This window comes from Anomaloglossus baeobatrachus, chromosome 5 (genome assembly GCF_048569485.1).
Source record: "Anomaloglossus baeobatrachus isolate aAnoBae1 chromosome 5, aAnoBae1.hap1, whole genome shotgun sequence".
In the NCBI taxonomy this organism is placed as follows: Eukaryota; Metazoa; Chordata; class Amphibia; order Anura; family Aromobatidae; genus Anomaloglossus; species Anomaloglossus baeobatrachus.
Genome location: NC_134357.1, coordinates 5,574,234 through 5,718,412, shown reverse-complemented (window position 1 = coordinate 5,718,412; position 144,179 = coordinate 5,574,234). Strand labels below are relative to the sequence as shown.

The following is a 144,179-nucleotide window of genomic DNA, read 5'->3' as shown; positions in this document are numbered from 1 at the left end:
CTGGTATGGGCCGGGATCAGCAAAGATCAATTTGTGGGACCTTTTCGGGTTGAGGATGGAGGAAGCTCAACTCCCAGACCTACTGCCAGTTTCTGGAAGACGACTTCTTCAAGCAGTGGCACAGGAAGAAGTCGCTATCGTTCAATAAAAACATGATTTTCATGCAGGACAATGCTCCATCACATGCATCCAACTACTCCACAGCGTGGCTGGCCAGTAAAGGTCTAAAAGATGAAAAATAATGACATGGCCCCCTTGTTCACCTGATCTGAACCCCATAGAGAACCTGTGGTCCCTCATAAAATGTGAGATCTACAGGGAGGGTAAACAGTCCACCTCTGGGAGCAGTGGCTGGAGGCTGTGGTGTCTGGAGGCTGTGGTGTCTGGAGGCTGTGGTGTCTGGAGGCTGTGGTGTCTGGAGGCTGCGGTGGCTGGAGGCTGTGGTGGCTGCTGCACGCAATGTTGATGGTAAACAGATCAAGCAATGACAGAATCTATGGATGCTCGGCTGCTGAGCATCATCAGAAAGAAAGGGGGCGATTATTGGGCACTCATTTTTTGGGTTTTGTTTTTGCATGTCAGAAATGTTTATTTCTATATGTTGTGCAGTTATATTGGTTACCTGGTGACAATAAACAAGTGAGATGGGAATAGATTTGGTTTTTATTAAGTTGCCTAATAATTCTGCACAGTAATAGTCACCTGCACAAACAGATCCTCCTAAGATCGACAAATCTAAAAACCCCTCCAACTGCCAAAAATATTAAGCGCTGATATTTATGAGTCTTTTGGGCTGATTGAGAACATAGTTGTTGATCAATAATAAAAAGATCAATAATAAAAAAATCCTCTAAAATACAACTTGCCTAATAATTCTGCACACTGTATAGACCAGGAAACAGTTATACTGGGGGCGCAGAGCTACTAGAAAAGAGCCGCACAGACTGAGGTATATAGGAGCCGCACACACTGAATACTGGGTATAAGATAAATAATAATAAATCTTTATTTTTTATATAGCGCTAACATATTCCGCAGCGCTTTACATACATCAGGAACACTGTCCCCATTGGGGCTCACAATCTAAATTCCCTTTCTGTAGGTCTTTGTAGTGTGGGAGGAAACCCACGCACATACAAACTCCTTGCAGATGGTGTCCTTGGTGGGATTTGAACCCAGGACCCCAGCGCTGCAATACTGCAGTGCTAACCACTGAGCCACCGTGCCACCAATGTGAAAAGGCCGCTTTACATGCAACGACATCGCTAATGAGATGTCGTTGGGGTCACGGAATTCGTGACGCACATCCGGCCGCGTTAGAGATGTCGTTGCGTGTGAAACGCACAAACGACCGCTAATGATCAAAATTACCTAATCGCTGATCGTTGACGCGTCGCTCCTTCCCCGATTATCGTTGCTGTTGCAGGACGCAGGTTGTTCATCGTTCCTGCGGCAGCATACATCGCTACGTGTGACACCACAGGAACGAGGAACATCTGCGTCCCGTATGCAATGCGGAAAGAAGGAGGTGGTTTGGATGTTCCGGCCGCTCATCTCCGCCCCTCCGCTTCTATTTCCTGGCCGCTTAGTGACGTCACTGTGACGCGGAATGAACCGCCCCCTTAGAAAGGAGGCAGACCGCCGGCCACAGCGACGTTGCTAGGCAGGTAAGTAGTGTGATGGGTCCGGGCGATGTTGTGCGCCACGGGCAGTGATTTGCCCGTGTCGCACAAACGACGGGGGCGGGTGCAATTGCTAGCGATGTCGCAGCACATAAAGCGCCTTTTAGAGTCATTGGTGAGTCAGGTGGACCAGTGAATATGAGATCTACACAGGTACATAGAGGTTAGAAACTATTATGCACCTGTGTGTGTCAGGTGAACCAGTGAATAAGAGCTCTAGAGAGGAACATAGATGTTAGAAACTAATATACAGCTGTGTGTCAGTTGGACCAGTGATAAAGATCTACACAGGTACATAGGAATTTTAGACACTAGGTATTCAGATGTGTGTCAGGAGGACTAGTGAATAAGAGATCTACACAGGTACATAGGAATGTTAGAAACTAGGTATTCAGATGTGTGTCAGGAGGACTAGTGAATAAGAGATCTACACAGGTACATAGGAATGTTAGACACTAGGTATTCAGATGTGTGTCAGGAGGACTAGTGAATAAGAGATCTACACAGGTACATAGAGACAGGTTTGAAACTATTATACAACTGTGTGACAGGTGGAGCAGTGAATAAGGGTTCTGCACAGACACCTGAGTGCAGCGCGTTCTGTTTGTGTCAGATGTTTGGACAGTCAGGATTTTCTCCCATACATTATGGTCGTATCCCATAATTATCTGACAAGGCCGTATCCCATAATCATCTGACAACGCCGCCCTGATGGTTACTGCTCCCTACAGACAGGATTATAAGGGAGGGATTACAGACAATGGACACTTTATTCCCCCAACTCCCGAGGTTCAGTGGTCACTACACGATGTCACTGATCGGCCCCAGGATTGTACAATGCTGGATACAAATGTGACCGAACAATCACTGACGTCCGGGGCGAGCGAAATCACCGAAATCCGCCAAATCAGAAGTGAGACGCAAAGAGCCGCACTGCACCCAGAGGTGTGAGCACTGGAAAAGATCCCTCTGTTCTCCTTCCATCACTGGCTACTGATTCTAAACAGAATTCATCACTACTACAGCTTCAGAGCTGAAATCACAAACATTATTCAGTCCACAATAAGAGAAGCAGAATAGTGAGTGCAGCTCTGGAGTATAATACAGGAGGTAACTCAGGATCAGGAATGTTTGTACACAGTGACTGCACCAGCAGAATAGTGAGTGCAGCTCTGGAGGATAATACAGGAGGTAACTCAGGATCAGTGCAGGATTGAATATTCCAATACTAGTTACACACTGGGCTGTTCTATAGTGATTGATCTTCTCTTCATGCTCTGCTGGTCGGTGTGCTTTACAATATCGAGTAGCTTAATAAGCCCAATTCGCCTTCTCCCGAATATGTTATGTACCTGTGGAACTACAAGTACCAGCCTTACAGTCCTGCCCCGGCTCCCCTGATAGCTGGTGATGAATAGAGGAGTGTGACCAGTGCTGTGCGGCGGTCGCGTCCTTCGTGCTGTTCCCATGTTGTGATCCTCTTGTCCCTTTTGTGAGGAGTTGCTGAGTGTTAATAGAGAGTGAGCGGCGCCCGAGGCCACAGCTGCCCCCGATCACACAGCGGAGCCCCACCGCTGAGCATTACTGCATGTGACAGCTACATACGAGCGCCATACATGAGCGCCATACATGAGCACCATACATGAGCTTACAATGTGCTGCGCCGGCTGTGACCCCACTGACAGGCGGGGTGAAGGGCCCCAAATGCAACATCACCAGCACGGACCCCTGTCATGGCCCTTTAACAGTTTCCATCTTCTCATGAGGACCAAAGGGACGTTGTGTCCCCCTGGCTCCGGGGCTGACAGTCACTGTATCCCCTGCACTCACTATCATCACTCCCCTGGACAGGGTCTTATGAGGCCTCGTTCACACCTCCATGTTTTATACATTTCTTCACAGATACACACGTACCCTTTAAAACCTATGGTGCTATTCACATGTCCATCCATACACCAATGTCACCCGGACCGTGCACCAATGTCACCCGGACTGTACACTGATGACACCCGGACCGTGCACTGATGACACCCGGACCGTACACCGATGACACCCGGACCGTGCACCGATGACACCCGGACCGTGCACCGATGACACCCGGACCGTGCACCGATGACACCCGGACCGTGCACCGATGACACCCGGACCGTGCACCAATGTCACCCGGACCGTACACCGATGACACCCGGACCGTGCACCGATGACACCTGGACCGTGCACCAATGTCACCCGGACCGTGCACCAATGTCACCCGGACCGTGCACCCATGACACCCGGACCGTACACTGATGACACCTGCACTGTACACTGATGACACCCAGACTGTACACTGATGACACCCGGACCGTGCACTGATGACACCCGGACCGTGCACCGATGACACCCGGACTGTACACCGATGACACCCGGACCGTGCACCGATGACACCCGGACCGTGCACCGATGACACCTGCACTGTACACTGATGACACCTGCACTGTACACTGATGACACCCGGACCGTGCACCAATGTCACCCGGACCGTGCACCCATGACACCCGGACAGTACACTGATGACACCTGCACTGTACACTGATGACACCCGGACCGTGCACTGATGACACCCGGACCGTGCACCGATGACACCCGGACCGTGCACCGATGACACCTGGACCGTGCACCGATGACACCTGGACCGTGCACCGATGACACCTGGACCGTGCACCGATGACACCCGGACCGTGCACCGATGAAACCTGGACCGTACACCAATGACACCCGGACTGTACACCGATGACACTCGGACTGTACACTGATGACATCTGCACTGTACACTGATGACACCCGGACTGTACACCGATGACACCCGGACCGTGCACCGATGACACCCGGACCGTACACCCATGACACCCGGACCGTGCACCGATGACACCTGCACTGTACACTGATGACACCTGCACTGTACACTGATGACACCCGGACCGTGCACCAATGTCACCCGGACCGTGCACCCATGACACCCGGACAGTACACTGATGACACCTGCACTGTACACTGATGACACCCGGACCGTGCACTGATGACACCCGGACCGTGCACCGATGACACCCGGACCGTGCACCGATGACACCTGGACCGTGCACCGATGACACCTGGACCGTGCACCGATGACACCTGGACCGTGCACCGATGACACCCGGACCGTGCACCGATGAAACCTGGACCGTACACCAATGACACCCGGACTGTACACCGATGACACTCGGACTGTACACTGATGACATCTGCACTGTACACTGATGACACCCGGACTGTACACCGATGACACCCGGACCGTGCACCGATGACACCCGGACCGTACACCCATGACACCCGGACCGTGCACCGATGACACCTGCACTGTACACTGATGACACCTGCACTGTACACTGATGACACCCGGACCGTGCACCAATGTCACCCGGACAGTACACTGATGACACCTGCACTGTACACTGATGACACCCGGACCGTGCACTGATGACACCCGGACCGTGCACCGATGACACCCGGACCGTGCACCGATGACACCTGGACCGTGCACCGATGACACCTGGACCGTGCACCGATGACACCTGGACCGTACACCAATGACACCCGGACTGTACACCGATGACACTCGGACTGTACACTGATGACATCTGCACTGTACACTGATGACACCCGGACTATACACTGATGACACCCGGACTGTACACTGATGACACCCGGACCGTGCACTGATGACACCTGGACCGTGCACCGATGACACCCGGACCGTGCACCGATGACACCCGGACCGTGCACCGATGACACCTGGACCGTGCACCGATGACACCTGGACCGTGCACCGATGACACCTGGACCGTGCACCGATGACACCCGGACCGTGCACCGATGAAACCTGGACCGTACACCAATGACACCCGGACTGTACACCGATGACACTCGGACTGTACACTGATGACATCTGCACTGTACACTGATGACACCCGGACTATACACTGATGACACCCGGACTGTACACTGATGACACCCGGACTGTACACCGATGACACCCGGACCGTGCACCGATGACACCCGGACCGTACACCCATGACACCCGGACCGTGCACTGATGACACCCGGACCGTGCACCCATGACACCCGGACTGTACACTGATGACACCCAGACTGTGCACTGATGACACCCGCACTGTACACTGATGACACCCGGACCGTGCACCCATGACACCCGGACCGTACACCGATGACACCTGGACCGTGCACCGATGACACCTGGACCGTGCACCGATGACACCTGGACCGTGCACCGATGACACCCGGACCGTGCACCGATGACACCCGGACCGTGCACCGATGAAACCTGGACCGTGCACCGATGAAACCTGGACCGTACACCAATGACACCCGGACTGTACACCGATGACACTCGGACTGTACACTGATGACATCTGCACTGTACACTGATGACACCCGGACTATACACTGATGACACCCGGACTGTACACCGATGACACCCGGACTGTACACCGATGACACCCGGACCGTGCACCGATGACACCCGGACCGTACACCCATGACACCCGGACCGTGCACTGATGACACCCGGACCGTGCACCCATGACACCCGGACTGTACACCGATGACACCCGGACTGTACACTGATGACACCCAGACTGTGCACTGATGACACCCGCACTGTACACTGATGACACCCGGACCGTGCACCCATGACACCCGGACCGTACACCGATGACACCCGGACCGTGCACCGATGACACCCGGACCGTGCACCGATGACACCCGGACCGTGCACTGATGACACCCGGACCGTACACCGATGACACCCAGACTGTACACCGATGAATAAATAAGGAATAACGTTTGGAACACCATTCTAAGTCTGAACTGGGTGCAAAAACCTAAAAAACATCACTATGGGGAGATAAGGTATGCACACCAGTGACTATGCAAGGGGAATACATGGAATAGCAGAAACTGCTGTGTGAATACTGACTTGAAAAATCCAATAGCTATATGCAAGAGTGAAAATGTGAAAAATGGAATCTGCATTACTGCCATGAACATATGAATCAAGAGAAATTTAGCTACTGAATTGATCAATGCAATAGACCCCAACACTACGCCAAAGTATTTCTCTACGTTGGGGTCCCTAGCTTGTGTGTGTCCTCTCATGCAGTTAAAAAACTTACCGTGTATGGGAAGCTGAGACCCAGGCTATTTATGCGTATGATATGGATTGGCAATAGGTGTGGTTGGGGAGGGTTCACAAACGAAAAACTACTAACAATAAGGAATAACGTTTGGAACATTCTCTTGATTCATATGTTCATGGCAGTAATGCAGGTTCCATTTTTCACATTTTCACTCTTGCATATAGCTATTGGATTTTTCAAGTCAGTATTCACACAGCAGTTTCTGCTATTTCATGTATTCCCCTTACATAGTCACTGGTGTGCATACCTTATCTCCCCATTGTACACCGATGACACCCGGACCGTGCACTGACGACACCCGGACCGTGCACTGATGACACCCAGACTGTGCACTGATGACACCTGCACTGTACACTGATGACACCCGGACTATACACTGATGACACCCGGACCGTGCACTGATGACACCTGCACTGTACACTGATGACACCCGGACTGTACACTGATGACACCCGGACTGTACACTGAAGACACCTGCACTGTACACTGATGACACCTGCACTGTACACTGAAGACACCTGCACTGTACACTGATGACACCCGTACTGTACACTGATGACACCCAGACTATACACTGATGACACCCAGACTGTACACTGATGACACCCGGACTGTACACTGAAGACACCTGCACTGTACACTGATGACACCTGCACTGTACACTGAAGACACCTGCACTGTACACTGATGACACCCGTACTGTACACTGATGACACCCAGACTATACACTGATGACACCCAGACTATACACTGATGACACCCAGACTATACACTGATGACACCCAGACTGTACACTGATGAACTGATGACACCCGGACTGTACACTGAAGACACCTGCACTGTACACTGAAGACACCTGCACTGTACACTGATGACACCCGCACTGTACACTGATGACACCCAGACTGTACACTGATGACACCTGCACTATACACTGATGACACCCGGACTGCACACTGATGACACCCAGACTGTACACTGATGACACCCGGACTGTATGCTGATGACACCCGGGCCGTACACCAATGACACCCGGACTGTACACTGATGCCACACCCATATTGTACACCGATGTCACCCGGACGGTAGGCCGATGGCACCCGGACCGTACGCCGATGGCACCCGGACCGTACACCGATGGCACCCGGACTGTACACTGATGCCACACCCGTATTGTACACCGATGGCACCCGGACTGTATGCCGATGACACCCGGGCCGCATGCCGATGACACCCAGACCGTACGCCGATAACACCCGGACCGTACGCCGATGACTCCCGGACCGTACGCCGATGACTCCCGGACCGTACCCGATGGCACCCGGACTGTACACTGATGCCACACCCATATTGTACACCGATGACACCCGGACGGTACGCCGATGGCACCCGGACCGTACGCCGATGGCACCCGGACCGTACGCCGATGGCACCCAGACTGTATGCTGATGGCACCCGGACCGCACACCGATGGCACCCGGACCGTACACTGATGCCACACCCATATTGTACACCGATGACACCCGGACGGTACGCCGATGGCACCCGGACCGTACGCCGATGGCACCCGGACTGTACGCCGATGGCACCCGGACCGTACACTGATGCCACACCCATATTGTACACCGATGACACCCGGACGGTACGCCGATGGCACCCGGACCGTACGCCGATGGCACCCGGACTGTACGCCGATGACACCCGGACTGTACACTGGTGCCACACCCGTATTGTACACCGATGGCACCCGGACTGTATGCCGATGACACCCGGGCTGCATGCCGATGACACCCGGACCGTACTCCGATGAGTCCCGGACCGTACACCGATGGCACCCGGACTGTACACTGATGCCACACCCATATTGTACACTGATGACACCCGGATGGTACGCCGATGGCACCCAGACCGTACGCCGTTGGCACCCAGACTGTATGTTGATGGCACCCGGACCACACGCCGATGGCACTCGGACTGTACACCGATGGCACCCGGACTGTACACTGATGCCACACCCATATTGTACACTGATGACACCCGGATGGTACACCGATGGAACCCGGACCGTACGCCGATGGCACCCAGACTGTATGCTGATGGCACCCGGACCGCACGCCGATGGCACCCGGACCGCACGTCGATGGCACCCGGACTGTACACTGATGCCACACCCATATTGTACACCGATGACACCCGGACGGTACGCCGAGGGCACCCGGACCGTACGCCAATGGCACTCGGACCGTACACCGATGGCACCCAGACAGTATGCTGATGGCACCCGGACCGCACGCCGATGGCACCCGGACCGCACGCCGATGGCATCCAGACCGCACGCCGATGGCACCCGGACTGTACACTACCACAGTGCATTCAAAACCTTGTGGAACTTTGTGTTTTTTATTTATTTTTGTCCTTTCTTAAAGACCTCCGATGCATTGTCACTGTGGATTGCAGCGACTCTGTACTCAAAACACATTATAAAAACAGTGTCACACAAGAATAATGGCTTGGAAAAAAACAACAATAAACAGCACTGCATATACTGGTGTGAAGACCTGTGAAAAAATGCATTTCTGCAAGTGGGAAGGTGGCCTTGGTCAGCCTCGACAGGAAGGTGTCCACCTTTAACATCCGCAGCTCCGGGTATTATTGAGCGGGAAGATGGCCTTGGTCAGCCTCGACAGGATGGTGTCCACCTTTAACATCCGCAGCTCCGGGTATTATTGAGCGGGAAGATGGCCTTGGTCAGCCTCGACAGGAAGGTGTCCACCTTTAACATCCGCAGCTCCGGGTATTATTGAGCGGGAAGATGGCCTTGGTCAGCCTCAACAGGAAGGTGTCCGCCGGTAACGGTCCGCAGTTCGGGATATTATTGAGTGGCATTGTGGCCTTGGTCAGCCTCAACAGGATGGTGTCCGCCGGTAACATCCGCAGCTCCGGATATTATTGAGTGGCATTGTGGCCTTGGTCAGCCTCAACAGGAAGGTGTCCGCCGGTAACATCCGCAGCTCCGGGTATTATTGAGTGGCATTGTGGCCTTGGTCAGCCTCAACAGGAAGGTGTCCGCCGGTAACGTCCATAGCTCCGGATATTATTGAGTGGCATTGTGGCCTTGGTCAGCCTCAACAGGAAGGTGTCCGCCGGTAACGTCCGCAGCTCCGGGTATTATTGAGTGGCATTGTGGCCTTGGTCAGCCTCAACAGGAAGGTGTCCGCCGGTAACGTCCATAGCTCCGGGTATTATGGAGTGGCATTGTGGCCTTGGTCAGCCTCAACAGGAAGGTGTCCGCCGGTAACGTCCGCAGCTCCGGGTATTATTGAGTGGCATTGTGGCCTTGGTCAGCCTCAACAGGATGGTGTCCGCCGGTAACATCCGCAGCTCCGGACATTATTGAGTGGCATTGTGGCCTTGGTCAGCCTCGACAGGTCGGTGTCCGCTGGTAACATCCACAGCTCCGGGTATTATTGAGTGGCATTGTGGCCTTGGTCAGCCTCGACAGGTCGGTGTCCGCTGGTAACATCCACAGCTCCGGGTATTATGGAGTGGCATTGTGGCCTTGGTCAGCCTCGACAGGTCGGTGTCCGCTGGTAACGTCCACAGCTCCGGGTATTATGGCGTGGCATTGTGGCCTTGGCAGGTCGGTGCCTGCCGGTAACGTCCAGAGCTCCGGGTATTATGGAGTGGTATTGTGGCCTCGACAGGTCGGTGTCCGCTGGTAACGTCCACAGCTCCGGGTATTATGGAGTGGCATTGTGGCCTTGGTCAGCCTCGACAGGTCGGTGTCCGCTGGTAACATCCACAGCTCCGGGTATTATGGAGTGGCATTGTGGCCTTGCTCAGCCTCGACAGGTTGGTGTCCGCTGGTAACGTCCACAGCTCCGGGTATTATGGAGTGGCATTGTGGCCTTGGTCAGCCTCGACAGGTCGGTGTCCGCTGGTAACGTCCACAGCTCCGGGTATTATGGAGTGGCATTGTGGCCTTGCTCAGCCTCGACAGGTCGGTGTCCGCCGGTAACGTCCACAGCTCCGGGTATTATGGAGTGGCATTGTGGCCTCGGTCAGCCTCGACAGGTCGGTGTCCGCTGGTAATGTCCAGAGCTCCGGGTATTATGGAGTGGCATTGTGGCCTTGCTCAGCCTCGACAGGTCGGTGTCCGCTGGTAACGTCCTCAGCTCCGGGTATTATGGAGTGGCATTGTGGCCTTGCTCAGCCTCGACAGGTCGGTGTCCGCTGGTAATGTCCAGAGCTCCGGGTATTATGGAGTGGCATTGTGGCCTTGGTCAGCCTCAACAGGATGGTGTCCGCCGGTAACATCCGCAGCTCCGGACATTATTGAGTGGCATTGTGGCCTTGCTCAGCCTCGACAGGTCGGTGTCCGCTGGTAACGTCCTCAGCTCCGGGTATTATGGAGTGGCATTGTGGCCTTGCTCAGCCTCGACAGGTCGGTGTCCGCTGGTAACGTCCACAGCTCCGGGTATTATGGAGTGGCATTGTGGCCTTGCTCAGCCTCGACAGGTCGGTGTCCGCTGGTAATGTCCAGAGCTCCGGGTATTATGGAGTGGCATTGTGGCCTTGCTCAGCCTCGACAGGTCGGTGTCCGCTGGTAATGTCCAGAGCTCCGGGTATTATGGAGTGGCATTGTGGCCTTGCTCAGCCTCGACAGGTCGGTGTCCGCTGGTAACGTCCACAGCTCCGGGTATTATGGAGTGGCATTGTGGCCTTGCTCAGCCTCGACAGGTCGGTGTCCGCTGGTAACGTCCACAGCTCCGGGTATTATGGAGTGGCATTGTGGCCTTGCTCAGCCTCGACAGGTCGGTGTCCGCTGGTAACGTCCAGAGCTCCGGGTTTTATTGATTTTTGCATCAATTAAAAATTGCTCCTAAATAAACATAGAAAGCGTATGTGGCAGATGGTGACAGACGCGGCCATTGTGCTGTTTTCTCACACTTCGGTTTCGCTCCTTCATCTCATGTTGTGCTCGGATTTTAAAGTGACATACTCATAAGTTAATTGTCCGGACAAACACGGCGCCCCCGAGAGCCCATGAAATGGGGATCATCAAAGGAGGATCCAGAATGCAGAGCTGCAGTTCATGAACCCCCATATGAATATGCTCATTGTATACATCACAGTGTATCGCACAGCAAATTACAGGGCACGGCGCAGACAAGGGTGCGCTGCCACTCTGTGGTCACGTGTGGTACTGCAGTCACTACAAGCGCTACTCTGGGGACTAACAGTGGCTGATCATCACTTGGACACAGCATACATGCGTGATCGATATTCTGGCCTCTGGGACCCCACAGATCACAGGATTATACGCTTTATACAGTCCCATGACTGCCAGAAGCCGAGCTGTGATAGCGATCCGTCAGATCCCCACCAATGTAAGATCTTGGGAATCTGCCCCCGAGAACATCTCTCCTAAATCCCCTCCTGTAGGCCCTCTGTCATTGTCCTCTGTCATTGTCCTCTGTCATTGTCCTCTGTCCAGCTGTTCCACCTGCCTCCTGTCTCAGCCATGGATGTAAATGTGAATTTTCCGCACAATGTGGACCATGGACTGAGAGTTAACGGCCATTGTGTCCTGCTGTTGGATATCTGACAGATACTGATGGCTGGGACTGAGCAATCTGCTTCTTGGGGTCCTGGCCTAGAACGGGGCGCAGCTGCTCCGGCATGAGGTCATCCAGGGTTACGCTCTTTCCATCCTCCATGTAATCTCCAAAACATCCAAATTATCAGCTTCATTGACAACGGAAGGAAGAGGCGAGACTGTGTCCCCGACGCCGGAGACCCCAGTCTGTAAGGTGGGAATTGTAAGAAACGCCATTCATTCACTGAAATGGCGCGGACATTGCCGGGGTATCCCCGCTGTAACAAAGTATCATCGAGACAAAGCGGAGACAACGCGAGAACTCCTGCAGCAAGAGCCAAGGAGCGGCCCTGGGGGGACACTGGGGGCAACCGGCCTTCATAGAGGTGAATGGATGGGCAGGGAAGTTAATGGGTAACGTGCTCTCCAGTCAACTGGTAAATGAACTGGTGGCTGCATGACTGGGTCCATCATGGTGGGGACAGGGTCACCACTAGGTGAACCTAAACCTGGAGGCTCAGGGCTGGGAGGGTCCCGGAGCCGGGGGTGTAATGAGGAGTGACCGGAGACGGCTGATGGTGGAGATACCAGGGTCTACACATCTGGATCCAGACACATGGCCATATAATGCCTCCATTGTGTAATGCTCCATGGCTCGTACAGCGGGGTATGGGCCCGGGGGTGACCTCCGTTACCGTGCCGTCATTACAAGCAAATCACCACAAGAACACTGACAGCGCGCTCCATCAGATGCCCTAGAAGTGGAGGTGTAAGAAAGCATTGTGTCTAGGGAGAACATCCCCGTACACTGGAGATATACCGCCATACACTGAATACATACCACCAAACACTGAATACATACCGCCATACACTGGAGACATACCGCCATACACTGGAGACATACCGCCATACACCGGAGACATACCGCCATACACTGAATACATACCACCAAACACTGAATACATACCGCCATACACTGAATACATACCGCCATACACCGGAGAAATACCGCCATACACTGAATACATACCACCATACACTGGATACATACCGCCATACACTGGATACATACTGCTATACACTGGCTATATACCGCCATACACTGGAGACATACCACCATACACCAGAGACATACCGCCATACACTGAATACATACCACCAAACACTGAATACATACCGCCATACACTGAATACATACCGCCATACACCGGAGAAATACCGCCATACACTGAATACATACCGCCATACACTGGATACATACCGCCATACACTGGATACATACTGCTATACACTGGCTATATACCGCCATACACTGGATACATACCGCCATACACTGGATACATACCACTATACACTGGCTATATACCGCCATACACTGAATACATACCGCCATGCACCGGAGAAATACCGCCATACACTGAATACATACCGCCATACACTGGCTATATACCGCCAAACACTGAATACATACCGCCATACATTCCCCATACACTGGATACATACCGCCTTACACTGGATACATACCGCCATACACTGGACACATTGCCATACATTCCCCTTACACTGGATACATACCGCCATACACTGGATATATATCGCCATACAGTGGATACATACTGCCATACACTGGATATATACTGCCATACACTGGATACATACCGCCATACACTGGATACATACTGCCATACATTCCCCATACACTGGATACATGCCGCCATACATTCCCCATACACTGGATATATACCGCCATACACTGGATACATACTGCCATATATTCCCCATACACTGGATACCTACTGCCATACACTAGATATATACCGCCATACACTGGATATATACCACCATGCAATGAATAAATACTGCCATGCAGTGGATAAATACCACCATACACTAGATATATACCACTATACACTGGATACATACCGCTATACATGCCCCATACACTGAGTACATACCGCCATATATGCCCTGTACATTGGATACCTACCGCTATACACTGGATATAGATCACCAAACACTGTATACATATCACCATACAAAGGATTTATACGGCCAAACACTGGAAACATATTGCCCTACACTGGACACATACCGCCTTACAAGCCCTGTACACTGGATACATACCGCCATACATGCCCTGTACACTGGATACCTACCGCTATACACTGGATATAGGTTGCCAAACACTAAATACATACCACCATACAAAGGATATATAGCACCAAACACTGGAAACATACTGCCATACACTGGATATATACTGTCATAAATGTCAATGGATACATACTGCCATAAATGCCCTGTACACTGGCACATACCGCCATACACTGGATATATGCCACCATACACTGGCTACATGCCGCTATACACGGAATATATACCACCATACAATGAATACATTCTGCCATACACAGGATACATACTGCTATACATGCCCCATATAGTGGATACATAGTGTCAAACACTGGATAAATACAGCCATATACATTGCCATATACTGGATATATACCGCCATAAACTGGACACATACCACCATACACTGGCTACATACCACCATACACTAGATATATACCACCCTACACTGGAAATACACAATACAAACTGTTGTACACTGCAGACATACCATCATACATACGTAAATGTCTATAGACTGGATACATACTGCCGTCCGTGCACTGGCTAAATACCGCTGTACACATACCACCATACACACCACAATACTCTGGGTACACACCGACATACTCTACACCGACATACTCTGGGTACACACCGCCGCACGTGCACATGGTTCTGCCATTATCAGGTGGCTGGGTCACCTGTGTAGGGCTGGATGTGTGATTGGCACCTCGCTGGGTCACCTGAGTTAGGGCTGGATGTGTGATTGGCGTCTTGCTGGGTCACCTGTGTAGGGCTGGATGTGTGATTGGCACCTCGCTGGGTCACCTGTGTTAGGGCTGGATGTGTGATTGGCGTCTCGCTGGGTCACCTGTGTTAGGGCTGGATGTGTGATTGGCGTCTCGCTGGGTCACCTGTGTTAGGGCTGGATGTGTGATTGGCGTCTCGCTGGGTCACCTGTGCTAGGGCTGGATGTGTGATTGGCGTCTCGCTGGGTCACCTGTGTTAGGGCTGGATATGTGATTGGCGTCTCGCTGGGTCACCTGTGTTAGGGCTGGATGTGTGATTGGTACCTCGCTGGGTCACCTGTGTTAGGGCGTTAGGGCTGGATGTGTGATTGGCGTCTTGCTGGGTCACCTGTGTTAGGGCTGGATGTGTGATTGGAGTCTCGCTGGGTCACCTGTGTTAGGGCTGGATGTGTGATTGGCATCTCGCTGGGTCACCTGTGTTAGGGCTGGATGTGTGATTGGCATCTCGCAGGGTCACCTGTGTTAGGACTGGATGTGTGATTGGTACCTCGCTGGGTCACCTGTGTTAGTGCTGGATGTGTGATTGGCGTCTCACTGGAATAGATAGATAAAACAAGCGCACTATGAGAAGCACCCGTGGAATCCTTTTAGCGTTTAAAATATTAGAATTGCTCACCTTTGTTGGTTGTGCGCCCCCGCACAACTTCAGTGTAAGCTTATCAGTCTGGAGTTCCTCCGAGCAGATCCTGTAACCAGGCTTCAGGAGTCCAGATTTGGGGTAACGTTGTCAGTTACTGATTTCCACCGGCACCATGGAATTCAGGTTTTTTTCCCTTCAATCCTCCAGCTACCAGCTGGATTTTTTGATATGTCAGCAGGTCCTTTGCAGCTATTAGCGATTCCCAATGGGGAGGGGGTATATGAAAAAAATCTTTCGGTCTAATATAGCGCAATAAGGATATATGCTGATATTAGTTATTTAAACTTTATTAATTAGGCGCTCCTATTATTACAACGCGTTTCAGCGGAATTGCTTTCATCAGGTAAAATAGGAGCAGTCTCGCTGGGTCACCTGTGTTAGGGCTGGATATGTGATTGGCGTCTCGCTGGGTCACCTGTGTTAGGGCTGGATGTGTGATTGGTACCTCGCTGGGTCACCTATTTTACCTGATGAAAGCAATTCCGCTGAAACGCGTTGTAATAATAGGAGCGCCTAATTAATAAAGTTTAAATAACTAATATCAGCATATATCCTTATTGCGCTATATTAGACCGAAAGATTTTTTTCATATGGCGTCTCACTGGGTCACCTGTGTTAGGCCTGGATGTGTGATTGGCGTCTCGCTGGGTCACCGGTGTTAGGGCTGGATGTGTGATTGGCATCTTGCTGGGTCACCTGTGTTAGGACTGGATGTGTGATTGGCGTCTCGCTGGGTCACCTGTGTTAGGGCTGGATGTGTGATTGGCATCTCGCTGGGTCACCTGTGTTAGGGCTGGATGTGTGATTGGCGTCTCGCTGGGTCACCTGTGTTAGGGCTGGATGTGTGATTGGCGTCTCGCTGGGTCACCTGTGTTAGGGCTGGATGTGTGATTGGCATCTCGCTGGGTCACCTGTGTTAGGGCTGGATGTGTGATTGGCATCTCGCTGGGTCACCTGTGTTAGGGCTGGATGTGTGATTGGCATCTCGCTGGGTCACGTGTTAGGGCTGGATGTGTGATTGGCATCTCTCTGCGTCACGTGTTAGGGCTGGATGTGTGATTGGTACCTCTCTGGGTCGCCTGTGTTAGGGCTGGATGTGTGATTGGCATCTCACTGGGTTACCTGTGTTAGGGCTGGATGTGGGATTGGCGTCTTGCTGGGTCACCTGTGTTAGGGCTGGATGTGTGATTGGCGTCTCGCTGGGTCACCTGTGTTAGGGCTGGATGTGTGATTGGCATCTCGCTGGGTCACCTGTGTTAGGGCTGGATGTGTGATTGGCGTCTCGCTGGGTCACCTGTGTTAGGGCTGGATGTGTGATTGGCGTCTCGCTGGGTTACCTGTGTTAGGGCTGGATGTGTGATTGGTACCTCGCTGGGTTACCTGTGTTAGGGCTGGATGTGTGATTGGCGTCTCGCTGGGTCACCTGTGTTAGGGCTGGATGTGTGATTGGCGTCTTGCTGGGTCACCTGTGTTAGGGCTGGATGTGTGATTGGCGTCTTGCTGGGTCACCTGTGTTAGGGCTGGATGTGTGATTGGCGTCTCGCTGAGTTACCTGTGTTAGGGCTGGATGTGTGATTGGTACCTCGCTGGGTTACCTGTGTTAGGGCTGGATGTGTGATTGGCGTCTCGCTGGGTCACCTGTGTTAGGGCTGGATGTGTGATTGGCGTCTCGCTGGGTTACCTGTGTTAGGGCTGGATGTGTGATTGGCGTCTTGCTGGGTCACCTGTGTTAGGGCTGGATGTGTGATTGGCGTCTCGCTGGGTTACCTGTGTTAGGGCTGGATGTGTGATTGGCGTCTCGCTGGGTTACCTGTGTTAGGGCTGGATGTGTGATTGGCGTCTTGCTGGGTCACCTGTGTTAGGGCTGGATGTGTGATTGGCGTCTCGCTGGGTTACCTGTGTTAGGGCTGGATGTGTGATTGGTACCTCGCTGGGTTACCTGTGTTAGGGCTGGATGTGTGATTGGCGTCTCGCTGGGTCACCTGTGTTAGGGCTGGATGTGTGATTGGCGTCTCGCTGGGTTACCTGTGTTAGGGCTGGATGTGTGATTGGCGTCTTGCTGGGTCACCTGTGTTAGGGCTGGATGTGTGATTGGCGTCTCGCTGGGTCACTGTATATTTCTTTCTATATTAATGTTATATGAATCTGTAATTTATTCACAGCTTTATCATCATGTCGGTGCTTTGCAAGATCCTCCTTCCACAGGGTTTATCTGCTGCAATTAAGGTACAACCTGTATATTGCGCTCTGCTCTCTCCTTGCCCGCGGGTGCAGGGGACAGAGTCGTCCTCCTCCCACCCAGGACACGAGACCTCCAGATGGTCCTGACTTATTTGTGCTGCTCAGCCGCCTCTCCGAGGTCGTTCTTTCATTTGATACCCTGAGATGTATTGCAGCAATATGGTGCAGGAGGCCGCAGTGGCGGAGGGTGTCAGTAAGCAGATGCCGGGCGAATCCACCCAATTATGGGATGAGCTGATAACTTATTTTGCTCAGAGCATGCGAGGACGCTTATTTTTGTGTAAACCATATGCAGGCTGTGGTCCCTGGAGTTTCTGGGGCCGGCAGATGGTGGCGTCCATGGAAGGTCATCTGTGCCGGACACTCAGACAGTTCTTTGTTTTATAAAACTAGAGGGGGAAAAGCCAGAAAACACTGGTGGTCTGCACAGAGCGCGGGGAAGCCCATTATCCCAGGAGACAAAGACCTGTATCCATCACTGCTGAGGACATGAGGCTCCGGGGTCACACGGACCCTCGGATCCACCACAGGACCGGTGACCCCGTGACACCCATGCACACAAAGGGCTCATATGAGATTTCTCAATGAACCCGCAAAAAAAAACCCTGACAGACCGCAGCAGCAAATACCCCTCCCAAGCCAGATTAGCAGGTGGTGGTCTCAGGTCCGCGACAGCCCATGTATGTGGAGGCGGCCGCTAGTGACAGCAGCATCAATACATTTAGAGGCTGACGCATCCCATGAAAGGGTTAAATGCAACATTACTAATGAGACAGATACATCTCTCGTGTCTCTGAGGATGTGAGGTGGAGGGTGCTGATCCCTGCGGCTCCTTCACATCCCTGACCATCCAAGCTCCCCACACCGCCTCACACCAGACCTCTCCATGCACCATGCTCCTTACACCACACCGCCCCACACCAGACCTCTCCATGCACCGCCCCACACCAGACCTCTCCATGCACCACCCCACACCAGACCTCTCCATGCACTACGCTCCCTACCCCACACCACCCCACACCAGACCTCTCCATGCACCATGCTCCTTACACCACACCGCCTCACACCAGACCTCTCCATGCACCACCCCACACCAGACCTCTCCATGCACCGCCCCACACCAGACCTCTCCATGCACCACCCCACACCAGACCTCTCCATGCACCACACCAGACCTCTCCATGCACCACCCCACACCAGACCGCCCCACACCAGACCTCTCCATGCACCACCCCACACCAGACCTCTCCATGCACCACCCCACACCAGACCTCTCCATGCACCACCCCACACCAGACCTCTCCATGCACCACCCCACACCAGACCTCTCCATGCACCACCCCACACCAGACCTCTCCATGCACCACCCCACACCAGACCTCTCCATGCACCACCCCACACCAGACCTCTCCATGCACCACCCCACACCAGACCTCTCCATGCACCATGCTCCCTACACCACACCGCCCCACACCAGACCTCTCCATGCACCGCCCCACACCAGACCTCTCCATGCACCGCCCCACACCACACCTCTCCATGCACCACCCCACACCAGACCTCTCCATGCACCGCCCCACACCAGACCTCTCCATGCACCACCCCACACCAGACCTTTCCATGCACCGCCTCACACCAGACCTCTCCATGCACCATGCTCCCTACACCACACCGCCCCACACCAGACCTCTCCATGCACCATGCTCCCTACACCACACCGCCCCACACCAGACCTCTCCATGCACCATGCTCCCTACACCACACCACCTCAAACCAGACCTCTCCATGCACCATGCTCCCTACACCACACCGCCTCACACCAGACCTCTCCATGCACCGCCCCACACCACACCGCCCCACACCAGACCTCTCCATGCACCGCCCCACAGCAGACCTCTCCATGCACTACGCTCCCTACACCACACCGCCTCACACCAGACCTCTCCATGCACCGCCCCACACCACACCGCCTCACACCAGACCTCTCCATGCACCACCCCACACCAGACCTCTCCATGCACCGCCCCACACCAGACCTCTCCATGCACCACCCCACACGAGACCTCTCCATGCACCACCCCACACCAGACCTCTCCATGCACTACGCGCCTTACCCCACACCGGACCTCTCCATGCACCATGCTCCCTACCCCACACCAGACCTCTCCATGCACCGCCCCACACCAGACCTCTCCATGCACCGCCCCACACCAGACCTCTCCATGCACCGCCCCACACCAAACCTCTCCATGCACCGCCCCACACCAGACCTCTCCATGCACCGCCCCACACCAGATCTCTCCATGCACCGCCCCACACCAGACCTCTCCATGCACCGCCTCACACCAGACCTCTCCATGCACCACCCCACACCAGACCTCTCCATGCACCGCCCCACACCAGACCTCTCCATGCACCACCCCACACCAGACCTCTCCATGCACCACCCCACACCAGACCTCTCCATGCACCACCCCACACCAGACCTCTCCATGCACTACGCTCCTTACCCCACACCGGACTTCTCCATGCACCACGCTCCCTACCCCACACCAGACCTCTCCATGCACCGCCCCACACCAGACCTCTCCATGCACCGCCCCACACCAGACCTCTCCATGCACCGCCCCACACCAGACCTCTCCATGCACCGCCCCACACCAAACCTCTCCATGCACTACGCTCCCTACCCCACACCAGACCTCTCCATGCACCGCCCCACAGCAGACCTCTCCATGCACCGCCCCACACCAGACCTCTCCATGCACCACGCTCCCTACCCCACACCAGACCTCTCCATGTACCACGCTCCCTACCCCACACCAGACCTCTCCATGTACCACGTTCCCTAATCTGCCCTGCCCCACACCAGACCTCTCCATGCACCACACTCCCTACCCCACACTGCCCCACATCAGACCTCTCCATGTACCACGCTCCCTACCCCACACCAGACCTCTCCATGTACCACGTTCCCTAATCTGCCCTGCCCCACACCAGACCTCTCCATGCACCACACTCCCTACCCTACACTGCCCCACACCAGACCTCTCCATGCACCACACTCCCTACCCCACACCAGACCTCTCCATGTACCACGTTCCCTAATCTGCCCTGCCCCACACCAGACCTCTCCATGCACCACACTCCCTACCCCACACTGCCCCACACCAGACCTCTCCATTCACCACCCGCACTGCCCCACTCCAGACCTCTCCATGCACCATGCTCCCTACCCCACACACCACACTTCTCCATACACCACGCTCCCTACCCCGCCCCACACCAGATCTCTCCATGCACCATGCTCCCTACCCCGCCCCACACCAGATCTCTCCATGCACCATGCTTCCTACCCCACACCAGACCTCTCCATGCACCACGCTCCCTACCACGCTACCTACCCCACACCGCCCCACATCAGACCTCTCCATGCACCACGCTCCCTACCCTGCACCGCCCCACACCTGACCTCTCCATGCATCACGCTCCCTACCCTGCCCCACACCAGACCTCTCCATGCAACGCGCTCCCTACCCTGCCCCACACCAGACCTCTCCATGCACTACGCTCCCTACCCCACACCAGACCTCTCCATGCACTACGCTCCCTACCCCACACCAGACCTCTCCATGCACTACACTCCCTACCCCACACCAGACCTCTCCATGCACCATGCTCCCTACCCTGCCCCACACCAGACCTCTGCATGCACCATGCTCCCTACCCCACACCAGACCTCTCCATGCACCACGCTCCCTATCCCACACCGCCCCACACCAGACATCTCCATGCACCATGCTCCCTACCCTGCACCGTCCTACATCAGACCTATCCATGCATCACGCTCCCTACCCCACACCGCCACACCAGACCTCTCCACGCACCACCCTCCCTACCCTGCACCGTCCTATATAAGACCTCTCCATGCACCACGCTCCCTACCCAACACATTCAACCTCTCCATCTACCATGCTCCCTACCCCGCACTGCCCCACATCAGTTCTTCCTATTCTCCCTGCACCATCCCGCCCTCCCTACCCTGCACAGTCCCACATCAGACCTCTGCATGATCCCTGCACCACCCCACTTTCCCAAACCCACACAGCCCCACACCATACCTCCCTATGCTCCTCGCACCATCCCCATGCTTCCTACCCCGCACCGCCCAACATCAGACCTCCCCATGCTCCCCTATGAGACCTTTCCATGATCCCTGCATCACCCCACCTTTACCACCCTGCAACATCCCACACTGGACCTCCCCATGTTCCCTGCACCATGCTCCCTACCCTGCACCACCCCACACTAGACCTCCCCTTGCTCCCTGCCCACTACCCCGACACACACCAGATTTCCCCATGTTCACCGCACCACCCCACCCTCCCCTTGCTCTCTCTCTGCACCATGCTCCCCATTCTGCACTGCGCTCCTTGCCCTCCACCGCCACACACAACTCCGCACTGTCTGCACCACCCCACCTCATCCCTCACTGCAGCGTGCGCCATACCTCGCACTGTTTGCATCGCCCCACCCCAGCTTGTTCCACAAAGTTTGTGAGACACTTGTAAGCAAAGTACAAACCCGTTGAATTCTTCAAAGAGGAGCACATGCCCGGCGGACCCTTCAGGGCCGAGAACACGCCCGGCGGACCCTTCAGGGCCGAGAACACGCCCGGCGGACCCTTTAGGGCCGAGAATACGCCAGGCGGACCCTTTAGGGCCGAGAATACGCCAGGCGGACCCTTCAGGGTTGAGAATACGCCCGGCGGACCCTTCAGGGCTGAGAATACGCCCGGCGGACCCTTCAGGGTTGAGAATACGCCCGGCAGACCCTTCAGGGTTGAGAATACGCCCGGCAGACCCTTCAGGGTTGAGAATACGCCCGGCGGACCCTTCAGGGCTGAGAATACGCCCGGCGGACCCTTCAGGGCTGAGAATACGCCCGGATGACACTTCAGGGCTAAGAATAGGCCCGGCGGACCCTTCAGGGTTGAGAATACGCCAGGCGGACCCTTCAGGGTTGAGAATACGCCCGGCGGACCCTTCAGGGCTGAGAATACGCCCGGCGGACCCTTCAGGGTTGAGAATACGCCCGGCAGACCCTTCAGGGTTGAGAATACGCCCGGCGGACCCTTCAGGGTTGAGAATACGCCCGGCGGACCCTTCAGGGCTGAGAATACGCCCGGCGGACCCTTCAGGGCTGAGAATACGCCCGGATGACACTTCAGGGCCGAGAATACGCCCGGCGGACCCTTCAGGGCTGAGAATACGCCCGGCGGACCCTTCAGGGCTGAGAATACGCCCGGCGGACCCTTCAGGGTTGAGAATACGCCCGGCAGACCCTTCAGGGTTGAGAATACGCCCGGCGGACACTTCAGGGTTGAGAATACGCCCGGCGGACACTTCAGGGTTGAGAATACGCCCGGCGGACACTTCAGGGCTGAGAATACGCCCGGATGACACTTCAGGGCTGAGAATACGCCCGGATGACACTTCAGGGCTGAGAATACGCCCGGATGACACTTCAGGGCTGAGAATACGCCCGGATGACACTTCAGGGCTAAGAATACGCCCGGCGGCACATTGAGAAGTGACCTGATAGAAAGGCTTCCGATCATGTAAACCATACACCTTCTCATGTACTGACAGCAGAGCTGGTCCAGATGAATGGTCACATCCAGCTGTGAAGACATATTAGCCATGTGGAGATGTTCAGTCTCTATAATAACGAGGCTTCGTCTACACAAAACCGCATCACTTTACTGGTGGAAATAAGGGGTTAAAGTCTAAGATCCAGAATTTCGGAGAGCGGCTAATCCCTCCCATTTATATCCCAACTTCTCCAGCCGGATCCAGGGGGAGCCATGTTTGATTTGTAATGTCATTTTCCCATCCATTGAAATAACCAAGATATCTTGTGAATTGCTCTTGTGCTACCAGCAGAAGATATATGAGTCTAATAAGACGCTGGTGCGAATTTCATCTGTGCTACTTCACTTCTACCCGCCAGCCAAGAGCTGCAGAGCCGCGGCCAAGAATCTGCAGCCTCATGGGCCCCGAAACCGCAGAACCCGGAAGATAAGACCGACCGATACAGAGCGCCGAAAACAGCAGAAACATGGAGAACTGTATACTGCTATAGGACGGATAATAGACAGGATTATACAGGGGATATAGACACTATAGGATTATACAGGGATTATATACTGTACACTATCGGATAGATATAGACACTATAGGATTATACAGAGATTATATACTGTACACTATCGGATGGATATAGACACTATAGGATTATATACTGAACATTATAGGATGGATATAGACACTATAGGATTATACAGGGAGTATATACTGTACACTATAGGATGGGTATAGACATTATAGGATTATACAGGGATTATATACTATACATTATAGGATGGACATAGATGCTATAGGATTATACAGGGAGTATATACGGTACATTATAGGATTATACATGGATTATATACAGTACATTATAGGATAGATACTATAGGATTATATACGGTACATTATAAGATAGTTACTATAGGATTATACAGGGAGTATATGCGGTACATTATAGGATTATATATGGTACATTATAAGAGATACTATAGGATTATACAGGGAGTATATGCGGTACATTATAGGATTATACATGGATTATATACAGTACATTATAGGATAGATACTATAGGATTATATATGGTACATTATAAGATCGATACTATAGGATTATACAAGGAGTATATACGGTACATTATAGGATTATACAGGGATTATATACAGTACATTATAAGATAGATACTATAGGATTATACAGGGATTATATACGGTACATTATAGGATTAAACAGGGATTATATACAGTACATTATACGATAGATACTATAGGATTATACAAGGAGTATATACCATACATTATAGGATTAAACAGGGATTATATACAGTACATTAGAAGATCGATACTATAGGATTATACAGGGAGTATATACGGTACAATATAGGATTATACAGGGATTATATACAGTACATTATAAAACAGATACTATAGGATTATACAGGGATTATATACTGGACACGATAGGATTAGACGTTGATCTCAGACATGGACATAGTAGTTGGTTCCTTCTGAAATGACAGATGTAACTTTCCTGATGAGAATCAGTTTTTTTCCTTCTAAATTTTGGTTCAACAGAAGAAAAAAAAATACAGAGAAACGTCGTGGACACAAATGCCGGTTCCCGAGCCCTCGTCCTCTGTGGCACGGCGTTTGGAGGCGGTTTCTGCGCCTCGTAATGAGACGTCTGCTCTCATCCTCAGGTATTTTGATGGCCTCCTCGTGAGCAGACGGCTGCTCGTGTCTCCGGTGTACGGCGTCTTCTCCAGACTGTAGATGATCTGCAGGATTTAGGTCAGGTTGTTAGGAGCCTCTTCAGAAGACTCCGCTGCTTTGCTCTTGGCCGTTCTGGGATGATTTTAGCCGTTTTAGGCCATTATCTTGGTGGAGAAGCAATGACCTGCAGATCTGACCCAGGTGGTCCTGAGACTTCATCGTACCCTGCATAGATACAAGACCCCCTGTGCCCAATGCAGCAAAGCAGCCCCAGAACATAACAGAGCCTCCTCCATGTGACCGAGCCTCCTCCATGTGTGACAAAGCCTCCTCCACGTGTGACAGAGCCTCCTCCATGTGTGACCGAGCCTCCTCCATGTGTGACAGAGCCTCCTCCATGTGTGACAGAGTCTCCTCCATGTGTGACCGAGCCTCCTCCATGTGTGACAGAGCCTCCTCCATGTGTGACAGAGCCTCCTCCATGTGTGACCGAGCCTCCTCCATGTGTGACAGAGCCTCCTCCATGTGTGACAGAGCCTCCTCCATGTGTGACCGAGCCTCCTCCATGTGTGACAGAGCCTCCTCCATGTGTGACCGAGCCTCCTCCATGTGTGACAGAGCCTCCTCCATGTGTGACAGAGCCTCCTCCATGTGTGACCGAGCCTCCTCCATGTGTGACAGAGCTTCCTCCATGTGTGACAGAGCCTCCTCCATGTGTGACCGAGCCTCCTCCATGTGTGACCGAGCCTCCTCCATGTGTGACCGAGCCTCCTCCATGTGTGACCGAGCCTCCTCCATGTGTGACAGAGCCTCCTCCATGTGTGACAGAGCCTCCTCCATGTGTGACAGAGCCTCCTCCATGTGTGACAGAGCCTCCTCCATGTGTGACCGAGCCTCCTCCATGTGTGACAGAGCCTCCTCCATGTGTGACCGAGCCTCCTCCATGTGTGACAGAGCCTCCTCCATGTGTGACCGAGCCTCCTCCATGTGTGACCGAGCCTCCTCCATGTGTGACAGAGCCTCCTCCATGTGTGACAGAGCCTCCTCCATGTGTGACAGAGCCTCCTCCATGTGTGACAGAGCCTACTCCATGTGTGACAGAGCCTCCTCCATGTGTGACAGATCCTCCTCCATGTGTGACAGATCCTCCTCCATGTCTGACCGAGCCTCCTCCATGTGTGACCGAGCCTCCTCCATGTGTGACAGAGCCTCCTCCATGTGTGACAGACTCCTCCATGTGTGACAGAGCCTCCTCCATGTGTGACCGAGCCTCCTCCATGTGTGACCGAGCCTACTCCATGTGTGACAGAGTCTCCTCCATGTGTGACCGAGCCTACTCCATGTGTGACAGAGTCTCCTCCATGTGTGACAGAGCCTACTCCATGTGTGACAGAGCCTCCTCCATGTGTGACAGATCCTCCTCCATGTGTGACAGAGCCTACTCCATGTGTGACAGAGTCTCCTCCATGTGTGACAGAGCCTACTCCATGTGTGACAGAGTCTCCTCCATGTGTGACAGAGTCTCCTCTGCGTTCGACTAAGCCTCCTCCATGTGTGACCAAGCCGCCTTGTGTGACAGACTCCTCTGCGTTTGTTAAGCCTCTGCATGTGACAGAGCCTCCTCCATGTCTGATGGAGCCTCCTTACGTGTGACAGAGCCTACTCTGCGTGTGAGAGCCTCCTCCGCTTGTGACAGAGCCTCCTCCGCTTGTGACAGAACCTCTCCGCTTGTGACAGAGCCTCCTCCGCGTGTGACAGAGCCTCCTCCGCTTGTGACAGAGCCTCCTCCGCTTGTGACAGAGCCTCCTCCGCTTGTGACAGAGCCTCCTCCGCTTGTGACAGAACCTCTCCGCTTGTGACAGAACCTCTCCGCTTGTGACAGAGTCTCCTCCGCTTGACAGAGCCTCCTCTGCGTGTGACAGAACCTCCTCCGCTTGTGACAGAGCCTCCTCCGCGTGTGACAGAACCTCCTCTGCTTGTGACAGAACCTCCTCCGCTTGTGACAGAGCCTCCTCCGCTTGTGACAGAACCTCCTCCGCTTGTGACAGAGCCTCCTCCGCTTGTGACAGAGCCTCCTCCGCTTGTGACAGAACCTCTCCGCTTGTGACAGAGCCTCCTCCGCTTGTGACAGAGCCTCCTCCACTTGTGACAGAGCCTCCTCCGCTTGTGACAGAGCCTCCTCCGCTTGTGACAGAGCCTCCTCTGCGTGTGACAGAACCTCTCCGCTTGTGACAGAGCCTCCTCCGCTTGTGACAGAACCTCCTCCGCTTGTGACAGAGCCTCCTCCGCTTGTGACAGAACCTCCTCCGCTTGTGACAGAGCCTCCTCCGCTTGTGACAGAGCCTCCTCCGCTTGTGACAGAACCTCTCCGCTTGTGACAGAGCCTCCTCCGCTTGTGACAGAGCCTCCTCCACTTGTGACAGAGCCTCCTCCGCTTGTGACAGAGCCTCCTCCGCTTGTGACAGAGCCTCCTCCGCTTGTGACAGAACCTCTCCGCTTGTGACAGAGCCTCCTCCGCTTGTGACAGAGCCTCCTCCACTTGTGACAGAGCCTCCTCCGCTTGTGACAGAACCTCCTCCGCTTGTGACAGAGCCTCCTCCGCTTGTGACAGAGCCTCCTCCGCTTGTGACAGAGCCTCCTCCGCTTGTGACAGAGCCTCCTCCGCTTGTGACAGAGCCTCCTCCGCTTGTGACAGAGCCTCCTCTGCGTGTGACAGAACCTCTCCGCTTGTGACAGAGCCTCCTCCGCTTGTGACAGAGCCTCTTTCGTGGGTGACCAAAGATTTGACACTTGTCTATTTGCAGTGTGGAAAATTCCAGCCTGACTTCCTTATCTTTTGGTTTCCTGACCGGTCGTCTTCCGTGAAGCCCACGGTAGGCCAGACAGCGCCGGTTGGTGCAATCTGACACTGATGGACCTTCACCTTGGAGTGAGGACTCCTAATCTCTCTGGAAGTTGTTCAGATTCTTTGTTACCATTCACATTATCCTTCTCTTCAATTTGTCATCGGTTTTCCTCTTCCGGCTGCATCCAGGGAGATCGGCGTCAGCCCCATACACCCTACACTTCTGAGTACGGGGCAGCTGTAGTAACAGGAACATCCGGCTGTGTGGAGACGTCTTATACCCTATACCTGTACTATGATTGTCTAGATTGGTCTTTCTATTCTCCAGAGACAACTCTCTCCTGAGCTTTCTTTGCTTTATGTTCAGTGTGGTATTCACCATGATCACAAACAGCACAGCGACTACTTTTCACCAACTGTAGACAACTGTAATGATAATTACAGGACAGACCTTAGTTTATCATGCCCCTACGGTCAAATTATTTTCAATCTTTTCTAGATTGGCTAATAGACCCTGTAGGATTATTATGATTGGATTGATTATTGATGGGATTTGTTGCTGCGGCCAGGTCCTGGTGCCCATGTATGGACTATTGAACAGTGAAGATCGGCTGCCACGTGGGATTGTGTTGTCTCGGCCACGCTGCTGGATTTAAGGAACTCATCTAAGGACTGTTGTTGCATTTTCCTTGGAGTCGGATTGCCAGGTGTCGCCCCCAGATCTGTTTCCTTTGTGTGGACTCTAAAGAACCATTTGGATATTGGATGTTTTGTGCTCCCTGCCTCAATAAATCTTGTTGGATTGTTTTTTGGCCTGGTGTCCCTGACTGCTGTGTCGCATATTCCCGTCACAGGTACTATGGGGTTACTATAGGCCAATAGTAGTGTGTATGTACCAGTCATGTCAGGTGCCCTCTCTGTCGCCTGCAGGAGGCAATGAAAGTCCATACAACTCCAGTGTATGTAGCAGGATATTACTCTGGGCTATAATGCAGTAATAAAAACTACAAGTCCCAGCACACCCAGGGAGCTGGACAAGCAGAGGTTGGAGGTCGCTGTTTTGAGTGAGACTTTCCGGAGTCTGACAGGTGTTATAAATCTGATGTACCCTGTGCTTCTATTCCCCATGCTTTCCAACCCTGCTTGCTGTTAGTGGATGGAAACATTCTTCATCTCTAGAGTTTGACCTAATTCTTCTCTGATTTGTGGCAATCACCGTCCTGGATTCAGCAGGACTGTCATGATTTTGGGGCTCAGTCCAGCTGTCCCGGCAGGTCAGGGCTTTGTCGCTACTTCCATTCAGTCTCTTCGCCGGCTCTGCACCTCTTCCTCCTTGGGGGGCATCTCGCTTAGCACACATAAAATAAACAGCTCTTCTTTTTTTGTTTTCCCCGAGACCTCTATGTTCACAGGCAGTAGATCTAACTGTGAGCCACTGCCCACACTAAGGAACAGAGGAGAACGTGGCAATCCTGAAGTGGCATTGCAGCCAGTGAATCCAGAAACTGACTTTACTGGTACAGAGAGATACATCTGTACATGGCTGTGCATTTCTATGACCCTGTATTCTAGAAGTAAGATCTTTTACTTCATATAAAACTACTTAAGAAAGAGAAAGTTACAAAGATATAATTTTTATTTCCTCCTGAGGCTCAAACTGACGACTTACAACACTGCAGGCAGGAACTGAAGCCACGAGCCACAGGATCTGCTGATGTCACTGGGAGAATATGGTAATGGTGAAGCTGCAGTGCAGATGACACTGGTACAGACTTCCCATTCTAGAGGGAGAAAAGAAGAGATTTTTCTTCTTTTGAAATAATTTAAAAATAATAAAAGAATTACATTATTAACATGCTTTTTAAAAAAACAAACATCATAAATCAGAAAATATACTTGGCGTCCCTGTAATCGTAACAACCCGCACAGCACAGCGATCTGATTATTTATGGTGATGGGTAAATGGCGTGATTGTATTTTTTGTCTGTTATTACATTTTTATATGTGTTTAATAATGTAACACTGAGGCCGTGTTCACATACAGCGTAAATGCTGCTGTTTTTTTTACAGCTATTTTCTGCAGGTGTCCGCACCACGTGACGCAATAACGATCTTCACTGATTATTGGGTGTTTGCTGCGTTTCTTTATGCATTTTCCCACTAATTTAATGCATTTTTGCTGCAGACGTGAAGCAGCGTGTTTAATGTTTTTTTTTTTTTAACTACATAAAAGTTTTGATTCGGAGTTCAAAAATGCAATGGCTTTTTTTTTTTTTTGTTTAGGCTTCACACAGAAGCCTGTAGAGAAAAAAAGAAAAGCACCAAAACCGCAGAGTTGAGCAGCATGCTTAGACGCTCAGTGGGTGGAGACTTCATGGCATCACATACTGTCACGCTCCCGGTGTCACGGCACCGCTCCTTACCCACTGATCCAGTCTCACCATCACGGCACCGCCCCTTACCCACTGATCCAGTCCATGTGCCCACCGGTCACGGCTGCCGCTCGTGCTCTCCGGCGTCCTGTCCCTGGTCTCTTGTGTCTGACTCTGATTCTTAGGCACATGCATGTGTATAGGGCGGGGCCGCGTCCACTTACCTAGTCTAATAGGCCCAGCACTCCTGAAGCAGGATATGACATGTTACAGGGACAGGGTATATAAGACTTCCCTTTCCATGTGGGCGGCGCCTGATCAACGTGTTCTCTAAGCTAGGTGCTCAGGTCCCCTTGTGCTTGGTCTTGTTAGTAACCCTATCTCGTCCGCAGAGTCCGTCCGCTGGTCCTGACTTGGTTCTTCCAGGAGGTGACTGTGTACTGAGGATACTACCATCTCTCGTCTGCCTGCACCCATCACCGATTCCCGACCCTACCTGGTGCTTCAGCCTGCAAGTCTCACTAGACCTGGACCCCGTCTGGTATTCCTACGCGGCACCAGAACCTGGTCCCAGTCGTCCCTCTGCCTTACGAATCCCTTTGGACTCCTGTACTCCTTAAGTGGACTTGGACTTGGGACCTCTTGTGTTCCGGCTACTGTGCATTTAGGCCCTCTGGTGGGGTGACCAGACAGTCCCTGTACAGGGGTTAGCTCTTGGTTGCTCCTCCAGGAGAGTCCGGTGCACGGTCCAGTGTATCCACAATCCAGGACATTACACATACACATTTAGGTCTTGTTCACATGTAGCAGAAATGCTTAGTTTTTTTTCTGCTGCTTTTTGTTTGCACAGAAATTCTGCTCCGTTTACCCGTCCAAGCAAAGTGGATGTGACTTCATGAAAACTGCGCCCGCTGCACGTCTCAACACGACGCTGGACTGTGCGGTTTCGGTGCTTTTTATTTCTTTAGAGGCTTTTATATAAAGCCTAAAAAAAATAATAAATAAATAAATAATTGGTCTTTTACAAGTGCAGAATCAAAGATTTTCTGTACTATAAAAACCACAAAAACGCGGCTTCACATCTGCACCAAAAATGCACCAAATAATGGGAAAAGGCATAAAAAAATACAGCAGGAATGCAATAATAATTATACTCAGAAGAGTGTGTAGTTTGGGGCGGATCCTACAGAAAAAAACCCGCAGTATTTATGCAATGTGTGAACACGGGCTTAGAGACAGATATCATATAGTGACGCTGCATAAAGATGAGCAGGTTCTGGGACTGTGAATTAAAGAACAGAAAATAGTCCCCAGTCCCAACTACAGATGGGCAGGAGGCACAGAGGACGTCGCTCCAGCCCTGGATGATCAGAGGCCGCCGGGAATGCCACAAGATGAGAGATTTGCGGCCTACGTCCAGCTGCTGTGGACCATTGACCTGGAGCCGCTGGGGACCACCGACCTGGAGCTGATGAGGACCACCCACCTGGAGTCGCTGGGGACCACCGACCTGGAGCCTCCAGGGACCACCAACCTGGAGCCACTGAGGACCAATGACCTGGACCAGAGTCCCGTGAATGCATCAGCTCTATAAATGGAGTCCCAACCATCCTGGATACAGCGGAGAGTCCTGTATTTGGAACTATGCCCTGCAGTCCTGGGCATCTGCTGAATGCCCCTCATTGCCTCCACCATTGTGACATCTCCTGCTGCCAGGGTAGAAAAAAAGGCAAATGGGAGTGGCTTGGGGTGGAGCTAGGGGCGTGGTCATATTTCTCCCTCTTTCTATTCCTCAGAAGTTGGGCAGTGCGCCTTTACTGATACATTGCAACGTAATTTCAACCGTATAACCCTCAGGACGGAAACTCAAAGGGCAATTCCCGAAATTGTATGTCATCCCCCATCTGTAGAGAACGTCTTACTGATTCTTCCTGGATGTCTGACCCCAGACAATGGAGGGAGCGGAGATCCCGGACTGGTCCCTGCGGTGGGTAAACTCCCGCAGTCTACGAGTAGGAGATCACGTGTGACTTTGGGAATGATCCTGTCCAGTTATTTTCGTGTTTATAGACGGATATTTTCAGATAATTCCTCGGAAACACACGAGCGTCGATTTCCTGCTTCTTTGCACTTTCGGTCGTTCTTCACATATTATGGGACTGGTCCCGCAGCGATGGTCGCTCTACAAGGCAACGAGCTGGAAGCAAAAGTGTTCCCCTCTCAGAAATGGCTGACATTGTAAGAAGCAGCGAAGTGCAAAGTCTCCATGTATGAAGATAAGCAGATGTGTGCAGCCATGCTGCCGCGACCCTCATCTGCCGGCAGAGCAATGAGCTGCGCACACCGCGCACTGACAGCGCTAAATGAGGGGCAGATTAGCAGAAGTCAGGGAGCGGCGCTATTCCCATCACATACGGAGCCAGCGCTCCGCTCTGCAGCCTCATTACACACACAGACAGCAATCTGCATTGTCACAATCTCCCCAGAAATATTCTGCTCCACACACGCGGCCTCGCAACTGCGCTCCGTGCCAAAATAAACTGTAATTGGCACCAAAACGCAGCAGAACAGTCGGAGCAAATTGCTGATTCCGAGTAAAAGCAGCTTAATAAGGAGAACAAACAAGCTGCAATAGAGACGTCCGTAACCCCCCGGGAGCGGCTCCGAGCGAGCGAGACCAGCAGGTACAAGAGCAATTACACACACACACGAGGCTCCGCAGCGCAGCCAGGGGGGCGACGGGACGACAGCGCAGCATCGCACAGGACGCGATACATAATCCTGGGGGATGAGATACAGCGACACACGGGACGACAGAGCAGCATCGCACAGGACGCGATACATAATCCTGGGGGATGAGATGCAGCATCGCACGGGACGACAGCGCAGCATCGCACAGGACGTGATACATAATCCTGGGAGATGAGATACAGCGACACACGGGACGACAGCGCAGCATCGCACGGGACGACAGCGCAGCATCGCACAGGACGCGATACATAATCCTGGGGGATGAGATACAGCGACACACGGGACGACAGAGCAGCATCGCACAGGACGCGATACATAATCCTGGGGGATGAGATGCAGCATCGCACGGGACGACAGCGCAGCATCGCACAGGACGTGATACATAATCCTGGGAGATGAGCTACAGCGACACACGGGATGACAGCGCAGCATCGCACGGGACGACAGCGCAGCATCGCACAGGACGCGATACATAATCCTGGGGGATGAGATACAGCGACACACGGGACGACAGCGCAGCATCGCACAGGACGCGATACATAATCCTGGGGGATGAGATACAGCGACACACGGGACGACAGCGCAGCATCGCACGGGACGACAGAACAGCATCGCACGGGACGCGATACATAATCCTGGGGGATGAGATACAGCGACACACGGGACGACAGCGCAGCATCGCACAGGACGCGATACATAATCCTGGGGGATGAGATACAGCGACACACGGGACGACAGCGCAGCATCGCACGGGACGACAGAACAGCATCGCACGGGATGACAGCGCAGCATCGCACGTGACGTGATACATAATCCTGGGAGATGAGATACAGCGACACACGGGACGACAGAGCAGCATCGCACGGGACGACAGAGCAGCATCGCACGGGACGACAGAGCAGCATCGCACGGGACGACAGAGCAGCATCGCACGGGACGACAGAGCAGCATCGCACGGAACGACAGAGCAGCATCGCACGGAACGACAGAGCAGCATCGCACGGAACGACAGAGCAGCATCGCACGGGACGTGATACATAATCCTGGGAGATGAGATACAGCGACACATGGGACGACAGAGCAGCATCGCACAGGTCGCGATACATAATCCTGGGAGATGAGATACAGCGACACACGGGACGACAGAGCAGCATCGCACAGGACGCGATACATAATCCTGGGAGATGAGATACAGCGACACACGGGACGACAGAGCAGCATCACATGGGACGCGATACATAATCCTAGGGGATGAGATACAGCAACACACGGAACGACAGAGCAGCATTGCACGGGACGACAGAGCAGCATCGCACGGGACAACAGAGTAGCATCGCTTGGGACGCGATACATAATCCTGGGGGATGAGATACAGCGACACACGGGACAATAGAGCAGCATTGCACGGGACAACAGAGCAGCATCGCTCAGGACGCGATACATAATCCTGGGGGATGAGATATGGCAATGCACGGGACGACAGAGCTGCATCTCATGGGACGAGATACATAATCCTGGGGGATGAGATACGGCAACGCACGAGACGACAGAGCAGCATCTCATGGGAGAAGATACATAATCCTGGGGGATGAGATACGGCGACGCACGGGACGACAGAGCTGCATCTTACGGGACGAGATACATAATCCTGGGGGGATGAGATACGGCGGCGCAAGGGACGAGATACACAATCCCGAGGGACGAAATACGGCAGCGCACGGGACGAGATACATAATTCTGAGGAACAAGATACGGTGACGCATGGGACGACAGAGCAGCATCGCACGGGACGCGATACATAAGGCTATGTGCCCACGGGAGCTTGCTTCTGCGGATTTTGCCGCGGAAAACCTGCGGATTTTTCTGGATTTTCCAGATAAATCCGCAGGTTTTAGCATGTACAGACACTCCCCATGTTATCCTATGGGACATGGGGAGTGTCTGTGTCCACGCTGCGGAAAGTGCGGCTGCGGAACATGGTGCGGATGTCCCGCAGCCGCACGTAACTGCATGTCAATTATTCCTGCGGAATTACCTGCGGAAATCCCGGCCCTCTGCTATGGAGATAGAGGCCGGGATGTCCGCAGGAAATTCGCATGAAAGTCCGCAGGTTTACCGCAACTATATCGCTGGAATCCCGCAGCTAAAAAAAGCTGCGGATGCCAGCAGGCAGCTGCGGGAAACATGCGGCCGTACCTGCGGATACATCCGCAGGTGCGATCTCCCGTGGGCACATAGCCTAATCCTGGGGGATGAGACACGGCGACACACGGGACGACAGAGCAGCATCCCACAGAACAAGATACATAATCCTGGGGGATGAGATACGGCGATGCATGGGGCAAGATACACAATCCCGGGGGACGAAACATGGCGGTGCAAGGGACGAGACATAATCCCAGGGGACGAAACACGGAAGCACACGGGACGAGATACATAATCCTGGGGGACGAGATACGGTGACGCATGGGACGACAGATCAGCATCGCACGAGATGAGATACACAAACCCGAGGGACGAAACACGGAGGTGCAAAGGACAAAACATAATCACAGGGGACGAAATACAGCAGCACACAGGACAAGATACACAATCCTGGGGGACGAAACATGGCAGCGCACGGGACGAGATACATAATCCCGGGGGACGAAACACGGCGGCACACGGGACGAGATATACAATCCTGGGGGAATGAAACATGGGGGTGCACAGGACGAGACACAGCATCACACAGAACGGGACACAGTGTTGCACAGTATGAGATACATAATCCTGGAGGACGAGACACGGAGTTGCATGGAACGGGAAACGGCGTCACACAGGACGAGATACATAATGCTGGGGGATGAAACATGACGGCGCACGGGACAAGACACAGTGTTGGACAAGACGAGATACATAATCCTGGGAGAAGAGATACGGTGTCGCACAAAATGGGATCCGTCGTCACACAGGATAAGACACGGCAGCGCACGGGATGAAATCCATAATCCCCGGGGAAGAGAGACGTCGTCGTATTGGACGAGACACAGCAGCGCACACAACGGTATACGGCGTTCCACGGGACAAGACACAGCGTCACACAGGACGAGATACATACACAGTGTGCAGAATTATTAGGCAAATGAGTATTTTGATCATGATACTTTTTATACATGTCATCCTACTCCAAGCTGTATAGGCTGAGAGCCAACTACCAATGATATAAATCAGGTGCTGTGCCTCTCTGTAATGAGGAGGGGTGCGGTGTAATCACATCAACACCCTATATAAGGGGGGCTTAATTATTAGGCAACTTCCTTTCCTTTGGCAAAATGGGTCAGAAGAGAGATGTCACGGGCTCTGAAAAGTCCATATTGTGAGATGTCTTGCAGAGGGACGCAGCAGTCTTGAAATTGCCAAACTTTTGAAGCGTGATCACCGAACAATCAAGCGTTTCATGGCAAATAGCCAACAGGGTCGCAAGAAGCGCGCTGGGCAAAAAAGGCGCAAAATAACTGCCCATGAATTGAGGAAAATCAAGCGTGAAGCTGCCAAGATGCCATTTGCCACCAGTTTGTCCATATTTCAGAGCTATATACGTCACTTGTCCAAAAACTATCAACCTCATACTTAGGTTTTACACCACCAATAATCTATAACCACAAAGAACTCAACGGGACGGTGTTTAACCTAAAAAACTAGACTTTATTAATTCTCATAAAATTATTAACAATCAATTGTATCAACCAGAGATCTCAAAATCATCACACTGGACGTAGCAACATACCTATATTGTCTCAGTAATCTCCATAATGCCGAGAACACACAGTTATTCCTCCAGTACTCAAGATTTTTTAGTAAACTTCAATTTAAAATTCCCACCATCTCGGCATTATGGAGATTACTGAGACAATATAGGTATGTTGCTACGTCCAGTGTGATGATTTTGAGATCTCTGGTTGATACAATTGATTGTTAATAATTTTATGAGAATTAATAAAGTCTAGTTTTTTAGGTTAAACACCGTCCATTTGAGTTCCATATTTCAGAGCTGCAACGTTACTGGAGTATCAAAAAGCACAAGGTGTGCCATACTCAGGGACAGGCCAAGGTAAGGAAGGCTGAAAACCACCAACTCTGACCAAGAAACATGAGATAAAACCTCAAGACTGGGCCAAGAAATATCTGAAGACTGATTCTTCACAGGTTTTATGGACTGATGAGATGAGAGTGACTCTTGATGGGCAGATGGATGGGCCAGAGGCTGGATCAGTAAAGGGCAGAGCGCTCCACTGCGACTCAGACACCAGCAAGGTGGAGGTGGGCACTGGTATGGGCTGGGATCATCAAAGATCAACTTGTGGGGCCTTTTCTGGTTGAGGATGGAGGAAGCTCAACTCCCAGATCTACTGCCAGTTTCTGGAAGACAACTTCTTCAAGCAGTGGTACAGGAAGAAGTCGCTATCGTGCAAGAAAAACATGATTTTCATGCAGGACAATGCTCCATCACATGCATCCAACTACTCCACAGCGTGGCTGGCCAGTAAAGGTCTAAAAGAGGAAAAATAATGACATGGCCCCCTTGTTCCCCTGATCTGAACCCCATAGAGAACCTGTGGCCCCTCATAAAATGTGAGATCTACAGGGAGGGAAAACAGTCCACCTCTGGGAGCAGTGGCTGGAGGCTGTGGTGGCTGGAGGCTGTGGTGGCTGGAGGCTGTGGTGGCTGGAGGCTGTGGTGGCTGGAGGCTGTGGTGGCTGCTGCACGCAATGTGGATCATAAACGGATCAAGCAATGACAGAATCTATGGATGGTCGGCTGCTGAGTGTCATTATAAAGAAAGGGGGCGATTATTGGGCACTCATTTTTTTGGGTTTTGTTTTTGCAGTCAGAAATGTTTATTTCTACATTTTGTGCAGTTATATTGGTTTCCTGGTGATAATAAACAAGTGAGATGGGAATAGATTTGGTTTTTATTAAGTTGCCTAATAATTCTGCACAGTAATAGTCACTGCACAAACAAATCCTCCTAAGAAGCCAAATCCAAAAACCCCTCCAACTGCCAAAATATTAAGTGCTGATATTTATGAGTCTTTTGGGTGATTGAGAACATAGTTGTTCATCAATAATAAAACAAATCCTCTAAAATACAACTTGCCTAATAATTCTGCACACGATGTAATCCCAGGGGACGAGATACATAATCCCAGGGGACGAGATACATAATCCCAGGGGACGAGATACATAATCCCACAGGACAGGATCCAGCGGAGCAGGGGACAAGACATGGCATTCCATGGAACAGGATACGATGGCACACGGGACGAGCTACATAACCCTGGGGGAACAGATACGGCGTCCCACGGAACAGGATGGGATACAGCGGTGCATGGGACAAGACACGGTGTCCACGGGACGAGACACGGTTCCCATGGGATGAAACACAGCGTTGCACGGGACAAGATACGGCATCGCATTGAACGGGATACAGCGGCACACGGGATAAGACAAGACAGCGCATGGAGCAGGATATGGTGGCGCATGTCCCACAAGGCCGCATGGAACGGTATACAGTGGTGCATGGAACAAGACCCTGCAGCATACGGAACGGGATGCAGCAGCGCACAGGACGGGATACGGCAATGCACAGAATAGGATTAGATACAGGAGAGCATCAAACAGGATGAGATTAGATACGGCACAGTATCACACATGGTAGCATTAGATACAGCTCGGGCTTTCCCATTACATAGGTATGTACACTCATTACTCGTCCTCTCGCTGGAGGTAATGATGGGGTTTCTTCAGCCCCTGCTGATGATATCAGGCCCATCCCCCCTTCATCTCTAATAAATCCTCCTGTCAGGCGTGTGATTTATCCGGTGAGCAGGTGAGTGAGACACGGCGCAGGCTTAGTGAAGCGCGGCCGCACTTTACTGTGCTCCTTGCATAATAATCAATTAATCTCCGGATCACAAGTGACAAACTGGTTTTATTCCTGTGACCTTATCCTTGGATCCCAGAGATTTACACCGAGCACAAAGTGACAGAACCGCACCGAATAACTACATAAAGAAACACAATTACACAGCAAGCCGTACTGCAGCCACCTCCAGAGCTGCACTCACTAGTCTGCTGTTACATCGTGTACTATCCTCCAGTCACCTCCAGAGCTGCACTCACTAGTCTGCTGTTACATCGTGTACTATCCTCCACTCACCCCCAGAGCTGCACTCACTAGTCTGCTGTTACATCGTGTACTATCCTCCAGTCACCTCCAGAGCTGCACTCACTATTCTGCTGTTACATCGTGTACTATCCTCCAGTCACCTCCAGAGCTGCACTCACTAGTCTGCTGTTACATCGTGTACTATCCTCCAGTCACCTCCAGAGCTGCAGTTACTATTCTGCTGAAAAATGGTGTATTATCCTTCAGTCACCTCCAGAGCTGCAGTCAGGGGTCTCAGGACCTCACAGTTCTGCACACACATCCCCGTGTCTTCCCCTCCTGCTATATACTGAGCCCGGACACCACATCCCCGGGTACACGACCTCACCACACGCTATATACTGAGCCCGGACACCACATCCCCGGGTACACGTCCTCACCACACACTATATACTGAGCCCCGACACCACATCCCCGGGTACATGTCCTCACCACACACTATATACTGAGCCCCGACACCACATCCCCGGGTACACGTCCTCACCACACACTATATACTGAGCCCGGACACCACATCCCTGGGTACACGTCCTCACTACACACTATATACTGAGCCCGGACACCACATCCCTGGGTACACGTCCTCACCACACTCTATATACTGAGCCCGGACACCACATCCCCGGGTACACGTCCTCACCACACTCTATATACTGAGCCCGGACACCACATCCCTGGGTACACGTCCTCACCACACTCTATATACTGAGCCCGGACACCACATCCCTGGGTACACGTCCTCACCACACGCTATATACTGAGCCCGGACACCACATCCCTGGGTACACGTCCTCACCACACTCTATATACTGAGCCCGGACACCACATCCCTGGGTACACGTCCTCACCACACGCTATATACTGAGCCCGGACACCACATCCCTGGGTACACGTCCTCACCACACTCTATATACTGAGCCCGGACACCACATCCCTGGGTACACGTCCTCACCACACTCTATATACTGAGCCCGGACACCACATCCCTGGGTACACGTCCTCACCACACTCTATATACTGAGCCCGGACACCACATCCCTGGGTACACGTCCTCACCACACGCTATATACTGAGCCCGGACACCACATCCCTGGGTACACGTCCTCACCACACGCTATATACTGAGCCCGGACACCACATCCCCGGGTACACGTCCTCACCACACACTATATACTGAGCCCGGACACCACATCCCTGGGTACACGTCCTCACCGCACACTATATACTGAGCCCGGACACCACATCCCCGGGTACACGTCCTCACCACACACTATATACTGAGCCCGGACACCACATCCCCGGGTACACGTCCTCACTACACACTATATACTGAGCCCGGACACCACATCCCCGGGTACACGTCCTCACCACACTATATACTGAGCCCGGACACCACATCCCCGGGTACACGTCCTCACCACACACTATATACTGAGCCCGGACACCACATCCCCGGGTACACGTCCTCACCACACACTATATACTGAGCCCGGACACCACATCCCCGGGTACACGTCCTCACCACACGCTATATACTGAGCCCGGACACCACATCCCCGGGTACACGACCTCACCACACACTATATACTGAGCCCGGACACCACATCCCCGGGTATACGTCCTCACCACACACTATATACTGAGCCCGGACACCACATCCCCGGGTACACGTCCTCACTACACACTATATACTGAGCCCGGACACCACATCCCCGGGTACATGTCCTCACCACACTCTATATACTGAGCCCCGACACCACATCCCCGGGTACACATCCTCACTACACACTATATACTGAGCCCCGACACCACATCCCCGGGTACACGTCCTCACCACACGCTATATACTGAGCCCGAACACCACATCCCCGGGTACACGTCCTCACCACACACTATATACTGAGCCCCGACACCACATCCCCGGGTACACATCCTCACCACACACTATATACTGAGCCCCGACACCACATCCCCGGGTACACGTCCTCACCACACGCTATATACTGAGCCCGAACACCACATCCCCGGGTACACGTCCTCACCACACACTATATACTGAGCCCCGACACCACATCCCCGGGTACACATCCTCACTACACACTATATACTGAGCCCCGACACTACATCCCCGGGTACACGTCCTCACCACACTCTATATACTGAGCCCGAACACCACATCCCCGGGTACACGTCCTCACCACACACTATATACTGAGCCCCGACACCACATCCCCGGGTACACATCCTCACTACACACTATATACTGAGCCCCGACACCACATCCCCGGGTACACATCCTCACCACACACTATATACTGAGCCCGGACACCACATCCCCGGGTACACGTCCTCACTACACACTATATACAGAGCCCGGACACCACATCCCCGGGTATACGTCCTCACCACACGCTATATACTGAGCCCGGACACCACATCCCCGGGTACACGTCCTCACCACACTCTATATACTGAGCCCCGACACCACATCCCCGGGTACACGTCGTCACCACACACTATATACTGAGCCCGGACACCACATCCCCGGGTACACGTCGTCACCACACGCTATATACTGAGCCCGGACACCACATCCCCGGGTACACGTCCTCACCGCACACTATACACAGAGTCCGGACACCACATCCCCGGGTACACGTCCTCACCACACTATATACTGAGCCCGGACACCACATCCCCGGGTACACGTCCTCACCACACACTATATACTGAGCCCAGACACCACATCCCCGGGTACACGTCCTCACCACACGCTATATACAGAGCCCGGACACCACATCCCCGGGTACATGTCCTCACCACACAGTATATACTGAGCCCCGACACCACATCCCCGGGTACACGTCCTCACCACACGGTATATACTGAGCTCGGACACCACATCCCCGGGTACACGTCCTCACCACACACTATATACTGAGACCGGACACCACATCCCCGGGTACACGTCCTCACCACACACTATATACTGAGACCGGACACCACATCCCCGGGTACACGTCCTCACCACACGCTATATACTGAGCCCGAACACCACATCCCCGGGTACACGTCCTCACCACACACTATATACTGAGCCCGGACACCACATCCCCGGGTACACGTCCTCACCACACGCTATATACTGAGCCCCGACACCACATCCCCGGGTACACGTCCTCACCACACACTATATACTGAGCCCGGACACCACATCCCCGGGTACACGTCCTCACCACACTCTATATACTGAGCCCCGACACCACATCCCCGGGTACACGTCCTCACCACACAGTATATACTGAGCCCGGACACCACATCCCTGGGTACACGTCCTCACCACACGCTATATACTGAGCCCCGACACCACATCCCCGGGTACACATCCTCACTACACACTATATACTGAGCCCGGACACCACATCCCCGGGTACAGTCCTCACCACACGCTATATACTGAGCCCCGACACCACATCCCCGGGTACACATCCTCACTACACACTATATACTGAGCCCCGACACCACATCCCCGGGTACACATCCTCACTACACACTATATACTGAGCCCCGACACCACATCCCCGGGTACACGTCCTCACCACACGCTATATACTGAGCCCGAACACCACATCCCCGGGTACACGTCCTCACTACACACTATATACTGAGCCCGGACACCACATCCCCGGGTACACGTCCTCACCACACTCTATATACTGAGCCCGAACACCACATCCCCGGGTACACGTCCTCACCACACACTATATACTGAGCCCGAACACCACATCCCCGGGTACACGTCCTCACTACACACTATATACTGAGCCCCGACACCACATCCCCGGGTACACGTCCTCACTACACACTATATACTGAGCCCGGACACCACATCCCCGGGTACACGTCCTCACCACACTCTATATACTGAGCCCCGACACCACATCCCCGGGTACACGTCCTCACCACACACTATATACTGAGCCCGGACACCACATCCCCGGGTACACGTCGTCACCACACGCTATATACTGAGTCCGGACACCACATCCCCGGGTACACGTCCTCACCGCACACTATATACTGAGCCCGGACACCACATCCCCGGGTACACGTCCTCACCACACACTATATACAGAGTCCGGACACCACATCCCCGGGTACACGTCCTCACCACGCTATATACTGAGCCCGGACACCACATCCCCGGGTACACGTCCTCACCACACACTATATACTGAGCCCGGACACCACATCCCCGGGTACACGTCGTCACCACACACTATATACTGAGCCCGGACACCACATCCCCGGGTACACATCCTCACTACACACTATATACTGAGCCCGGACACCACATCCCCGGGTACACGTCCTCACCACACACTATATACAGAGCCCGGACACCACATCCCCGGGTACACGTCCTCACCACACACTATATACTAAGCCCGGACACCACATCCCCGGGTACACGTCCTCACCACACACTATATACAGAGCCCGGACACCACATCCCCGGGTACACGTCCTCACTACACGCTACATATTGAGCCCGGACACCACATCCCCGGGTACACGTCCTCACCACACAGTATATAGTGAGCCCGGACACCACATCCCCGGGTACACGTCCTCAGCACACACTATATACTGAGCCCGGACACCACATTTCCGGGTAAACGTCCTCACCACACGCTATATACTGAGCCCGGACACCACATCCCCGGGTACACGTCCTCACCACACGCTATATACTGAGCCCGGACACCACATCCCCGGGTACACGTCCTCACCACAATAGTATATACTGAGCCCGGACACCACATCCCCGTGCACACGTCCTCACCACACGGTATATACTGAGCCCAGACACCACATCCCCGGGTACACGTCCTCACCACACGCTATATACTGAGCCCGGACACCACATCCCCGGGTACACGTCCTCACCACACAGTATATACTGAGCCCGGACACCACATCCCCGGGTACACGTCCTCACCACACGCTATATACTGAGCCCGGACACCACATCCCCGGGTACACGTCCTCACCACACGCTATATACTGAGCCCGGACACCACATCCCCGGGTACACGTCCTCACCACACAGTATATACTGAGCCCGGACACCACATCCCCGGGTACACGTCCTCACCACACGCTATATACTGAGCCCGGACACCACATCCCCGGGTACACGTCGTCACCACACAGTATATACTGAGCCCGGACACCGCATCCCCGGGTACACGTCCTCACCACACAGTATATACTGAGCCCGGACACCACATCCCCGGGTACACGTCCTCACCACACGCTATATACTGAGCCCGGACACCACATCCCCGGGTACACGTCCTCACCACACAGTATATACTGAGCCCGGACACCACATCCCCGGGTACACGTCCTCACCACACAGTATATACTGAGCCCGGACACCACATCCCCGGGTACACGTCCTCACCACACGCTATATACTGAGCCCGGACACCACATCCCCGGGTACACGTCCTCACCACACACTATATACTGAGCCCCGACACCACATCCCCGGGTACACGTCCTCACCACAATTATTGAGGAGGTTTCAGGTTTTGGTTAATTCCCGATGCCGGAGGCTTCTCCTTATTGTTTGGCTGGCGGCGCCCTCTTGGGGCTGCTGACTGTATTATGTCTGATCAGTAGCCATAAGCAGTGAAACTCTATAATAATCTTATATGGAGGCACCTCTGACCCTCATATTACTGAGAACAGCTTCAGGACTGCACACATTTGTAACTTTCCATCAATAGCATGAAAGATTTTTCTATTGCTTTTACCTGCTTTTAATGTGTGGATTCTCTACAGTTGGAGCGGTGGGACAATATCTGTGCTGTTATTGTGAATTGTCAGTTACACTCGTGAGCCCGCAGCGCGCTCCTGAAGCTCTGCACTAAACTCTTGGACTTTAACGGTCAAATGGAGCGGGTCACCAGGTCCTGACCAATGTCCTGCGGCACTTTGTCACTTCTCGCCACAGTGACTGGGTGAAACGTCTGCCTTGGGTGGAGATCTCGTACAACAACCATGTGACGAAGCTTCGGCCAGGTCTCTGCTCGTCATTGTGTACAGGCATCAGCCATTGGTGAGGACGTGTAACCTGTGGCAATAACTTCAGACATCCCTGCAACCGACAACCTAAGAGTCTCTCCAAAATGTGGAAGGACAGCGGAGCCACAATGGTGAATTTGTCTGAAAGGATGCCTGCACCGGACTCCGTGCCTGAATTCCTGACCCCTGTGGTCATCAGCTAGTCCCAAGAGTTCCCCTGTAGCGGTACCTGGAGACTACCTGCAGCAAGCCTAGCCTCACCGAGAGAGGCTCACCGCCAAGGGCTCCAACCTCACCGCCAGGGGCTCCAACATCACAACCAGAGGCTCTAACCTCACCAAGAAGGGCTCTAACCTCAACACCAGAGGCTCTAACCTCACCAAGAAGGGCTCCAACCTCACCGCCAAGGACTCCAACCTTACCGCCAAGGACTCCAACCTCACCGCCAAGGACTCCAACCTCACCGCCAAGGACTCCAACCTCACCGCCAAGGACTCCAACCTCACCGCCAAGGACTCCAACCTCACCGCCAAGGACTCCAACCTCACCGCCAAGGACTCCAACCTCACCGCCAAGGACTCCAACCTCACCGCCAAGGACTCCAACCTCACCGCCAAGGACTCCAACCTCACCGCCAAGGACTCCAACCTCACCGCCAAGGACTCCAACCTCACCGCCAAGGACTCCAACCTCACCGCCAGAAGCTCCAACCTCACCGCCAGAAGCTCCAACCTTACCACCAGGAGCTCCAACCTCACCACCAGAGGCTCTAACCTCACCAAGAAGGGCTCTAACCTAACCACCAAGGACTCCAACCTCACCATGAAGGGCTCTAACCTCACCACCAGAGGCTCTAACCTCACCGCCAGGGGCTCTAACCTCACCGCCAAGGGCTTCTACCTCACCGTGAAGGGCTTTAACCTCACCACAAGAGGCTCTAACCTCACCGCCAGAGGCTCTAACCTCACCGCCAAGGGCTTCTACCTCACCGCCAGAGGCTCTAACCTCACTGCCAGGGGCTCTAAACTCACCACCAAGGGCTTCTACCTCACCGTGAAGGGCTTTAACCTCACCACAAGAGGCTCTAACCTCACCGCCAAGGGCTTCTGCCTCACCGTGAAGGGCTCTAACCTCACCACCAGAGGCTCTAACCTCAACGCCAAGGGCTCTAACCTTACCGCCAAGGGCTCTAACCTAACCACCAAGGGTTCTAACCTCACCGCCAAGGGTTCTAACCTCACCATGAAGGGGTCTAACCTCACCATGAAGGGGTCTAACCTCACCATGAAGGGCTCTAACCTCACCATGAAGGGCTCTAACCACACCGACAAGGGCTCTCACCACACCGCCAAGGGCTCTAACCACACCGCCAAGGGCTCTAACCACACCGCCAAGGGCTCTAGTGAAGAACCAGGCAGTTGCTTAGCTTTGGCCCTCCACGGTGTGCCTGGTCCGGTAGCGCAGGGAGTCCACAGCGTGTGTATCGTACTGATCAGGAGATGCTTCTTGTGTGGCTCCTTAGTAATGAGACCCCTGTTATCGGCATCAGTTGAAGCAGCTATTATTTATCTCTGTCAGGATTGCTTTCTTATCACTGATGGATTACAGCGGGTGTCGGGACTTTCCAGGGCTTTTTGCACTTCTTCTCATGTGTTCAATACTTTTTCCCTGTGTCACGTCTCATTATTACATATACCTTAATTATATGATAAATGTTCCTGCGTATAATGAATATAATGCCATTAAATGAAATGTATGAATTCACATATTGCTGAAGTCCCCTGCGTCACAAGATCCCCCCGATCTTACCCCCTCTCAAAACTTAAAAGTAGAAAAATAAAAAGAGGAGACATAAATACAAATAACAAAACCCTCGGAGCACTCAACCTTTATCCATGGCTGCAGCCGCCAATTACCCGTCTACCCAAACAAACCCTGTCAACTAAAAATACAACAAAGTGCCGCACATCCACCGCCAAATTACAGGGTCCAAATGTTTCCCATTTTTAAGAGATGATCTAAAAACATTAACAAGGGCTCTAATTACACCACGGCCAGACACAGACACATTTTGGAAACTTTTAGAGTGAATTTCTGCCCAAAAAAATAGAAATTGCAGGTAAATGGAAATCTTGACTCACTTCCATCCATCAGGATCGGAAAAAATACATTTCTCTTCAGCTTCTTCATGGGCAACATCCAACGTGGTCTCCATTAACGGGTCCTCCAGTCCATTAACATGCCTGTGATGGAGTAATATCGATCCGGCTGCAGATTATCCCACTTACAGGACTATTTGTGACTGATACTAAACATATTCTTGGGAAGTCAGAAGAAATGGATTGTTTATACCGTTATCCCCCATGATAAAGGATTAATGGCCTTGGATTGGATTCTTGATGAATGCAGCAGCTATTCTGTACGTGAGACGGGAGGTCCCCGTACATATCATACTGTTAGGCCGGAGTCACACTTGCAAGCGTCTCACATCGCATCACACGGCACGGCCTCGGGACAGAAGTGTCTCAGCTCCACAGAAATACATGCTGCTGTCAGGAGAGTGCGGGGCCGTTCCGGGAGATGCGATGCGAGACTCATGCGAATCATACGCAAGTGTGACTGCGGCCTAGTCAGGAAAGCCTGGAGATAGTGTCCGAAGTGTAAGGAAGCCTTTCATATATAACTGAATCCAAGGTCAGCCCATGAGGTAGTATAAGACAGCCATAATAGAGGAAGCATAGTGTCCTCCCTTACTATACATAGCTCCACCCACAACAGTGTCCTCCCTTACTATACATAGCTCCACCCATAACAGTGTCCTCCCTTACTATACATAGCTCCACCCATAACAGTGCCCTTCCTTACTATACATAGCTCCACCCACAACAGTGTCCTCCCTTACTATACATAGCTCCACCCACAACAGTGCCCTTCCTTACTATACATAGCTCCACCCATAACAGTGCCCTTCCTTACTATACATAGCTCCACCCATAACAGTGCCCTTCCTTACTATACATAGCTCCACCCATAACAGTGTCCTTCCTTACTATACATAGCTCCACCCATAACAGTGTCCTTCCTTACTATACATAGCTCCACCCATAACAGTGTCCTTCCTTACTATACATAGCTCCACCCATAACAGTGCCCTTCCTTACTATACATAGCTCCACCCATAACAGTGTCCTTCCTTACTATACATAGCTCCACCCATAACAGTGCCCTTCCTTACTATACATAGCTCCACCCATAACAGTGCCCTTCCTTACTATACATAGCTCCACCCATAACAGTGTCCTTCCTTACTATACATAGCTCCACCCATAAGTGTCCTTCCTTACTATACATAGCTCCACCCATAACAGTGTCCTTCCTTACTACACATAGCTCCACCCATAACAGTGTCCTTCCTTACTACACATAGCTCCACCCATAACAGTGTCCTTCCTTACTACACATAGCTCCACCCATAACAGTGTCCTTCCTTACTACAAATAGCTCCACCCATAACAGTGTCCTTCCTTACTACACATAGCTCCACCCATAACAGTGTCCTTCCTTACTATACATAGCTCCACCCATAACAGTGTCCTTCCTTACTACACATAGCTCAACCCATAACAGTGTCCTTCCTTACTACACATAGCTCCACCCATAACAGTGTCCTTCCTTACTACACATAGCTCAACCCATAACAGTGTCCTTCCTTACTACACATAGCTCCACCCATAACAGTGTCCTTCCTTACTATACATAGCTCCACCCATAACAGTGTCCTTCCTTACTACACACAGTGGCCAATCTTCTGTTATTACACTTTAGAGATGTGTAAAAAGATTAGCACTACCGTGGGCCGGAGTCCAGTCTGCTCCTCGGTGGCAGCCGAACCAGAGCAGTTACCACTGCGTCTATATTTATGAGATGGCAGGTGGGATCAGGGAAGAATTCTGCTGGCCGATATGTAATGGTGCAAACACCTAAAAATGGACAAAAGTGCTGGGGGGGGGCAATGGCTGTATAGGAACCACCGACTCACACAGTAGCAGAAGGTTATAGATCCTCAGACCATATGCAGATTGTGGAGAAGCCCAGGTGGCGCTGACTCTGAAGTCGTGGTGCATGACGCGCTGGCATTGAGGTCCTGTGCAGGAGCACTACTGTGAGGGCCAGGGAGGACTGGTACGCCCAGGAGGTGGATCCACTGGACCGAGCACCCCACCTGGAGGGCAGGGTACACGGTAGCAGGAGCACTAGCGTGGCAGGAACGGGAAGAACCAGGTCACCAGGGTCATGGAGTCCCATAGGACAGTACAGGAACAGGTGCAGGTATCAGGAAGCAAAGACAGGACCAGGTCACTAGGGTCACAGCGTACTTTAAGGCAGTAATACCGGAAACAGGAACAAAGGACCTGAGCACCGAGCTCACAAGACAAGGCATAGAAACACACGCGATGATCAGGCCCCGCCCACATGGAGAGGCCAGTCTTATATACTCAGCACAGCCTCAGGTCACGTCCTGTTGCAGCAGTGCTGGGCCCATAAGACCAGGTGAGTGGGCGCGGCCCGGTCCTATACAGAGGCATCAGTCAGAGTCAGACTCCTGAGACCTGGAACAGGACTCAGGGAAGCAAGAGCGGGAGGCGTGACCGGTGGATGTATGGACTGGACCAGTGAGCAAGGAGCGGTGGTGCGATGGCGAGACTGGATCAGTGAGCACGGAACGGTGCAATGCAGGTGCGACCGGATCAGTGGGTACGGAGCGATGCCTGGATGGTGAAACCGGCTCAGTAGGTAAGGAGCGCTGCTGGGGCACTAGGAGCGTGACAATACCCCCCTTGAAGCCCCCCTCTCCGCGGCCGGGACATGAAGGCGCACGGAAGAGAGGCAGCAACGTACTTCCGGGACAACCAGGACCGGGCCTCAGGACTGCAATCCACCCAATCGACCAGGAAGGACTGCTTACCCCGGACCGTTTTCATGGCCACTATGTCCCGTATCGGGGAACCCATGTCAGCGGCAAGGGAGGCAACAGAAAGGGAATGACAGTCAGAAGCAGAACTGGAATCTTGGACAACCGGATCGAGCGTCTCGGACCGGGCACAGGACAGTGTCTCATCCTCAGTAGCCGGTGGACTCAGTCTCAACTCCAGAAGGCGGTGGAATCAAAGTCTCAGATGCCTGGGGCGGTGGAACGTCGCTGGATAGCGTTGTCTCTTCTTCAGGATCCTGCAGCTTGACTGAGTCAAGTGCCAGGGGCTGAGGAACAGGCTGCAAGCAGGTTTCGTGGCACAAGGGACTCCAGCGGGTAATCGCGCCAGAGCGCCAACTAATAACAGGGTCATGGAGTTTCAGCCAGGGCAGGCCCAACAGGAGCTCAGGAGCCATCCTCGGGATCACATAGAAGGCGATGGTCTCTGTATGCGAAGTGCCAACCTGGAGGTTCACGGGCTCGGTGGTATACCGGACAGGCTCGTAGAGCCGTTTGCCATCTACGGAGGCGAACCAGAGGGGCTTCTTCAGCGGAGTGACAGGGACCTGGTATTTGTCTACCGTGGCCTGGTGGATAAAGTTACTTGCTGCCCCGGAATCGATGTGGGCCTCTGCCGAAAACCGGGTCCCCTCTGTCGTCAACTGAACCGTCTGTTTAACTGGGACTGAAGGGATTCCGGTGGCAAGAGTGGCGGTTCCCACCATCCCTTGCACCTGGGGTCTACCAGGTTTCTCAGGGCACGTTCGAAGCATATGTGACCCGTCTCCACAATAGAAGCACAGGCCCCGGGCGAGCCGTTCTGCACGGCGTTGCGTGGCTTGGGTCAGACAGTCCACTTGCATGGGTTCTGGTGACGATTCGCGGAAAGGCAGGGACGAGGGTGCGGTAGGTTTCTGCGGGGGCAAGATGTGGCGAGGTGGTCGCTTCTCCCAGACTACCTCCTGGGCACGCTCCAGAAAACGGAGGTCAATCCGGGTGGCCAGGGAAATCAAAGCGTCCAAGGTGCGTGGAACGTCACGGCCGGCGAGTTCGTCTTTAATACGACCAGAGAGACCCTCCCAAAAGACCGCCGTTAAGGCCTCATTGTTCCAGCCCAGCTCTGAAGCGAGCGTACGGAACTGTATGGCATACTGGCCGACTGTTTGGGTCCGTTGGCGTAGCCGGAGGAGCGTAGAGGTCACTGCGGTGGTTCGTCCGGGTTCGTCGAAGGTGCCCCGGAAGGCTCGTAGGAACTCCTGGATAACGGTGGTCATCGGGTCCTCATTCTCCCACAGGGGGGTTAATCCAGGCCAGGGCTTCACCTTCCAGGTGTGACATCAAGAACGCCACCTTGGCCTGGTCTGAGGTGAACAAGTGCGGGAGCAACTGGAAGTGCAAGGAGCACTGGTTCAGGAAGCCTCGGCAGGACTTGGGATCCCCTGCGTAGCGAGGCGGAGCAGCAAGGCGAAGTTACGAGGCCGTGGAGACAACTGGTTCGGACCTGGAGACTAGTTGCTGCATGGACTGAGAAGCGGCGGCGGTCTGCAGCGCATATAACCGGTGGTCCACGGACGTCATGAACTTCAGCATCCGGTTCAGGGTTTCGCGCTGTTGCGCCAGCTCCTGGCGCAGCTGAGCCAGCTCTGATGTTTGCGCTCCAGCGGGATCCATGGCCTGCGCGCCAGCGGGATCCATGGCCTGATCATACTGTGAGGGCCAGGGAGGACTGGGAGGCCCAGGAGGTGGATCCACTGGACCGAGCACCCCACCTGGAGGGCAGGGTACACGGTAGCAGGAGCACTAACGTGGCAGGAACGGTAAGAACCAGGTCACCAGGGTCATGGAGTCCCATAGGACAGTACAGAGGAACAGGTGCAGGTATCAGGAAGCAAAGACAGGACCAGGTCACTAGGGTCACAGCGTACTTTAAGGCTATGTGCGCACTTACCGGATTTTGCCGCGGATTTTTTGCTGTTTTGCTGTTTCGCTGCAGAAAATGTTCATAACATCTCTCCAGTGAATCACCAGCAAAACCTATGGGAAAAAAAAATCCTGTGTGCACTGGGCGGAATTTGACAGCTGCATGTTTTGCTGCGGGATTCCCGCAGCAAAAACAATTGCATGTCAATTCTTTTCCGCACATCGCTGCGGGATTTCACTCCATTGACTCCAATGTAATCGTGAAATCCCGCAGGGAATAACGCAGGCAGCAAATTCTGTGCGGTTCACTGCGTTTTGCTGCGTTATTCCCTGCGGTATTTCGCGGTTTACCTCTGGTAATGTACATCGCTGCCTGCGGTTTTGCAGGGAAGTGATGTCATTACAGGAAGAGGAAGCCGTGCAGAGAGTAAACAAACACACAAATCACAGACATCACAGACATAGAACACATAGACACCGACACATAGAACACACATAGAAAGCAAACGGAAATATAGGAAAAAAAGCACGTGGGCTCCGCTGCATATTCACCGTTCAGCCGAGGTAAGCGCACAGTGGCGGCCCGGTATTCTCAGGCTGGGGAAGGAGAGGGGCAAGGTTAATGTCCCCCGCCTCCCTCCCACCTCCCGCAGCCGAGAATATCAGCCGCAGCTGCCCCGGCACTGTCGCATGCATTATGCGGCAGTACCGGCGTGTCCCCGGCTCTTCCTGCCGCCGTGTAGCAGTGGCAGTCAGGGTAATACAAGGGGTTAATGGTGGTGGATCACCGCCATTAACTCCAGGCTTGATCATGGCAGCGTCTATGTGACAGCTGACATGATCAACCCGTAAGTAAAGTGAATAAAACACACAGAAAAATCCTTTATTTAAATAAAACACAAACAAGCCTCGTTCACACTTTTATTAACCCCTCCCGAAACAAAGCTCCGGCGTAATCCACAGCTCCAGCATAATCCACAGGTCCTGCGCTGCTTACATCCAGCCGCGACTGACACAGCGCTGAATGAATGCAACCTCGCAGCAGACAGCAGAGGTAATTACCGGTCATTTCCCACGGCCGGTAATGAGAACTCACTGCCGACCGTGGGAAATGCAGCGATCTGTCCTCTATCTATCTATCCCTCAATCTATTCTTCTGTCTCTTTATCTATCTACTATCTAAGAAGGAAATGATTTTTTTTTTTAATTTTTTTTCAATGTGCTTTACTGCATTGAATGCAATAAAGCACATACCAACCCGCACGCGGCAAAACCGCGGCAATACCGCGAACAATACCGCAGTAAAACCGCAGCAAACCGCATGCGGTTTTCGGGTGCGGTGTGCCGCGGTTTTTTACCGCGGGTGCGGTAATCTTTGAGAGCATGCGGAATTTTCTCAAGAAAATTCCATTTCCCAGTGCGCACATAGCCTAAGGCAGTAATACAGGAAACAGGAACAAAAGGACCTGAGCACCTAACTCACAAGACAAAGCAAAGAAACACAAGCAATGATCAGGCCCCGCCCACATGGAAAGGCCAGTCTTATATACCCAGCACAGCCTCAGGTCATTTCCTGTTGCAGCAGTGCTGGGCCCATAAGACCAGGTGAGTGGGCGCGGCCCAGTCCTATACAGAGGCATCAGTCAGAGTCAGACTCCTGAGACCTGGAACAGGACTCAGGGGAGCAAGTGCGGGAGCGGCAGCTGTGACCGGTGGACGCATGGACTGGACCAGTGAACAAGGAGCGGTGGTGCGATGGCGAGACTGGATCAGTGAGCACGGAGCGGTGCAATGCAGGTGCGACCGGATCAGTGGGTATGGAGCGGTGACTGGATGGTGAAACCGGCTCAGTAGGTAAGGAGCGCTGCTGGGACACCGGGGGCGTGACAACTACAATACTGTGATCTGTCCTGCTCAGGGAAGAACAAAGTGTGCCTGCGCAGGACCTCAATGCCGGCCTGTGTGGATGATGTAGGACGCGTCATGCACCCAAGCTTCAGAAAAAAGAGGACAAAGATGGCCAAAAGAGGAGGCGCCAGACCTGGGTGCCTGGTAACATCTGCATTTCCAGTACCACCACAGACCATGAAGGTGACAGCAGGACAGTATGTGAGGTTGTTATTTTCAGAGAATCAAAGACCTCAGGCCGCATTGTATTTTGTCTGGAGAATCCCTTTAAAGCCAGAATTCAGACAGTAGGGAGGGACGAGAGAAGCAATGGCGCGAGTCATGGAGCAGCGCAATGGCTGACAGGTTAGTGACATGAGTCTCAGGGAATCAGTATCTCTGTATTTTTACCATGGATTGCTGCCCATTGTTGTGCCCGCCTCATATCAGCCGTCAGGTCGTGTCCCCGGGAACACACAGAACAATGTCTGGGGGAGTGCGTACAAACATTCTCATTTTCCTATAGCAGTGAAGTGCGGGTACACCACCGGCCGGCCGGCGGCAGGGCGCGATGGCGGCTGGCCGAGCCTCTAATGAAATCACAGCGTTTGGTTACGGACGCACAAACACATTTCAGCTCCTGGAGCATAAAATGATCCTTATCTCGGTGAATTAGCTGCTACTTTAAGATCTACATCAAGATGACAATTTAGAGCCAAGATTGAAAACAGTTTATTTAACGGCGCGTGCTCGGGAAGCGCGGAGCGCGGCGTCTCATGCAGCCGAGAACATGATAAACTCTGCACTTTGCCTAATACAAGTGAAATGAAAAACTGAAGAGAGGAGAGAAATCTAATTATTTGCTCCCTTTTGATAAACTAATGCACATTGTATCACGGCCATCGCTTCACCCCTTTCTTTGTGGTCCACAAAGCGGATTTGTCAGAAAAAGAATCTCAATTCTATAAACTCTCGGATTTCAGAAGGGAAAAACTCATATTTCATCATAACGCTGCGGGGAGAAGACAGTAACCTGATCGTAAGATCAAAGAGCAACAATGTATCACCGAACCTGGGGACGAGCGCAACAACAATGTATTACCGAACCTGAGGGCGAGCACAGCAACATTGTATCACCGAATCCTGGAGACGAGCGCAGCAACAATGTATCACCGAACCTGGGGACGAGCGCAACAACAATGTATCACTGAACCTGGGGACGAGCGCAGCAACAATGTATCACCGAATACAGGGACGAGCGCAGCAACAATGTATCACCGAACCTGGGGACGAGCGCAGCAACAATGTATCACCGAATACAGGGACGAGCGCAGCAACAATGTATCACCGAACCTGGGGACGAGCGCAGCAACAATGCATTACCGAACCTGAGGGCGAGCACAGCAACATTGTATCACCGAATCCTGGAGACGAGCGCAGCAACAATGTATCACCGAACCTGGGGACGAGCGCAACAACAATGTATCACTGAACCTGGGGACGAGCGCAGCAACAATGTATCACCGAATACAGGGACGAGCGCAGCAACAATGTATCACCGAATACAGGGGACAGGCTCAGCAACAATGTATCACCGAATACAGGGACGAGCGCAGCAACAATGTATCACCGAATACAGGGGACCAGCACAGAAACAATGTATCACCGAATACAGGGGACCAGCACAGAAACATTGTATCACCGAATACAGGGGACAGGCTCAGCAACAATGTATCACCGAACCTGGGGACGAGCGCAGCAACAATGTATCACCGAACCTGGGGACGAGCGCAGCAACAATGTATCACCGAACCTGGGGACGAGCGCAGCAACAATGTATCACCAAATACAGGGGACGAGCGCAGCAACAATGTATCACCAAATACAGGGGACGAGCGCAGCAACAATATATCACCGAATACAGGGGACGAGCGCAGCAACAATGTATCACCGAATACAGGGGATGAGCGCAGCAACAATGTATCACCGAATACAGGGGACGAGCGCAGCAACAATGTATTACCGAACCTGGGGGCGAGCACAGCAACATTGTATCACCGAATCCTGGGGACGAGCGCAGCAACAATGTATCACCGAATACAGGGGACGAGCGCAGCAACATTGTATCACCAAATACAGGGGACGAGCGCAGCAACAATATATCACCGAATACAGGGGACGAGCGCAACAACAATGTATCACCGAATACAGGGGACGAGCACAGCAACAATGTATTACCGAACCTGGGGGCGAGCACAGCAACATTGTATCACCGAATCCTGGGGACGAGCGCAGCAACATTGTATCACCAAACCTGGGGACGAGCACAGCAACATTGTATCACCAAATACAGGGGACGAGCGCAGCAACAATGTATCACCAAATACAGGGGACGAGCTCAGCAACATTGTATCACCAAATACAGGGGACGAGCGCAGCAACATTGTATCACCAAACCTGGGGACGAGCATAGCAACAATGTATCACCAAATACAGGGGACGAGCGCAGCAACATTGTATCACCAAACCTGGGGACGAGCATAGCAACAATGTATCACCAAATACAGGGGACGAGCGCAGCAACATTGTATCACCAAACCTGGGGACGAGCATAGCAACAATGTATCACCAAATACAGGGGACGAGCTCAGCAACATTGTATCACCGAATCCTGGGGACGAGCGCAGCAACATTGTATCACCAAATACAGGGGACGAGCGCAGCAACAATGTATCACCAAATACAGGGGACGAGCTCAGCAACATTGTATCACCGTATACAGGGGACGAGCACAGCAACATTGTATCACCAAATACAGGGGACGAGCGCAGCAACATTGTATCACCGAATACAGGGGACGAGCACAGCAACAATGTATCACCAAACCTGGGGACGAGCGCAGCAACATTGTATCACCAAATACAGGGGACGAGCGCAGCAACATTGTATCACCGAATACAGGGGACGAGCGCAGCAACATTGTATCACCAAATACAGGGGACGAGCTCAGCAACAATGTATCACCAAATACAGGAGACGAGCGCAGCAACATTGTATCACCAAATACAGGAGACGAGCGCAGCAACATTGTATCACCGAATACAGGGGACGAGCGCAGCAACATTGTATCACCAAATACAGGGGACGAGCGCAGCAACAATGTATCACCGAACCTGGGGACGAGCGCAGCAACATTGTATCTCCAAATACAGGGGACGAGCGCAGCAACATTGTATCACCAAATACAGGGGACGAGCGCAGCAACATTGTATCACCAAATACAGGGGACGAGCGCAGCAACATTGTATCACCAAATACAGGGGACGAGCGCAGCAACATTGTATCACCAAATACAGGGGACGAGCGCAGCAACATTGTATCACCGAATACTGGGGACGAGCGCAGCAACATTGTACCACCGAATACAGGGGACGAGCTCAGCAACATTGTATCACCAAATCCTGTGTTTGTGCAGAGTGGAAGAGCGGGTCAGAGGGAAGTTAAAGTACGGAACCGGAAGTGTATGCAGTGAGTATTTGCTCGTACGGCAAAGCTTGCTCGTAAACTGAGTTACAAATTTACAGCAAGCTTTGCTCGTATAGCGAAATACTCGCTAATTGGGTTACTCGTAAACCGAGGTTCCAGTGTACTTTAAAGCGCTTGTCCTGTGCTGGTAGAGAAGACGCTGTGCAGCACGCTGTCACACATGCTGGATGTCAGCCAAGGACACAGCGCAGAGGGTAACAGCGAGCGGTATGAGACACACACGTCTAATCTCCTCTTTACTACCCCCATCTGTTCTCCTTCCACCTCCATCTCCCGATTTCTATCTCCGCTCCGTGATTTCATAGACAGAATCAGGAAAGATTCTATGAAGCACGTACAATAATGCTGGCAGCCGACTCCCGAGGAGATCGCCAGCGCCGAGCGTCCGGAGTCCACTCCAACATCTGTGCGAGGCCGCTGTTTACATCCACAGCTAAACACAAAAGACGAAAAAATGTGGTGTTAAATACATCAGGACAACACACCAGGGAGGGGGGCAGACGAATCTGATCTCTTCCATCTGTTCTGGGGTTATGACAACAATGTAACCGTACACGTCTAAATCGAAGTAGAAACGGCGAAGCAATTAGACGCTAACGCTCCATCATTACAGATCACTTCCCTCTAAGATGGGCCCATCGGGAACCTCCTCCGCTACACTGGTAACTACACATGAATGCCAGGACGGCGGGCACAGCGGCTTTCACGGGGTCAGGATCCACAAATCAGAATGTAACGGTACATCCAGCGTTCCCAAAATGTAAAGAGGGCTATTCTGACAAGTGATGTCTATGGCATATAAACTAGATCAATGACTGAACACTAAGGGTGCGTCCAATAGGAACGACATAATGACAAGGAGACCATGGCGTCTTCTATACAGGCAGAGACTTGTGTCACTCCAAAAGCTTGAAGATGTTATTGGAGCTGCCAAGACCCTGGCAAGGTGTATACGCTGACCCATCAGAGGATATAGTATCCCCTATCCCATGGATAAAGTATACTGGGGATCTGACGGCTGAGACCCCCCTAAACACACACAGATACTGAGAATAAAGGGTGCTTTACACACTTCGACATCGCTATCGATAGCACCTGCCCCGTCGTTCGTGCGACATTTGGTGCTCGCTGCCGTAGCGAACATTATCGCTACGGCAGCGTCACACGCACATACCTTTTTCAGCGACGTCGCTGTGACCGCCGAACAATCCCTCCTTCAAGGGGGAGGTGCGTTCGACGTCACTAAGCGGCCGGCCAATAGAAGCGGCGGGGCGGAGATGAGCGACCGGAACATCCCACCCACCTCCTTCCTTCCGCTTTGCTGGTGGACGCAGGTAAGGAGATGTTCGGCGTTCCTGCGGTGTCACACATAGCGATGTCTGCTGCCGCAGGAACGACAAACAACCAGCGGCATGCACCACCAGCAATATTATGAAAAGGAGCGACGTGTCAATGATCAACGATTTTTGACGCTTTTGCGATCGTTGCTCCTTGGTGTCACACGCTGCGATGTCGCTAACGGCGCCGGATGTGTGTCACTAACGACGTGACCCCGACGATATATCGGTAGCGATGTCGCAGCGTGTAAAACACCCTTAAAGGCCCCCCAGAGCGCCATCTGAATGCAGTCTGGGACTCATTGTCTATGGGACTTCTGGAGATAGCCGAGTCCACCTCCCTTATCCACAGCGGCTACATAAATGGAGTGGAGCCGAGCATTATCCACCATTCTCCATTCTCACAGGGTTCTTTAGAGCCTTCTTTTCATGATTGGTATCACTGATGTTACTTTTTTTGATATGCAAACTTGGACTGCGTTGCACGAATGCAGCGTTAACCATGTCTTGCAGAAGTAATACGGAAATACCACCATATATTGGCGTCCTGACTCTGGGCTTGGCCAAAACTGAAAGTGGATCTGTAAATAAATCCTGCAGTGCACATGTGAATCGCTATTCATCTAGCACAGGCCTGCACAACATATGGCCCGCCAAAGTATAATGTGCAGCCTGCGGAGAACCGGGAGGCTCCTGTTCTCATCTTCCTATATTCTGCTGTATTCGGGCCTTTCAGATTAGCATCAAACCCCGGCCCTGCATGCAGCAGCGTGATGAGGTCATTGTGCTGTGAACTCATCACACTGCTGCTATCGCCGACTCCACAGCGCAGAGGAGGTGAGGATGAGGCCAGAAACTATAAGCGCTCCAGCAGGAGCCAAACATTTATACTATTGTAGGAGGAAAGAGGGGAAGATTAATGTTGCTATAAGGACATTCTATGAAGCACAGGGAAATTGTGAAAGGGGCACAGTATGCAGAGGGTCAATGTGGGACACTTTGGTGAGGTGCAGTGCTGGAGGACATTACGGAGAGGGGCAGTGTGCGGTGGACATTACAGAGAGGGGCTGGGTGTTGTGGCCATTACGAAGAGGGGCTGCGCGTGGTGGACATTACAGAGAGGGGCTGTGCGTGGTGGACATTACAGAGAGAGGCTGTGCGTGGTGGACATTACAGAGAGAGGCTGTGCGTGGTGGACATTACAGAGAGAGGCTGTGCGTGGTGGACATTACAGAGAGAGGCTGTGCGTGGTGGACATTACAGAGAGAGGCTGTGCGTGGTGGACATTACAGAAAGGGGCTGTGCGTGGTGGACATTACAGAGAGGGGCTGTGCGTGGTGGACATTACAGAGGGGCTGTGCGTGGTGGACATTACAGAAAGGGGCTGTGCGTGGTGGACATTACAGAGAGGGGCTGTGCGTGGTGGACATTACAGAGAGGGGCTGTGCGTGGTGGACATTACAGAGAGGGGCTGTGCGTGGTGGACATTACAGAGAGGGGCTGTGCGTGGTGGACATTACAGAGAGGGGCTGTGCGTGGTGGACATTACAGAGAAGGGCTGGGTTTGGTGGGCATTACAGAGAGGGGCTGGGTGTGGGGTCCATAACAAAGAAGGGCTGGGTGTGGGGGCCGTAACAAAGAGGGGCTGGGTGTGGGGGACATTTTGGAGAGGGGCAGGGTTAGATGGACATTATGGAGAGGGGCAGTGTGTGTGGGGGACATTATAAAATGGTGCAGTTTGTGGGGGGGGGCATTGTGGAGCAATGCAGGGTGTGGGGGACAGTACGAAGAGGGGTTGTATGAGGGAATATTATGGAGAGGTTCAGTGAGGGGGCATTATGGAGAGGATCAGTGTGGGGGGACATTATGGAAAGATTCATCGTGTGGGGGCATTATGGAAATGATCAGTGTGGGGAGGGACCTTATGGAGGTTCACTGTTGTGGGGGACAATATAGAGAGGTTCAGTGTGGGGGGGGGACACAATATGGAAAAGTTCAGTGTGGAGGGACATTATGGAAAGATTCATCGTGTGGGGGCATTATGGAAATGATCAGTGTGGGGAGGGACCTTATGGAGGTTCACTGTTGTGGGGGACAATATAGAGAGGTTCAGTGTGGGGGGGGGGACACAATATGGAAAAGTTCAGTGTGGAGGGACATTCCAGAGGGACAATGTGGGGGGATATTTTGTACAGGTAGCACAGTGAAGATCAATTATTTATTCATGGCCTCAGCGCGGGGGATACTTTTATTTTTCAGGCACCATGTTGTGAAGTCCTGCAGAAAACAGAGAAGAGGGAAATCTGAAGGGATGAGTTCAGAGTGAAATCTCATCTGTACAATGACAAAAGGGTTGGAGACAAAACAGAAAACAGATGGGAATGACTCGAATCTAAGAAAATGTTCTCTATAAAGGTACCTGGATGTAAATGTTTGATTGTGATGCTGATTACATCTCAACAGTGTGTTATAAACACTAAGTGCACACGTAGTAAATAACATCAAACAAGGTGATACAAAAGACTACTACACCTGACCCGCCCGGCTCCTGTACAGACTAGGAGGTCCCAGCTGTGCAGTCCCTGTAAACTCTTGTACAGACTAAGAGGTCCCAGCTGTGCAGTCCCTGTAAACTCTTGTACAGACTAAGAGGTCCCAGCTGTGCAGTCCCTGAAGGCTCCTGTACAGACTAGAAGGTCCTTGCTGTGCAGCCCCTGAAGGCTCCTGTACAGACTAGAAGGTCCTTGCTGTGCAGTCCCTGAAGGCTCCTGTACAGACTAGAAGGTCCTTGCTGTGCAGTCCCTGAAGGCTCCTGTACAGACTAGGAGGTCCCAGCTGTGCAGTCCCTGAAGGCTCCTGTACAGACTAGGAGGCCTCAGCTGTGCAGTCCCTGAAGGCTCCTGTACAGACTAGAAGGTCCTTGCTGTGCAGTCCCTGTAGGCTCCTGTACAGACTAGGAGGCCTCAGCTGTGCAGTCCCTGAAGGCTCCTGTACAGACTAGGAGGTCCCAGATGTGCAGTCCCTGAAGGCTCCTGTACAGACTAGAAGGTCCTTGCTGTGCAGTCCCTGAAGGCTCCTGTACAGACTAGGAGGTCCCTGTAGGCTCCTGTACAGACTAGGAGATCCCTGCTGTGCAGTCCCTGTAGGCTCCTGTACAGACTAGGAGGTCCCAGCTGTGCAGTCCCTGTAGACTCTTGTACAGACTAAGAGGTCCCAGCTGTGCAGTCCCTGAAGGCTCCTGTACAGACTAGAAGGTCCTTGCTGTGCAGCCCCTGAAGGCTCCTGTACAGACTAGAAGGTCCTTGCTGTGCAGCCCCTGAAGGCTCCTGTACAGACTAGGAGGTCCCTGCTGTGCAGTCCCTGTAGGCTCCTGTACAGACTAGGAGGTCCCAGCTGTGCAGTCCCTGAAGGCTCCTGTACAGACTAGGAGGTCCTTGCTGTGCAGTCCCTGAAGGCTCCTGTACAGACTAGGAGGTCCTTGCTGTGCAGTCCCTGAAGGCTCCTGTACAGACTAGAAGGTCCTTGCTGTGCAGTCCCTGAAGGCTCCTGTACAGACTAGGAGGTCCCTGTAGGCTCCTGTACAGACTAGGAGATCCCTGCTGTGCAGTCCCTGTAGGCTCCTGTACAGACTAGGAGGTCCCAGCTGTGCAGTCCCTGTAGACTCTTGTACAGACTAAGAGGTCCCAGCTGTGCAGTCCCTGAAGGCTCCTGTACAGACTAGAAGGTCCTTGCTGTGCAGCCCCTGAAGGCTCCTGTACAGACAAGGAGGTCCTTGCTGTGCAGTCCCTGAAGGCTCCTGTACAGACTAGGAGGTCCCTGCTGTGCAGTCCCTGAAGGCTCCTGTACAGACTAGGAGGTCCCTGCTGTGCAGTCCCTGAAGGCTCCTGTACAGACTAGGAGGTCCCTGCTGTGCAGTCCCTGTAGGCTTTTGTACAGACTAGGAGGTCCCTGCTGTGCAGTCCCTGTAGGCTCCTGTGCAGACTGCAGCAACCTGAACTAGATGACCACTTGGACCTTCACTTCCTAAGCGACCATCAAGGCTTCCATGCACCTCCTTAAGTATCCAGGGGGAGGTGCAGAGTAAAATAAGGTAAAGCAAAAGTTATAATCTGCCAGAAGCACAAGACAGACAGGCTGTAGATCCAGCAGGATCTGCTACAGAAATATCACCAGCGGGAAATGGAAACCCGGGGAAGCTTTAAATAGTTACACTCGCCGGGTGATAAGGAAGGCTGAATTACAGCAGAGGAAACACTTGCTGGCAGAAAAGTATTGAAAAAATAGTGTTCAGAACCAGGACAGCAACCAAACCCAACTGTGGCTCAGTGTAGAGGGAAACTGCCCACACCACAGGAGGCTGCCGGATCAAATATGAGGAACAACAAGTGCGGTGGTTCCTGTATAGCCCAGTCTGAAAATGTCTGGAAACTAAATGTTATACGCAACAAGAGAGACGCAACAGTAAAAGACCATCAGCATTTGGATAGGGACTGACCAGGCTGTGGTTCAGCAGGAAAGAAAATTACCCACACAGCACAAGGTCACCGAACCGACAAAATACCTTCCAATATCTCCTTAGTAATGCAGGGCACTGCGGCCGATGCCGCTGCCCCTGACTGCTGAGCCCCTCGCTACGTCCCCCATGGTCACCTCTCCCTCCTTCCCATTGTGCAATGCCCCCCGCTGACCCCCCTTCCCTGCTGGGACCTCCTCCAGGGCATATAAACAGCTGCCGGAGTCCCTCCTTCCTCTTACCACATCTGCCCTCAGGGTGAGCATCGCCGATGGACCCCCTGGAAGCAGCGGTAAGAGAAAGGAGCGGACGGGAGGGAGCCGAATGGCTTGCCTCCCTTGTGGGCACCAGCTCCCTCCTGCCGGTTCCCAGCAGCGGTGGGCGCAGGTCTTCCAGACCCTCCCGTCCACTGCAGCGTCTGATTCCAGGCGCAGGGCGGCCCGGTCCAGAAGGTCCGGTCCGCTTTCACCTCCTGCTCCCGGCCCTAGCTCCCGGCCCTAGCCCCTGATCCCCCCCAACATCACGCCGGTCGCCATGGCCACCTCGCGCACCTCGCGCACCTCCCCCCGCCGGGATGACGCGGCCCCGTGTGACTCCCTGTGGCATACGGAGGTCGCGTCACATCCTGCTATCCATGTTCGCCGCGTCACTTCCTGTGATGCGGCGATCACATGATAACTCGTCACTTCCGGTTTCGGGTCCCGGACCGGAAGTGACGTCAGAATCCTGAAAAACAACAGAATGCGGTGTTCGGCGCACATATCAGCTGTTTTTAACAGCTGACATGTGTGACTACAAGTTACGGGTGGAATCGCTTCCACCTGCAACTTGTAACCCCTTACATCTCGCTGCCAAAGTCTGGCAGCGAGATGTATATGCGCGGGCATTACTATCACGTACCACCGCCCCCACCGAAAGTCACGTGCGTGATCACATGACTTTCGTTGGTTGCCATGGTAGCACAGGGTCATGTGATGACGCCTGTAGCTACCTTGAGTCACTTGCTCTCAGTGCCGGCATACTTCCGGCATTGAGGGTAAAGCAGTGTATCTGCAGGTCTCAGCTGTGTAGCTGAGATCTGCAGATAGTGCAGAGCGATCGAATTGTTGATCCATACATCCCCCTAAAGGGACAAGTTTAAAAAAAAAAAAAATAAATAAATAAATAAATAAATAAAATAAAATAATAAAATAAAAAAAAAATAAATAAAATAAAAAAAAAAAAAAAATAAATAAATAAATATGTATACATATATACACATATTTGGTATCGCCAAGTTCAGAAAAGCTTGATCTATCAAAATATAAAATCAATTAAAGAATAATAATGCTATAATGCTAATAATTTTATTCACTTGGGTAGCGCTGTCCACGGCGCTTTGTATGCATTGGCGACGCTGTCCCCATTGGAACTCACAATCTAGAGTCCCTAATCTGATTGTTAAATTTCGTAGCAGCAAAAAAAAAAAAAAAAAAACACAAACACCCAAAATTACGCTTTTGGTCACCGCGTGTTTTGCGTAACATCCAATAACAGGCGATCAAAAGTAGCATCTGCGCAAAATGGTACCATTAAAAAATGTAAACTCGAGACGCAAAATAAGCAGTCATTGCGCCATAGATCCCAAAATGAGAACGCTACGGGTTTCGGAAAATGGCGCAAAACGTACGCCACTTTTATTGGGCGATCTTGTTAACACCATCAGGAGTAGCTCTGGTTAACCCCGCGTTTGTACAACATCAGGATGTAACGCAGCAGCGCCCGACTTACACAGGGACGTGTTCTACTGCTGTGTATCACAGCTGGGAACTCACCTAACACCAGATACAGTTAAAATAAATAAATAAATAAAAAATTTGCGCAAACGAATACGTCGATATCTGTTCCCTAATATCAGTGGACCAAAAAACAGTCAACAAAGAAAAGAGTCAATTCGCAAAATACTGCAATACCATTTTCAACTCCTATAAAACCCATTGGGGTTCTACGTGGTGGAAGTACGACGAAGAATTTAGAAGCTGCTTGGCATTCCAACCGTTGGGAAGTTAAGGCCACCGATTCGTGGCTTATGATGGCGCAAAAGTCCCACCAGTCGTTTCCAGGCCCACCAAACTTTTCCTCTCACCACGCTACACCTGGAGCTGCAAATGTCCGTAGACCAGGTCGCTGTTGGCTTTTCAATGAAGGCCATCGCAGGTTTCAAGGACTCCACAAATACAAGCGCGAATGCTCATCGTGCGGAGGCAATCACACCTCCTCCAAATGCGATAAGCAACCAGACTGGCATCACACTAAAAATGCACCACCAAGTCCCAAAGACTCCAGTGAACGTGCACGTGGTGGAGCCATTGCTAGAACGTTACCCCAATAAGGCTGCGGCCAACGCTATTAGGGACGGTTTCAACCACGGTTTCTTTATCCCCCTTTATGTTCTCCTCAGAACTAACCTTCGCCCCCAACCTCAAATCGGCCCGGGACCTCCCACAGGTCCTGGCGAACAAACTACTGAAGGAAGTGGTGTTAGGCCGACTAGCAGGCCCATTTATAGATTTACCATTCTTAAACCCTCGCGTTTCACCCCTAGGGATAGTGCCTAAGAAAGAAAAGGGTGAATTTCGCCTCATACACTACTTGTCCTTCCCGGCTGGGCGGTCAGTCAATGACGGCATCCCCACAGAGGACTCAGCAGTTTCCTACGCATTTTTGACAAAGCGGTCGCACTGGTGCAAAAAGCAGGGTAAGGAGCACTAATGGCAAAATCGGACATAGCATCTGCTTTTCACCCGCTACTAGTGCACCCCGATTGTCCCACCTGCTAGGGCGCTATTTCAACAAAAAATTCTGTTACCACATGTGAATTATCATGGGTTGCTCCATATCCTGCTCACACTTCGAGATCTTCAGCTCTTTCCTGGAATGGGTGGTTAAGTACGTGGCAAAGAATAAATTGGTCACCCATTATTTGGATGATTTCTTGTTCGTTTTCCCACACCAACTCTAAAGCATGCTCAACCGCGTTAAAATCTGTCCAGGTCATAGCGGTCAAGTTTGGTTTCCGCTGTTGGCCGAAAAAACAGTTGGCCCTGTGACCTGCCTTTTCATTTGAGAATCGAAATAGACTCAATTATCATGATGTTTCGGCTACCACTCGAAAAGGTTGAAAAAACCACATCGCTCATTGACGGATTCTGCGCGGTTCGTAAGGTAACCCTGGCGCAAATGCAATCTCTATTAGGCTTGCTCGCCTTCGCCTTTAGAGTCATGCCCATGGGAAGGGGCTTTTCCCTGAGGCTCTGCCTGGCCACTAGGAGCATAACTGCCTCCCATCAAAGGATTTGCATCACCAGCGCTCTACGTGAGGAGCTCGGTGTATGGAGGTCCTTCATAGTCATAGCTACTTACAATGGGCGTTCATGTTTCCAGGAACAAGAAGTTTCCAGCGCTGATATATCTATTTTCGGATGCTGCCGGGTCCACCGGATTCGGCCTTTACCTTAGTCCCAATTGGTGCGCTAATCGCTGGCCCAACACATGGCACCTGTCTGGGTGGACAAAAAAAAAAAAACAAAAAAACTTTACTCGAGCTGTTCCCTATAATAGTAGCTACAAGTCTTTGGGCAGAAAAGTTGGCGAACAATCGGACCCGCTTCAGGACTGACTACATAAGTGTCGTCCACGCCGTTAACCACCTCGCATCTTCCTCACCACCGGTGATCAGCTTGCTACGATACTTAGTTCTTAAGTGCCTTGAACATAATATCTGGGTCAGGGCCATCCACATACCGGGGATTGATAATACTATCGCTGATGCCTTATTGCATTTGATTTTCAGAAGTTTCGAGCATTGCACCCAGAATCTGACAACAATGGCCAAAAGTGTCCACAGTCCCTCTGGACGGTCCCTGTGGACAGTTGATTCCGCTGGTTAAGGCATCCCATCAACGTGGCATTTGTATGGTAAGGCTGGGGACGAATGATTTCAATATAGTTCAACCGCTGCCTAGCCAGGTGTCCGCGGTTTTTCTTAGCAATTCCGTTGCTCGAGACATAACGCATCTACATACCAGTGGCTTGCCGGGCACAGTAGCGTAGTTGCGGGTTGCAGGAATAGCCTCTCACTTTCAGGTTCGTGGATGGACCGATGTCACCAAGGCCTTTCTGTTCAAACAGGCCGTTAAAGGCTGGAAGCGCTGGTGCACGGAGAACAGGAAGGCCAATTCATTCGCCATCCTTTCCGGCATAATAAACCAGCTAGGTGACGTTTGCACCAATGACAGCGAGGTCCTCTTGTTCTCGGCCGCCTTCTCGCTAGCATTCTTCGGAGCTTTGATGGTCAGCGAATTAGTTAGCAGGTCCCTAGGTCGCACCGGTGGTCTGTTACGCGACAATGTTATAGTTTGCAATGGTGGAGTACGGGTTCGCATAAGGCGCTCCAAAACAGATCAGCTCGGTAGAGGAGTTTGGTTCCCTATTTTCCCGTTTTCAGGTATCCTATGTCCCATCCTTACCTTGCAGCGACACTTAGAGTCTTGGGTTCCCAACAAATTCTTCTTGGAGCACGCAGAGTGATCCCGCTCATGGCGACACAACTTTCGGCATTGCTCAAAATGTCTATTTCCTACCTGGACCTACAACCAGGAGATTATGGCATGCACTCCTTCCGCATCGACACGACAACCAAGGCAGCAAGGGCCAGCTTCATACCTATCCTTGCAGTCCTGTAGTTCCCTGCCACCAGTTGTCCACTGTTTGGCACGTTTATATATTACACACAAAAAAAAAAAAAAAATAAATTGTTAACCGAAATGATATACATATATTTATTTATCTAAGCACCTTCAAACCTAAAGAAACATTAATACAATGATGTTTACTGACACGATGATGGAAAATGTTTTGCATACAAGAGAAGTAACCGTTTTTCTTTTAGATCTGTCGAGACCTAGCATCTGGATCCTAGGTCACTCACACATATTCTGGGCAGCACGGCGGACTGAGTCGAGACCGGGTGGAAGCGTGCTGGGAGTTTGTGACCTCAAGTTTCACTGGAGAAGAGTTCGGGGCCTGGCCTGGGCCCAGGTCCTGCCCGTGGTAGTGAGCATATCCAGAGTAGCCACTGGCCTACTGGTGCTGGTCATTCACGGGTGGAAATGACCTGGTAAATGTGAGGATCCAGGATCTGCTTGCGGTCATGCAAGTGGTCCTAGATAAGTTCAGCAGCTTCTTTCCTAGATAAGTTCAGCAGCTTCTTTAGCAACGTAGTGGGGGTACGGTCCAGTATATTACCGAGATTGAGTTGTACAGGGGCAAGGAACATAGCAGCTGTGGAAAGGTCAAGGCAACACGTTAATATGCAGATCGCCAAATTTATAGCGTCAGGAAGAGGGATAGTGCCTGGACACGAGATGCTGGAATCAGAGGTCAGCCGTTTGGTGCTAGAGGATGGTTTTAGCCTTAATGATATAGGCCTAGACAATTTCCTGTCAGACAGTAAGGACGGGGTTGAGCGGGCCATAAGGGCCCTGTGTGGGGGTCGCAGCTCAGGCTTGGGCCTTCGCCACTCCGTGGCCGGTGGAAGAGGGATTTGGTGAGAGCCAAGCTGCCACGGACGGCCGTAGGCATCGGGCCTCCTCCCTCAGGTTTTAAGGCGGATTTGTGCCTGTGGTTAAAGCTGTGGCCAAAATAACAAGCAACCCCCTTTTATATCAACATTGAATGGTGTTACGTGGATACCTTCAATAAAGTACAAAAGAAAGATATTCCATGTGTGGTCTCATTTATTGCGCGGTGGGGAGGGGGAACCGGTTGGTGGGTCTCGGCAGTCTGCAGGGCACTGCGGCCGATGCCGCTGCCCCTGACTGCTGAGCCCCTCGCTACGTCCCCCATGGTCACCTCTCCCTCCTTCCCATTGTGCAATGCCCCCCGCTGACCCCCCTTCCCTGCTGGGACCTCCTCCAGGGCATATAAACAGCTGCCGGAGTCCCTCCTTCCTCTTACCACATCTGCCCTCAGGGTGAGCATCGCCCGCCCTCCCTCCCTTAAGAAGGTTCTGTTACAAGTTCGGAAGTCAAAGCTGGTGGAAGAGGGATTTGGAGAACCTACCTGCCACGGACGGCCGTAGGCATCGGGCCTCCTCCCTCAGGTTTAAGGCGGTTTTGTGCCTACGGAAAAAGGTTATGGTTCAATTTCAAAGTCACAGCCGGTGGAAGAGGGATTTGGTGAGAGCCAACCTGCCACGGACGGCCGTAGGCATCGGGCCTCCTCCCTCAGGTTTTAAGGCGGATTTGTGCCTGTGGTTAAAGCTGTGGCCAAAATAACAAGCAACCCCCTTTTATATCAACATTGAATGGTGTTACGTGGATACCTTCAATAAAGTACAAAAGAAAGATATTCCATGTGTGGTCTCATTTATTGCGCGGTGGGGAGGGGGAACCGGTTGGTGGGTCTCGGCAGTCTGGACATACTGGGAGTTGCAGGTTCACTTGATACAAGTGTATATGGGGCTGACCTGGACCTTAAATTCATCACTGTACTAAGCTTGGTGATGTTTTCCTGTACTGACAGTGGTTCTGGCTCTGTATTCATGTACAGATAGTGGTTCTAATCATGTAAAAATCCATAATGTGCTTCACGTTAAAACTGGCAAAATCCTCTTGAACGTTTTGAGATTATGAGGAGGATTTAGTGGAGTTTCTGCTCCGATAACTCAGTGTATGTGGAGTATGTTCAACATTTTTTTGAGAGCAGAAACTCTCCAAATCCTTCTCAAATACTCAAAACGCACCTAAATCTCCCCCACACTACTCTCACTCGATAATACCTAATGTCATTCATATCACTGCCCCTATTACTTCCTTTCCTTCACCTCTAGACTACCTGGCTCCTCCTGTCATTAGGATACCACCACTTTCTAGACTATCCCAGCCTATATCAGTGACCACACTACTACCCATTTCTTTCTGGGGGCCCCGTGATCCTCCTCCAGGTCTTTTATATCCGTTTGTTACTTTCTCTCACTTCTACAATTAGGACTCCCAAAAAGCCGTACCCGGGCACAGTGAAGCAGCCCTTACATGACTCTTGTGATATCACAGTACCCCGGCTGTACCAGGGCGATAGGAAGAAACAAAGGACTTTATGGGCAAGTTTTATAGGTAGTTCGGGGTCTACACGGCATCCAGCTCTGCAACCCTCACAAATCAGATATGGAGATTACAATCAATGTCTTCATGACGGGTACTTTTCATTATCTTCTATTGAGGGCTCTACAATGGTGCCTCCCTTAATTTGGAGAACAGTCTGCAGTCCGGCTCCCGCAGTGGATCGGTCCTTGTCTTCTAGGGCCGCGGCGGCAGACGTGACCTCTCCTGGCAGCGTGCACCGCAGAACGTTGATTACACTTTCACCATCACAATAAACCGTCGGCCCCGGGAGTGGAGTTTATAAAGTATGAGGCGATTTCATGGGCAGTTACAGCCCACAAATCCCATCTTAGCCTTCGCTCTGAGAGGCAGTGAATCTAAAATAAATAGGTTTGTGCTTAATGTAGAAGTCAATAGTATATCACAAAGCCATAAATCACCGGCAAAATGAATGAGCACTTAAATCACATTCCGTCAAATATGTCAATACAGACAATTAGGAATTCTATATAGATGATATGGAGCGATGATTTACTGCACGGCGCAGCCCCGTCCATAGTACACAGCGTCATTTATAGAACCAGAACACGGAAAAGGGATCGCCGCTCGCTCCATTTATCACATCATGGGGTCACCGGCAACTTGGCAACTTCCACCATGGCGAGTAAACGTCACGCTCCTCTGCTGCTTCCCAAAAGATCTGTCACAGCCACAACATATTACATACTAGAGAACCAGGGCTGATTGCTGTCACTGACTGGAAACATTATCCATATAGGAAGGAAATGTTTTCCCCATTGGAGCTTATTTGCCACATTGGGGTTTTTTCCCTTCCTCTGGATCAACATGTCCCCAGTGAGAGTAGGGTATATATTCCCCCGACCTCCGCGGGCGGAATATATAAAACCTCCCCGGATCTCACTGGCCTCCCCACAATAATCCTTGGCACAACTCGCTGCCACCAACCGCTTCACGGTAACTATTAGCCGAACACACAGACGTGGGATTCAAGATCGAGATAACAGAACAGCCCAAGATTAATTATATAATTTAATCAGCCTAAAGCACACTAGAAACTACAATATATACAATAGGGAATCTACAGAATATACATATGTCAGAGTACAGTTACAGATAAAGCATGGTTTACAAACAGGTATGCAATTCAATCAGTTACCTTGTGCGTCTGGCCACAGGGGGGCGCTGTAGACCAGGTTTCTAGGAACTCCCACAGATGTTTCCTGCACGTGACCCCCAGCGAAAGAACACTGGAAAATGGCCGAAGTAGGGTTATCAACCTGGGCAAATCCAGGTCCCCTCCTACCTTAGTGACCTCAGAGGGAGCACTGCTCCACCCCTGGCTGGAGTTATGGACAAAATCCACAACATGGAATATGGCCATAACTTGGCCTGGGAGCGTCGTAGGCGGACGCCAACGCTCTCATTGTGACAGCTATGAATTTAGCTACAGAATGAGAGGACTCGTGACTTGTCTACTAGTTCCCCATTGGCTGATATCACGCCTGGGGTATTTCCCCAGGTCCTGCTCCCATAAAAAGGGTGTGCCAGCATCGTCCGCATGCGGAGACACCATTTTTATGGTTGCCATATTTATCGGAAATATGGCTTGCGAGATATGAACCATTTTGTACTGGAGTCGTCCTGTCTGGATACTTCCAAGCTTGCTAACTAGATAGCAGCCCCTACCACAGGGTCACGGCAGGGAGTCATCCTGTGTCCATTGTTCCCACATCATCTCATCTCCATATCACAGGAGATGGCCATGGAGGTGTAACACCTTCACAGATGCTGGACATTGAGAACAAGAAGGGAGGGGGGCACTGCCAGGGAGTGATGAGCGATTATGACTGGAAGTCATAATTCATCTTCATATCCCGGGATTTGCCTCACAGATGATATGGAGCGATGATTTACTGCACGGCGCAGCCCCGTCCATAGTACACAGCGTCATTTATAGAACCAGAACACGGAAAAGGGATCGCCGCTCGCTCCATTTATCACATCATGGGGTCACCGGCAACTTCCACCATGGCGAGTAAACGTCACGCTCCTCTGCTGCTTCCCAAAAGATCTGTCACAGCCACAACATATTACATACTAGAGAACCAGGGCTGATTGCTGTCACTGACTGGAAACATTATCCATATAGGAAGGAAATGTTTTCCCCATTGGAGCTTATTTGCCACATTGGGGTTTTTTCCCTTCCTCTGGATCAACATGTTAGGCTACAGGGTGAACTAGATGGACTTAGAGTCTCCCTTCAACCTTAAAAACTATGAAACTATGATACTATGATATCCGGTTAATGTACGATATACTGATCCAGTTACTATGGCTTGTTACTGAAGGATCCAAGGAAGACTCGCCGCCGCCAAGGAAGGGTGTCCCGCGGAAGACTCACCACCATCGTGGAAGGGTGTCCCGCGGAAGACCTGTCACCACCGTGGAAGGGTGTTCCGTGGAAGACCCGCCACCACCGTGGAAGGGTGTCCCGTGAAAGACTCGCCACCACCGTGGAAGGGTGTCCCGTGAAAGACTCGCCACCACTGTGGAAGGGTGTCCCGTGAAAGACTCGCCACCACCGTGGAAGGGTGTCCCGTGAAAGACTCGCCACCACCGTGGAAGGGTGTCTCGCGGGAGACTCGCCACCATCGAGGGAGGGTGTCCCGCGGAAGACTCGCCGCCACCAAGGAAGGGTGTCCCGCGGAAGACTTGCCACCACCGTGGAAGGGTTTCGCCACAGCCGTGGAAGAGTGTCCTGTGGAAGACTCACCGCCGCCGTGAAAGGGTGTCCCGCAGAACACTCACCACTGCCATGGGATGGGGATCCAAGGAAGACACACCACCACTGTGGGGGTATCCGTGGATGACTCACAGCTGTGGGGGGATGTGTAGACCCACAGTTGTGGAGGGCGGGTGGCTCTGTACATGAATAAGTTGTGGAAGGGGGGGGAATCTGTAGATGATGTACAGTTGTGGAGGAGGGGTGATTTGTAGATGACGTACAGTTGTGAAGGGGGGGCTGTAGATGTCGCACAGTTGTGAAGGGGGGGGATCTGTAGATGACGCACAGTTGTGGGGGGATCTGTAGATGACGCACAGTTGTGGGGGGGATCTGTAGATGACATACAGTTGCGGAGGGGGGGGTCTGTAGATGACGCACAGTTGTGGAGGGGGAGATCTTTAGATGACGCACAGTTGTGGAGGTGGGAGCTGTAGATGACGCACAGTTGTGGAGGTGGGAGCTGTAGATGACGCACAGTTGTGGAGGGGGGGAGCTGTAGATGACACACAGTTGTGGAGTGCGGGGATCTGCAGATAGCGCTCTCTTGTTTCTATTGGGGGGTGACTGTGTCAATGTGAGGAGGATACTGGTAAATGTTTTATCCACCAACAGCACACACCCTATACACAACATGCACCTTATACACAATAAACTCCCTCTACACGCAGAGCACACACTCCCTCTACGCGCAGCGCACACACACCCTCTACGCGCAGGGCGCACACACACACACACCCTCTACGCGCAGCACACACACCCTCTACGCGCAGCGCACACACACACACACCCTCTACGCGCAGCGCACACACACACCCTCTACGCGCAGCGCACACACACACACCCTCTACGCGCAGCGCACACACACACCCTCTACGCGCAGCACACACACACACACCCTCTACGCGCAGCACACACACACCCTCTACGCGCAGCGCACACACACACCCTCTACGCGCAGCGCACACACACACACCCTCTACGCGCAGCGCACACACACACCCTCTACGCGCAGCGCACACACACACCCTCTACGCGCAGCACACACACACACACACACACACCCTCTACGCGCAGCACACACACACACACCCTCTACGCGCAACACACACACACACACACACACACCCTCTACGCGCAGCGCACACACACACACACACCCTCTACGCGCAGCGCACACACACACCCTCTACGCGCAGCACACACACATACCCTCTACGCGCAGCGTGCGCACACACACACACACACACACACACACACCCTCTACGCGCAGCGCGCACACACACACCCTCTACGCGCAGCGCGCACACACACACACCCTCTACGCGCAGCGCGCACACACACACCCCCTCTACGCGCAGCGTGCACACACACGACCTACGCGCAGCGTGCACACCCCCTCTACACGCAGCGCACACTATATATACAGCACACACCCTATAAACAGCAAACTCCCTATATACACAGCGCACACACCATATATACAGCACCTTGTGCGGCTGATGGTGGATGTAGGTGATAGATGGTATGAACGACCTTCTCAGTTGATTTCCATGTCCAGTAACACTGTTATGAATGTTTTGCCTCCAGGCTCAGCCAACGTGACAGTCCCATGTAAGGTAACAGAACGCTGCTCCTGCAGATAATTCTGATAAGACGCGTGCTCTGGTTATAATTATTATCCATAAGACTAGATATAACGATAGGTATGTATGTGGCGCCAGATAATCACACATATAAATATTACATCCGCTGCTGATAACGCTGCACAATAAAGTAATAAACACTTGTGGCGCTGGAGCGCGGCGGCTGTCAGCATATTATCTATATGGAGGCTCCTGACAGACGTCTGCTCCGCTCTCCTCCTTACCTCGAGTGGAAGATTGATGGATCCACCGCAAAACACCGGCCTCAGCCGCCCGGTCCGTATCACGTATAATGAATATGTATGAGCGCTCACAAGCTGCAACGTCTGCGTATTATCTATAGATTCAGTGCAACATCAATACAATAAGCAGCGGCTGCAGGATGTATATGCAAGAAACAGAAAAAGTAAAGCTAAAAATGTCAGATTTCATCCCCATATTAAAGGGTCAGTACGAGACACTGTGCAGACTCAGTTACATCAGGGGTCGTCTGGTGGAGTCGGGGGTGGGGGGTGCGGTTGCATTTACGATAACTGGGCACTAGCTGCAGGATGGCGACCGGTCCACAGCCAACTGTTGTGCAGCGTCGTCTGCGTGCAGTGTGTTGGGAAAGCTTCTGGAGTAAACTCCTGACACCCCCCGCAGTCAGGGTCTCACATCCCCCCGCTGTCAGGGTCTCACACCCCCCGCAGTCAGGGTCTCACACCCCCCGCAGTCAGGGTCTCACACCCCCCGCAGTCAGGGTCTCACACCCCCCGCAGTCAGGGTCTCACACCCCCCGCAGTCAGGGTCTCACACCCCCCGCAGTCAGGGTCTCACACCCCCCGCAGTCAGGGTCTCACACCCCCCGCAGTCAGGGTCTGACACCCCCGTCAGTCAGGGTCTGACACCCCCGTCAGTCAGGGTCTGACACCCCCCGCAGTCAGGGTCTGACACCCCCCGCAGTCAGGGTCTGACACCCCCCGCAGTCAGGGTCTGACACCCCCCGCAGTCAGGGTCTGACACCCCCCGCAGTCAGGGTCTGACACCCCCCGCAGTCAGGGTCTGACACCCCCGTCAGTCAGGGTCTGACACCCCCGTCAGTCAGGGTCTGACACCCCCCGCAGTCAGGGTCTCACACCCCCCGCAGTCAGGGTCTCACACCCCCCGCAGTCAGGGTCTGACACACCCCGCAGTCAGGGTCTCACACCCCCCGCAGTCAGGGTCTGACACCCCCCGCAGTCAGGGTCTCACACCCCCCGCAGTCAGGGTCTCACACCCCCCGCAGTCAGGGTCTCACACCCCCCGCAGTCAGGGTCTCACACCCCCCGCAGTCAGAGTCTCACACCCCCCGCAGTCAGGGTCTCACACCCCCCGCAGTCAGGGTCTCACACCCCCCGCAGTCAGGGTCTCACACCCCCCGCAGTCAGGGTCTCACATCCCCGTCAGTCAGGGTCTCACACCCCCCGCAGTCAGGGTCTCACACCCCCCGCAGTCAGGGTCTGACACCCCCGTCAGTCAGGGTCTCACACCCCCCGCAGTCAGGGTCTCACACCCCCCGCAGTCAGGGTCTCACACCCCCCGCAGTCAGGGTCTCACACCCCCCGCAGTCAGGGTCTCACACCCCCCGCAGTCAGGGTCTCACACCCCCCGCAGTCAGGGTCTCACACCCCCCGCAGTCAGGGTCTCACACCCCCCGCAGTCAGGGTCTCACATCCCCGTCAGTCAGGGTCTCACACCCCCCGCAGTCAGGGTCTCACACCCCCCGCAGTCAGGGTCTGACACCCCCGTCAGTCAGGGTCTCACACCCCCCGCAGTCAGGGTCTCACACCCCCCGCAGTCAGGGTCTCACACCCCCCGCAGTCAGGGTCTCACACCCCCCGCAGTCAGGGTCTCACACCCCCCGCAGTCAGGGTCTCACACCCCCCGCAGTCAGGGTCTCACACCCCCCGCAGTCAGGGTCTCACACCCCCCGCAGTCAGGGTCTCACACCCCCCGCAGTCAGAGTCTCACACCCCCCGCAGTCAGGGTCTCACACCCCCCGCAGTCAGGGTCTCACACCCCCCGCAGTCAGGGTCTCACACCCCCCGCAGTCAGGGTCTCACACCCCCCGCCAGTCAGGGTCTCACACCCCCCGCAGTCAGGGTCTCACACCCCCCGCAGTCAGGGTCTCACACCCCCCGCAGTCAGGGTCTGACACCCCCGTCAGTCAGGGTCTCACACCCCCCGCAGTCAGGGTCTCACACCCCCCGCAGTCAGGGTCTCACACCCCCCGCAGTCAGGGTCTCACACCCCCCGCAGTCAGAGTCTCACACCCCCCGCAGTCAGGGTCTCACACCCCCCGCAGTCAGGGTCTCACACCCCCCGCAGTCAGGGTCTCACACCCCCCGCAGTCAGGGTCTCACACCCCCCGCAGTCAGGGTCTCACATCCCCGTCAGTCAGGGTCTCACACCCCCCGCAGTCAGGGTCTCACACCCCCCGCAGTCAGGGTCTGACACCCCCGTCAGTCAGGGTCTCACACCCCCCGCAGTCAGGGTCTGACACCCCCCGCAGTCAGGGTCTGACACCCCCCGCAGTCAGAGTCTGACAACCCCCGGGGTCTGACACCCCTCTCAGTCAGGGTCTGACACCCCTCTCAGTCAGGGTCTGACACCCCTCTCAGTCAGGGTCTGACACCCCTCTCAGTCAGGGTCTGACACCCCTCTCAGTCAGGGTCTGACACCCCTCTCAGTCAGGGTCTGACACCCCTCTCAGTCAGGGTCTGACACCCCTCTCAGTCAGGGTCTGACACCCCTCTCAGTCAGGGTCTGACACCCCCCGCAGTCAGGGTCTGACACCCCCCTCAGTCAGAGTATGACACCCCTCTCAGTCAGGGTCTCACACCCCCGTCAGTCAGGGCCCGACACCCCCCGCAGTCAGAGTCTGACACCCCCCCCTCAGTCGGGGTCTGACACCCGCACACCACCAGCCTGAGGCTCCGCCCGCACGGTCCGGACACTCCTCCTCTGAAGAGACCGCGCAGGGAATTCTGGGACGTGTTATCTAAAAGGCAGTGGAGATAAAGCGCGGGAAAAAGCCCCTCCCACAATCCAGAGAATCTGAGAGAAAAAAGCGGGAACTTGCGGTTACTATAGAGACGGGCTCCGGTGTCCGCAGCTCCCCCCGGACATGAGTGTGGACGCTCTGTACCAGCACATCGTGCTCTGCCAGCAGCAGGCGCAGGAGAGGCGCAGAGTCCTCCAGGAGGGTGAATGAGACCAGCCCCCATAGCTCCGGTGACGTCACCTCATAGCTCCAGTGACGTCAGCCCCCATAGCTCCGGTGACGTCACCTCATAGCTCCGGTGACGTCAGCTCCTCATAGCTCCGGTGACGTCAGCCCCTCATAGCTCCGGTGACGTCAGCCCCTCATAGCTCTGGTGACGTCAGCTCCTCATAGCTCCGGTGACGTCAGCCCCTCATAGCTCCGGTGACGTCAGCCCCTCATAGCTCCGGTGACGTCAGCCCCTCATAGCTCCGGTGACGTCAGCCCCTCATAGCTCCGGTGACGTCAGCTCCTCATAGCTCCGGTGACGTCAGCCCCTCATAGCTCCGGTGACGTCAGCTCCTCATAGCTCCGGTGACGTCAGCTCCTCATAGCTCCGGTGACGTCAGCCCCTCATAGCTCCGGTGACGTCAGCCCCTCATAGCTCCGGTGACGTCAGCCCCTCATAGCTCCGGTGACGTCAGCCCCTCATAGCTCCGGTGACGTCAGCCCCTCATAGCTCCGGTGACGTCAGCCCCTCATAGCTCCGGTGACGTCAGCCCCTCATAGCTCCGGTGACGTCAGCCCCTCATAGCTCCGGTGACGTCAGCTCCTCATAGCTCTGGTGACGTCAGCCCCTCATAGCTCCGGTGACGTCACCTCATAGCTCCGGTGACGTCAGCTCCTCATAGCTCCGGTGACGTCAGCCCCTCATAGCTCCGGTGACGTCAGCCCCTCATAGCTCCGGTGACGTCAGCCCCTCATAGCTCCGGTGACGTCAGCTCCTCATAGCTCCGGTGACGTCAGCTCCTCATAGCTCCGGTGACGTCAGCCCCTCATAGCTCCGGTGACGTCAGCCCCTCATAGCTCCGGTGACGTCAGCCCCTCATAGCTCCGGTGACGTCAGCTCCTCATAGCTCCGGTGACGTCAGCTCCTCGTAGTTCCGGTGACGTCAGCCCCTCGTAGCTCCGGTGACGTCAGCTCCTCGTAGCTCCGGTGACGTCAGCTCCTCGTAGCTCTGGTGACGTCAGCCCCTCATAGCTCCAGTGACGTCAGCTCCTCGTAGCTCCGGTGACGTCAGCTCCTCATAGCTCCAGTGACGTCAGCTCCTCATAGGTCCAGTGACGTCAGCTCCTCATAGGTCCAGTGACGTCAGCTCCTCATAGGTCCAGTGACGTCAGCCCCTCGTAGTTCCGGTGACGTCAGCCCCTCGTAGCTCCAGTGACGTCAGCTCCTCGTAGCTCCAGTGACGTCAGCTCCTCGTAGCTCCGGTGACGTCAGCTCCTCATAGCTCCGGTAACGTCGGCTCCTAAGAATCATCAATCTGGGGTGCATATATTAGTTGCATCTATCAGTCTGAAGTTGTGTCCATCGTTCTGCGGTCACGTCTATCATTTTAGGACCGTGTCCATCCATGCGGTGTCGCATCTGTTGGTCTGGGGTCGTGTCTATTGGTTGGAATCACATCTATCAGTCCGGGGTCACATATGTTTCTCCAGGGTCGCATTTTACATTGGGGGGCACGCCTATTAGTTGGGGGTCACATCCATCCCAGGTTTTTGCACCTGCACATGCAGGCCTCATAAACATGGGGGCATCTCTATACAGAGAGCAGAGCCACCTCTGTGTGTTGTGCGCACATCACCCTGAATACAGGAGTCACAACATGAATCCTCCTCTCCTTATAGTGAGATCCGAAGTCATCAAAAGCCAAGAAAAAATCTTCCAGGTCAGAGAGACGCTCCAAGCTGCGGAGGCAACCCGAGAAGTACAGGTGAAAAGTGATATGTGGGCATTATTATAGTATATCATCGCAATGTCTGCTCAGCGTCTTACAGGAGATATCTACATACAGTCATGGCCAAAAGTGTTGCCACCCTTGAAATTGTTCCAGAAAATGAAGTATTTCTCCAGAAAACTATTTCAGTCACACGTTTTGTTATATACAGATTTATTTCCTTTATGTGTACTGGAACAACGCAAAAAAACGGGAAAAAGAGCGAATAAGACATAATTTCACACAAAACCCTAAAAATGGGCAGGGCAAAATTGTTAGCAATGTTCCAAAATTGTGGGTACACAACTTTGTTTCAACCATGTGATGCTCGTTCAAACACCTGTGGGTGCTATGAAAATCACACCTGAAACCAGACAAAAAGGGAAGAAGTTTGTGTGTGCCGCACGAAGAATGGAGGAAGAGGAGAAGAATCTGAGGACTGGAGAACCAAAATTGTTGAAAAATATCAACCATCTCAAGGTCACAAGTCCATCTCCAGAGATCTTAATGTTCCTTTGTCCAGTGTACACAACATAATAAGTTTACAGCCCATGGTCCTGTATCTAATCTCCCTGGATGTGGACGGCAGAGAAAAACTGATGACTGGTTGTAACGCAGGATAGTCTGGATGGTGGATAAGCCCCAATCAAGCTCCAGAGAAATTCAAGCTGCAGCTCAGGAACATCAGTGTCAGTGCGGACTATCCCTCCACATCTGAATGAGATTAAACGCTATAGAGGAGACCCAGGAGGACCCTACTGCTGACACAGAGACAGAAAAGAGCCAAAATGTACGAGAATAACCAAAATCCTTTGGGGAAAGCGTCTTGTGGATAGATGAGACCAGAATAGAGCTTTATGGTACAGCGTATCATTCTACTGTTTACCAAAACCGGAATGAGGCCTACAAAGTAAAGAACACAGCACTTACAGTCACACGTGGGGGAGGTCAGAGATATTTTGGTGTTTTTTTGCCTCTATCACTGGGGGTCTTGACTGTGTGCAAGTTACCATGAAATCTGAAGATTACCATATAATTCTGGGTGGTAGTGTAGAGCCCTGTGTTAGAAAGCTGGGGTTGCGTCCTAGCTCGGGGGTCTCCAGCAGGACAATGACCCCAAACACTTCAAGAAGCCTCAGAAATGGAGGAAACAAAGCGCTGGAGAGTTCTGAAGTGTCAGCAATGAGTCCTGATCTAAACCCCATTGACACCTGTGGAGAGATCTGAAAATGGGGAGAAGAGAAGAAAAGAGGAAGAGAGAAGAAAAGAGGAGAGAAGATACGAGAGATGTTTATACAGAAGAGTCCGAGATTCCAGGTGAGAGGTGGAAGAAGCTGTGGACGGATAAAGGAGGCTTCTGATGGAAGGGATTTACTCCAAAGGGTGAGAAACCAAGTGTTAAGTTGAGGGGACAACGATTTTCTGAGTTTTGTGTGAAATTCCAAATTTTCTTGTTTTTTGGGGGGTGGAGAGGGGTCCAAAGCACAAAAGGAAATAAACCTGTGTATAACAAAAGGCGATTGTACTAATTTTCTGGGAGAAAAACTTCATCTTCTGGAACAATTTCAAGGATTTCAACACTTTTGGTCATGACTGTAGCCATTTAATACACAGTGCTCAAAATAAAAGAGTACACCCCCTGTGAAAAGTAAGACTTTATTCAATATGTCACTGTTCTCAAGAACAATTTCCACCATTCTGCGTTTCATATTACATTTTTTCCTCTTAACATGACAGGAAAGTTAAAGGCTGGAGATGAGCGAAGCCAAGGTTCAGTGTCCGCACCAAATACAGACTTTACATAAAACACAGAGTTCGGATTCGGAGTTTGGGTGCTTTACGTATGCAAATCACATTGCTGTGTTTGGGTATGCTTTTTGTTCCGGTATGCTCAGTGCTGGGGTACACTCAGTGTTGGGGTATGCTTGGTGTTCCGGTATGCTCAGTGCCTGGGTACACTCAGTGTTGGGGTATGCTTGATGTTCCGGTACGCTCAGTGCCCGGGTACATTCAGTGTTGGGGTATGCTTGGTGTTCCGGTACGCTCAGTGCCCGGGTACACTCAGTGTTGGGGTATGCTTGGTGTTCCGGTACGCTCAGTGCCCGGGTACACTCAGTGTTGGGGTATGCTTGGTGTTCCGGTACGCTCAGTGCCCGGGTACACTCATTGTTTGGGTATGCTTGGTGTTCCGGTACGCTCAGTGCCCGGGTACACTCAGTGTTGGGGTATGCTTGGTGTTCCGGTACGCTCAGTGCCCGGGTACACTCAGTGTTGGGGTATGCTTGGTGTTCCGGTACGCTCAGTGCCCGGGTACACTCAGTGTTGGGGTATGCTTGGTGTTCTGGTACACTCAGTGCCTGGGTACACTCAGTGTTGGGGTATGCTTGGTGTTCCGGTACGCTCAGTGCCTGGGTACACTCAGTGTTGGGGTATGCTTGGTGTTCCGGTACGCTCGGTGCCCGGGTACACTCAGTGTTGGGTTATGCTTGGTGTACCGGTACACTCAGTGTTGGGGTATGCTTGGTGTTCCGGTATGCTCAGTGCCTGGGTACACTCAGTGTTGGGGTATGCTTGGTGTTCCGGTACGCTCAGTGCCCGGGTACACTCAGTGTTGGGGTATGCTTGGTGTTCCGGTACGCTCAGTGCTGGGGTACACTCAGTGTTGGGGTATGCTTGGTGTTCTGGTACATTCAGTGCCCGGGTACATTCAGTGTTGGGGTATGCTTGGTGTTCTGGTACATTCAGTGCCCGGGTACATTCAGTGTTGAGGTATGCTTGGTGTTCCGGTACGCTCTGTGCCCGGGTACATTCAGTGTTGGGGTATGCTTGGTGTTCCGGTACGCTCGGTGCCCGGGTACATTCAGTGTTGGGGTATGCTTGGTGTTCCGGTACGCTCGGTGCCCGGGTACATTCAGTGTTGGGGTATGCTTGGTGTTACGGTACGCTCGGTGCCCGGGTACATTCAGTGTTGGGGTATGCTTGGTGTTACGGTACGCTCGGTGCCCGGGTACATTCAGTGTTGGGGTATGCTTGGTGTTACGGTACGCTCGGTGCCCGGGTACATTCAGTGTTGGGGTATGCTTGGTGTTACGGTACGCTCGGTGCCCGGGTACATTCAGTGTTGGGGTATGCTTGGTGTTACGGTACGCTCGGTGCCCTAGTACACTCAGTGTTGGGGTATGCTTGGTGTTACGGTACGCTCAGTGCCCGGGTACACTCGGTGTTTGGGTATGCTTGGTCTTCTGGTGTGCTCGGTGCTCAGCCCGGTGTGAGCTGCTTGCATTACTTAAACGGTTTGCACTGGGGGTAACAACAGTGTGATCGGATGTAGTGTGCACAAAACAAAAAAAAGGAAAACCCCCGTCCACCCGCCCTCAGAAGTGATCTGTTTATGGCAGGCCCGTGTGTGCGGAGACCCAAACTGCCCAAACAGTGACTTCCATTGGGGTTCAGGTCAAGCCCCAAACCGAACTTTATCTAAAGTCCAGCTGACCCCGAACTTCCACGGGTCCGCTCATCTCTACCTATTAAAGGGGTTTACCCACTAGCAAAGTTAATTTTACAGTTGACTTTAATCAATAGATGTTATAATAATAATAATTTCCACAACGGACATTATATAAAATGTTCCTGTGCTGAGATAATCTTATATAGGTGTCCTGCTGTGTAATGGGGGTGTCTGACCGTACAGGACATGGATTGATCATATAAGATTATCTCTGCACAGGAACATTTGATATAACGTCCGATTGTGGAAATTATTATTATTCCAAGATCTATTGATTAAAGTCAACTTTAAAATTAACTCTTCGTGGGAAAACCCCTTTAATTATAGAAGAATCAGCGCACATCAGACTCTGCTACATCCATTATTGTGTACAAGCTCCGTGATGTGTGGGGACGGCACTGAGCCTTCTAGGCCTGGAGTGGATGAGGAGTCACTGACATAATCATCCATCTCCCTCCATCTCCAGAAAGAGCTCTTCTAGAGCCAGGATGCTGGATGGAGAGTGCTGACAACTCATCTCCTCAGAACTCCACTTAGGGGCTCGGTTGTCAGATCCAGAGACACTCGGCCCCTGATTCTCTGTCGCAGTGGCCACAGATGTGAGTTCTGTATCATTGTATTGTAGGAGAAGAACTCGTCCACCGAGGGCCGGAGAGATGGCGGCATCTTCTCTGCACTATGGAGCAGCACATCTGTGCCTTCATGATCTATCAATGACATGTATTCTCTGACACCAGCAGCTCATGTGCCCCCCGACACCAGCAGCTCATGTGCCCCCCGACACCAGCAGCTCATGTGCCCCCCGACACCAGCAGCTCATGTGCCCCCCGACACCAGCAGCTCATGTGTCCCCCGACACCAGCAGCTCATGTGTCCCCCGACACCAGCAGCTCATGTGCCCCCCGACACCAGCAGCTCATGTGCCCCCCGACACCAGCAGCTCCTGTGCCCCCGGACACCGGCAGCTCATGTGCCCCCCGACACCGGCAGCTCATGTGCCCCCCGACACCGGCAGCTCATGTGCCCCCCGACACCGGCAGCTCATGTGCCCCCCGACACCGGCAGCTCATGTGCCCCCCGACACCGGCAGCTCATGTGCCCCCCGACACCGGCAGCTCATGTGTCCCCCGACACCGGCAGCTCATGTGTCCCCCGACACCGGCAGCTCATGTGCCCCCCCGACACCGGCAGCTCATGTGCCCCCGACACCAGCAGCTCATGTGCCCCCCGACACCAGCAGCTCATGTGCCCCCCGACACCAGCAGCTCATGTGTCCCCCGACACCAGCAGCTCATGTGTCCCCCGACACCAGCAGCTCATGTGCCCCCCGACACCAGCAGCTCCTGTGCCCCCGAACACCAGCAGCTCCTTGCCCCCGACACCGGCAGCTCATGTGCCCCCCGACACCGGCAGCTCATGTGCCCCCCGACACCGGCAGCTCATGTGCCCCCCGACACCGGCAGCTCATGTGCCCCCCGACACCGGCAGCTCATGTGCCCCCCGACACCGGCAGCTCATGTGCCCCCCCGACACCGGCAGCTCATGTGTCCCCCGACACCGGCAGCTCATGTGTCCCCCGACACCGGCAGCTCATGTGCCCCCCCGACACCGGCAGCTCATGTGCCCCCCGACACCGGCAGCTCATGTGCCCCCCCGACACCGGCAGCTCATGTGCCCCCCGACACCAGCAGCTCATGTGCCCCCCGACATCGGCAGCTCATGTGCCCCCCGACACCGCAAGCTCATGTGTTTACTCTGAACCATTTCTTTCCGCTACACAGATACCTTCTCTCCTTGAGAAAGGATTTCAGAGAGCTTTGATGAAGAAGCGTCATGACGGTCTGGAGGACCAGAAGCAGAAACTGCTCAGAAAGAATGAAGATCTCCACTTTGATCTTGTGGGTATCACCTGTGCGGAGGATTGTGTGTGATGGACTGTAGTGGTGGTAAGGAAGGTGGAGAACGCTTCTGCCATAGGCAGATTGTAATGCGGGCAATCTGCGCTGCTGCCCGGGGCCCTGGCTACTCTTAATCCGCCCCGGATTCCGCCATCTCAGTGCAAACTGTAAAGGATTTCTCAAGTGAAACCGCTTCCGTTCTTGATGAATTGACACCTGTTGTTTCCATCTCTGAGCTCCGATGTAACATGAATCCATTTGCTCTGCAGCTGCTTTAGCCTCATTGAGTTACCAAAATCCAACTATTTGTATTGTAAGACAAAAATAATTCAGCAAAAGTGACATAGCACCTTTCCAAACTGGCAAAAAGTGAGTCCCCGGCACACCAGGGCACACCTACATGATGCAGTGATGTGACTGTGCTACAGTGCAGAGATCTGAACCAGCTTTTAGTTTGCTGCAAAATATCTCTGCAGATCTTACACATTAAATCAAAGCCATATAAACCTTCCAGACAAGAGGGTATATAAACCACCTACATCCCCAACAGATTACGTCTGGGGAAGGACAGAAGAGGAGTCTGAAGGAGAGTAAGAGGGGGACGGGAGGAGTAAGAGGGAGACGGGAGGAGTCTGGAGGAGTAAGAGGGAGACGGGAGGAGTCTGGAGGAGTAAGAGGCGGACAGGGGAGGAGTAAGAGGGGGACAGAAGAGGAGTCTGGAGGAGTAAGAGGGAGACAGGGGAGGAGTAAGAGGGGGACAGTAGGAGTAAGAGGGAGACAAGAGAAGTCTGGAGGAGAGTAAAGAGGGGGACAGGGGAGGAGTAAGAGGGAGACAGGGGAGGAGTAAGAGGGAGACGGGAGGAGTAAGAGGCGGACAGGGGAGGAGTAAGAGGCGGACAGGGGAGGAGTAAGAGGCGGACAGAAGAGGAGTCTGGAGGAGTAAGAGGGGGGATGGGAGGAGTAAGAGGGAGACAGGGGAGGAGTCTAGAGGAGTAAGAGGGGGACAGGGGAGAAGTAAGAGGGAGACGGGAGGAGTAAGGAGTAAGGGGGACAGGGGAGGAGTAAGAGAGAGACAGGGGAGGAGTCTGGAGGATAGTAAGAGGGGGACGGGAGGAGTCTGGAGGAGTAAGAGGGAGACAGGGGAGGAGTCTGGAGGAGTAAGAGGGGGGCGGGATGAGTCTGGAGGATAGTAAGAGGGGGACGGGAGGAGTCTGGAGGAGTAAGAGGGAGACAGGGGAGGAGTCTGGAGGAGTAAGAGGGGGACAGGGGAGGAGTAAGAGGGGGATAGAAGAGGAGTCTGGAGGAGTAAGATATGGACAGGGGAGGAGTAAGAGGGGGACAGAAGAGGAGTCTGGAGGAGTAAGGGGGAGACGGGAGGAGTCTGGAGGAGAGTAAGAGGGGGACAGGGGAGGAGTAAGGGAGACAGGGGAGGAGTCTGAAGGAGTAAGAGGGGGACAGAAGAGGAGTCTGGAGGAGTAAGAGGGAGACAGGGGAGGAGTCTGGAGGAGTAAGAGGGAGACGGGAGGAGTCTGGAGGAGAGTAAGGGGGACAGGGGAGGAGTAAGGGAGACAGGGGAGGAGTCTGGAGGAGTAAGAGGGGGACAGGGGAGGAGTAAGAGGGGGACAGAAGAGGAGTCTGGAGGAGTAAGAGGGGGACAGGGGAGGAGGTTGGGGGAGTAAGATGGTGACAGAAGAGGAGTCTGGAGGAGTAAGAGGGGGACATGAGAGGAGTCTTTAGTTAAAAGGGTACAGGGGAGGAATCTGAAGGAGTAAGAGAGGGACAGGGGAGGAGTCTGAATTAGTAAGAGGGGGGCAGAAGAGTCTGGAGGAGTAAGGCGGACAGAAGAGGAATCTTGAGTAGTAAGAGGTGGACAGAAGAGGAGTAAGAGGGGGACATGGGAGGAGTCTGGAGGAGTAAGAGGGGGACAGGGGAGAAGTCTGGAGGAGTAAGAGGGGGACAGGAGGAGTCTGGAGGAGTAAGAGGGGGACAGGGGAGAAGTCAGAAGCAGTAAGAGAGGGACGGAGGAGTAAGGGGGACAAAAGAGGAGTCTGGCGGAATAAGAGGTGGACAGAAGAGGAGTCTGGAGGAGTAAGAGGGGAACGGGAGGAGTCTGAAGCAGTAAGAGGTGGACAGGGGTGGAGTTTGGAGGAGTAAGAGGGAGACAGAAGAAGAGTCTGGAGGAGTGAGAGGGGGACAGGGGAGCAACACCACTAAAGAAAATTGATCAAAATATACCCTAGTAAATAGCAATAGTGCATGTAAATAAAATGAGGTACTCAGTTAACATTATTTTGATAATAAAAACGTAAAAGCCGTCCCAGCACGTCAAGGAGACCCACCTCAGGACGGTCCTAGCATCTAATATTTCAACCCTTACCATATGTCTAGTGACGTAGACGTAAAATAAGGACTGAGCAGGACCAGGCCCCAGTATGGACACCCAGGAATGGGAAGCTATATAAGCAGAATGTGCAGCTCAATGACAGATGGTAAGGTTTTAAATATTAGATGATAGGACCGTCCCAATATGGGTCACCTTGACGTGTGGGGATGGCGTTTACGTTTTTTTTTTTTAATAAAAATAATGTTAACTGATTACTCTATATTATTTACATACACTATTGCTATTTATTTTCTTATATTGAGGTATTGAGCTAATTTTTGCTATTTTCTTGGGTGTTTCTGTTTAATGGCCAATGTGAACATGCTCCTACACTTTGCATGTATACAAACTTATTTCAGTTCATTTATTTTGTTTTTTTAGGCTTTTTTTGCAGTTATGCAAATAAGGGTGTGGCCTCCCATTACTTTTATATAGCTTCACATTGCTGGGTGTCCATATTGTGCCCTGGTCCTGCTCAGTCCTTATTTCACATTTATGTCACTAGACATATGGTGAAGTTGTAAATATTAGATGCTATGACCGTCTCGATATGGGTCAGAGGAGGAGACTGGGGGAGGAAAAAGGAGGAGTCTTGAGAAGTAAGAGGAGGACAAAAGAGGAGTCTGGCAGATGGAAGAGCCTGGAGGAGGACAAAGGAGGAGCCTGGAGGAGGACAAAGGAGGAGCCTGGAGGAGGACAAAGGAGGAGCCTGGAGGAGGACAAAGGAGGAGCCTGGAGAAGTAAGAGGAGGACAAAAGAGGAGTCTGGCGGATGGAAGAGTCTAGAGGAGGACAAAGGAGGAGCCTGGAGGAGGACAAAGGAGGCACCTGGAGAAGAACAAAGGAGGAGCCTGGAGGAGGACAAAGGAGGAGCCTGGAGGAGGACAAAGGAGGAGCCTGGAGGAGGACAAAGGAGGAGCCTAGAGGAGGACAAAGGAGGAGCCTGGAGAAGTAAGAGGAGGACAAAAGAGGAGTCTGGAGGATGGAAGAGTCCAGAGGAGTACAAAGGAGGAGCCTGGAGGAGGACAAAGGAGGAGTCTGGAGAAGTAAGAGGAGGACAAAAGAGGAGGATGGAAGAGTCCAGAGGAGGACAAAGGAGGAGTAAGAAGAAGACAAAGGAGGAGTTTGGCAGATGAAGGAGTCTGGAGGAGGACAAAAGAGAAGCCTAAAGGAGTAAGAGGAGGACAGAGGAGGAGTCTGGCAGATGGAGGAGTCTGGCAGATGGAGGAGTCTGGCAGATGGAGGAGTCTGGCAGATGGAGGAGTCTGGCAGATGGAGGAGTCTGGCAGATGGAGGAGTCTGGCAGATGGAGGAGTCTGGCAGATGGAGGAGTCTGGCAGATGGAGGAGCCTGGCAGATGGAGGAGTCTGGCAGATGGAGGAGTCTGGAAGAGCTAGACAGGGAAGTCAGAAAAAGGAGGGGGACAATGGAGGAAGATGGAGGACAGAGAAGGAGGCTGAAGGTGTAAGAAGGGGACAAAGGGTATGTGTGCACACGGAAGAGATTTTCTGCGCACCTTGCGGACAAACAGCACACACAAAAACGTATGCACTTTTGGTGCGTTTTTTTTATTGAATTCAATGGCTGGAAGGGCTTAAAACAGGAAAAAACTGACCAACAATTGATATGCTTCTTTTTTTTTCTGCGCCAAAAACTGCAAAGAAAACAGAAGCAATGTGTGCACAGCATTTCTGATTTCTCATAGACTTTGGTAAGGAGAGACATGCAGATTTGAACAACAAGCTGCACAATAAACTGCACCAAAAATGCTTCAAAATCTTCACAGGGCCTAAGAAAGGGATGGAGGTCTAGACAGGGAAGTCTGGAAGAGGAGGGGAACAATGGAGGAGTTTGAGAGGGACAGAAATGGAGTCCAGAGGAGTAAGAGGGGGACAAAGGAGAGTCTGGAGGAGTAATAAGGAGACAAAGTAGCAGTCTGGTGAATGGAGGAGCCAGACGGGGAAGTCTGGAAGAGGATTGGGACAATGGATGATGGTTGGAAGAGTAAAAGGGGGAAAGAGGAGTCTGGAGGAGTAAGAGGATGACAAAGGAGGAGTCTTTCAGATGGAGGTGAGGGAGAGAGGAGTGTGGCGGGAGGAAAGGGACAGAGTAGTCCGAAAGAGGAGGGGGATAAAGGAGGAGGCTGGGGAAGTAAGAAAAGGACAAAGAAGAAGGTTGGAAGGTGGGGGGGATGCATGAGTCTGGTGGATGCAGATTTAAGGAAGAAGAAGCAGGGCTGTGGAGTAAGTTAGCCAAACCTCCTACTCCTCAATTTCACTTATTCCGACTCCGACTCCCTCATACAAGACTCATGTATGTTTGTGATAAATTTACTGTGGTAACATCTGGCTTTTAATCATTATTATGATGTAATAATCCAGCTGTTTAGATAGAACATAAAATATATTTATTGGATACAAATTTAGAACACAAAAAACTGTAATAAATTGCAATTTTGCAATACACTGTGCAGTAAGTCGGGAAAAAACAGTTTTCAACAAAAATGTCCGAAATAACATTAGTGCCGTCTGAGAAATAGTAAGGCCTCCATCAGATCCTCCTTCATAGATGTCCTCAAATCTGACATTATTTTAAGGCTAGAGAACAGCCTCTCTAAAGTTACTTGAGTTGGTGGCAAAGCGGTGACCACACTATTAGGCGGGCATTGCACACTACGACATCACAGGTGCGATGTCGGTGGGGTCAAATTGAAAGTGACGCACATCCGGCATCGCTCTCGTCATCGTAGTGTGTAAAGCCTAGATGATACGATTAACGATCGCAAAAGCGTCGTAATCGTATCATCGGTGCAGCGTCGGTGTAATCCATAATTACGCTGACGCGACGGTCCAATGTTGTTCCTCGCTCCTGCGGCAGCACACATCGCTGTGTGTGAAGTCGCAGGAGCGAGGAACATCTCCTACTGGCGTCACCGCGGCTTCCGTAGGATATGCGGAAGGAAGGAGGTGGGCGGGATGTTTACATCCTGCTCATCTCCGCCGCTATTGGCCGCCTGCCGTGTGACGTCGCTATGACGCTGCACGACCCGCCCCCTTAGGAAGGAGGCGGGTCGCCGGCCAGAGCGATGGTCGCAGGGCAGGTGAGTGCATGTGAAGCTGGCGTAGCGATAATGTTCGCTACGCCAGCTATCACACGATATCGTACCTGCGACGGGGGCAGGGACTATCGCGTGCGACATCGCAGTATCGGCTTGCGATGTCGCAACGTGCAAAGCCGCCCTTAGTCTCGGGGTATAAAGGAATTGCCTCATGCACAGTCAGTTTTGATGACCGTTTGAACTCTTTTACTTCCTTGAGAGCAAGTGAAAAATTTTGCTGAAATCTGGTCAATCTATTTGCTATGGGAGTGGAATCTTTTTCCCAGCGGCAACGCTTTGCTGCTCCATGTCGTCATAATACTTTTCAAAATTAAACTCCTCATCTGATGAGGCTGAAGATATGACAGCAGTAGCACTGGCTGGATCCAAGTCCTCATCTGATGAGACTGATGATATGGCAGCAGTAACACTGGCTGACACAAGTCCTCATCTGATGAGGTTAAAGATATGGCAGCAGTAGCATTGGATGACACAATTCCTCATCTGAAGATACGGCAGCAGTAGCACTGGCAGGATCCAAGTCTTCATCTGATGAGGCTGAAGATATGGCAGCAGTAGCACTCGATGACACAAGTCCTCATCTGATGAGGCTGAAGATACCGCAGCAGTAGCACTGGATGACACAATTCCTCATCTGATGAGGATGAAGATATGGCAGCAGTAGCACTGGCAGGATTCAAGTCCTCTTGCGCCTGGCAGTCCTGTAGCCGCTCATCCTAACTGCTACCTCTGTCAGAGCTTCTTTTCCTTTAGTAAGCTGTTGCTCATCCAGCAATACATATGATGACTTGGGTCCACATACACAACTGCCAGAGGAATTGTATTTTCTAATAGCAGTGTCTCTCTCCGTTTCATTGAAGCAGCAATGCCATCTGCTATTAAACCTCCTCTTTGGGACAGGCAAAACAGCAAGTTCTTCCACTCCTTTATGAAAATGCTGGGAGTTAAATCCTCAGCTTATTTTTTAATCACTGTAAATGGGTGATGAAGCAATTCCTTCAATTCAACCACCTGTGTCCATCGACCTTCACTTAGTGTTACCTGAGGGTCGGCCATGTCTACAAGAAAGGGTTTCAGCTCAAGTAATCGTTCAATCATTAAAATAAAGGGTGCTTTACATGCTGTGACATCGCTACCGATATATCGTCGGGGTCACGTCGTTAGTGACGCACATCTGGCGCCGGTAGCGACATTGCAGCGTGTGACACCAAGGAGTGACGATCAACGAGCGCAAAATCATTCAAAAACGGTGATCGTTGACACGTCGCTCCTTTCCTTAATATCGCTGCTGCCACAGGTACGATGTTGTTCGTCGTTCCTGCGGCAGCATACATTGCTACGTGTGACACCGTAGGAACGACGAACATATCCTTACCTGCGTCCACTGGCAATGTGGAAGGAAGGAGGTGGACGGGATGTTATGTCCCGCTCATCTCCGCCCCTCCGCCTCTATTGGCCGGCCGCTTAGTGACGCCGCAGTGACGACGTTATGATGCCGAACGCACCTCCCCCTTGAGGGAGGGATTGTTCGGCAGTCACAGCGACGTCGCTGACAAGGTATGTTCGTGTGACGCTGCCATAGAGATCATGTTCGCTACGGCAGCGAGCACCAAATGTTGCACAAGCGACGGGGTGGGTGCTATCGCTAGCGATGTCGCAGAGTGTAAAGCACCCTTAAGTGCTGCCCCACCGAGCGGCTTGATCGACAATTGCCCCTTTCCACCGCGTCTCTTCAAGATGGAATCATTTTTAGGGGTTCAGGCAGCAATAACCAATTTCCACACTTTTCCAATCACAGTTCCAGCATGTCCCTCCTGCAGACGATCTCTTATTACCAGCTGCAGCGTGTGCACAATACAGCGCATGATAGGGGACATGTGAAGGAGCTTCAGCAAGATCGTCTCATTGTAAAGGATCATTCTGCTGTTTATTGAAAGTTTAGACTTAAGTAGTCCTTACCATAATCCTACTTTCCTGGTCACTGTGGAGTCTCCAGCAGTTCTGAGATGATCGCAGGCTTCTTTGTGTCTTTACTCTTATCTGTAGAGGAGGAGCGTCACTACTTATATGATGTAGCTGAAGTGCAGCACAGATTCATCTTCACTAAAAGCCGAGATCAGGAACAGAACAGACATTTATAGGACTTTTTATAACTTCACAAATTCTTATGAAAAAATATTCATTGAATACTGCATTGAACCGCTGGACCCAATTTCTTAGCCGTCGGAGTCGGTCCATTTTATACCGACTCCACCAAAATGGACACCCCCTCCGACTCCACCGCCTGGGATGAAGACAAGAGTCTGTAAGAGGAAGGGGGTGGAAGAGTAAGCGGGAGACAAAGGATGGGGTAGAGGAGGATGGAAGAAGGGATGAATCTGGAGAAGGACAAGTCTAAAAGCAAGGATCTGATGGAGACAGGTCTATGGAGGGGTTATTAGGGGCTGGGGGCAGATTTCTGGTATTCCCAATCCATGCATGTGTAATATGCGATCATCCGACAGCTACAGAAGCTGATCTGTGTCACCTGCACTAGTTTTTGGGGGAAACTGGTGTTTTCAATGCGTAAAATATGATAATTTTTTTAGGAGGTTTGCAGCTTGTTAACAAACTTTGCTCATTTGTGGCAGAAAAGCAATGTGAGCTGTGAGGAGGAGCAGACGCTTTGCACCATAGGTTGTCAGTTTCTCCTGTAAAGGGGGCTTTACACGCAACGACATCGCTAATGAGATGTCGTTGGGGGTCACGGAATTCGTGACGCACATCCGGCCTCGTTAGCGACGTCGTTGCGTGTGAAACGTACGAACGACCGCTAACGATCAAAATTACTCACCTAATCGTTGATCGTTGACACGTCGTTCTAATCCCAAATATCGTTGCAGGACGCAGATTGTTCATCGTTCCTGAGGCAGCACACATCGCTACGTGTGACACCCCAGGAACGACGAACAACACTGTACCTGCGTCCTCCAGCAACGAGGCGGGCGCCACTTTCTTTCGGCTGCTCTCCGCCCCTTCGCTTCTATTGGGCGGCCGCTTAGTGACGTCACTGTGACGCCGCACAAACCGCCCCCTTAGAGAGGAAGCGATTCGCCGGCCACAGCGACGTCGCTAGGCAGGTAAGTCCGTGTGACGTGTCCTAGCGATGTTGTGCGCCACAGGCAGCGATTTGCCTGTGGCGCACAACCGGCGGGGGCGGGTACGCTCGCTAGCGATGTCGCTGCACGTAAAGCAGCCTTTACTTGTAGTAAAGCCGTCAGTCTGGGGGACGTCCACCGCACCCCACTAAACTTCACTCACTTCAATCTCGCTAAGAAAGTACAAAACTTCTATAGGTTGTCAGAGTTTTGCGCGGTGTAACGTCTGCCATAGACCTGCCTTGCTCCCTGGGTCATATGTAGGCGTACATTGTGACGTGATAGCGCTGAAGGGAGCACAGGTCTTACTCCATATTTTGGGGCGGTTTACAGAGTACTCCTCTGCGCTGCACCTGAACCTGGGCCTTTGCTGACTTTTTAGCTGTCACTTGCATGAACATTTTTATTAAAGTGAATATGAAATGTGTGTCCGATCTTCTGTCGTCATATCAGGGCAGATTAATGTATCGTCTTATGGGGAAAATATAGTCTTACGTAGCCTTTTGCTCATTATTTGCTCTCTAGGTTTGTGAGTCCAGTGGGCGGTCCTATTCAGTGATTGACAGCCTTACCTGTATTACAAAAATATCTGTCAATCACTGATGTGGACCGCCCACTGGACTCATAATCCCAGAATAAGCAGAGGTTTATATGTCCAGAATATAAGTTATACTAATGCTTGTGTCACAGAGCGGTGTCTGCTCCGGTCTCACCGTTCTGTAGCGCGGTGCCGGCTGGGCCACGCTCAGCATGCCGGGGTCCCTTTAAATCATGCCGCATTGTTGATTTGTGACATGATAATCTGGCCCGTGTGTTCTGTGGCTTCGTGTAGCCTCCGCTATGTCTGTATTTACCACTCACTGCTGTAATTGCTAAAAGACCATAATAGAAATAAATCCGGTGTTTTTGCAGTTTGGCCGCTGAGCACCAGTGGGGGAGGCTTTGGGTTTATCGTGTAAAATACAGATTTATTTGCACCATTCTTGAAAAGAACAGACTTCTCTGAGTGAAGCTTACAGGACCCCTGACCCCCGCTCGGGCTGAGAGCCATTACCGACAGCGGGGAGACGCTTTTAACGCAGCTGTGGGCGATAACCGAGTCCAGAGCGTGACAAACACTCGCTTCATCCTCCCCGGCTCAGAGCGCCCGCTTCCCAGACCAAGGTAGAGAGGCAGCAGTCAGGAAAATGTCACCCCGGCCCGCCACAGATTAGCATCGGGATTTAGGAGTTTTCTTTTCTTGCTACAAAGAGTTTATTTGCGTTTATCCATTCGTCCCACGGCATTAGAAATAAAATAATCACTGGATAAAACACAGACGTCCTATCAATGGACGGACACCGCGGTGAGGCGTCACTGGAGATGTGCACGTGGCCCGAGGTGTGACTGCGCACGTGGCCCGAGGTGTGACTGCGCACGTGGCCCGAGACGTTCCTGCTCACAGGGCCCAGAAGACTGAAATTAGCTGTGGATGGAGTCACGGTTCCTCGTATCTCCCGCATGTCGTCCTCGCTGTGTATTATAGGAGCTATATCCTATTGATATCTGTAAGAGTTGTAATTGCCTGAAAGTTTGCACATTCTAGTACCTGATCTGTTTTTATTTTTCTTAGCAAGAGATGAAGGACAAGATGGCCTCAGAGGAGGAGACATTTATGATGGAAGTCATGGATTATAATAACAATTATGGATTAATGGTGAACAGAAAGAAGCTGCTTGGAGAACGCGCAGAAGCTGAAAGCCGGAGTCTGGAGGGGGAGGCCGAGGTGCTGGGACAGGGTAGGTGATCCTGGTACCATGCCCTGGATTTGGGGTCTTCTAAGATGTCTTTATTAAGCTTTTACCCCTTAAGTCACCATTAACACGGACGTCTATATGTCAGAATATGGTGGGAGCCGAGCCACTGCCAGATGCCGGTATTGGCAGTCCTCTTTCCTGTAGAAGCCACCTGGCCTACTCTTCTCCCTTCCCAACGAGCTTCCTCATATGAAATGTGTCATATGAACATTAATGTGAGAGTCTGCGTGTATGCCTCAAACAGCAGCTGTAGCTAATGTGTTTTTTAGAACATTTCATCACAGTTCCCTAAAACACACATCGGAACACAGCCTAAAACACAGATGTGAACACAGCTAAAACGCATCCAATACACAGATGTGAACACAGCTAAAACACACGTGAATGCAGCTAAAACACAGATGTAAACAGAGCTTAAAACGCATCTAATACACAGATGTGAACACAGCCTAAAACACAGATGTGAATACAGCCTAAAATGCATCAAATACACAGATGTGAACACCGCCTAAAACGCAGCTAAAAAACAGGTGTGAACACAGCCTAAAATGCATCAAATACACAGATGTGAACACAGCCTAAAACACTAAAGTGAATGCAGCCTAAAATGCAGATGTGAACACAGCCTAAAACTCATTTGGGTTCCTTCATATTTATTTCATCAGTAACATTATTAAGGCCACACAGCATATAGTACAGTACCAGTATACTCTGCAGAGTTTGTGGGCCCCAGGGTCCCCCGCGAGGCTGTCACATCACCATACACTATCAATTCTTGTGGGTATTTATAAATGCTCTTTCCGTTCGGTGCATGTACATTACCCGCCGCTGGTTTCATCCATACCGCCTCAGGTACTTGTCTGTCGCTACCAAGGTTCTATATTATTTTCCCCCCTAGAAATAGAAACCCTTAGAGGTGAAAACATCCATCTAAATGCTCTTTATCGACAGAGGAACATGATCCAGAGAGAACTCCGTGACTTCCAGGAGACACTGAGAGGTAAAGTGCCCGTGCAATCAGCCCTGCAGCTTTCTGCCGCTTGTAGCCGCCATTCACGGCCTTAATTGCATCTCACTTATCTCTCAGGTCTGGACAAGGCGATCATTGCTGCCGCCGGTGTCACCAAGAGCCTGGACGCCGAGAAAGTGTCCATCAGTCAGAAGCCGCAGAGCGACGAGGAGTGTCTGAGGTGCGGCCTCCTGACACCGATACGGGGATAACACAGATTCACAGCGCAGTTTGCAGGACGCGCACTAAATGTAATTTATGGACGCGTACCATACTACCGGTCCCACATCTAGGACACCTAATAGCAGATATGGGCGGTCTCTGCTGCAGATATTCTGTAGCAAATGTTAGAAAACAAATGTCCTGAGATCCCCCCCTACTTCCGTGAGACTGTACTGTTATATCTGTTTTTAGAGACGCGAGGTGACAGTATATGTGACGTTACAGCCTCCAGTCCGGGCCCCCGCGGCGGTACACCAGTAGGATGTGCAACATCGCTGCATAATTACACCTATCATTCATTCATCTGAGAGAGATGTGCAGAAAGGTAACACATGGCACAAGCCCGTCCACCTGCACTCAGTATCCTGCAATATTGCCCCTGGTAACACCAGTAGAGTTGGGCATTAGATTCACGCTGCCCCGGCCCGGTGTCCAAACATGTCGGCTGCGGCAACCAAACCAAAGCAGGCTTCACATGCCCCCGTCCAAGCACACAGTCCGTACATGATCAGCGGGCACCTTCTCCTGGGCCCATACTGCCCCACAGGGCTCATTGTGGCCCTCGGTTAGGTACAGTGGACACCCCGGAGTGGCCGTGACATTGTGAGCAGCGGTCTCAGCTCTGACGCCTCAGTATAAAGCACCGCTCATCCATTAGCGCTGGAGGACGTCCATTCTGAAATGGATAAATCTCGCTCCCTATTGATCGTCAGCTCGGCCCTAAAGGCAGCGATGTAATGGGTCTATCCTTGCGCAGTCTCCGGTGTATTCCCGCACTGTATAGACTCCACATCTGTAATAGCAGTAATTGTGTTACAGCATTCCTCTCCCTATATCTCCGCCATCAGAGCCAATCGAAGACACAAATGTGCGGCTAAGTGACTGCTCCATTCTTCAATTACCGAGCTCATATACACAGCAGACGAGCGGGAGGTGCAAGATTAAGTGTCAAATATTGAATTAGAAGTTTATAGAAAGCTGCAATTTATATGGAGCAGAGGAAAGAGTCGACTGGGACCAAACTCTGCTGAGAACTGGACCCTCGGCTTCCGGACAGAGGACGGGGCTGAGATCAGCAACTTACAGCTCATAGCTGGACGTCATCTGCATAGAAAGTCACCATTAATTCCTCACATCATCCCTGCTTCTATATATCTACATCCAGAGCTGTAATCACAAAACTTCCCTTAAAATTGTGTCTTTAGACCTCCATGCACACTAGAGTAAGTCAGCCGAACCTGGGTGTATTTTGGTGCGTCTATCCGAATTTCTGATGTGTTTTGTGGTCTCCCGACTCTTCCCCTGAAGGACGATGATGATGAATTACACTTCACAATCCCTGTGCTTTCTGCACATAGGTGTCTGGCAGTGACAGACCCTCTCATTATTGAAAATACAAACTTACAGAGGGGAAAATAAGTATTTGATCCTCTTCCGATTTTGCAGTTTTTCCACCTACAAGGAATGGAGAGGTCTGTCATTTTTATTGTAGGTAACTTCAACTGTGACAGGCAGAATCCAAAAAGTATCCATAATATCCCATTGTAGGATTTATAAATAATTCATTTGCATTTTATTGCATTAAATAAGTATTTGATCCAATAGAAAAACAGAGCATAATAGTTGGTGGAAACCTTTGTTTGCAGTTACAGAGGTCAGACGTTTCCAATAGATCTTGGCCAGGTTTGCACACACTGCAGCGTGTGTGACTCCTCCATACAGATCTTCTCCAGATCTTTCAGGTCACTGCTCCATACAGATCTTCTCCAGATCTTTCAGGTCACTCCTCCATACAGATCTTCTCCAGATCTTTCAGGTCACTCCTCCATACAGATCTTCTCCAGATCTTTCAGGTCACTCCTCCATACAGATCTTCTCCAGATCTTTCAGGTCACTCCTCCATACAGATCTTCTCCAGATCATTCAGGTCACTCCTCCATGCAGATCATCTCCAGATCTTTCAGGTCACTCCTCCATATAGATCTTCTCCTGATCTTTCAGGTCACTCCTCCATGCAGATCTTCTCCAGATTTTTCAGGTCACTCTTCCATACAGATCTTCTCCAGATCTTTCAGGTCACTCCTCCATACAGATCTTTTCCAGATCTTTCAGGTCACTCCTCCATACAGATCTTCTCCAGATCATTCAGGTCATTCCTCCATACAGATCTTATCCAGATCTTTCAGGTCACTCCTCCATACAGATCTTCTCCAGATCTTTCAGGTCATTCCTCCATATAGATCTTCTCCAGATCTTTCAGGTCACTCCTCCGTGCAGATCTTCTCCAGATTTTTTAGGTCACTCTTCCATACAGATCTTTTCCAGATCTTTCAGGTCATTCCTCCATACAGATCTTCTCCAGATCTTTCAGGTCACTCCTCCATATAGATCTTCTCCAGATCTTTCAGGTCATTCCTCCATACAGATCTTCTTTAGATCTTTCAGGTCACTGCTCCATACAGATCTTCTCGGATCACTCCTCCATACAGATCTTCTCCAGATCTTTCAGGTCACTGCTCCATACAGATCTTCTCGGATCACTCCTCCATACAGATCTTCTCCAGATCTTTCAGGTCATTCCTCCATACAGATCTTCTCCAGATCTTTCAGGTCATTCCTCCATACAGATCTTCTCCAGATCTTTCAGGTCACTCCTCCATACAGATATTCTCCAGATCTTTCAGGTCACTGCTCCATACAGATCTTCTCGGGTCACTCCTCCATACAGATCTTCTTTAGATCTTTCAGGTCGCTCCTCCATACAGATCTTCTCGGGTCACTCCTCCATACAGATCTTCTCCAGATCTTTGAGGTCACTCCTCCATACATATCTTCTCCAGATCTTTCAGGTCACTCCTCCATAAGATCTTCCCCAGATCTTTCAGGTTACTTCTCCATACAGATCTTCTCCAGATCTTTCAGGTCACTCCTCCATACAGATCTTCTCCAGATCTTTCAGGTTTCGGGGCTGTCACTGGCCACAATGAATTTCAGCTCCTCTACAGATTTTCTCTTTGGGTCAGGTCTGGAGTCTGACTAGGGCACTCCAGGATCTTGAAACGCTTCTTACAGGGCTGCTCCTTAGTTGCCCTGGTTGTGTGTTTTGGGTAATTGTCATGCTAGAAGACTCAGCCACAACCCATCATCAATGCTCTTACTGAGGAAGGAGGTTGTTGGCCAAAATCTCATGATACATGACCCCATCCATCCTCCCTTTAATACGGTGCAGTCGTCCTATCCCCTTTGCAGTAAAGCACCCCTAAAGTATGATGTTCCCACCCCCATGCTTCACTGTTGGGACGGTGTTGTGCTCATCCATCTACTGCCTCCAAACACGGCGAGTAGAGTTGATACCAAAAAGTTGTATTTTGGTCTCATCTGACCACCTGACTTTCTCCCATGCCTCCTCTGGATCATCCAGATGGTTATTGGTGAACTTCAAATGGGCCTGGACATGTGCTGGTGTGAGCAGGGGGAACTTGCGTGCCCTACAGGATTTAATCCATGACAGCGTAGTGTGTTACTAACAGTAATCTTTGAGACTGTGGTCCCAGTTCTCTTCAGGTCATTGATCAGATCCTCATGTGTAGTTCTGGGCTGATTCCTGACCTTTCTCAGAATCATCCTTACCCCTCAAGATGAGATCTTGCATGGAGCTCCAGACCAAGTAAGATTGACAGTCATCTTGCGTTTCTTCCTTTTTCTAATAATTATGCCAACAGTTGTTGCCTTCTCACCAAGCTGCTTGCCTATTGTCCTATACACATCCCAGCTTGTGCAGGTCTACAGTGTTGTCCCTGGTGTCTTTAGACAGCTCTTTGGTCTTGGCCATGGTGGAGAGGTTGCGTGTGATTGAATGTGTGGACAAGTGTCTTATTTACAGGTAACGAGGTCAGACAGGTGCAATTAATCCAGGTAACGAGTGAAGAGTAGGAGAAAAAATATCAGCTCTGAGAGAGCAGAATTCCTGCTGGTCGGTTGGTGGTAAAATACTTATTTCATGAAATAAAATGCAAATTAATTATTTATAAATCAGACAATGGGATTTTCTGAATGTTTTTTCTTTGTCGCTCCATTGGGAGACCCAGACAATTGGGTGTATAGCTTCTGCCTCCGGAGGCCACACAAAGTATTACACTTTAAAAAGTGTAACCCCTCCCCTCTGCTATACACCCTCCCGTGCATCACGGGCTCATCAGTTTTTATGCTTTGTGTTGAAGGAGGCTGACACTCACACAATGCTCCACATTTTAGTCAGCAGCAGCTGCTGATTATATCGGATGGAAGAAAAGAGGGCCCTAACAGGGCCCCCGGCATGCTCCCTTCTCACCCCACTAAGTCGGCGGTGTTGTTAAGGTTGAGGTACCCATTGCGGGTACAGAGGCTGGAGCCCACATGCCGTTTTCCTTCCCCATCCCTTAGGGGCTCTGGGGAAGTGGGATCCTATCCGGTCATCCAGGCACTGGGACCGGCCTCCCTCCGCAGCCCCTGTGGGATTCTGCCGGACAGGAGACGGAGTATCATCAGGGACAGGGCCCTGCATCTACAGGTACTCTGTGTCCCCTTGGGGACGGTGCATAGAGTACCTTGACCCCAGACGCTGCAGCGACTGCGGTGATTGGTATGACGCCGGGACTACCGCGCCGACCGCGCCTGCTTGCCGGCCGCGGTTTTAACTTTAGTCCCCGGCTTTTGCGGCCTAGTGCCTTACACTCCCGCCCCCGGCCCTGTCAGTCAGGGGGAAGGGCGGGACGGTCGGTCTAACGCCGACAGTGAGAGCTGGAGCACACTTGGCTGTCCTCCGCCCCCCTCACTAAGCACTCTACGGCACAGATCCCCGCACAGGTACTCAGTGTCCCCTTGGGGACGGTGCATGGAGCACCTTGGCCTCAGATTTGGCAGCGACTGCGGGGTTGGTACGGGACTACCGCGCCGACCGCGCCTGCCTGCCGGCCGCGGTGTTTAACTTTAGCCCCCGGCTGTTGCGGCCTAGTGCCTTAACTCCCGCCCACGGACCTGCCAGTCAGGGGGAAGGGCGGGACGGTCGGGCTGACGCCGACAGTGAGGGCCGGAGCACACTTGGCTGTCCTCCGCCCCCCTCACTAATCACTCTACGACACTGATCCCCGCAAGGTACTCAGTGTCCCCTTGGGGACGGTGCATGGAGCACCTTGGCATCAGACTTGGCAGCGCCTGCGGGGTTAGTACAGACTACCGCGCCGACCGTGCCTGCTGGCCGGCCGCGGTTTTAACTCTAGCCCCCGGCTTTTGCGGCCTAGCGCCTTAAACTCCCGCCCCCGGCCCTGCCAGTCAGGGGGAAGGGCGGGACGGCCAGTCTGAGGCCGACAGTGAGGGCTGGAGCACACTCGGCTGTCCTCCGCCCCCCTCACGTTTCACTCGGGGCACCAGATTCCCGCACTTTTGGGGTTACGCCCACGGCTCCCCCCTCCACTGTAAACGCCGACAGCCATGTTTTTAAGCAGCACACACTGCTTGAGCGGTCGGTACACCAGGGGGCTTCTTCTTGGTGCTGGGCCCCCTAGAGTGCTGAACTGTATATATAGATATATAATGTTTGTATGCATTTTCACAGTTCGGCTGTACATATGTATCCCTCAGTGATCACTGTGAGCATTGCTCAGGCCATGTGGCACTCGCTCATCCGGAGCCGGGGGCACTGGTGGAGCTCCGCCGGCGTCCCCTGTCCAGGCGGCAGGGACAGAGTTGCAGCTTTTGCTGAGAAACTCTCTGAGTCATTTTCACTATCCATGGCTCAGGCTATAGACAAATGGTCTGCTAAGATACTAGGAGCTTGCAGTCCAGACCGGCCCCTTACACAGGACCCGGGCACTGCGGGATCGCCCCCAGGCCTCTCTCGGTCTGCGACGAAGCGTGCTCCTGGGGTGGCCTCTAGTTATTACGTGGTGGACTCCGGCACGAACCGCAGTCCCAGACCGGCTAAGCGGCCTTGCTTAGAATCTTCCCCGACTTCATCAAGGGTCTCAGCTTGAGGACTCTATAGAGGATGAGGCGGAGGTCGCAACCCAGGACTCTGTCCGGACGTGGCTCTCAAGGCTTCAGAGATGCTGTCCAGAAGCACAGGGCTTTCCCGGACAAGCGTTTTTTACTAAACGCCTTATAACACATGTTGTCCCTTCCCCTCTGACGTTGTTAAGGGTTGGGCTCAGTGTCCCAAGGTGCCCCTCCAGTCTCTTGACTGGCGGCTGTCTGAGATTAATGTGGTCATACTCTGCTCCGCAATTAGCGTCTTTGACGTCTCAGGCGTCGGTATTTTCATCCTCCGCCGTGCATGCTGTCCTGGACTCGGCTAGCCGTACAGCGGTAGCATCCGCCACTCCGGTGGCAGTCCGCAGGGCCATGTGGCTACGCGAATGGAAGGCAGATTCTGCTTCCAAGAAGCTCTTGTCCGTTTTGCTTTTTTCTGTCGACCGATTGTTTGGCGAACAATTGGATGAAACGATTGAGCAGTCCAAGGGAAAGGACTCGTGCTTACCCAGCCCAAACCAAAGAGACCTCAGCACCCTCAGCTAGGTCCCAATCCTCATCATCCAACGGGCCACAGAAGAGCCAGAGAACCTCTTCTGCATGGCGGTCCAGGTCAGGGGAGCGGTCCCCACATGTCCAGGACCGATGGATGAGACATTCTGTCTTACGGTTACAGGATAGAGCTCAGTTCTCGTCCTCCGACTCGTTTCTTCAGAGCATCTCCGCCCCCCGAGCGAGCCGATGCACGTTTTCAGGCGGTGAACACTCTGACGGCAGGAGGAGTTGCGATCCCCGTTCCCCTTCAAGAACGTAGTCGCGGTTTTTACTCCAGCTTGTTCGTGGTACCAAGATAGGATGGATCACTCCGCCCCGTTCTGGACTTCACACTGCTCAACAGACAGAGAACCTGACGGTTCCGGATGGAATCTCTCCGCTTTGTCATCGCCTCGATGGCCCAAGGAGACTTCCTAGCATCAATCGACATCAGGGATGCTTATCTCCATGTGCCGATTGCACCAGAGCATCAACGCTTCCTGCGTTTCGCCATCAGGTCGAGTCTTCACCAAAGTCATGGCAACACTCTCATGCCTCGGGATGGAGTTTCATACTCTCTCAGCGATAGTGAAGCTTCCGCTGCATAAACAGCGCTCACTACATACAGGGGTGCACTCTCTCCTTCGGACCCAGTCACACCCCTTAAGGCGCCTCATACACTTCCTAAGGAAGATGGGGGCAGCAATGGAGGCAGTTCCCTTGCGCAGATTCGTCTGCGTCCGCTTCTATCGGACACTGCAAATGGGACAGGAGGTCGACGTCCCTAAACAAGAACGCATCTATTTCCCTTGCAAATCTTTCCGGCCCCAGCCGGGGCTGTGGTCACGACGGACGCGAGTCTGTCAGGGTGGGGAGCGGTCTTCCTCCGCCACAGGACTCAGGGAACCTGGACTCCGACAGAGTCCTCCATTCAGATCAATGTTCTGGAGATAAGGGCAGTGTCTCTAGCCCTAAAGGCGTTCCAGCGGTGCCTGGAAGGCAGGCAGATCCGAATTCAGTCGGACAACGCCACGGCGGTTGCGTACATCAACCACCAGGGCGGCACACGCAGTCGTCAAGCCTTCCGAGAAGTTCGGCAGACTCTGCTGTGGGCGGAAGCCACAGCCTCCACCATCTCCGCAGTTCACATCCCGGGCGTAGAAAACTGAGAAGCAGTTTTTCTCAGTCGCCAGGGCATGGAAGCAGGGGAATGGTCTCTTCACCCGGACGTGTTTCTAGAGATCTGTTGCCGCTGGGGAACACCGGACGTCGATCTAAAGGCGTCTCGGCACAACAACAAAGTCCCGGCATTCATGGCTCGGTCCAAGGATCACAGAGCTCTGGCGGCAGACACGTTAGTTCAGGACTGGTCGCAGTTTCGACTTATGTATTTCCTCCTCTGGCTCTACTGCCCAGAGGGTTACGCAAGATCAGGTCAGACTGCCGCCACACCATCCTCGTCGCTCCAGACTAGCCGAGGAGATCGTGGTACCCGGATCTGTGGCACCTCACGGTGGGTCAACCGTGGGCACTCCCAGACCGACCAGACTTGCTGTCTCAAGGGCCTTTTTTCCATCTGAATACTGCGGCCCTCATCCTGATGGTGTGGCCATTGAGCCCTGGCCCCTAGCGTCATCAGGGTTATCTCAAGATGTCATCGCCACCATGAGACAGCCAAGGAAACCAACGTCCGCCGAGATTTAGCCCAGGACTTGGAGGATATTCTTATCCTGGTGCTCTGATCAGGGTTTTACTCCCTGGCCGTTTGCCTTGTCCACTTTTCCTTCTTTCCTTCACTTCAATCCAGAATGGACAAGGGCTTGTCTCGGCTCTCTCAAGGGACAGGTATCGGCGCTTTCCGTGTTTTTTCAAAAGTGTCTAGCCAGGCTTCCGCAGGTCCGCACGTTCCTGCAGGGGGGTTGACCACATAGTCCCGTATTACGAGCGTCCGTTCGCACCCTGGGATCTTAACAGGGTGCTGACGACTCTTCAGAAGCCATCTTTCGAGCCGATGCGGGAGGTCTCTCTATCTCGCCCTTCGCAGAAGGTGGCCTTCCTAGTGGCAGTCACATCACTCAGGAGAGTGTCTGAGCTAGCAGCGCTATCATGCAGAGCCCCCTTCCTGGTGTTTCACGAGGATAAGGGGTTCTGCGTCCGGTCCCGGACTTTCTCCCTAAGGTATCCCCGTTTCATCTCAAGCAGGATATCTTCTTACCCTCTTTGGGCCCTCATCCAGTTCACCAATGTGAAAAGGATTTGCATTTATTAGATCTGGTGAGAGCACTCCGGCTCTACATTTCTCGCACGGCGCCCCGGCGCCGGTCTGATGCGCTCTTTGTCCTTGTCGCGGGCCAGAGTAAGGGATTTCAGGTTTTCAAGTCAACCTTGGCTCGGTGGATCAAGGAACCGATTCTTGAAGCCTACCGTTCTTGTGGGCTTCCAATTCCTGCAGGGCTGAAGGCCCATTCTACCAGAGCCGTAGATGCTTCCTGGGCATTGCGACACCAGGCTACGGCTCAGCAGGTGTGTCAGGCGGCTACCTGGTCGAGTCTGCACACTTTCACGAAACACTATCAGGTACATGCCTCTGCTTCGGCAGATGCCAGCCTAGGTAGGCGACTCCTTCAGGCGGCAGTTGCCCACCTATAAGAGGGGGCCGTTTTCGGCTCTTTTTATCGAGGTATTCTTTTACCCACCCAGGGATTGCTTTTGGCCATCCCAATTGTCTGGGTCTCCCAATGGAGCGACAAAGAAGAAGGGAATTTTGTTTACTTACCGTAAATTCCTTTTCTTCTAGCTCCTATTGGGAGACCCAGCACCCGCCCCTGTTCCCTTCGGGCTGTTGTTCTTTTGTGTACACATGTTGTTCATGTTGAATTGTTCTTTTGGTTCATGGTTTCAGTTCTCCGAACATCCTTCGGATTGAATTTACCTTAGACCAATTTATAAGTTTCCTCCTTCCTGCTTTGGCACCAAAACTGATGAGCCTGTGATGCACGGGAGGGTGTATAGCAGAGGGGAGGGGTTACACTTTTTAAAGTGTAATACTTTGTGTGGCCTCCGGAGGCATAGCTATACACCCAATTGTCTGGGTCTCCCAATAGGAGCTAGAAGAAAAGGAATTTACGGTAAGTAAACAAAATTCCCTTCTTTATTCTGTCACATGTGATAAAAATTACAGCCGCTCCATTCTGTGTAGGGGGAAACTGCAGAATCCGCAGCGGATCATATACTTATTTTCCCCTCTGTATAAGAACCATATCATGGAGGAACACAGGAAGAAGAGAAGACTACAAAAGTATCATAATACAACTCCATCGGCTCCCCGCTGTGCCTCCTGTAACATAAGCCTGTAGCTGCTGCACTATCCACAGCCCTTCCCAATAGCTCAGGTTCAGTCCATTATCATCAGCCCAAACATCTCACTGCAAAAATGTCCCCGATGTCTTGTGTAAGTTCTCCCGTCTTCTTCAGCGTTTTCTTTTCAATGACGGCCATGCCTGCTTCCGTCTCTTTTTCTTATGTAGCCGGAACACTTTGTATCAGGACATTTCTCTCATCTTCATGCATCTTGCTCTCCATCTACAAAGCTTCGCCTCAGATGGTGTTTATGTTCCTTCAAAAGTTTCATCTTTCAATAGTCCCACCAAATTATTTTCCATGGATTTTATTTCTTCTAATCAACCTTTATCCATTTTTTCACTTTTCCTTCTGAGAGCTGAGCTACGTCTTCCCCAGATATACAGGCTGAGTGCCTCTTATGGGACGTATCTGATGCCTCGGCTCTGTTTCCGGGTCTGGATGTACCTGATGCCTTGGCTCTGTTTCCGGGTCCGAAGGTATCTGATGCCTCGGCACTGATTCTGGGTCCGGATGTATCTGATGCCTCGGCATTGATTCTGGGTCCGGATGTATCTGATGCCTCGGCATTGATTCTGGGTCCGGATGTATCTGATGCCTCGGCTCTGTTTCCGGGTCTGGATGTACCTGATGCCTCGGCTCTGTTTCCGGGTCTGGATGTACCTGATGCCTCAGCTCTGTTTCCGCGTCCGGATGTATCTGATGCCTGGGCTCTGTTTCCGCGTCCGGATGTATCTGATGCCTCGGCTGTGTTTCCGGGTGTATGTGATGCCTCGCCTCTGTTTCTGGGTCCGGATGTATCTGATGCCTCGGCTGTGTTTCCAGGTGTATGTGATGCCTCGCCTCTGTTTCTGGGACCGGATGTATCTGATGCCTTGGCTCTGTTTCCGGGTCTGGATATATCTGATGCCTCAGCTCTGTTCCCGGGTTCAGAGGTATCTGATGCCTCGGCTGTGTTTCCGGGTCTGGATGTATCTGATGCCTCGGCTCTGTTTCCGGGTCCCGGTGTATCTGATGCCTCAGCGCTGTTTCCGGGTCCTGTTTCCGGGTCCGGATGTATCTGATGTCTCGGCTCTGTTTTCAGGTCCTGTTTCCGGGTCTGGATGTATCTGATGTCTCGGCTCTGTTTCCGGGTCCTGTTTCCGGGTCTGGATGTATCTGATGCCTTGGCTCTGTTTCCGGGTCCGGATGTATCTGATACCTTGGCTCTGTTTCCGGGTCCGGATGTATCTGATGTCTCGGCGCTGTTTCCGGGTCCGGAGGTATCTGATGTATCGGCTGTGTTTCCGGGTCCGGATGTATCTGATGCCTCGGCTCTGTTTCTGGGTCCGGATGTATCTGATGCCTCGGCTCTGTTTCTGGGTCCGGATGTATCTGATGCCTCGGCTGTGTTTCTGGGTCCGGATGTATCTGATGCCTCGGCTCTGTTTCTGGGTCCGGATGTATCTGATGCCTCGGCTGTGTTTCTGGGTCCGGATGTATCTGATGCCTCGGCTGTGTTTCTGGGTCCGGATGTATCTGATGCCTCGGCTGTGTTTCCGGGTCTGGATGTATCTGATGTCTCGGCTCTGTTTCCGGGTCCGGATGTATCTGATGCCTCGGCTCTGTTTCTGGGTTCCGGATGTATCTGATGTCTCGGCTCTGTTTCTGGGTTCCGGATGTATCTGATGTCTCGGCTCTGTTTCTGGGTCCGGATGTATCTGATGCCTCAGCTCTGTTTCTGGGTTCCGGATGTATCTGATGTCTCGGCTCTGTTTCCGGGTCCGGATGTACAGTCATATGAAAAAGTTTGTGCACCCCTATTAATGTAACCTTTTTTCTTTATAACAATTTGGGTTTTTGCTATTTCAGTGTCATATATCTAATAACTGATGGACTGAGGAATATTTCTGGATTGAAATGAGGTTTATTGTACTAACAGAAAATGTGCAATCCACATTTAAACAAAATTTGAGAGGTGTAAAAGTATGGGCACCTCAACATAAAAGTGACATTGATATTTTATAGATCCTCCTTTTGCAGAAATCACAGTGTTAAGGTGGTCTAAGTTTTTCTTGGAATGCCGTGTTTTTTTGCCTCCATGCATAACGCCTTTTTGTATGACCAAACAACTCAATCTTTGTTTCATCAGTCCACAGGACCTTCTTCCAAAATGTAACTGGCTTGTCCAAATGTGCTTTTGCATACCTCAGGCGACTCTGTTTGTGGCGTGCTTGCAGAAACGGCTTCTTTCGCATCACTCTCCCATACAGCTTCTCCTTGTGCAACGTGCGCTGTATTGTTGAGCGATGCACATTGACACCATCTGCAGCAAGATGATGCTGCAGGTCTTTGGAGCTGGTCTGTGGATTGTCCTTGACTGTTCTCACCATTCTTCTTCTCTGCCTTTCTGATATTTTTCTTGGCCTGCCACTTCTGGGCTTAACAAGAACTGTACCTGTGTTCTTCCATTTCCTTACTATGTTCCTCACAGTGGAAACTGACAGGTTAAATCTCTGAGACAACTTTTTGTACCTTCCCCTGAACAACTATGTTGAATAATCTTTGTTTTCAGATCATTTGAGAGTTGTTTTGAGGAGCCCATGATGCCGCTCTTCATAGGAGATTCACATAGGAGAACAACTTGCAAGTGGCCACCTTAAATACCTTTTCTCATGATTGGATGCACCTGCCTATGAAGTGCAAAGCTCAATGAGGTTACAAAACCAATTTAGTGCTTCAGTAAGTCAGTAAAAAGTAGTTAGGAGGGTTCAAATCAAGAAATTGATAAGGGTGCCCATACTTATGCACTGGTCAAATTTTGTTTAAATGCGGATTGCACATTTTCTGTTAGTCCAATAAACCTCATTTCAATCCAGAAATATTCCTCAGTCCATCAGTTATTAGATATATGACACTGAAATAGCAAAACCCCAAATTGTTATAAAGAAAAAAGGTTAACATTAATAGGGGTGCACAAACTTTTTCATATGACTGTATCTGATGCCTGGGCTGTGTTTCCGGGTCCGGATGTATCTGATGCCTCAGCGCTGTTTCCGGGTCCTGTTTCCGGGTCCGGATGTATCTGATGTGTCGGCTCTGTTTCCGGGTCTGGATGTATCTGATGCCTCGGCTCTGTTTCCGGGTCCTGTTTCCGGGTCCAGATGTATCTGATGTGTCGGCTCTGTTTCCGGGTCCTGTTTCCGGATCTGGATGTATCTGATGCCTCGGCTCTGTTTCCGGGTCCTGTTTCCGGGTCTGGATGTATCTGATGCCTCGGCTCTGTTTCCGGGTCCTGTTTCCGGGTCCGGATGTATCTGATGCCTCGGCTCTGTTTCCGGGTCTGGATGTATCTGATGTCTTGGCTGTGTTTCCGGGTCCTGTTTCCGGGTCTGGAGGTAACTGATGCCTCGGCTCTGTTTCCGGGTCTGGATGTATCTGATGTCTTGGCTGTGTTTCCGGGTCCTGTTTCCGGGTCTGGATGTATCTGATGTCTTGGCTGTGTTTCCGGGTCCTGTTTCCGGGTCTGGATGTATCTGATGTCTTGGCTGTGTTTCCGGGTCCTGTTTCCGGGTCTGGATGTATCTGATGCCTCGGCTCTGTTTCCGGGTCTGGATGTATCTGATGTCTTGGCTGTGTTTCCGGGTCCTGTTTCCGGGTCCGGATGTATCTGATGCCTCGGCGCTGTTTCCGGGTCCTGTTTCTGGGTCCTGTTTCCGGGTCCTGTTTCCGGGTCTGGAGGTATCTGATGCCTCGGCTCTGTTTCCGAGTCCTGTTTCCGGGTCCGGAGGTAACTGATCACTTGTAGTGTTTGGACCTGCGCTGACATCAGCCGTTTCTCCAGTCGGGGTCTGGTCACTGTCAGTTTCCTCTTCGTAGTGCCAGGCATGCCGTCACGTTACCACCTCCCCTGATCCTTTGTCAGCTTCTGTGTCTTGTCGCTCTGTTATATTGTCTTGTTGTCTGTGGCTCAGACGTCGACATGTGTGGCCGCAGTTATTGGGTCCCGTGTGCAGAATCTCACCTGTTCCTTCACTGCATTGAGAAGTTATTAACCCTCTTAATATTACGTATTAACCACTTCCCGTCCAGGAGCGCGGAGCTGTCAGTGCTTCAGTGCTTTGTCTGCCGTATTACAGATCGCAGTCCTCCGGGAGAATGTACCGCACGTCTTGTGCTACATTCTGCCCTTCACTATGGGGCACATGAAGACGCCGTGTCCAGAACCTTCTGTATCTGTTCTGTTCCTGCAGATTGTATCCTTGTTACATCTCACCACACGCTGTCACTGCGCCCCAGTATCCCCGGTATAATCAGTCGCTCATGTGTCCTGATGCGTAAGATTAGCATATCTGTGGTTATGTGTCCAGCCAGAGGCATTCGAAAGAAGTCAGATGAGTCCATTCAGTCCATTACCGCCCACTCAAATACTGATTGCAGCTTTGGAAGTGACTGGAGGATAAGACATGATGTAATGGCAGAATAGTGACTGCAGCTCTGGAGGTGACTGGAGGATAAGACATGATGTAACAGCAGAATAGTGAGTGCAGCTCTGGAGGTGACTGGAGGATAAGACATGATGCAACAGCAGAATTGTTACTGCAGCTCTGGAGGTGACTGGAGGAGAAGACACGATGTAACAGCAGAATAGTGAGTGCAGCTCTGGAAGTGACTGTAGGATAAGACACAATGTAACAGCAGAATAGTGACTGCAGCTCTGGAGGTGACTGGAGGATAAGACATGATGCAACAGCAGAATAGTTACTGCAGCTCTGGAGGTGACTGGAGGATAAGACATGATGCAACAGCAGAATAGTGAGTGCAGCTCTGGAGGTGACTGGAGGATAAGACACAATGTAACAGCAGAATAGTGACTGCAGCTCTGGAGGTGACTGGAGGATAAGACACGATGTAACAGCAGAATAGTGAGTGCAGCTCTGGAGGTGACTGGAGGATAAGACATGATGTAACAGCAGAATAGTGAGTGCAGCTCTTGAGGTGACTGGAGGATAAGACATGATGTAATGGCAGAATAGTGACTGCAGCTCTGGAGGTGACTGGAGGATAAGACATGTAAAGTAGAATAGTGACTGCAGCTCTGGAGGTGAATGGAGGATAAGACAAGATTTAACAGCATAATAGTGACTGCAGCTCTGGAGGTGACTGGAGGATAACACATGATGTAATGGCAGAATAGTGACTGCAGCTCTGGAGGTGACTGGAGGATAAGACATGATGTAAAGCAGAATAGTGACTGCAGCTCTGAAGGTGAATGGAGGATAAGACACAATGTAACAGCAGAATAGTGACTGCCGCTCTGGAGGTGAATGGAGGATAAGACACAATGTAACAGCAGAATAGTGACTGCAGCTCTGGAGGTGACTGGAGGATAAGACACGATGTAACAGCAGAATAGTGACTGCAGCTCAGGAGGTGACTGAAGGATAAGACATGATGTAACGGCAGAATAGTGACTGCAACTCTGGAGGTGACTGGAGGATAAGACACGATGTAACAGCAGAATAGTGACTGCAGCTGAGGAGGTGACTGAAGGATAAGACATGATGTAACAGCAGAATAGTGACTGCAGCTGAGGAGGTGACTGAAGGATAAGACATGATGTAACAGCAGAATAGTGACTGCAGCTCAGGAGGTGACTGAAGGATAAGACATGATGTAATGGCAGAATAGTGACTGCAGCTCTGGAGGTGACTGGAGGATCAGACATGATGTAACGGCAGAATTGTGACTGCAGCTCTGCAGGTGACTGGAGGATAAGACATGATGTAATGGCAGAATAGTGACTGCAGCTCTGGAGGTGACTGGAGGATAAGACATGATGTAACGGCAGAATAGTGACTGCAGCTCTGGAGGTGACTGGAGGATAAGACATGATGTAACGGCAGAATAGTGACTGCAGCTCTGGAGGATAAGACATGATGTAATGGCAGAATAGTGACTGCAGCTCTGGAGGTGACTGGAGGATAAGACATGATGTAATGGCAGAATAGTGACTGCAGCTCTGGAGGTGACTGGAGGATAAGACATGATGTAACGGCAGAATAGTGACTGCAGCTCTGGAGGTGACTGGAGGATAAGACATGATGTAACGGCAGAATAGTGAGTGCAGCTCTGGAGGTGACTGGAGGATAAGACATGATGTAACAGCAGAATAGTGAGTGCAGCTCTGGAGGTGACTGGAGGATAAGACATGATGTAATGGCAGAATAGTGACTGCAGCTCTGGAGGTGACTGGAGGATCAGACATGATGTAACGGCAGAATAGTGACTGCAGCTCTGGAGGATAAGACATGATGTAATGGCAGAATAGTGACTGCAGCTCTGGAGGTGACTGGAGGATAAGACATGATGTAATGGCAGAATAGTGACTGCAGCTCTGGAGGTGACTGGAGGATAAGACATGATGTAACGGCAGAAAAGTGAGTGCAGTCTAACCTGATTTAGGAGCAGAACTGTGTTTGCAGCTCTGGCTGTGAGCCCTATAGCCTGATGTTACTGTATGGCGGCGGTCCCTCGGCATTATATAAATGCTTTGTGCGGTGGCTCGGTCCCTGCGCAGTTTGCGGCTGCAGAGAGTTTATTATTTTGCAATCAATGTCATTTATAGGCGGCGGTCCACGCAGGATGGACATTTTCTGGCCTCTCTCGGGCTCCTCGCTGCAGTCTTTAGTGCCTCTCATTTTACAGAAGATTCAATTTGTCAGCGGATCTCCTCTGTGTCAGCAGCTTGATTTCAGCTCCGAGCGCTCTCCCTGTCAGCTCATTATTATCTCCCGGGCTCCGGCTCTGACAAGTCCCATTTGCCTTTAACTCCCTAGAAATGAGTTTGTCTTGTGCGCAGGAGAAGGAGCACATTTCCATTCTGTGCTATATTTAATTGTAATATTTACATTTTAATCAAAGTGAGTATATTTAAGAATGAGCTCCCGCGCCGCTGACATTTACTTAAATCATTTTTTCCTCCTGTCGGGGAGAGAATGACTCGCGGCTGCAGGAGATGAAGTGCGCTGCGTGAAGGTTACCGCTTCCCAGCCGCTCACAGAGAGAGGACAGGGGCCCAGGCTGCGTGTCTATCCAAACCGGGGCCCATCCATAGGGGAACGGGTCTGCTGGGGCCCTCCGCAGGGGAACGGGTCTGCTGGGGCCCTCCGCAGGGGAACAGAGGTCTGCTGGGGCCCTCCACAGGGGAACGGGTCTGCTGGGGCCTTCCACAGGGGAACAGAGGTCTGCCCGGTCCCTCCACAGGGGAACAGAGGTCTGCCCGGGCCCTCCGCAGGGTAACAGGGGTCTGCTGGGGCCCTCCGCAGTGGAACGAGTCTGCTGGGGCCCTCCACAGGGGAACAGAGGTCTGCTGGGGCCCACCGCAGGGGAACAGGGGTCTGCTGGGGCCCTCCACAGGGGAACAGGGGTCTGCTGGGGCCCTCCACAGGGGGACAGAGGTCTGGCCGGGCCCTCCGCTGGGGAATGAGTCTGCTGGGGCCCTCCGCACGGGAACAGGGGTCTGCTGGGGCCCTCCGCAAGGGAACAGGGGTCTGCTGGGGCCCTCCGCAGGGAAACAGGGGTCAGCTGGGGCCCTCCGCAGGGGAACAGGGGTTTGCTGGGGCCCTCCGCAGGGGAACAGAGGTCTGCTGGGGCCCTCTGCAAGGGAACAGGGGTCTGCTGGAGCCTTCCGCAGGGGAACAGAGGTCAGCCCAGGCCCTCCGCAGGGGAACAGGGGTCTGCAGGGGCCCTCCGCAGGGGAACAGGGGTCTGCTGGGGCCCTCCACAGGGGGACAGAGGTCTGCCCAGGCCCTCCGCAGGGGAACAGGGGGGGTCTGCTGGGGCCCTCCGCAAGGGAACAGGGGTCTGCTGGGGCCCTCCGCAGGGGAACAGGGGTCTGCTGGGACCCTCCGCAGGGAAACAGGGGTCTGCTGGGGCCCTCCGCAGGGGAACAGGGGTCTGCTGGGGCCCTCCGCAAGGGTACAGGGGTCTGCTGGGGCCCTCCGCAGGGGAACAGGGGTCTGCTGGGGCCCTCCGCAGGGGAACAGGGATCTGTGGGGCCCTCCGCAAGGGAACAGGGGTCTGCTGGGGCCCTCCGCAAAGGTACAGGGGTCTGCTGGGGCCCTCCGCAGGGGAACAGGGGTCTGCTGGGGCCGTCAACAGGGGTCTGCCCGGGCCGTCCGCAGTTAAACAGGGGTCTGCTGGGGCCCTCCGCAGGGGAACAGGTCTGCTGGGTCCTCCGCAGGGGAACAGGGGTCTGCTGGAGCCCTTCACAGGGTAACAGGGTCTACTGTGACCCTCCGCAGGTGAACAGGGGTCTGCTGGGGCCCTCCGCAAGGGAACAGACGTCTGCTTGGGCCCTCCGCAGGGGAACAGAGGTCTTCTGGAGCCTTCCGCAGGGGAACAGGGGTCTAATGGGGGATTCTAGGGAGTGAGCTGTCCATCACCTGGAAAGGAGGGGGAGAAGCGAAGCTGCTGGAGACTATAGGGAGAGACCTGTCAATCACCTGGGGCGGGGAGAAGCTGACTGGAGACTATAGGGCGGGACCTATCAATCACCTGGGGCGGGATAAGCTGGCTGGAGACTATAGGGCGGGACCTATCAATCACCTGGGGCGGGGAGAAGCTGACTGGAGACTATAGGGAGAGACCTGTCAATCACCTGGGGCGGGATAAGCTGGCTGGAGACTATAGGGAGAGACCTGTCAATCACCTGGGGCGGGGAGAAGCCGGCTGGAGATAGTAGGGAGACGTCAGATCCTGGTGGTGGATCTTGTTTGGTGCTTTGGTAAGCAACCCTGTCCTCAGTAGACCTCAAAATACAAGTGGTAGCATTACTGTGCCTCCGTGCCGTGCATTTCCGGGGGTCTTCGGGCCTCACTTTGGCATTCTGATGTGACCGAAGCAGCCACAAAAAAACAAACAGTGATGAGTGAGAGCAGAGAATGAAATGCCGGCGCCCTCCTTATAAATCATATCTGGAAGCAGGCCCACTAGACCTGAACCAGGCTGCACAGCGGTGATGGATTGCCGTGGGGCCACAGTTCCAGCAGTTTTGAGGAATATTTGCAATTTAATTTTATGTTAAGTTTCATAAGCCGAAAATATCAATCTTCAGATCCGTATATTTCATGGCAAATGAGTTTCTGTAATGGCAATCTGTTTACTGCTTCCTCTCACTGTGAAAGTGATCCTGCTCCTCCTGGAGGACGGCGGGCGCAGCCCTGATCTCCGCCTGTTCTCTCCGCCTGTTCATGGCCTACAGTCTGGAGGGATCAGTGATCCCGGACGCTCGGGTAGACACTGACATGTCTGTAAAGAGAGCTCATCCTGACATCAGGAGGCACCAGGGATCCAGAGATGAGCGGCGCAGGATGGCTCTGTTATTGTCACTGACAGAAGCCTTCTCCTCATGGGCTGACCTCCAGAACCCGTACCACACTGACCCCATCTTATGTCATATGTGACCTCAAATATTAGCGCACCTCATACCGGATCCTCAGCTTGTACCGGACTTCCCCTCATACCAGTCCTCCCCTCATACCGGAACCTCAGCTTGTATCAGACCTCCCCTCGTACCGGTCCTCCCCTCATACCGGAACCTCAGCTTGTACGAGACCTCCCCTTATACTGGACCTCAGCTTGTACCGGACCTCCCCTCATACTAGACCTCTCCTCATACTGGATCTCAGCTTGTACCGGACTTCCCCTCATACCAGTCCTCCCCTCATACCGGAACCTCAGCTTCTTTCAGACCTCCCCTCATACCGGATCCTCAGCTTGTACCGGACTTCCCCTCATACCAGTCCTCCCCTCATACCAGAACCTCAGCTTGTATCAGACCTCCCCTCGTACCGGTCCTCCCCTCATACCGGAACCTCAGCTTGTATCAGACCTCCCCTCGTACCGGTCCTCCCCTCATACCGGAACCTCAGCTTGTATCAGACCTCCCCTCGTACCGGTACTCCCCTTATACCAGAACCTGAGCTTGTATCAGACCTCCCCTCGTACCAGTCCTCCCCTCATACCGGAACCTCAGCTTGTATCAGACCTCTCCTCGTACCGGTCCTCCCCTCATACCGGAACCTCAGCTTGTATCAGACCTCCCCTCGTACCGGTACTCCCCTTATACCAGAACCTGAGCTTGTACGAGACCTCCCCTTATACTAGACCTCTCCTCATACTGGATCTCAGCTTGTACCGGACCTCCTCTCATACTAGACCTCTCCTCATACTGGATCTCAGCTTGTACCGGACCTCCCCTTATACTAGACCTCTCCTCATACTGGATTTCAGCTTGTACCTGACGTCCCCTTGTACCAGAGCTCACCTCATGCCAGTCTTCAGCTAGTACCGGAACTCCCCTCATACTTTATCTTTTCTTATATGTCACCTCAAATATTAGCTTCTCTCATACTGGATATAAGGGGGTACCGGACCTCTTTTCATACCTGACCTCCCCTCGTTATGGACTTCATGTTCTATGGAAGTTCCCCTCATACTGGACCTCCCCTCGTACCAGAGCTCCCCTTATGCCTGACCGCAGCTTTACCAGACTTCCCCTCATACAGGAGCTCTCCTTGTACTTGACCTCCCTTCATAATGGACCTTCCCTAGTACCGGAGATCTACTCATACCGGACCACAGCTTAACTGAACCTCCCCTCATACCGGACCTCCCTCCATAATGGACCTTCCACCTTCCCTCCTACCGGAGATCACCTTGTACCGGACTTCAGCTTGTACCAGACCTCCCCTCATACTGGATTTCAGCTTGTACCGGACCTCCCCTCATACTGGACCTTTCCTCATACCGGAGATTTCCTCATACCGAACTTCAGCTTGTACTGGACCTCCCCTCATGCCGGACCTGACCTAATACCTGATCTTATCTCATATTGAACCTCAAATAATCCCTTCCCTCATACCTGACTTACACTGAACCTTCCAGCCTGTTAAACCTTTTCTCGCAGTGTACCTCGGCTCACACCGGATCTCCCCTGGCTCCAGAACTCCCACCACTATGCAGTACTATGACTGCTCCGGGCACTGCTTGCTCTGTTGCTTGTTCAGTGCCCGGTCACACCTCATCCATGTTTTTCTTTCTGTTGTTTCCTGATTATTGGGCTACAACAAACGTCTCATGAGAAATACAGGTAAAATATATCTTTGTACCGTGTTAGCCAGTAGAGATAAAAAATTGGTTAAAAGAAATGAGAAATAGGATTTTTGGCTGCTGATCCTTCAGCATGTTGTCTGGCTGGAGCAGATCAGACTTCTGTCCTTTGTCTGATGTGACCTCTGCTGTGGGGGCTGCTGTGCATTATTAGGGTCTCTCACTTGTAAGTTGATTGTTGGGTCTTACTTCTGTATATGCTTTAATCCAAGCTGGACATGAGAGCCACACGTTGGGTCAGAGACCGTGTCAGTCCGGTGTCTGTCTTGTATCTGTCCACTGTCTGTCCTGTGTCTGTCCATTGTCAGTCAGCTGCCTGTCCAGTGTCTGTCCACTGTCAGTTCAGTGTCTGTCCGGTGTCTTTCCGCTCTCAGTCCTGTGTCTGTCTGCTGTCAGTCCTGTGTCTGTCTGCTGTCAGTCCTGTGTCTGTCTGTTGTCTGTCCGGTGTCTATCCACTGTCAGTCCTGTGTCTGTCTGCTGTCAGTCCTGTGTCTGTCTACTGTCAGTCCTGTGTCTGTCTACTGTCAGTCCTGTGTCTGTCTGTTGTCTGTCCGGTGTCTATCCACTGTCAGTCCTGTGTCTGTCTGCTGTCAGTCCTGTGTCTGTCTGCTGTCAGTCCTGTGTCTGTCTACTGTCAGTCCTGTGTCTGTCTGCTGTCAGTCCCGTGTCTGTCTACTGTCAGTCCTGTGTCTGTCTGTTGTCTGTCCGGTGTCTATCCACTGTCAGTCCTGTGTCTGTCTACTGTCAGTCCTGTGTCTGTCTGCTGTCAGTCCTGTGTCTGTCTACTGTCAGTCCTGTGTCTGTCTGCTGTCAGTCCTGTGTCTGTCTGCTGTCAGTCCTGTGTCTGTCTGCTGTCAGTCCTGTGTCTATCCACTGTCTGTCCGGTGTCTATCCACTGTCTGTCCGGTGTCTATCCACTGTCTGTCCGGTGTCTATCCACTGTCTGTCCGGTGTCTATCCACTGTCTGTCCGGTGTCTATCCACTGTCTGTCCGGTGTCTATCCACTGTCTGTCCTGTGTCTGCTGTCTGTCCTGTGTCTGTCTGCTGTCAGTCCTGTGTCTGTCTGCTGTCTATCCTGTGTCTGTCTGCTGTCTGTCCTGTGTCTGTCTGCTGTCTGTCCTGTGTCTGTCTGCTGTCTGTCCTGTGTCTGCTGTCTGTCCTGTGTCTGCTGTCTATCCTGTGTCTGCTGTCTATCCTGTGTCTGTCTGCTGTCAGTGCTGTGTCTGTCTGCTGTCAGTCCTGTGTCTGTCTCCTGTCAGTCTGTTGTCTGTCTGCTGTCAGTCCCGTGTCTGTCTGCTGTCAGTCCCGTGTCTGTCTCCTGTCAGTCTGTTGTCTGTCTGCTGTCAGTCCCGTGTCTGTCTACTGTCAGTCCCGTGTCTGTCTGCTGTCAGTCCCGTGTCTGTCTGCTGTCAGTCCTGTGTCTGTCTCCTGTCAGTCTGTTGTCTGTCTGCTGTCAGTCCTGTGTCTGTCTGCTGTCAGTCCCGTGTCTGTCTGCTGTCAGTCCTGTGTCTGTCTGCTGTCAGTCCTGTGTCTGTCTGCTGTCAGTCCTGTGTCTGTCTGCTGTCAGTCCTGTGTCTGTCTGCTGTCAGTCCTGTGTCTGTCTGCTGTCAGTCCTGTGTCTGTCTGCTGTCAGTCCTGTGTCTGTCTGCTGTCAGTCCTGTGTCTGTCTGCTGTCAGTCCTGTGTCTGTCTGCTGTCAGTCCTGTGTCTGTCTGTTGTCAGTCCGGTGTCTGTCCTGTGTCGGATCTGTCAGATTCTGCTTTTTTGCTTTATGATGGACGAGGTAAACAGATTTCTTCATGGCGCTGTGCGTGTGACCTCAGGTACTGCTCTGTGTCTCCCGCCGCCACGCTTTGTCCACACTAATAACATTGATACCAGTCTCCATAGCTGAATCTCTTGCAGCCCCTCATACCATCCTCATCCTCGCTCATGTGAGCCCGCTGTAGTGTGCACGGCCCTCCGGCTCATGTGCTCGATATTCTGCAGAGCTATTTCATAGAGCCGCAGAGATTAGAGAGAAAAGCAATTGTGAGATGATTAGATCTTAAGGTAAAACACGACATTACAGGAATCATTCTATATGTAAAACGGCAAAATTATGCAAGAACATCACATCAGCCGCCATCATAAACTCCACAGCCGGTCTCCTAACATCTGATTCCTGTATCGGGGCCGCCCCGGGGTATGTGGACCCCTGATACAATGAAGTCAATGCCAGACTCCATGACCCCATGCAGAACCCCTCCTTACTATGTCAGCCTCTGTACCCCCAAACAGGACCCCTCCTTACTATGTCAGCCTCTGTACCCCCAAACAGGACCCCTTACAATGCCAGCCTCTGTACTCCCAAACAGGACCCCTCCTTACTATGCCAGCCTCTGTACCCCCAAACAGGACCCCTCCTTACTATGCCAGCCTCTGTGCCCCCAAACAGGACCCCTTACAATGCCAGCCTCTGTGCCCCCAAACAGGACCCCTTACAATGCCAGCCTCTGTGCCCCCAACCAGGACCCCTTACAATGCCAGCCTCTGTGCCCCCAAACAGGACCCCTTACAATGCCAGCCTCCGTGCCCCAAAACAGGACCCCTTACAATGCCAGCCTCTGTGCCCCCAACCAGGACCCCTTACAATGCCAGCCTCTGTGCCCCCAAACAGGACCCCTTACAATGCCAGCCTCTGTGCCCCCAACCAGGACCCCTTACAATGCCAGCCTCTGTGCCCCCAAACAGGACCCCTTACAATGCCAGCCTCTGTGCCCCCACACAGTACCCCTTACAATGCCAGCCTCTGTGCCCCCAACCAGGACCCCTTACAATGCCAGCCTCTGTGCCCCCAAACAGGACCCCTTACAATGCCAGCCTCCGTGCCCCCAAACAGGACCCCTTACAATGCCAGCCTCCGTGCCCCCAAACAGGACCCCTTACAATGTCAGCCTCTGTGCCCCCAACCAGGACCCCTTACAATGCCAGCCTCCGTGCCCCCAAACAGGACCCCTTACAATGTCAGCCTCTGTGCCCCCAACCAGGACCCCTTACAATGTTAGCTTTTACTCTGCTGTTGTATTTGGAGGTGCCTATGACACAGATGGATGACAGGAGAGTCTTGGTGCCATTGGTGAAGCTTGGGTGAGGAGGGTGCAGCTTGTGTCTGCATTGGGCACCATCCCCCCGTTAGCCCTAGTTACAGCTTTGGCTGTGGCCATTGTCATGATGTATGTGCTTTTCTCCATCCCATATTTCTTGTATAAGATGCCATGTGATGTATTTTACCTTCTCACTGTATTTGCTGTAATACTATGTCAGGATGTGATGTCACTTTCCTTTGGTTGTACTTACTGAACACTTTGAAATGTCTTGGGATGTAAAGGCCCCGTCACACTAAGGAACATCGCTAGCAACATCGCTGCTAACGAACAACTTTTGTGACGTTGCTAGCGATGTTGCTGTGTGTGACATCCAGCAACAACCCGGCCCCTGCTGTGAGGTCGTTGGTTGTTGCTGAATGTCATGGGCCATTTTTTAGTTGTTGCTGTCCTGCTGTGAAGCACAGATCGCTGTGTGTGACAGCGAGACAGCAACAACTAAATGTGCAGGCAGCAGGAGCCGGCTTCTGCGGAGGCTGGTAACCACGGTAAACATTGGGTAACCAAGAAGCCCTGTCCTTGGTTACCCGATATTTACCTTTGTTACCAGCCTCCGCCGCTCTCACTGTCACTGCCGGCTCCTGCTCTGTGCACATGTAGCTGCAGGACACATCGGGTAATTAACCCGATGTGTGCTGTACTAGGAGAGCAGGGAGCCAGCGCTCAGTGTGCGCTGCTCCCTGCACGTGTAGCTGCGTGAGCTGGTAACCAAGGTAAATATCGGGTTGGTTACCCGATATTTACCTTAGTTACCAAGCGCAGCATCTTCCACGCGGTGCTGGGGGCTGGTCACTGGTGAGCTCACCAGCAACTCGTGTAGCCACGCTCCAGCGATCCCTGCCAGGTCAGGTTGCTGGTGGGATCGCTGGAGCGTTGCAGTGTGACATCTCACCAGCAACCTCCTAGCAACTTACCAGCGATCCCTATCGTTGTTGGGATCGCTGGTAAGTTGTTTAGTGTGACTGGACCTTAAGTGACCATACCTTCCCCCCATCTCCTGTGTCTCTGGGCCCATAATGCAATTATCTCTTGTCCACACAGCCAGGGGAACTTCCCATTGTTTCGTAAGCAGTGGATAATGCCAACTACACAAACCTGTAGACATCTCGGAGCCAACCTTCTAGAATCTTCTAGTGGGCCCAACCATTGCATAGACCCCTACCCTTGAGGGGCGGGCCCACGAGCTCAGACAATACACTCCTGTTTCTAAGTGCAGTTGGGAGCTGAGCTTTGAAGAGGAAGGGAGCGAGATCTGATTTTGCGGACAGATCTCGCCGTCCAGTGGATTGTGTGGGATTTCTGGGACTCTGAAAAGGACTATTACGTCGTGATCTGGCACTTTGGATTATCAGGAGGTGCCCCCGAATCTGTTTTATTTGGACTTGTCATGTGCTGTTCCTGTATTCCTGTTAGTAAACCTGTTGGATCATCCTCGGCCTGTTGTCTCTCCTTGCTCTGCTGTACACCTCGTCACAGCCATGTCTGCGGGGTCCATCGTGCCTTCTTGTTGTGGGTATCAGTGGTGTGGGACCAGCTGTAGTTGTGGTCCTCAGTGCAGCCCATTACTCTTACTTCACAGGGTATCAGCTCGGTTATGTGAGTGGCATAATGTAACCTCCCTGCAGGATCCTATGGGGCCGTCCACATCTCACAGTGTTCGGCTCCTATGGGGCCGTCCACATATTACAGTGTCCGGCTCCTATGGGGCCGTCCACATCTTACAGTGTCCGGCTGCTATGGGACCATCCACATCTCACAGTGTCCGACAGTTTCCGGCTCCTATGGGACCATCCACATCTCACAGTGTCCGGCTGCTATGGGACCATCCACATCTCACAGTGTCCGGCTCCTATGGGACCATCCACATCTCACAGTGTCCGACTCCTATGGGACCATCCACATCTCACAGTGTCCGACAGTGTTCGGCTCCTATGGGGCTGGCCACATTTTACAGTGTACCGCTCCTATGGGGCCGTCCACATTTCACAGTGTCCGACTCCTATGGGGCCATCCACATCTCACAGTGTCCCGCTCCTATGGGGCAATCCACATCTTACAGTGTCCGGCTTCTATGGGACCATTCACATCTCACAGTGTCCCGCTCCTATGGGGCCGTCCACATCTCACAGTGTCCGGCTTCTATGGGGCCGTCCACATCTCACAGTCTCCGGCTCCTATGGGGCCATTCACATCTCACAGTGTCCCGCTCCTATGGGGCCGTCCACATCTCAGTGTCCGGCTCCTATGGGGCCGTCCACATCTCACAGTGTCCGGCTTCTATGGGGCCGTCCACATATTACAGTGTCTCGCTCCTATGGGGCCGTCCACATCTTACAGTGTCCGGCTTCTATGGGGCCGTCCACATATTACAGTGTCTCGCTCCTATGGGGCCGTCCACATCTCACAGTGTCCGGCTGCTATGGGGCCGTCCACATCTCACAGTGTCCGGCTTCTATGGGGCCGTCCACATCTTACAGTGTCCGGCTGCTATGGGGCCGTCCACATCTCACAGTGTCCGGCTGCTATGGGGCCGTCCACATCTCACAGTGTCCGGCTCCTATGGGACCATCCACATCTCACAGTGTCCGACAGTTTCCGGCTCCTATGGGACCATCCACATCTCACAGTGTCCGGCTGCTATGGGACCATCCACATCTCACAGTGTCCGGCTGCTATGGGACCATCCACATCTCACAGTGTCCGGCTGCTATGGGACCATCCACATCTCACAGTGTCCGGCTCCTATGGGACCATCCACATCTCACAGTGTCCGACAGTGTTCGGCTCCTATGGGGCTGGCCACATTTTACAGTGTACCGCTCCTATGGGGCCGTCCACATTTCACAGTGTCCGACTCCTATGGGGCCATCCACATCTCACAGTGTCCCGCTCCTATGGGGCAATCCACATCTTACAGTGTCCGGCTTCTATGGGGCTGTCCACATCTCACAGTGTCCCGCTCCTATGGGACCATTCACATCTCACAGTGTCCGGCTCCTATGGGGCCGTCCACATCTCACAGTGTCCCGCTCCTATGGGGCCGTCCACATCTCACAGTGTCCGGCTTCTATGGGGCCGTCCACATCTCACAGTCTCCGGCTCCTATGGGACCATTCACATCTCACAGTGTCCGGCTCCTATGGGGCCATTCACATCTCATAGTGTCCCGCTCCTATGGGGCCGTCCACATCTCAGTGTCCGGCTCCTATGGGGCCGTCCACATCTCACAGTGTCCGGCTTCTATGGGGCCGTCCACATATTACAGTGTCTCGCTCCTATGGGGCCGTCCACATCTTACAGTGTCCGGCTTCTATGGGGCCGTCCACATATCACAGTGTCTCGCTCCTATGGGGCCGTCCACATCTCACAGTGTCCGGCTGCTATGGGGCCGTCCACATCTCACAGTGTCCGGCTTCTATGGGGCCGTCCACATCTTAGAGTGTCCGGCTGCTATGGGGCCGTCCACATCTCACAGTGTCCGGCTGCTATGGGGCCGTCCACATCTCATAGTGTCCGGCTCCTATGGGGCTGTCCACATCTCACAGTGTCTGGCTCCTATGGGACCATCCACATCTCACAGTGTCCGGCTCCTATGGGGCCGTCCACATCTCACAGTGTCCGGCTCCTATGGGACCGTCCACATCTCAGTGTCCGGCTCCTATGGGGCCGTCCACATCTTACAGTGTCCGGCTGCTATGGGACCATCCACATCTCACAGTGTCCGACAGTTTCCGGCTGCTATGGGACCATCCACATCTCACAGTGTCCGGCTGCTATGGGACCATCCACATCTCACAGTGTCCGGCTCCTATGGGACCATCCACATCTCACAGTGTCCGGCTCCTATGGGACCATCCACATCTCACAGTGTCCGGCTCCTATGGGACCATCCACATCTCACAGTGTCCGACAGTGTTCGGCTCCTATGGGGCTGGCCACATTTTACAGTGTACCGCTCCTATGGGGCCGTCCACATCTCACAGTGTCCGGCTCCTATGGTGCCGTCCACATCTCACAGTGTCCGGCTCCTATGGGGCCGTCCACATCTCACAGTGTCCGGCTCCTATGGGGCCGTCCACATCTCACAGTGTCCGGCTCCTATGGGGCCGTCCACATCGCACAGTGTCCGGCTCCTATGGTGCCGTCCACATCTCACAGTGTCCGGCTCCTATGGGGCTGTCCACATCTCACAGTGTCCGGCTCCTATGGGGCCGTCTACATCTCACAGTGTCCGGCTCCTATGGGGCCGTCCACATCTCACAGTGTCCGGCTCCTATGGGGCCGTCCACATCTCACAGTGTCCGGCTCCTATGGGGCCGTCCACATCTCACAGTCTCCGGCTCCTATGGGGCCGTCCACATCTCACAGTGTCCGGCTCCTATGGGGCCGTCCACATCTCACAGTGTCCGCCTTCTATGGGGCCGTCCACATCTCACAGTGTCCGGCTCCTATGGGGCCGTCCACATCTCACAGTGTCCGGCTCCTATGGGGCCGTCCACATCTCACAGTGTCCGGCTCCTATGGGGCCGTCCACATCTCACAGTGTCCGGCTCCTATGGGGCCGTCCACATCTCACAGTGTCCGGCTCCTATGGGGCCGTCCACATCTCACAGTCTCCGGCTCCTATGGGGCCGTCCACATCTCACAGTGTCCGGCTCCTATGGGGCCGTCCACATCTCACAGTCTCCGGCTCCTATGGGGCCGTCCACATCTCACAGTGTCCGGCTCCTATGGGGCCGTCCACATCTCACAGTCTCCGGCTCCTATGGGGCCATCCACATCTCACAGTGTCCCGCTCCTATGGGGCCGTCCACATCTCACAGTGTCCGGCTCCTATGGGGCCGTCCACATCTCACAGTCTCCGGCTCCTATGGGGCCATCCACATCTCACAGTGTCCCGCTCCTATGGGGCCGTCCACATCTCACAGTGTCCGGCTTCTATGGGGCCGTCCACATATCACAGTGTCTGGCTCCTATGGGGCCGTCCACATCTCACAGTCTCCGGCTCCTATGGGGCCGTCCACATCTCACAGTGTCCGGCTCCTATGGGGCCGTCCACATCTCACAGTGTCCGGCTCCTATGGGGCCGTCCACATCTCACAGTGTCCGGCTCCTATGGGGCCGTCCACATCTCACAGTGTCCGGCTCCTATGGGGCCGTCCACATCTCACAGTGTCCGGCTCCTATGGGGCCGTCCACATCTCACAGTGTCCGGTTCCTATGGAGCCGTCCACATCTCACAGTGTCCGGCTCCTATGGGGCCGTCCACATCTCACAGTGTCCGGCTCCTATGGGGCCGTCCACATCTCACAGTGTCCGGTTCCTATGGAGCCGTCCACATCTCACAGTGTCCGGCTCCTATGGGACCATTCACATCTCACAGTGTCCGGCTCCTATGGGGCCGTCCACATCTCACAGTGTCCGGTTCCTATGGGGCCGTCCACATCTCACAGTGTCCGGCTCCTATGGGACCATTCACATCTCACAGTGTCCGGCTCCTATGGGGCCGTCCACACCTCACAGTGTCCGGCTCCTATGGGGTCGTCCACATCTCACAGTGTCCGGTTCCTATGGGGTCGTCCACATATCACAGTGTCTGGCTCCTATGGGGCCGTCCACATCTCACAGTCTCCGGCTCCTATGGGGCCGTCCACATCTCACAGTGTCCGGCTCCTATGGGGCCGTCCACATCTCACAGTGTCCGGCTCCTATGGAGCCGTCCACATCTCACAGTGTCTGGCTCCTATGGAGCCGTCCACATCTCACAGTCTCCGGCTCCTATGGGGCCGTCCACATCTCACAGTGTCCGGCTCCTATGGGGCCGTCCACATCTCACAGTGTCCGGTTCCTATGGAGCCGTCCACATCTCACAGTGTCCGGCTCCTATGGGGCCGTCCACATCTCACAGTGTCCGGCTCCTATGGGGCCATCCACATCTCACAGTGTCCGGCTCCTATGGGACCATTCACATCTCACAGTGTCCGGCTCCTATGGGACCATTCACATCTCACAGTGTCCGGCTCCTATGGGGCCGTCCACATCTCACAGTGTCTGGCTCCTATGGAGCCGTCCACATCTCACAGTGTCCGGCTACACAATGGGCGGCAAGGAAATGTCCACACTTCAACTGGAACCTTGGGGAATCGGAGATAATTAAGCTAAGAGACTGTGCCCGCTGGTCAGTACGCTGCGGCGTATGTGTGCGCCAGTTATCATACGCTGTGAGTGTACCTAGCAGATTATCACGTATACATAGGTGGCGTTTGTACAGCACCCCCTTTAGATGTGTACTCCCCGGCGTGGTGTGTGAGCAGCGCCATTCCCACCCGTAGCGCGGTATATCACGGCCTCATCAACCTTTATTTGTTTGCACTCAGGCTGAAGAAAGAGCTGGAATCCTACAGAGAGGAGAACGCGGCGGGCGCGTACGAGGCGCTGCGCACAGAGATGGAGTCACTGCAGCAGGTTCGTCCCCCCATTGATCCACACAATGAGGCGCCAGGCGCCGGGGAACCTATATTTTTTCTTGCATTATGCTGTAGATTGATTTCTGCTTCACAAGACTAATTGTAAGAGAACCGAGCGGGTGATTGTGTGCAGCGGACAAAGGCGGCTATTATATGTGAGCGGGACAAGGAGTGCACGAGATGAGCTGCCACCGAGCGGCCACCATGTCTGACCCACCGGCAGCCGAGGAAAGACCATCACTGTACTGTAACCTTCCTCTAATCCAGGGGTCTCTAACTCGGCTGAGTATAAGGGCCGCACATAGAAAAAAAATTACTTGGGGGGGTCGCATTCTTTGCAAGACAAAGTGACATTTTTAGTGGCACAGAAATATTTTTCTATACACCTTTGGATCACATTTTTTTTGAACATTTTTCACTTGTTCATTTTAATAAAAACATACTTTTTTGTTTATTTCAGTTTATATATGAGACCGCATATTTAGTGATAAAAAAGTCACCTTTTATTCTGAATTATTTTTTTTTTACATTTCATCCTGTTCTTGTGATATTGTTTTACAGTTACCACAATATAGTAATTTTGACAAACATCCCTGTAGTATTGTGCCCTTCTTGTCCCCCCCTGTAGTAATGTGCCCATCCATGTCTCCTGTAGTAACGTGCCCATCTTGTCTCATGTAGTAATGTGCCCATCCTATAGTAATGTGCCCATCTAGTCTCCTATAGTAATGTGTGCATCCTGTAGTAATGTGCCCATCTAGTCTCCTATAGTAATGTGTGCATCCTGTAGTAATGTGCCCATCTTGTCTCCTGTAGTAATGTGCCCACTCATGTCTCTGTAGTAATGTGCCCATCTTGTCCCCTGTAGTAATGTGCCCATCCTGTAGTAATGTGCCCATCCTGTAGTAATGTACCCATCTTATCCCCTGCAGCAATGTGCCCATCCTGTAGTAATGTGTGCATCCTGTAGTAATATCCTCATCTTGTCTCCTGTAGTAATGTGCCCATCCTGTAGTAATGTGCCCATCTTGTCTCCTGTAGTAATGTGCCCACCCATGTCTCTGTAGTAATGTGCCCATCTTGTCCCCTGTAGTAATGTGCCCATCCTGTAGTAATGTGCCCATCCTGTAGTAATGTGTGCATCCTGTAGTAATATCCTCATCTTGTCTCCTGTAGTAATGTGCCCATCCTGTAGTAATGTGCCCATCTTGTCTCATGTAGTAATGTGCCCATCCTATAGTAATGTGCCCATCTAGTCTCCTATAGTAATGTGTGCATCTTGTAGTAATGTGCCCATCTTGTCTCCTGTGGTAATGTGCACACCAATGTCTCTTGTAGTAATGTGCCCATCTTATCCCCTACAGCAATGTGCCCATCCTGTAGTAATGTGCCCATCTTATCCCTTGCAGCAATGTGCCCATCCTGTAGTAATGTGCCCATCTTATCCCTTGCAGCAATGTGCCCATCCTGTAGTAATGTGTGCATCCTGTAGTAATATCCTAATCTTGTCTCCTGTAGTAATGTCCCCATCTTGTCTCCTGTAGTAATGTGTCCTGTCACGGGGTCCTTCTCCCATATCACACGATCAACAGAGCGAGAGATGAGTGAGTAATCCAAAGCATATTTATTCCAAGCAATCCAGAAAGTCCATCAAATAATCCACAAAACAGAGGGTAAAATTGTCCAGTAGTGGCATAAATATCCCCACCTCTCTGAGAAGTCCCAGCTTCTCCCAGAGGTTCAATCTTCCTGCTTCACTCTCACTCTTGAAGTTCTGCCCAATTCTTCAGGTAAGCAGAGAGTTTAGGTGGATCTCACACCCCCTCCCCCGACTTAGGAACAAAAGCCTGACAAGGGAGGAATTACACCTGCAAATAGAACAATGTACACACAAGGAACACAGAATGGACAGTGAACCACGCCCAAACATTAACCCACACAAAATGGTATACAATCCACAATATTCCACCATCACATGCCCATCTTGTAGTGATGTGCCCATCTTGTCCCCTGTGGTAATGTGTCCATCCTTTAGTAAGGGTCTCATCCTTGTACCCATCCTGTAGTAATGTTCCCATCCTGTAGTAAAGTGCCCATCCTTGTCCCCATCCTGTAGTAATGTGCCCATCCTGTAGTAATATGACCATCCTTGTCCCCATCCTGTATTAATGTGCCCATTCTTGTCCCCATCCTGTAGTTATGTGCCCATCCTGTAGTAATGTGCCCATTCTGTAGTAATATGACCATTCTTGTCCCCATCCTGTAGTTATGTGCCCATCCTGTAGTAATGTGCCCATTCTGTAGTAATATGACCATTCTTGTCCCCATCCTGTAGTAATATGACCATCCTTGTCCCCATCCTGTAGTACTATGACCATCCTTGTCCCCACCCTGTATTAATGTGCCCATTCTTGTCCCCATCCTGTAGTAAAATGGAAAACCAGCAAGACAAAATCCAGCGGAAACAGCTAAATATTTATAGTACATTCTGTAGTCACTATTTAAAGTATTGAAGTGAACCAGTCACTTTGGTTGTGGCAGCGACAGTCTCTCCAGTTGTTACAGCAGCAGTCCCTCCATTCATTTAAGTGACAGTCTCTCCGGTTGTTGCAGCGACAGTCTCTCCAGTTGTTACAGCAGCAGTCTCTTCGGTTGTTGCAGTGACAGTCTCTCCGGTTGTTGCAGCAGCAGTCTTTTCGGTTGTTGCAGTGACAGTCTCTCCGGATGTTGCAGCAGCAGTCTCTTCGATTGTTGCAGTGACAGTCTCTCCGGATGTTGCAGCAGCAGTCTCTCCGGATGTTGCAGCAGCAGTCTCTTCGGTTGGTGCAGTGACAGTCTCTCCGGTTGTTGCAGTGATAGTCTCTCCGGTTGTTGCAGCAGTCTTGTCGGTTGTTGCAGTGACAGTCTCTCCGGATGTTGCAGCAGTATCTTCGGTTGTTGCAGTGACAGTCTCTCCGGTTGTTGCAGTGACAGTCTCTCCAGTTGTTTTAGCAGCAGTCTCTTCGGTTGTTGCAGTGACAGTCTCTCCGGTTGTTGCAGTGACAGTCTCTCCGGTTGTTGCAGCAGTCTCTCCCGTGGTTACAGCAGCAGTCTCTCCGGATGTTGCAGCAGCAGTCTCTTCGGTTGTTGCAGTGAGTCTCTCCGGTTGTTGCAGCTGTAGTCTCTCCGGTTGTTGCAGCAGCAGTCTCTTCGATTGCTGCAGTAACAGTCTCTCCGGTTGTTGCAGCAGCAATCTCTTCGGTTGTTGCAGTGACAGTCTCTCCGGTTGTTGCAGTGATAGTCTCTCCGGTTGTTGCAGCAGTCTCGTCGGTTGTTGCAGTGACAGTCTCGCCGGATGTTGCAGCAGTATCTTCGGTTGTTGCAGCTGTAGTCTCTCCAGTTGTTGCAGCTGTAGTCTCTCCGGTTGTTGCAGTGACAGTCTCTCCGGTTGTTGCAGTGACAGTCTATCCGGTTGTTGCAGCTGTAGTCTCTCCGGTTGTTGCAGCAGCAGTCTCTTCGATTGTTGCAGTGACAGTCTCTCCGGTTGTTGCAGCAGCAGTCTCTCCGGTTGTTGCAGCAGTCTCGTCGGTTGTTGCAGTGACAGTCTCTCCGGATGTTGCAGCAGTATCTTCGGTTGTTGCAGTGACAGTCTCTCCGGTTGTTGCAGTGACAGTCTCTCCAGTTGTTGCAGCTGTAGTCTCTCCGGTTGTTGCAGTGACAGTCTCTCCGGTTGTTGCAGCTGTAGTCTCTCCGGTTGTTGCAGCAGCAGTCTCTTCGATTGCTGCAGTGACAGTCTCTCCGGTTATTGCAGCAGCAGTCTTTTCGGTTGTTGCAGTGACAGACTCTTCGGTTGTTGCAGCAGCAGTCTTTTCGGTTGTTGCAGTGACAGTCTCTCCGGATGTTGCAGCAGCAGTCTCTCCGGATGTTGCAGCAGCAGTCTCTTCGGTTGTTGCAGTGACAGTCTCTCCGGTTGTTGCAGCAGCAGTCTCTCCGGATGTTGCAGCAGCAGTCTCTTCGGTTGTTGCAGTGACAGTCTCTCTGGTTGTTGCAGCAGTCTTGTCGGTTGTTGCAGTGACAGTCTCTCCGGATGTTGCAGCAGTATCTTCGGTTGTTGCAGTGACAGTCTCTCCGGTTGTTGCAGTGACAGTCTCTCCAGTTGTTTTAGCAGCAGTCTCTTCGGTTGTTGCAGTGACAGTCTCTCCGGTTGTTGCAGCAGTCTCTCCGGTTGTTGCAGCAGCAGTCTCTCCGGTTGTTGCAGCAGCAGTCTCTTCGGTTGTTGCAGTGACAGTCTCTCCGGTTGTTGCAGTGATAGTCTCTCCGGTTGTTGCAGCAGTCTCGTCGGTTGTTGCAGTGATAGTCTCGCCGGATGTTGCAGCAGTATCTTCGGTTGTTGCAGTGACAGTCTCTCCGGTTGTTGCAGTGACAGTCTCTCCGGTTGTTGCAGCAGCAGTCTCTTCGATTGTTGCAGTGACAGTCTCTCCGGTTGTTGCAGCAGCAGTCTTTTCGGTTGTTGCAGTGACAGTCTCTCCGGTTGTTGCAGCAGTCTCGTCGGTTGTTGCAGTGACAGTCTCTCCGGATGTTGCAGCAGTATCTTCGGTTGTTGCAGTGACAGTCTCTCCAGTTGTTGCAGCTGTAGTCTCTCCGGTTGTTGCAGTGACAGTATCTCCGGTTGTTGCCGCTGTAGTCTCTCCGGTTGTTGCAGCAGCAGTCTCTTCGATTGCTGCAGTAACAGTCTCTCCGGTTGTTGCAGCAGCAGTCTTTTCGGTTGTTGCAGTGACAGTCTCTCCGGTTGTTGCAGTGACAGTCTCTTCGGTTGTTGCAGTGACAGTCTCTCCGGTTGTTGTTGCAGCAGTATCTTCGGTTGTTGCAGTGACAGTCTCTCCCGTGGTTACAGCAGCAGTTTCTCCAGAGATCCTGACCGCGCTCAGTCTCTTCACCGCAGTTTATTTCATCTTCAATTAAATTGAATTATTAATAATTGTTCTCGGCGTACATTAGGAGTTATAGGCAGCGGCGATCGGTTTTGGCGTTTATGCCGTTTATCGGCAGCACAAATGTTCACTTTGCACTAAATGGTTATTACTTTGCTGGATGCTGGTGGTATTAATAAATGCTCGCCGGCTGCGGGTTATTGATGCTCCTCTCACTAATGTTTCATGGCGCTGATGGCAGGGAAACTAATTATCACAAAAACTTCAGATCCAATATAACCCGGGCCGTGGCCACAAAGTAACGCTGCGCAGTGACTCTCCTCCCAGCAGACCGATAAAGGGGTTTATGCCATTATTAAGCGATTTATGGTAATAAACCTAAGGAAAGAGTGAGAAAATTCCAAAACGTAAAAAAAAATAATTTTTATTAAGTAAAAACAAGAAAAAATAAAAACACAATTCCTCTGTAGGAAAGAAACATACAATCCATACCATTACATAGAGGTTAGTGGGGAAAAAAGTATCTGCCCCTTTCCTGATTTCTTATTCTTTTCCATGTTCTCACACTTAAATGTTTCCGATCACCAAACTAATGTAAGTATTAGACACAGGTAACACAAGTAACTCAGAACGCAGACTATAAATGAAGGTCTTTATTATTAAGGGAAAAATCCAAACCTACAGGCCCGGTGTATGAAAGTGATTGCTCCCTAAACCTAATACCTGTCCCGCCCTTAGCAGCAACATCTGCAATCAAGCATTAGCGACAACCGGCAATGAATCTTTGACAACGTTCTGGAAGAATTTTAGCCCCTCATTTTTGCAGAATTGTTGTAATTTGGCCACATCGGAGGGTTTTCGAGCATGAAACGCCTTCTTAAGGTCCAGCCTCAGCATCTCAGTCGGATTTAGATCGGGACTTTGACTAGGCCAGTCCAAAGTCTTCATTTTGTGAGTCTGAAGCCATTCAGAGGTGGACTTGCTGCTGTATTTTGGCTCATTGTCCTGCGGCATAACCAAGTGCTCTTCAGCTTGAGATCAGGAACAGATGGCCGGACATTCTCCTTCAGGATTTTTTGATAAACAGCAAAATTCATGGTTCCATTTACCACAGCAAGTCTTCCAGGTTCTGAAACAGCAGAACTGCCCAAGACTATACACTTCCACCACCATACTTTACTGTGGGTATGATGCTCCTTCTCTGAAATGCTGTGATACTTCTACACCAGATGTAATCGAAGATTCACCTTCAAAAAAGTTCAACCTTTGTCTTGTCAATACACAGAGTGTTCTCCAAAAAGTCTTGGGGATGATCAAGATGTTTTCTGGCAAAACTGAGAGGAGCCTTTATGTTCTTTTTGTTCAGCAGTGGTTTTCGGCTTGGAACTGCTATTCAGGCCATTTGTATGCGGTCTCTTTCTTATGGTGGAGTCATGAACACAAGGCCTGCATGTCTTTGGATGTTGTTGTGGGGTATTTTGTGACCTTTTGGATGAGTCATCGCTGTGCTCTTGGGGTAAGTTTGTTTGGTCGGCCACTCCTGGGAAGGTTCACCACTGTTCCATGTTTTTGCTATTTGTGGACATTGGCTCTCACTATGGTTCGCTGGAGTCCCAAAGCTTTAGAAATGGCTTTATAACCTTTTCCAGACTGATAGATCTCAATAGGCTGAGAGGCTTTTCCAGGGATTGGCACACTGGCCCTTTAAGAGAAGCACGCTCTAGGAGCATTCCCAGAGGACCTATGCCACATACACAGGTTTCAGGAGGGGGAACAAGGAAGACCCCACGTGGGGGTCCGAGGGCAAGCTAGATAGCGTGGTGAGAGCCGGCCACTGCGGTAAGTGCACATCCCTGTGGGGAGGGGAGCAAGGGATGCCTGTGCTACAGTACCCTTGCCCTTATGCCCCCCTTCACCAGGCCAGAAGAACATCTTTTCTCCAAGAAGATGTCCTTAGAATGGATGGAAGAACAGATGGCTGGTGGAAGGGGTAGGTCGGATGATCTTTGTTTTGAAAACTTCCTCTTGGACACGGAACAGATAACCAGGAGAAACCTCACAGAGGGTTCAGGGACAACTTGAAATTCCTCTTTCCTCTCGATGAAGGCAATGGTAGCTGGCAGACATGCAGGAGAGTGGACCAGATGACAAGGTTGTATTTCAGAAGACCCGGATGAATGGACATTAACCAGACACTTCTCGTGACATCTCTGCCAGTAGCGGAGTACCTCACCAGATTTCCAGTCCAGAATGGGCTCATAGGCATGTAGCCAAGGTAGACTTAGAAGAAACAGTCAAGACAAAATGGGAAGAACAAGGAAGGAGATCTTCTCTAAATGCGCTTCTCCTATACATAGTTCCACAGGCTCAGAGATGAAGTGTATGTGTTCAGACAGGAGTAGTCCATCCACGCACGACACAGACAAAGGCTTCCGAAGGCGTCTAATGGGAATCTGGAAATGCTCCACCACAATTCACAGAATGAATCTTCCCACAGAATCAGAGTCCAGATGAGCCATGTCAGAGAACTGTACTCCGCCATATGATATGGACACAGACAAGGCCAACAAAGAAGAGGACCTGCTCTCGCCAAAGAAGACCCCTCCTACTGAGCTAAGGTAAGAGGGTTCTGGTCTTAAAGGACAGACCTGCATGAAGTGCTCTGCTCCTCTACAGTAGAAGCACAACTCCAAGGCTCGGCAATGTCCTCGTCGCTATTCGCACATCTTGATATCCACTTGCATGGGTTCGGGAACCGGGGCTGAAGCTGAAGCTTGAGGAGCCAAAGGTCTCTGGAAGGCTGGAGCCAGACGCATAGATCTCCTTTCATGGGCGACTTCCTTGGATCATTCCAGGAACCTTCGATCGACCTATGTGGCTAAGGAGATAAGATCATCCAGAGAAACTGGAATGTCACTACTATCCAGCTCATCCTTGATTCTCCCAGATAAATCTTCCCAAAAAGGTGGACACCAAAGCCTGATTATTCCATCCAAGTTCAGAAGAGAGAGTACGGAATTGTACTGCATATTGACCAACAGTGTGGGCTCCTTGGCGTAACTGTAGAAGAGAAGACGCCGCAGACACAACACGGCCTCGCTCATCGAAGACTATGTGGAAAGCCTGCAGAAATTCCAGATTGTCAGCGGTAATTGGGTCATTTCTAACTTTCCCTCTGATGAAGCAAGTTTACTGAAACAGATGTGAAACGTACGTTGGGGCTTTGTGGTCAGGCTTTTTGTGACAGCGTTATTTTCATAAATGGGTATGTTATCTGTCAGCAATATGTTGTTTGCACGTTGTGAGGATCCTTTGCTGCCCTGATATACTGGTCTCTTTCCAGCATTGATTTCCATATGCACCATTTGTTCGTCCACCGCCTTAGTTGGTCCTATAGTTTATGCACTATAGCACTTTAATAAATATAAATGTCTGGATGTTATGAGCTTATGCCATGTTTAGTTGTAATGTAAAGTTGTAAGGTCTTATGCCAGAGATTCCAGGATTGTGAGGGCTTCTTGTTCCTCCTTAGTATTGAAAGGGACCGTTGATGTTGGTCAATGGAAATAACGCTCCAAAATCAGCTTCCATGCAAATAAATGCATGTAAAGCACGTCGTGAACGTGTCTAGAGGCGTGGAAGGGGAGAAACGTCGACCTCTGTGCAACACTTTCATACAGTTTTTCTTTTTTTCCAGGGTTCTGTTCCATGAGAGAACGATCATCACTTATAGACGATAGAGAGGAGGAAGACGTCTTCTTAGTCCCGGGGGTTTCTTATATTAGATGGTTTATATTGCCAGTGAAATATCCAGTTTGTTACATAGGCCGGGACGTCTCTTTGGTATTTTTTTTATTGTTGTTCCACTGATTTCTTTTTCCCAAGTTTCCATAATACTGTGTAACATGAGTTTTGTTCCCAGGGAATAAATGTCATTTATTAATTAGGCTGTGTGCACACGTTGCGTTTTTTTCATGCATTTACGCAGCACTTTAAACTGCAGCACTTTGTGCTTCCGCAGCAAAGTCTATGAGAAGTCAGATTGTCTCTCCAGTAAAGGAGACAAACTCTAGCACAGCGCCACCTATTGGAAGTAGCGATCCTAAAAGTCACAAGTGGATTTTCAACAATCCTTTGAAATATGACTCAGGATATATAAGCCAGATCAGAATCCCAATTTGCAACACGGTGTTTCGGGGTGCTTGCCCCTCGTCAGTGCAAAGTATGGGGGTGTCTGATCTGGCTCATGAGAAAGCTATGTGGGGACCACGGGGGAACACTATTCTCCTTAAGGAGACTTTGCAAGCCAGTCTGGCTGCCAGGTAAGGGGACTTATAGCTGCAATGCCCCTCTGGGAAATATTCAAATTGTCTCTCCAGTAAAGGAGACAAACTCTAGCACAGCGCCACCTATTGGAAGTAGCGATCCTAAAAGTCACAAGTGGATTTTCAACAATCCTTTGAAATATGACTCAGGATATATAAGCCAGATCAGAATCCCAATTTGCAGACACGGTGTTTCGGGGTGCTTGCCCCTCGTCAGTGCAAAGTATGGGGGTGTCTGATCTGGCTCATGAGAAAGCTATGTGGGGACCACGGGGGAACACTATTCTCCTTAAGGAGACTTTGCAAGCCAGTCTGGCTGCCAGGTAAGGGGACTTATAGCTGCAATGCCCCTCTGGGAAATATTCAAATTGTCTCTCCAGTAAAGGAGACAAACTCTAGCACAGCGCCACCTATTGGAAGTAGCGATCCTAAAAGTCACAAGTGGATTTTCAACAATCCTTTGAAATATGACTCAGGATATATAAGCCAGATCAGAATCCCAATTTGCAGACACGGTGTTTCGGGGTGCTTGCCCCTCGTCAGTGCAAAGTATGGGGGTGTCTGATCTGGCTCATGAGAAAGCTATGTGGGGACCACGGGGGAACACTATTCTCCTTAAGGAGACTTTGCAAGCCAGTCTGGCTGCCAGGTAAGGGGACTTATAGCTGCAATGCCCCTCTGGGAAATATTCAAATTGTCTCTCCAGTAAAGGAGACAAACTCTAGCACAGCGCCACCTATTGGAAGTAGCGATCCTAAAAGTCACAAGTGGATTTTCAACAATCCTTTGAAATATGACTCAGGAAAGTCAGCAAATTCCACGCGCACATTGCTTTTTTAAATGCTGCACGTCTGTCACACTGCTCTGGCGGCTTCTCCAGGTTTTGAAAATGCCGACTGCTCATTATTCCATCTCGTATTCACTGCTTCCCCCGCCCACCGGCGCCTACGATTGGTTGCAGTCAGACATGCCCCCACGCTGTGTGACAGCTGTCTCACTGCAACCAATCACAGCCGCCGGTGGGCGGGTCTATATCATACAGTTAAATAAATAAATAATTAAACAAAAAACCGGCGTGCGGTCCCCCCCAATTTTTATATAACCAAGATAAAGCCACACGACTGAGGACTGGTATTCTCAGGATGGGGAGCCCCAAATTATTGGGAGCCCCCCAGCCTAAAAATAGCCATCAGCCGCCTGGAATTGCCGCATCCATTAGATGCGACGGTCTCGGGACTCTACCCTGCTCATCCCGAATTGCCCTGGTGCGGTGGCAATCGGGGTAATAAGGAGTTAATGGCAGCCCAAAGCTGCCACTAAGTCCTAGGTTAATCATGGCAGGCATCTGTGAGACACTCCCCATGATTAGCCTGTAAGTGAAAGTAAATAAACACAAACACCTGAAAAAATCCTTTATTTGGAATAAAAGACAAAAAAAAAACCTCTTTCACCACTTTATTAAAATCCTCAAATACTCCTCCAGGTCCGGCGTAATCCACACGAGGTCCCACAAGTCCCATGAGCAACTGAAGTGAGTGGCGCTGTCAGCGGTGACATCACTCAGGTTACCCGCTGCTACTGCTGGATCCTCCAACTGTGACACAAAGTCACCCGACTGACTGAAGTGTGCGATCAGCGGTGCCCTCACTCAGGTGATTTGTGGTCTCGGGTGGAGGACTGCAGCTGGCAGCGGATAACCTGAGTGACGGCACTGCTGATTGCATGGCTTGCTTCAGTCACTCAGGGGATTTGCGGTCACCGGTGAGTCCCTCACGTGTGACCGCAAATCAGGCCGCCGCACACAAACAGAGCCGCGCGATGACAATGAAGTTGGGTGAAGTTCATCCAAGTTCATTCTGATCGCACGGCTCTGTCTCGCAGCCAGCCATGCTCTATGGGGATGTAGCAGAGCTGAGTGGGACCGCACTGTCAAAAATGCATCCAAAATGCATTCAAAATGCATGTGCTTTAGATGTATTTTTTTTTTGTCAAATGCAGTGTTCAGTTGTCAAAACGCTGCAGTTTATTTGTCAAGTCAGAATGCAGCATGTGCACATACCTTTAAGGCCACTTTACACACAGCGACATCGCTAGCGATGTCGCTGGTGAAAGCACCCGCCCTGTCGTTTGTGCGTCACGAGCAAATCGCTGCCCGTGGCGCACAACATCGCTAACACCCATCACACATACTTACCTTCCTAGCGACTTCGCTGTGGCCGGGAAACTGCCTCCTTTCTAAGGGGGCGTTTCGTACGGCGTCACAGCGGCGTCACTAAGCGACCGCCCAATAGAAGCGGAGGGGCGGAGATGAGTGGCGGTAACATCCCGCCCACCTCCTTCCTTCCTCCTTTTCCGGTGGACGCAGGTAAGGAGATGGTCCTCGTTCCTGCGGTGTCACACACAGGGATGTTTGCTGCCGCAGGAACGACAAACAACCTGCGGCCAAAAGCAGCAACGATATTTGAGATTAGAACGACGTGTCAACGATCAACGATAAGGTGAGTATTTTTGATCGTTAGCGGTCGTTCCTGCATTTCACATGCAACGACGTCGCTAACGTGGCCGGATGTGCATCACGAATTCCGTGACCCCAACGAGATCTCGTTAGCGATGTCGTTGCGTGTAAAGTGCCCTTTAGACTACAAAAACTTTGATTTTGGGGTCAGGACAGTTGCTGTTACTTCCAGGTCCGCGATGAGTGCAGTGAATATGCAATGAACATAATGAGCGGGCCTGGAAGCAACAGAAGAGGCAGAGACCACAGCACAGGAGACAGGTAAGTATAAACATTCTTTAATTTTATGTCACCCGTGTTTTCTCCGGTATGTGTTACACTGATGTCACACTCATCACATCAGTGTGCGGTCCGTGTGACACCTGTGCTGCCGGCAGAAAACAAACATGTCGCCGCGTGAAGCACATGGACATGCGTGTGCTCCACATGGACACATGGTCTGTGTGAAATACAGATGTGTGCAGACCCATTGATTTTAATGGGTCTACATGTGTCCCTGTCTCTGGTAAGTGTGAAAATGAATGTCACACAGACGCATTGTGGAGGCCTAATGTAGCATAAGAGCCACCTCCAATGCTGTGTTTGTCGCACTAGAACTGATAGACCTTGTGATGAGCTGACTTGTTGACGCCAATTTTCTTTGATGAGAGATCACTAGCGAAAAATCTTCTTCTTGGCTGTTCCTCAATTCCAACTAGTGACCTTTCACTGGGAAACTAATCTAATAACACACTGAGCTATTAGGGAATGTGAGGACAGGTTGTAATTTGTAGTATACAGGAAGAAAAAATGTTTTCGAAGACCAGAAGAAAAACAGTAACAATGCAGTGACATGACAAGAATCTGCATAACTAATCATAGCTAAATAGTTGCAAGTCACATTTATGTATGAGAAGCCGAGATGATTGACTATAAGATGAAGGTCGTCTCACGCTCAGAGCTGTAGAGGATGGAGAGATATAGAGCCTGAAAGTCAAAAGGTCAGAACATTGTTACCCTTTTGCTTGACACTGTGTGTGTATCTATAGATGTGTACAATGGAAAGTTTGGAATCTTGAAGAACTGAACACCTTTTCTACTTTAGTTACTATGAAATAAGAAAAGAAATCTTAAACTAATGAACTAGACAGTAATGTGTAGTTTACATGAACAATGAGATTCAATTATAGGGGGTTACTATTGGACTACGTAAGTATCATAAAATCATTGTGATAGTCACATAAGCGAAGTTTTGGGGTTACATCAACTTTTTCTAAAATATGTAATGCACAATTAAACAGAAAATTACACTTTTAATCCAAAAAAAATTGTTTAAAAGAACTCAAGTCCTCAGTGGTTGATACCTTTTAATGGCGTTCCATAAAGATGCGGTACATTCTGGTATCCTCCATTTTGATACAAGTAAAATATATCTTTGTACCGTGTTCATTGGCCATTAAAAGGTATCAACCACTGAGGACTTGAGTTCTTTTAAACAATTTTTTTTTATCTCTACTGGCTAACACGGTACAAAGATATATTTTACTTGTACTTTTAATCCAGGAACAGAAAATTCATGTATTTTTGTTACATAGTGTAATCTTCTCCAGATCCTGATAACATTTTTGCAGTTTCAGAATTAGTTTCATGGTTTGTTGTAATTGCTCAGTCTCCGGCTCTGGGTCATTCTTCCACTTTTCTAATGATGATTTGTATAACTGTTCCTGAGCTCACAGAGGCTGCTCCGTCCCATTATTTGATTACTGACTCTTCCTCTAAGGCCGCTTTACACGCTACGATTTCGCTATAGCGATCTTGTTGGGGTCACGGATTTTGTGACGCACATCCGGCCGCTGTAGCGATCTCGTTGTGTGTGACTCCTAGGAGCGATTTTGGATCGTTGCAAAAACGTCCAAAATCGCTCCTCGTTGACATGGGGGTCCTCTCCCAATTATCGCTGCTGTCGCAGGGGCGAAGTTATTATTTATTATTATTATTATTTATTTATAGAGCACCATTAATTCCATGGTGCTGTACATGAGAAGGGGGTTACATAAAGAATACATATACAAGTTACAAAAGTTACAATAGACAGACTAGCACAGAGGGAAGAGGGCCCTGCCCTTGCGGGCTCACATTCTATAGGATTTTGGGGAGGAGACAGTAGGTGGGGTGGGGGTCGGGCGACAGCTCCGCACGGTGGTTGGGCGGCAGCTCCGCACGGTGGTGGGGCGGCGGGGTCATCCTCGTCCCTGCGGCAGCACACATCGCTACGTGTGACGCCGCAGGAACGAGGAACCTCACCTTACCTGCCACACGCCAGCAATGAGGAAGGAAGAAGGTGGGCGGGATGTTACGTCCCGCTCATCTCCGCCCCTCTGCTTTGATTAGGCGGCCGCTTAGTGACGTCGCTGTGACGCTGAGCGAACCACCCCTTTAGAAAGAAGGCAGTTCTCCGGCCACAGCGACGTCGCCGAGCAGGTAAGTATGTGTGACGCTGCCGTAGCGATAATGTTCGCTACGGCAGCGATCTTCAAATATCGGCATAACGATAGGGGCGGGTGCTATCACGCTCGCCATCGCTAGCAGCGGCTAGCGATGTTGCAGCGTATAAAGCCCACTTAAGGCTATGTGCGCACGTTGCGTTTTGCGTGCGTTTATGCAGCGCTTTGCACTACAGCGTAAACGCATGCGTTCTGCGTCCCCAGCAAAGTCTAAGTAACTTGTGCAAATTCCATGTGCACGTTGCATTTTAGAACGCAACGATTTGCATGCTGACATTTGTGGCCGAATGGCTGCGTTCAAAAAAGCAACATGTCACTACTTTTGTGCGTTCCGGATGCTTTTCCCCTCTGTCTATGGTAGAGCAGGCATCCAGAACACATGAATTCTGCATCCATTCTGCACTCAAAATACATCCAAAACACAGCTTTTCGGCAGTGTTTTGAAACGCACATGCAGTGACAGCGCTGCAGAATATTTGTGATGGCAGAACGCAGCGTGCGCACATGGCCTAAAGGTGGGAGACATTTCTGCTCGTAGACCTCTTGGGATAATTCTGTTGCACAGTTAATTCTCCGAGGAGGTCTTTGTCCACCGTAGTTTCATTTTTTTGTAGATCAAATTTTTATATTTTTGCACAATTTCTTTGTTTTTAAATAATATCCAGATAAGTGATAAAGAGGAACCCAGTTTGAAAAGATCGGAGCCCTTCGTACACCAGGGTGACTCCTGGCGGAGCCCTTAGTACACCAGGGTGACTGCTGGCGGAGCTCTTAGTACACCAGGGTGACTCCTGGCGGAGCCCTTAGTACACCAGGGTGACTGCTGGCGGAGCCCTTAGTACACCAGGGTGACTCCTGGCGGAACCCTTAGTACACCAGGGTGACTCCTGGCGGAACCCTTAGTACACCAGGGTGACTGCTGGCGGAGCCCTTAGTACACCAGGGTGACTCCTGGCGGAACCCTTAGTACACCAGGGTGACTGCTGGCGGAGCCCTTAGTACACCAGGGTGACTGCTGGCGGAGCCCTTAGTACACCAGGGTGACTGCTGGCGGAGCCCTTCGTACACCAGGGTGACTCCTGGCGGAGCCCTTAGTACACCAGGGTGACTCCTGGTGGAACCCTTAGTACACCAGGGTGACTGCTGGCGGAGCCCTTAGTACACCAGGGTGACTGCTGGCGGAGCCCTTAGTACACCAGGGTGACTCCTGGCGGAGCCCTTCGTACACCAGGGTGACTCCTGGCGGAGCCCTTAGTACACCAGGGTGACTGCTGGCGGAGCCCTTAGTACACCAGGGTGACTCCTGGCGGAGCCCTTCGTACACCAGGGTGACTCCTGGCGGAGCCCTTAGTACACCAGGGTGACTCCTGGCGGAGCCCTTAGTACACCAGGGTGACTGCTGGCGGAGCCCTTAGTACACCAGGGTGACTCCTGGCGGAACCCTTAGTACACCAGGGTGACTCCTGGCGGAGCCCTTAGTACACCAGGGTGACTCCTGGC

The 144,179-nt window shown here is 52.0% G+C and overlaps 1 protein-coding gene across 3 annotated transcripts; it reads left to right on the top strand.

The window, feature by feature from the left end:
• The first annotated feature begins 78,791 nt into the window (after positions 1-78,791).
• On the top strand, positions 78,792-137,261 carry CCDC172 (coiled-coil domain containing 172). 3 transcript variants are annotated; one of them, XR_012754402.1, is made up of 9 exons: positions 78,792-78,935; positions 80,621-80,706; positions 85,999-86,115; positions 96,365-96,530; positions 97,447-97,548; positions 97,636-97,738; positions 128,357-128,444; positions 129,991-130,050; positions 137,054-137,261. XR_012754402.1 is itself a non-coding variant. In XM_075352175.1 (8 exons), exons 1-8 carry the CDS (start codon positions 78,857-78,859, stop codon positions 137,066-137,068), a joined length of 756 nt encoding a protein of 251 aa, XP_075208290.1. In that variant the 5' UTR covers positions 78,792-78,856; the 3' UTR covers positions 137,069-137,261. The 3 variants fall into 3 exon arrangements, 2 of the variants coding, with proteins under 2 accessions (XP_075208290.1, XP_075208291.1); XM_075352175.1 differs by lacking the exon at positions 129,991-130,050; XM_075352176.1 differs by lacking the exons at positions 128,357-128,444; positions 129,991-130,050.
• Positions 137,262-144,179: the final 6,918 nt, after the last annotated feature.

What these genes read in the sequence shown, in the direction of transcription:
- CCDC172 (XM_075352175.1), top strand. Translation starts at nt 78,857, where the DNA reads ATGAGTGTGGACGCTCTGTACCAGCACATCGTGCTCTGCCAGCAGCAG. An exon ending in GGCCGAGGTGCTGGGACAGG is followed by an intron (nt 96,531 to 97,446) that starts GTAGGTGATCCT and finishes TTTCCCCCCTAG; the next exon opens with AAATAGAAACCCTTAGAGGT. An exon ending in AGCGACGAGGAGTGTCTGAG is followed by an intron (nt 97,739 to 128,356) that starts GTGCGGCCTCCT and finishes GTTTGCACTCAG; the next exon opens with GCTGAAGAAAGAGCTGGAAT.